The sequence below is a fragment of the Salmo salar genome, chromosome ssa14, assembly GCF_905237065.1.
Source record: "Salmo salar chromosome ssa14, Ssal_v3.1, whole genome shotgun sequence".
Taxonomy (NCBI): domain Eukaryota; kingdom Metazoa; phylum Chordata; class Actinopteri; order Salmoniformes; family Salmonidae; genus Salmo; species Salmo salar.
The window spans coordinates 60,688,604-60,832,782 of NC_059455.1; the positions used below are offsets into that span (position 1 = coordinate 60,688,604).

Here is a 144,179-nt window from a genome sequence, read left to right on the forward strand (position 1 = left end):
CCCTGTAGTAGAACCCTTTTTTGTTTCCAGGTAGAACCCTTTTTGGAACCCTTAAAGTACCAAAAAGGGTTTGAACCTGGAACCAATAAGGGTTCTTCAGGGAAAACCGTAGAACGTAACTGGTGAACACATCATTTATGTAGGCCTAGGCTATTCGTAAGCAGGTAACAACAGCCAGTGGCTACATTTGTTTTGACAGCAAAGTACTCTAAAGTTCTGTAACTATCTCAAAATAAATGTGCTTTCCAAACCCCAGTGGCTCTTAGTATTCTGAACATCATAACTTCTTCATTTTTTTCCTTCAAGGAAATATCCATTCTAATACTCTTCTAAATCTAAGTCGGAAGTTAGCAGGACTTTTTACTTCTAAAAAGTTAATGAGGGGGCCAAAGGACACATTCTGTTTTCATAAAGACACAAGCATTTCCGCTTTCCCCTTAGTTTTCATATTCTCTATGTGAGTAGGTGGTCTCAGGGGGTTGAGATGGCTCTTTTGTGTTGACACTGCAGGTACTGTCCTCTTATCAGATTTGGCCTGCACCCAGCACCGTCTGGAGCCAAGGCCCCCCTTCAGCAAACAGGAAATTATCTGTCTTCAACACAGCCAACAGGCCATGGAGGCAGGAGGTGGGGAGGGCTGAGAAGTGGCCTAGAGTCAGACTTCACTTCAACTAACATCCTGAACATGTGAGCCCCTAGTTGGACTTCTGTCTACTTCTGAAGACATCAACATCCTATTTTTGCAATGGAAAAGCAGAAAGAAGAAAATATCCATGCCTCCTGCACAGTGGAATGAGTCCCCATCATTCATCTCCCATCCTACATTTCTATAGTGGAGGGAGTCACTCACAAGACACTATTGGTGTGAAGTATGCCACCGGTGCTGCCGACCCTAATGCTCCTGTTCATTGTGTTTCTGGAACCCCTCTTCCCCCCCACCCTAGCCCCTGTGTGGAGGACATTCCAGTAAGGGTGTCAGGTCAGCGCAGGAGCTGAGGGATAAGCAGCAGTTTGCAGGCAGACGTAATTTGTTTAACCTCTGATTAGGCCCCAGGAATGTCAACTATGAAGATACACCAGAGGGCCCGACAACATCGTTTTGACACCTCTGCCATCTGTCATTGCAGACAGCAGCGCATAGAGGGGCCGAGCTGAGGTGAAGACAAAGGCAGCTGCCCCGCACCTATGGGTCCTCATAATCTCAGCACCATTTGCCTAAATGTCTTGTAGGAGGACTCGCTCATGTCTTACTCCTCTGTGTTTCTCCTATATTTCACTTGGTGTGGAAGACCAAGGTATTGTCATAAGAGAGAATGGCAAATTGCCTCTTTTTGTAGAAATGTAGGACCCTACTGCGCAAACACTGGTTTAAACAAAGTTGTTTCAATGTAATTTGTCAACATATTGTTCCGTGGAATCAACGTGTTAAATACATTGGATTTGAAAAAGTCATCAGCCTGTACTGTTCTCATCTAATTTCAACCAGCATTGTAAATATTAAAATTAGGGTAAAACTTTAATTTAAATACTAGACTTAATCTGACTAACACGTTACATCAACCTAATTTCAACATAATCATAAGAACTATGTATACATTTAAATTGCGTTGAAAATTCTGCGTAAAAACATAATTGTGTTGAATTTCATATTTGATTAGACATATTTTATTTGACCTTATTTCAATGTTGATAATAAAATGGTATGTTTGAATCAACGTCATCGTTTCAACTAAAGTTTATCCACGGTTGATTGGATCTTTGGATGTTTAGAAGTAACCATTAGCCCTATAAATATGATGCCAAATTCATGATATTAATAACACACTTTTGCCTTTGGATATTGACACACACACACACATATATTATTCATAATGTACAGTATATAGTTGAAGTCGGAAGTTTACATACACCTTAGCCAAATATATTTAAACTCAGTTTTTCACAATTCCTGACATTTAATCCTAATACAAATTCCCTGTTTTAGGTCAGTTAGGATCACCACTTTATTTTAAGAATGTGAAATGTCAGAATAATAGTAGAGAGAATGATTTATTTCAGCTTTTATTTCTTTCATCACATTCCCAGTGGGTCAGAAGTTTACATGCACTCAATTAGTATTTGGTAGCATTGCCTTTAAATTGTTTAACTTGGGTCAAACGCTTCAGGTAGCCTTCCACAAGCTTCCCACAATAAGTTGGGAGAATTTTGGCCCTTTCCTCCTGACAGAGTTGGTGTAACTGAGTCAGGTTTGTAGGCCTCCTTGCTCGCACACACTTTTTCAGTTCTGCCCACACATTTTCTATAGGATTGAGGTCAGGGCTTTGTGATGGCCACTCCAATACCTTGACTTTGTTGTCCTTAAGCCATTTTGCCACTACTTTGGAAGTATGATTGGGGTCATTGTCCATTTGGAAGACCCATTTGCGACCAAGCTTTAACTTCCTGACTGATGTCTTGAGATGTTGCTTCAATATCTCCACATAATTTCCACTTTCATGATGCCATCTATTTTGTGAAATGCACCAGTCCCTCCTGCAGCAAAGCACCCCCACAACATGATGCTGCCACCCCCGTGCTTCACGGTTGGGATGGTGTTCTTGGGCTTGCAAGCCTTCCCCTTTTTCCTCCAAACATAACGATGGTCATTATGGCCAAACAGTTCAATTTTTGTTTCATCAGACCAGAGGACATTTCTCCAAAAGGTACGATCTTTGTCCCCATGTGCAGTTGCAAACTGTAGTCTGGCTTTTTTATGGCGGTTTTGGAGCAGTGGCGTCATCCTTGCTGAGCGGCCTTTCAGATTATGTCGATATAGGACTCGTTTTACTGTGGATCCAATTTTTTTCTGAGGTCTTGGCTGATTTTCTTTTGATTTTTCCCATGATGTCAAGCAAAGAGGCACTGAGTTTGAAGGTAGGCCTTGAAATACATCCACAGGTACACCTCCGATTGACTCAAATGATGTCAATTAGCCTATCAGAAGCTTCTAAAGCCATGACATCATTATCTGGAATTTTTCAAGCTGTTTAAAGTCACAGTCAACTTAGTGTATGTAAACTTCTGACCCACTGGAATTGTGATACAGTGAATTATAAGTGAAATCATCTGTCTGTAAACAATTGTTGGAAAAATTACTTGTGTCATGCACAAAGTAGATGTCCTAACCGACTTGCCAAAACTATAGTTTGTTAACTTGAAATTTGTGGAGTGGTTGAAAAACAAGTTTTAATGACTCCAACCTAAGTGTATGTAAACTTCCGACCTCAACTGTATATACTATCTAAGCAGAAGATACAGCTCCTTCAAATGCTGATATTTGGTTGCGTTCACAATTCAATATTAAGTTTGCCTTCAAATTGATGACTGATATGTTGGTTTCACAGTCACGCCCTGATCTGTTTCACTTGTCTTTGTGATTGTCTCCACCCACCTCCAGGTGTCACCCGTTTTCCCCATTAGTCCCTGGGTATTTATTCTGGTGTTCCCTGTTTGCCTGTTGCAAGTTCACCTTGTCTTGTCAATTCAACCAGTGTGGTTTTTATTTATTTTTTATCTTGCGTTTGCTATTCCTCCTGGTTTTGACCCTTGCCTGCCTTGACTCTGAACCCGCCTGCCTGGCCATACTGCCTGCCTTGACCTCGAGCCTGCCTGCCACTCTGTACCTCCTGGACTCTGAACTTGTTTATGATCTTTTGCATGTCCATGACCATTCTCTTACCTGCCCCTTGGATTATAATAAATATCAGACTCGAACCACCTGCCTCAACTTTAAATGCACTTCAAATAAAGTTTGATATGATTTAGTCCTATTCTTCAAAGTAGATTTTTGGTTGAAATGGAGGTGTGACTCGTACATATTAATAACTTGTAGATTCAATTTGAAACGACCAACCATCCTTCATATACAAGACAATTTCCAAAGGTAAAAGTATATTTCTAATACCCTACATGACAAAAAGTATCTCATTCCAAAAATCATGGCCATTAATATGGAGTTGGTCCCCCCCTTTGATGCTATAACATTCTCCACTCTTCTGGGAAGGCTTTCTACTTGATGTTGGAACATTGCTGCGGGGACTTGCTTCCATTCAGCCACAAAAGCATTAGTGAGGTCGGGCACAGATGTTGGACTTCAGGCCTGGCTCGCAGTTGGAATTCCAATTCATCCCAAAGGTGTTTGATGGGTTTGAGGTCAGGGCTCTGTGCAGGCTAGTGAAGGTCTTCCACACCAATCTTGACAAAACATTTCCGTATGGATCTCGCTTTGTGCACGGGGGCATTGTCATGCTAGAACAGGAAAGGGCCTTTTCCAAACTGTTGCCACAAAGTTGGAAGCACGTCTAGAATGTCATTGTAAGCTGTAGCATTAAGATTTCCCCTCTCTAGAACTAAGCAGCCTAGCCCGAACCATGAAAAACAGCCCCAGACAATTATTGCTCCTCCACCAAACTTTACAGTTGGCATCCGGCAAATCCCAGATTCATCCATCGGACTGCCAGATGGTGAAGTGTGATTCATCACTCCAGAGAACGTATTTCCACTGCTCCAGAGTCCAATGGCCATGAGCTTTACGCCACTCCAGCTGACGCTTTGCATTGCAGATGGTGATAGGCTTGTGTGTAGCTTGGCCATGGAAACACATTTCATGATGCTCCCGATGAACAGCTCTTGTGCTGACGTTGCTTCTAGAGGCAGTGCTTCAACACCTTGAAGGGTTGGTTGTCCACATACTTTAGTGCATCATGAACTTGGCATCCTATTTATAGGGCTAATTGTAACTACTTCTAATCTTCCAAAGAACCAATCAACCGTGGATTGAATTAAAGTATACCTAGCTACACGTTGAGATGATGGTGTCGTTTGTTGGGCAAATCAGATGTTAATGTAGCCTACATAAACATAGCTTCATTCCGAATTTACTTTCACATACAGCTTGTGTAAGAAAAGTTAGGAGTTACTTTCAACTATTCAATGCTATTTAGTTAGTCTACACAAATGATTGTGGAAGCTGATCAAAGTCTAAATGTGTTTACGTGATAGCTCAGCTGAAACAAACACAGCTTGTTTCCAAAGCTAAGCAGGGTACTTATAAGGTGCCTTCAGAGAGTATTCATATTCTACCTTTTATTATAGCCTGAATTCAAAATGGATTAAATAAATATAAATTGTCAACCATCTACACACAATACCCCACAATGACAAAGTGAAAACATGTTTTTAGAAATGTTTGCACATTTATTGAAAATTAAATACAGAAGGATCTCATTTACATAAGTATTCACACCCCTGAGTCACAACTGTGTAGCAGAACCTTTAGCGGTGATTACAGCTTTGAGTCATCTTGGGAATGTCTGTATCAGCTTTGCACATCTGGATTTGTGGATTTTTTTTTATTATTCTTCCTTGCAGATTTTATCAAGCTTTTAAGATAGATGGGGAGCGATGGTGAACAACAGTCTTTCCACAGATTTTAAGTGGGATTCATGTCTGGGCTTTGGCTTGGCCACTCAATGACTTTCTTGTTCTGAAGCCATTCCAGCATTGCCTTGGCTGTATGCTTGGGGTCATTGTCCTGTTGGAAGATAAATCTTCATCCCAGTGTAAGGTTGTGTGCACTCTGAAGCAGGATCTCATCGAGGATTTGCCTGTATTTTGCTCCAGTCATTTCCCCCCCTCTACTTACCAGTCTCCCAGTCCCTGCTGCTGAAATGCATCCCCATAGCATGATGCTGTCACCACCGTGCTTCATGGTAGGGAGGATGTTAGACAGGTGATGACCTGTGCCTGGTTTTCTCCCTACATAGCGCTTTGCATTCAGGCCAAAGAGTCAGACCACATAATATTTTGCCTTATGCTCTGTCTTTCACATGCCTTTTTGCAAGCAGGTGTGCTCTCATGTGCCTTTTTCTCAGGAGTGGCTTCTGTCTGTCCACTCTCCCATGAAGCCCAGATTGGTGAAGTGCCATGGAACTATGTAGTTTTGTCAGAGTGGTCATTGGCTTCTTGGTCACCTCTCTGAGCAAGGTCCTTCTTGCCCGGTTGCTCAGTTTAGTTGGACGGCCAACTCTAGGCAGAGGCTGGGTAGTTAAATCTTTTTTTTACATTTCCCAATGATGGAGAACACTGTGCTCTTTAAATCTTTCAACACTCTAGAAATGGTTTATCATCCTTCCCCAAATATATGCCTCATCACAATTCTATCTCGGAGATCTACGGACAGTTCCTTGGACTTCATGGTATAGTTTCTGCTCTGACATGCACTGTCAACTGTGGGATCTTACATAGACAGGTGTGTTTCTTTCTAAATCATGTTCAAACAATGTAATTGACAACAGTTGGACTCCAATCAAGTTGTATCTCAAGGATGATCAATGGAAATTGAATGCACCTGAGGTCAATTTAGAGCGTCATAGCAAGGTGGTGTGAATACTTTTGTCAATGATATATTTCTGTATTTCATTTTCCATAAGTTTGCTAAAATGTCTAAAAACATGTTTTCACTTTGTGATTATGGGGTATTGTGTGTAGTCGTAGTGAAGAGAACCTGCTCTGCAGAGCTTACTTACTTAATCCTCTTCGTGCCTTGAGGCACATAAGGCTTCCACAAGAAAGTGCCTCTGTATCTGGTCTGCAGCATTCTTGGTGAATGTTCCCCAGGTCAGGCCACACTCCATCTCCTTCTTTATGTCGCTTTCTAGCATCCTAGCTTCCCTTTTCCATCAGGTTCCCAGCGTAGGGCAATATCGGGTGTGTTTCTGGTCGTAGTCTGGCAGAGAAAATGGGTTGCTTAATAAAGTAGAAGACAGGGGTCTAGGGCCCTTTATCAGGTGTAGAGTTGAATGGTGGGAACCCAGTTACCCAGATGTACCAGGATTTACCGGCCAAAACCACTCCCCTTTCTCTGGATAAATAACTGCCAGAAACCAGTCAGTTATAATAAATGATTTATATGAACAGCATGGTGTGAAATGGAACTGTTGGGCCTCCTGAGTGGCTCAGTGGTCTAAGGCACTGCATCTCAGTGCTAGCTGTGCCACTAGAGATCCTGGTTTGACTCCAGGCTCTGTCACAGCTGGCCGCGACCGGGAGACCCATGGGGTGGCGCACAATTGGCCCAGCGTCGTCCGGGTTAGGAGGGGGTTTGGCTGGCAGGCATGTTCTTGTCTCATCGCCCACTAGCGACTCCTGTGGCGGGCCGGGTGCAATGCACGCTGACACGGTCGTCAGGTGCACAGTGTTTCTCCGACACATTGGTGCGGCTGGCTTCCGGGTTAAGCGGGCATAAGGTCAAGAAGCAGTGCGGCTTGGCTGGGTTGTGTTTTGGAGGATGCACAGCTCTCGGCCTTCGCCTCTCCCGAGTCCATATGGGAGTTGCAGCGATGGGGCAAGACTGTAACTACCAATTGGATACCACGAAATTGGGGAGAAAATGGATAAATAAATAAAAATGGAACTGTTAAATTATATACAATGTCTAAATCTGGCTTCTCTATGGCCTCTGCATGATGAATCATCAACGCTCTGGCAGGGGTTTAAAGTACTGGAGCAGTGGAAATGTTTTGGGGTATCTGTACTTTACTATTTCTATTTTTGGGAACTTTTTACTTTTACTTCACTACATTCATAAAGAAAATAATGTACTTTTTACTCTATACATTGTCATGACTCCTGACAGTTGACCAAAAGACCCATCAGCTAGGCAAATGTTTGAAGATAGCCAGACCTCCTCTCTCCCACAGAAGAGGGGAAGGGGGGCTGTGCCAGTCTTGACACCTTAACACTGGGTCATACATTTAGAGACATCTTTCTCTTTCTTGCCCTGCAGTATTGGGAAAGAAATCCCTTTGTCTACAGAAGACCTTTGCTGCCAAAAACTCTAACGGCCAAAGAATGAACGTTGGCACAATATTTATAAGATGAATATTAAGAATGGTCTGTGGGGATCTAAAGGATAAGTCCTGTCATATGGTTTATTATTTTGTGATGTCATTAAGGATGGTATAACCAAGTAACTGTAACTCTGAAAGTGTACGCATCCTACAGGACTTTGTGGTTTAGTACGTTACCCTGTGTCACTGCTTCATTGCTCCAGACCACTCCAAGGGGGAGTTAGAGAACTGATTTTGTTTTTGGGTCCAAAGGCCTAATGTGTCTCTCTACCTGACAATGAACGGGCGATATTAACCAAATAGAAACTGATAATTGTGCACGACATCAACATTTCAATGAACTGAGTGATGAGGACGAAGAATGTGATTGAATTTAGAATAATAGTGTAAGAATTGCTATTCCTCTGTTCTGCACGCACACCCGAAAAATTCCACATATTTTTTTGGTTTCTACTTGGTCAGAAGAAGCTGTAACTGGACTGTAGCATATTACTTACTAAAACTGTTGTTACACTAAGGTTTTTATTCTAAGAGAAACGAAAATGTTCAATTATATTACATGATATTGTTAAGATATATGTGTTGATTGAATATAAGCAAGAATATAAGCAAGTCTGCTAAATAATCAAGTTGATGGCGCAGTTATATTATCTCGGCACCTACATAAAGCTGAGTGACTCACTCATTCATGGCTTTGGATCAAAATAAATAAGTAGCAACATTCTTTCTGATGGTCTTTAATAAAGAAATGTTTTTCGTTATCCTGACCTGGATGCCATGTATTATAGTCTCTAAAATGAAAAATATTACCACCGTCTCTTGTGCATGTCATTTTCCTTTCAGAATGCATCCTTATTTACAAAGCGATTATTATTATTAGATATTCTCATAGAGCAGATTTGCCCTAACGAAAAATGCCCCTTAGATACTGTATGGATTCGGAGAGCAGAAATGATTAAATATTAAAACTTCTTAGGGATAGCCTCCTTTTATTCAAATTTTCGCCTAAAATGACATACCAAATCTAACTGCCTGTAGCTCAGGCCCTGAAGCAAGGATATGCATATTCTTGGTACCATTTGAAAGGAAACGCTTTGAAGTTTGAGGAAATGTGAATTGCATGTAACACAATAGATCTGGTAGAAGAAAATACAAAGAAAAAAACAACTGTTTTTTTCTACCACCATATTTGAAATGCAAGAGAAAGGTCCCAGTTCTAGCCATCACTCTGGTTGTAATTCCGATGGTGTCCACAAGATGGCAGCAGTGCATGTGCAAAGTTTCAGATGGATAACTTGAAGTATGAGCAAACTACATGACATTTAGTGTGAAGTCACCCAGGTACATTTAAAGGAGACATTTGCATTCATATGACATTTTTTTGCAAGAATATCGTCAAATCTGTATACTTGGACTTTGATTTAGCTTTTCCAGTATTAGTAGCCATATTATAAGTTCAACATTTGCAAAACAACCAGTTTTCATAACTTCATAACTCTGAATATTCTTATAATTTTTGTCCAAAAGGAAAAGGCATGCTGTCGTAAAAGGTTAGCACCTACATTTTGTTACAGATACAGGGTTATACTCCCATAAAGCCCAGCTCATTAGCTATCTAGCTAGCTTTGTTTGACCCCGATTGGTGCTTATTTGACAAAGATACAGTAGATCAAATGAAGACCGGCTGCGTCATCGGCATGCCATGAAGGTGTTGCTCTCTGACCAAATTTAGTGTCCTATAGGATATACTACACCCCCTAATGATATAGTGAAGTCTGGTTACATTCTACGATCTCTGAGGAATACATACAAACGTGATTTGACTGGTTGAAACAACGTTTAGGGTTAGATTTTCACAGATTCCTTTCTTTGCAAATTGAACAAGTGGAAATTCAAAATTGATCGTGCATGCTATATGGACCTTTTTAGGATATGAAAAATGATTTTATCTAACAAAACAACACTTCATGTTATCTCTGGGACCGTTTGGATGATAAACCAGAGCAAGATTTCAGAATGTAAGTACACATTTGACCTTCAGAGGTGAATTTATCAAAACTATCGCTGTGAAAAAAGTGTTTTGTTGTTAGGCGCTCTCCTCAAACAATAGCATGGCATTTTTTCCACAGTAATAGCTACTGTACATTGGACAGTGTAGTAATATTAACAAGAATTTAAGCTTTCAGCCGATATAAGACACTTATTGTTTCTCTAAAATCTTTGCTCGTGACACAAGGCGCTGCATGATTTACAACTGTCTCTATTCGACCTCTCACTAAAGGCGTCAGTCATACAAAAGTTATACTTAAATCCAAATTGGATTTAATGAAAAATGACTTGAAAAGCGCACATTTGTAAATCCCAAACTAAAAGTAATTGGAAAGGTAGATACAAATTATTTGTGACATTGTGGTTACAATAAAGAATGTAAACAAGATATTGTGTTTTTATTTACAGTAGTGATGGACAGCTGGAAGAATTTTGAAAACAGGTTTTCAAACACTTGTTTTTCCACAAGTGTACTGTAGTACTGTAGTACTGTAGTAGGTGTAGCCTATCATGCATACAATATTTCCTATTAGCAGGACAATAGGCTCTTCATAGTCCGGCTACTGTAGGTGTGAAAATCCCCAAATTTGCAATGTATTCGATGCTTAAGTACTCTAAAGTGTTACATTTCTAACTCAAGACCTCAGGCAACCGCAAAATGTCGGAGAGCCATATAGAGTGCAAAATAGTTGGGAAGAGATTCCATGGCACATGGTTTATCAATTGACACGCAACCTTTCATAGCCTGGCTGCTGTAGGTGTGTAAATGACCCAATTTGGCACTAACAGGTGTTCATCAACATCTTTATGCTTTCATGAACAAAATAACAAGAAAAAAGACATTCAAAATGCAGATGTTTATTTAAACTATATTTTAGTTGCGCTTCCCCCCAGCTCCACGACCACGGGTAAAACCTTGCTGAGATGATCTATGTATTTGTTGTATGGTTGTATCGTCAATTTCTCAAGCCAAAACATCTTGATGGCCTTCACCAGTTCATCTTTGCTTGTAGGCTTGGCAGTGTTATGGATGAATGTTTTCAGTTGATGCCAAACAAGTTCGATCGGGTTTAAATCAGGAGACCTACAGGTAGAGATGAAAAATATATTTTTAGATATACTGTAGGCCTACCCTAGGTGTTGTATGTCATTTATTTATTTCTATTTATTTTACGACATAAAGGTGTACTTATTCTGCTTGTGTCTTGACCCATTTTATGCCCTCATTTGCAACGCAAACCCGGGCGGCAGTATGTTTTGGGTCATTGTCTGCATTTGGAAAAGAAAAAAATGTATTTAGCATAACAGCCAACATTAGGTACAATACTAGGAATATAAATGTAAACAGGCCTAAACATTACAAAACATTACTATAATCCTACCTTGAAAGAAAGGATGTGGTTCCAGAAACACCTCTCTGACTGTCACGACTTCCGCCGAAGTCGGTTCTTCTCCTTGTTTGGGCGGCGCTCGGCAATCGACGTCACCGGTCTTCTAGCCATCGCCGCTCCACCTTTCATTTTCCATTTGTTTTGTCTTGTTTTCACGCACACCTGGTTTACATTCCCTTATCATCTACGTGTATATTATCCTCTGTTCCCCCATGTCTGTGAGTGTAATTGTTCGTTACATTTATTGTGTGACACGTCAGGCTGGGTTTTTCCGGGTATTGTTTCAACCCGTGGTATTGTATTGTTGTCCTTTATTAATTGTGACCAGTGCGCTATTTCACTGTGACGCTGTTGCGTCCGACTTTTGCTTCTGCTAATTAAAGTGTGCCTGTTCACTCATCTCTGCTCTCCTGCACCTGGCTCTAGTTGACCAGTTGCACACACGTTCTGACACTGACATAGGTTCCAGCATATCTCTTGATGATTTCTTCCTCAACGAAATCTCGAGCCATGATACCTGAAAAAGGAGGCAACAGTGAATTATTGTGGAACACATAGCAGTCCGTAAGGTGTAGGATACAACATTTTATGTGCCTTTTGCTTTGTAAATAGATAAACTTACCACCAGAATTCAAATATCAGCCTGGTCCCTGGCGAGAAATTGCCTCCCACACATGGAGGTTGAGGGGATGCTTGATCTTCTTGCTTGATCTTCTTTTTTCTGTAGCAATTTTGAGCAAATTGCTCAAGGGCCATGGTTGATTCGTCTGTGAAGATGGTGTCATTGAATGTCTCACCAGCTTTGCTCCATGCCTGGGCTTGCAGGAGGTGAAGGTCTTTGTCAGACGAATCATTTGGTCGAAACTACAGAACAGTACAAAACAAGAGAACACACATGGTTAATGTTCTGAAAAAATATATATTCAATGTCTTATTGTGTGGACTATTGTGTGGACTTTGCTGCCTTTGCTGTTCTTCGTCAGAATGCACTCCCAGGACTTCTACTTCAATAACAAATGTTGGTTTGGTCCCAAATAATCCATTGTTATATCCAAATAGCGGCGTTCTGTTCGTGCGTTCAAGACACTATCCGAAAGGGTAAATAAGGGTGACGAGCATGGTGCATTTCATGACAAAAAAAATCGAAATATTCCATTACCGTACTTCGAAGCATGTCAACCGCTGTTTAAAATCTAATTTTATGCAATTTTTCTCGTAAAAAAAGCGAAAATATTCCGACCGGGAATCTGCGTTTAGGTAAACAGACGAAAGAAAATAAAGCATGGGGTCGACTCGGGCACGCGCCTAAACCCATAGTACTCTGATCGGCCACTTGCCAAACGCGATAATGTGTTTCAGCCAGAGGCTGCCTCGATATCGTTCAGCTTTTTCCCGGGCTCTGAGAGCCTATGGGAGCCGTAGGAAGTGTCACGTTATAGCAAAGATCCTCAGTCTTCAATAAAAAGAGCCAAGATGAACAACAACTTGTCAGACAGGCCACTTATTGCATGGAATCTTCTCAGGTTTTGGCCTGCCAGTTCTGTTATACTCACAGACACCATTCAAACAGTTTTAGAAACTTTAGGGTGTTTTCTATCCAAAGCCAATAATTATATGCATATTCTCGTTACTGGGCAGGAGTAGTAACCAGATTAAATCGGGTACGTTTTTTATCCGGCCGTGTCAATACTGCCCCCTAGCCCTAACAGGTTAATCAAATGAATTAAGCTACATTTCTTAAAATCAATTCCATATACTATGTTCTTACAAAAAAAGGTTTTAAATTCTCTAGTACAGCAAATATAAAAAAGTCAAATGCTTCTCAAACTAGCACTTACTAGCAATAATGGCAACAATGGCTGACACTTAAATAACATGCCATAGAATTCTGCGGGAGCCCGCAAGGTGTGCTGCAGTACTACGCAACTTTTACAGGAAGAACCACTGTATGTGTATTCTGTGTTATTATTTAGTTAGTTAGTAAATAAATGATTAAATTAATTTGTGTAGTTCTGAATATTCAGAAGGACTAGGGTTCTTGCGGATCCAAGGATTATGCGACGTTCAGAATGAGACTGATATGAGGTAATAATGATCAATAAGGGACTCTTATTGATGTAAGAGACATCTAATATATATATTTAGAGTTTAAGTTGGGAGATAGTAATTCGTTATACAACTTTTCCCATGGTGACCCAAATTCCTAATGAGTTAATTGTTACATGATTCATTCGAGTAACAATTAAACATAGTTAGTTGATAAAATAAATAACAGTCATCAGATTAATGATAGTTGGGTCACGACAAGATGTTCCCTGACAGCCAAAAGTACTCGTTACATTTTGAATGCTTAGCAGGTAAGGGAAGACCCCGATGAAATGGACAAAAAAGAATGTGTAACGTTCGTCGTATGAAGGAAACCAAGGCGCAGCGTGGTAAGTGCTCATGATTATTTATTTTCAAGAAACACTCAAACAAAATAACAAAAGGAAAAAACGAAAACGCGCAGTTCCGTCAGGCACATACGCTAAACAGAAAATAACCTCCCACAAAACTCAGGCGGAAAACAGGCTGCCTAAGTATGATTCCCAATCAGAGACAACGATAGACAGCTGCCTCTGATTGGGAACTACACTCAGCTCAAAAACAAAGAAATAGAAAACATACATATTCCCACCCGAGTCACACCCTGACCTAACCAAACATAGAGAATAAATAAGATCTCTAAGGTCAGGTCGTAACAGAATGGCATCTTATTGGCATTGGGCGAACCATATATACGATCGCAAATACCACTCAAATGGTCGGCAGTTCAAAAACATATTGCAACCGTAACATTTCAAATGCCAAGTGTCATAAACCAAAAATCCCATAGGGGACGAGCGCGCTCCACCGTAGGATTTCATATGGGAAATGGTCACAAAGTCAGGTCTCAAGGGTGAAATGTTCAAAATCTCAATTTTATTCAAAATGTTAAAACCTCATAAAAAGTGCTTTTTGGACTGCTTTTTTGTGTCAATTATACATATGTAGTAACCATATGGACATACATTTGTCTTATTTTATTGAGTTTGTCCATAAGGCCTATGTTTTGTCCATTTGCCATATATTATCATAGGAACTCGGCCAGAGCCCAAAAGTCAGTGAACCATGTCCAAATGGCATAAGAAATGTCCAAATGGCATATATACAGTGTAAAAAGAAAGAAGAAGTACGTGAACCCTTTGGAAATACCTGGATTTCTGCATAAATTGGTCATAAAATTTGATCTGATCTTCATCTACAATAGACGAACACAGTCTGCTTAAACTAATAACACAAAGAGGGTTGAAAAAGTATGTGAACCCTTGGATTTAATAACTGGTTGACCCTCCTTTGGCAGCAATAACCTCAACCAAACGTTTTCTGTAGTTGCGGGTCAGACCTGCACAACGGTCAGGAGGAATTTTGGAGAATTCCTCTTTACAAAACTGTTTCAGTTCAGCAATATTCTTGGGATGTCTGGTGTGAACCGCTCTCTTGAGGTCATGCCGCAGCATCTCAATCGTGTTGTGGTCAGGACTCTGTTGAATCCATTCTGTTGTTGATTTACTTTTGTGTCTTGGGTCGTTGTCCTGTTGCATCACCCAACTTCTGTTGAGCTTCAATTGGTGGACAGATAGCCTTACATTCTCCTGCAAAATGTCTTGATAAACTTGGGTATTCATTTTTCCGGCGATGATAGCAAGCTGTCCAGAGGCAGCAAAGCAGCCCCAAAAAATGATGCTCCCTCCACCATAGTTTACAGTTGGGATGAGGTTTTGATGTTGGTGGGCTGTGCCTTTTTCTCCATAAATAGTGTTGTGTGTTCCTTCCAAATAACTCAAATGTAGATTCATCTTTCCACAGAATATTTTGCCAGTAGTGCTGTGGAACATCCAGGTGCACTTTTGCAAACTTCAGATGTGCAGCAATGGGTTTTTTTGGACAGCAGTGGCTTCTTCAGTGGTGTCCTCCCATGAACACCATTCTTGTTTAGTGTTTTAAGTATCGTAGACTCATCAACAGAGGTGTTAGCATGTTTCAGAGATTTCTGTAAGTCTTTAGCTGACACTAAGATTCTTCTTAACCTCATTGAGCATTTTGCGCTTTACTCTTGCAGTCATCTTTGCTGGATGGCCACTCCAAGGGAGAATAGCAACAGTGCTGAACTTTCTCAATTTATAGACAATTCATCTTTTTGTAGACTGATTAACATCCATGAGAGCTACTTTTTTTAACCCTTTCCAGCTTTATGCAAGTCAATAATTCTTATTCTTAGGTCTTCTGAGATCTCTTTTGTTCGAGGCATGGTTCACATCAGGAAATGCTTCTTGTGAATAGCAAACTCAAATTTTGTGAGTTTTTTTATAGGGCAAGGCAGCTCTAACCAACATCTCCAATCTCATCTCATTGATTGGACTCCAGGTTAGCTGACTCCTGACTCCAATTAGCTTTCGGGGAAGTCATTAGCCTAGGGGGTTCACATACTTTTACCAACCTACACAGTGAATGTTTAAATTATGAATTCAATATAGGCAAGAAAAATACAATAATTTGTGTGTTATTAGTTGAAGCACACTATGTTTGTCTATTGTTGTGACTTAGATGAAGATCAGATCAAATTTGATGACCACTTTATGTAGAAATCCAGGTCATTCCAAAGGGTTCACTTACTTTTTCTTGCCACTCTAAGTATTGAAAGTACCAAATCAGGATGTTATGTCCATTTGCCATATACAATCACAGGAAGTCGGCTTCCAAACCCAAAAGACAGTGAACCATGTCCAAAAGACATAAGAAATGTCCAAATGGCATACATAAGTATTGAAAGTGCCAAATCAGGATGTTATGTCCATTTGCCATATTTGATCATAGGAAGTCGGACAATATAGCATAAGTGTAATGGACACTGTCCAATCGCTCGTTAGTGTTGATTTCAGCCTGTCCATTTGGTGATGATTGTGGACTACAGGAAAAGGAGGACCGAGCACGCCCCCATTCTCATCGACGTGGCTGTAGTGGAGCAGGTTGAGAGCTTCAAGTTCCTTGGTGTCCACATCACCAACAAACTAGAATGGTCCAAACACACCAAGACAGTCGTGAAAAGGGCACGACAAAGCCTATTCCCCCTCAGGAAACGAAAATGATTTTTCATGGGACCTCAGATCCTCAGAAGGTTCTACAGCTGCAACATCGAGAGCATCCTGACTGGTTGCATCACTGCCTGGTACGGCAATTGCTCGGCCTCCGACCGCAAGGCACTACAGAGGGTAGTGCGTACTGCCCAGTACATCACTGGGGCCGAGCTGCCTACCATCCAGAACCTCTACACCAGGCGGTGTCAGAAGAAGGCCCTAAAAATTGTGAAAGACCCCAGCCACCCAAGTCATAAACTGTTCTCTCTACTACCACATGGCAAGCGGTACCGGAGTGCCAAGTCTAGGACAAAAAAGCTTCTCAACAGTTTTTACCCCCAAGCTATAAGACTCCTGAACAGCTAAGCAAATGGCTACCCAAAAGGCTACCCCATTGTGTGCCCCCCAACCCCTCTTTTACACTGCTGCTACTCTCTGTTTATCATATATGCATAGTCACTTTAACTATACATTCATTTACATACTACCTCAGTTGGCCCAACCAACCAGTGCCCCAGCACATTGGCTAACTGGGCTATCTGCATTGTGTCCTGCAACCCACCACCCGCCAAGCCCTCTTTTACGCTACTACTACTCTCTTTTTATCATATATGCAAAGTCACTTTAACCATATCTACAACCGTGGCCAAAAGTTTTGAGAATGACACAAATATTAATTTTCACAAAGTTTGCTGCTTCAGTGTCTATTGATATTTTTGTCAGATGTTACTATGGAATACTGAAGTATAATTACAAGCATTTCATAAGTGCCAAAGGCTTTTATTGACAATTACATGAAGTTGATGCAAAGAGTCAATATTTGCAGTGTTGACCCTTCTTTTTCAAGACCTCTGGAATCCGCCCTGGCATGCTGTCAATTAACTTCTGGGCCACATCCTGACTGATGGCAGCCCATTCTTGCATAATCAATGCTTGGTTTGTCAGAATATGTGGGTTTTTGTTTGTGCACCCGCCTCTTGAGGATTGACCACAAGTTCTCAATGGGATCAAGGTCTGGGGAGTTTCCTGGCCATGGACCTAAAATATCGATGTTTTGTTCCCCGAGCCACTTAGTTATCACTTTTGCCTTATGGCAAGGTGCTCCATCATGCTGGAAAAGGCATTGTTCGTCACCAAACTGTTCCTGGATGGTTGGGAAAAGTTGCTCTCGGAAGATGTGTTGGTGCCATTCTTTATTCATGGCTGTGTTCTTAGGCAAAATTGTGAGTGAGCCCACTCCCTTGGCTGAGAAGCAACCCCACACATGAATGGTCTCAGGATGCTTTACTGTTGGCATGACACAGGACTGATGGTAGCGCTCACCTTGCCTTCTCCGGACAAGCTTTTTTCCGGATGCCCCAAACAATCGGAAAGGGGATTTATCAGAGAAAATGACTTTACCTCAGCAGTCCAATCCCTGTACCTTTTGCAGAATATCAGTTTGTCCCTGATGTTTTTCCTGGAGAGAAGTGGCTTCTTTGCTGCCCTTCTTGACACCAGGCCATCCTCCAAAAGTCTTCGCCTCACTGTGCAAGCAGATGCACTCACACATGCCTGCTGCCATTCCTGAGCAAGCTCTGTACTGGTGGTGCCCCGATCCCGCAGCTGAATCAACTTTAGGAGACGGTCCTGGCGCTTGCTGGACTTTCTTGGGCGCCCTGAAGCCTTCTTCACAACAATTGAACCGATCTCCTTGAAGTTCTTGATGATCCGATAAATGGTTGATTTAGGTGCAATCTTACTGGCAGCAATATCCTTGCCTGTGAAGACCTTTTTGTGCAAAGCAATGATGACGGCACGTGTTTCCTTGCAGGTAAACATGGTTGACAGAGGAAGAACATTGATTCCAAGCACCACCCTCCTTTTGAAGCTTCCAGTCTGTTATTCGATCTCAATCAGCATGACAGAGTGATCTCCAGCCTTGTCCTCGTCAACACTCACACCTGTGTTAACGGGAGAATCACTGACATGATGTCAGCTGGTCCTTTTGTAGCAGGGCTGAAATGCAGTGGAAATGTTTTTTGGAGATTCAGTTCATTTGCATGGCAAAGAGGGACTTTGCAATTAATTGCAATTCATCTGATCACTCTTCATAACATTCTGAATTATATGCAAATTGCCGTCATACAAACTGAGGCAGCAGACTTTGTGAAAATTAATATTTGTGTCATTCTCAAAACTTTTGGCCATGTACATACTACCTCAATCAGCCTGACTAACCGGTGCCTGTATATAGCCTCGCTACTGTTTTAGCCTTGCTACTGTATATAGCCTCGCTACTGCTATTTTTCACTGTCTTTTTACTGTTGTTTTTATTTCTTTACTTACCTATTGTTCACCTAATACCTTTGTTGCACTGTTGGTTAGAGCCTGTAAGTAAGTATTTCACTGTAAGGTTGTATTCGGCACACATGACAAATAAACTTTGGTTTGATTTGATCTGATGGTAAATCCCTCATTAAATACATTGCAAATGTACACTGTCCATTTGCAATGTATTACAATGGGCATTTGCCAACACGAATTAGACATGCTCTAATATACTGCTGAAATGCCCAATTGACTGGCTTGTTGAACTCGGGATGGCCGAGCAGTGATATTGGTTCCTCTCCATCGCTCGTTGGTGTTGATTTCAGCCTGTCCATTTGGTGATCTTAAATCCCTCATTAAATACATTGGAAATGTACACTGTCTATTTGCAATATAAAATGCACAATGCCAATATATTATACTGCCATCAAGTCAGCCATCAGTCAATAAGATATCATACTAACACCAAACTTATACATACTGACACCAAACTCACTTTGTCCAACTCTTTTAGAAGCTAAATATCACATATTTCAGAGCCAGCCCACAATTCCACTAGATGTCAACAGTCTTTAGAAAGGGTTTCAGGCTTGTTTTTTGAAAAATTAACAAGTAGTTGTAGTTTTTCCAAGGTGTCCATCATTAGAAAAGTGGTCTTGTTGCGCGCTTGAATGAGGTGTGTGCTCTTCGTTATTTATCTTCCCTACTGAACATACTATTCTCCGTCTTAAATTTTATCGTTTATTTAGATATTAGAGTACCTGACGATTAATTAGAAACATTGTTTGACTTGTATGGACGAACTTTACCGGTAACTTTTTGGATTCATTTGTATGCATGTTGTGTATGCATGTTGAACGAGTGGATTACTGAAATCAATGGTGCCAACTAAACTGACTTTTTTGGATATAAAGAGGGACTTTATCAAACAAAATTACCATTCATTGTGTAGCTGGGACCCTTGGGATTGCAAAAAGAGGAAGATCTTCAAAGGTAAGTAATTTATTTTATCGATATTTGGGATAGTACAGAAAATCACAGAAGATAACAGAAATCACGTAGAGCTTCGAAACCCACCTTAATAGATTCGACTTAACACACCTCAACTGGATCTATAGCTTTTTTTTTTAGAATATTTTTTTTTTTAACCATCACGAATTGGACATTGTACGATTTGTAAAGTACGATAGATAAATGTCTGGTTCTATTTTTCCTTACACCCTAGGCTTATGTACTTCAACGTGAAGCGGTCAAATTAGCGCTGTATTATCGTTTTCAAACTTTAATCCCACAAATGTGCATTAACTCTTAGAGTGTTGTGGCCTCAACGCTATCTTGTTTCTGGGCTAAAAGTACATTTGGCCACCCCTGTGCTCACCGAATTTCGTCTTTGACATTTTCTCTGTTTCCTGGAAACGGCCATGTCCATTTGGTGATGAAATGTCCATTGGCCATATACAGCCAGTCGCCATCAGGTGGAATTTTCCAGAACAGCAGGAAAGTCCCACATTTTCAAATGTTATATCGTGGAAACGGTGTGTCCTGGTAACTTTTTTTGACTTTATTTGTTGACTTCCCGGTGGACCATGCCCCGGGGGACAACCTGAGGCTGCTGTCCTATTTTAATAACACCCTCGGACATCTAGTAAGGGACCGTCCATTTGCCATATGGAGATCCTCATCAACCATGAGGGAAATTCCACAAGCGTCCCTTTTGCAGGGCAGGAAAGTGGTCCAATTCACACACTTATCAAGAGAACATCCCTGGACATCTCTACTGCCTCTGATCTGCCGGAATGACTAAACACAAATGCTTTGTTTGCAAATTATGCCTGAGTGTTGGAGTGTGTACCTGGCTATCCATAAATAAGAAAAACACAAATTGTGCCACCTGGTTTGCTTAATATAAGAAATTTGAAATGATTTATACTTTTACCTTTGATACTTAAGTATATTTGAGCAATTACATTTGCTTTTGATACTTAACCTGTTAGAGCTAGGGGGCAGTATTGACACGGCCGGATAAAAAACGTACCCGATTTAATCTGGTTACTACTCCAGCCCAGTAACTAGAATATGCATATAATTATTGGCTTTGGATAGAAAACACCCTAAAGTTTCTAAAACTGTTTGAATGGTGTCTGTGAGTATAACAGAACTCAAATGGCAGGCCAAAACCTGAGAAGATTCCATGCAGGAAGTGGCCTGTCTGACAAGTTTCATCTTGGCTCTTTTTATTGAAGACTGAGGATCTTTGCTCTAACGTGACACTTCCTACGGCTCCCATAGGCTCTCAGAGCCCGGGAAAAAGCTGAACGATATCGAGGCAGCCTCTGGCTGAAACACATTATCGCTTTTGGCAAGTGGCCGATCAGAGTACTATGGGCTTAGGCGCGTGCCCGAGTCGACCCCATGCTTTATTTTCTTTCGTCTGTTTACCTAAACGCAGATTCCCGGTCGGAATATTATCGCTTTTTTATGAGAAAGATGGCATAAAAATTTATTTTAAACAGCGGTTGACATGCTTTGAAGTACGGTAATGGAATATTTAGAATTTTTTTGTCACGAATTGCGCCATGCTCGTCACCCTTATTTACCCTTTCGGACAGTGTCTTGAACGCACGAACAAAACGCCGCTGCTTGGATATAACTATGGATTATTTTGAACCAAACCAACATTTGTTATTGAAGTAGAAGTCCTGGGAGTGCATTCTGACGAAGACAGCAAATGTAATAACATTTTTCTTATAGTAAATCTGACTTTGGTGAGTGCTAAACTTGCTGGGTGTCTAAATAGTGATGCCGTGATGCCGGGCTATCTACTGAGAATATTGCAAAATGTGCTTTCACCGAAAAGCTATTTTAAAATCGGACATATCGAGTGAATAGAGGAGTTCTGTATCTATAATTCTTAAAATAATTGTTATGCTTTTTGTGAACGTTTATCGTGAGTAATTTAGTAAATTCACCGGCAGTGTTCGGTGGGAATGCTAGTCACATGCTAGTCACATGCTAATGTAAAAAGCTGGTTTTTGATTTAAATATGAACTTGATTGAACAAAACATGCATGTATTGTATAACATAATGTCCTAGGGTTGTCATCTGATGAAGATCATCAAAGGTTAGTGCTGCATTTAGCTGTGGTTTGGGTTTATGTGACATTATATGCTAGCTTGAAAAATGGGTGTCTGATTATTTCTGGCTGGGTACTCTGCTGACATAATCGAATGTTTTGCTTTCGTTGTAAAGCCTTTTTGAAATCGGACAGTGTGGTTAGATTAACGAGAGTCTTGTCTTTAAAATGGTGTAAAATAGTCATATGTTTGAAAAATTGAAGTTTTTGCATTTTTGAGGTTTTTGAATAACGCGCCACGGGATTACACTGGTTGTTACGTAGGTGGGACGATTTGGTGCCACCTACCCTAGAGAGGTTAAGCATATTTAAAACCAAATACTTGAAGACTTTACTCAAGTAGTATTTTACTGGGTGACTTCCACTTTTACTTGAGTCATTTCCTATAAAGGTATCTTTTCTTTTACTAAAGTATGATAATTGGGTACTTTTTACACCACTGCACTCAGGGTCGGGACAGACAGCCCATCTCAGTAGGGAGCGAAGTTCACAATGCATGTAGACCTATCATCTCAGAACGTTAACTTTTTTTCTTGTGGCAGGTAGGCCTGCATTTGCTGCAGCATAGTCTATGCTATGATAAGGACAACACAACGTATTTCATTTAACTGTTGAAAGAGAGAAAGGAATGAAGCAACAATAGAGAGAGAAAGAGGAGGAAGGCTAATAACATTAGGGGAAATATTATGAAAGGTATACAGTGCATTCGGAAAGTATTCAGACCCCTTCACTTTTTCCACAGTTTGTTAATTTACAGTCTTATTCTAAAATGGATTAAAAAAATTATCCTCATCAACCTACACATAATACCCCATAATGACAAAGCAAAAACAGGTTTTTATACATTTTTGCAAATGTATAAAAAAAGAAATAAATGAAATATCACTTTTACATACAATACCAGTCAAAAGTTTGGACACCTACTCATTCAAGGGTTTTTCTTTAGTTTTACTATTTTCTACATTGTAGAATAATAGTGAACGCATCAAAACTACGAAATAACACAAATGGAATCATGTAGTAACTAAAAAAGTGTTAAACAAATCAAAATATATTTTACATGAAGGCCTGATTCATGCAGTCTCCTCTGAACAGTTGATGTTGAGATGTGTCTGTTACTTGAACTCTGTGAAGCATTTATTTGGGCTGGTAACTCTAATGAACTTATCCTCTGCAGCAGAGGGAACTCTGGGCTTTCCTTTCCTGTGGCGGTCCTCATGAGAGCCAGTTTCATCATAGCACTTGATGATTTTTGCAACTGCACTTGAAGAAACTTTCAAAGTTCTTGACATTTTCCGTATTGACTGACCTTTATGTCTTAAAGTAACAATGGACTGTTGTTTGTCTTTGCTTATTTGAGTTGTTCTTGCCATAATATGAACTTGGTATTTCACCAAATAAGGCTATCTTCTGTATATCACCCCTACCTTGACACAACATGACTGATTGGCTCAAACGCATTAACAAGAAAATACATTTCACAAATTAACTTTTAACAAGGCACACCTATTAATTGAAATGCATTCCAGGTGACTACCTCATGAAGCTGGTTGAGGGAATGCCAAGAGTGTGCAAAGCTGTCATCAAGGCAAAGGGTGGCTACTTTGCTCCATTGTCCAGAAGAGAGGTTGCCTGGAAGTTGTTCTAACTTCGGCAAGACTCCCGCAGTGTGGCAGACTATGCGGTGGATTTCCGCACGTAGGCAGCTGAGAGTGCCTGGAACCGGAAGCGCTGTTCGACATGTTCCCGGCACGGAGTATCGGAGGAAGTAAAGGACGAGCTTGCAGCATGGGAAATACCGACGGATCTCGACTCGCTCATCGCCTTGACCATTCGGATAGATGGGTGACTATGGGAACGAAGGAAGGAGAGGAGATTCGATTTCAATCGCCCGCCCAAGGAGTCCACCTTGCCTCCAAGGCATCCCGGAAGTCCCCGAAGGCTCCGTTGCCGAGAGAACCCGAGGCTACCCGAGTACCCCCAAGAGTCTCCATAGTCTGCCGTTTCACCTCTTCCCGAGCCAATCCAAGTAGGCAGAGCAAGACTGTATCCAGCCGAACGGCTATACAGGCTTCACATTAAGTTGTCTCTATTGTGGGACTACTGGTCATTTCGTTTCCACCTGTCCACTAAAAGACCAGGCTCACCGGTAGGAGCGAGTACTCTGGTGGGCCATACAGATAACTTTTCCTCTCCCCTTACTCACACCCCTTTTCATGCCATTTTGTTGTTGGGGAACCAGTCGAAATCTCTCTGGGTACTCATCGACTCTGAGAGCTTTATGGATGCTACCCTGGCGTCCGAGCTGGGCAACCCCACTCAGTCCCTCTCCATTCCCATGGACATTAGAGCGCTGGACGGGCGCTCTATAGGCCGGGTCACCCACAATTGCACCCCCATCAACCTACGTGTGTCAGCGAACCACAGCGAGACGATCCAATTCCTGCTTATTAAGTCTCCTCAGGTTCCCGTGGTATTGGGATTCTCTTGGCTCCAGCGACACAATCCCCTCATTGACTTGTCTGCTGGTGCCATCATGGGCTGGAGCCTGTTCTGCCATGGTCATTGCCTGAAGTCAGACCAGCCTGCCCCGGGACGTCTTCCTGGGGGCTTGGAAGTTGCTATGGACCTCTCCGTCATTCCCGCGGAGTACCAGGACCTCCGGAAGGTGTTCATTAAGGCCCGGGCCACTTCGCTTCCGCCGCACCGAACCTATGACTGCGGGATTGACCTTCTTCCAGGCACCACTCCCCCCCCGGCGACGACTGTACTGGGTCCGGAGACCAAGGCTATGGAGACCTACTGTACATTAACCTCTTGGGGCTAGGTGGGACGCTAGCGTGCCACCCGTGGTGCACTACATCAACAGCAGGTGCATTTCAAGAGCGGCAAATTTGAATCCAAATAAATGTCAAAATTCAAATTTTTCAAAAATACAACTATGTTACACCATTTGAAAGATAAACATCTCCTTAATCTAACCACGTTTTACGATTTCAAAAAGGTTTTACGGCGAAAGCATAAATTTAGAGTATGTTAGGACAGTACATTTACAAGAGTTGTGTGTAATGTTTTGTCAAGTCAAAGACAGGGTCACCAAAACCATAAAACCAGCTAAAATGATGCACTAACCTTTTACAATCTCCATCAGATGACACTCCTAGGACATTATGTTAGACAATGCATGCATTTTTAGTTCTATCAAGTTCATATTTATATCCAAAAACAGCGTTTTACTATGGCATTGATGTTGAGGAAATCGTTTCCCTCCAATAACCGGCAGTCAAGTCAGCGTAACAAATTAAATAATTAAAATTAGAAAACATTGGTAAAATATTATATTGTCATTTAAAGAATTATAGATTTACATCTCTTGAACGCAATCAACTTGCCAGATTTAAAAATAACCTTACTGGGAAATCACACTTTGCAATAATCTGAGCACTGCGCCCAGAAAAATACGCGTTGCGATACAGACTAGACGTCATGTTGGGGAGATCTAAAATCGAAAATACTATGTAAATAATCCATTACCTTTGATTCTCTTCATCAGATGTCACTTCCAGGTATCACAGGTCCATAACGAATGTAGTTTTGTTCAAAAAAGCTCATCATTTATGTCCAAAAATCTCCGTCTCGTTAGCACATGATGTAAGCCAGCCGGACTTCTCGTCATGAACGAGGGGAAAAAAATATTTCCGTTCGTTCAAACATGTCAAACGTTGTATAGCATAAATCATTAGGGCCTTTTTTAACCAGAACATGAATAATATTCAAGGTGGACGAATGCATACTCTTTTATAACGTATTGGAACGAGGGTACCCAACATGAACTAGCGCGCCAGGTGTCTAATGGGCCATCATCGTTCCATGGCTCTTGTTCGGTCAGATCTCCCTCCAGAAGACTCAAAACACTTTGTAAAGGCTGGTGACATCTAGTGGAAGCAATAGGAAGTGCCAAAATATTCCTAAACCCCTGTGTTTTTCAATGGGATAGGTTTAAAGTCAATACAACACATCAGGTATCCACTTCCTGTCAGAAAATGTCTCAGGGTTTTGCCTGCCAAATGAGTTCTGTTATACTTACAGACACCATTCAAACAGTTTTGGAAACTTTAGAGTGTTTTCTATCCATATATAATAAGTATATGCATATTCTAGTTACTGGGTAGGATTAGTAACCAGATTAAATCGGGTAAATTTTTTTTATCCAGACGTGCAAATGCTGCCCCCTAGACCCAACAGGTTAAGGACTCCCCCTCCAGCGCAGTGTTCTTCTTTGTGGAGAAGGACAAAGCCCTGCACCCGTGCATTGACTACCGGAGCCTCAACGTCATCATGGTGAAGAACCGCTATCCGCTACCACTCATCTCCTTGGCCTTTGATAAGCTCCAGGGGGCCACTGTGTTCTCCAAGCTGGACCTATGGAACGTCTACCACCTGGTGCGGATACTGGAAGGGGACAAGTGGAAGACTGGGTTCAACACGGCCAGCGGTCACTACGAGTATCTGGTCATGCTATTTGGCCTTACCAACGCCCCAGTTGTGTTCCAGGCTCTGGTTAATGATGTTCTCTGCGACATGTTCAACCGGTTCGTCTTCGTCTACCTCGACAACATCCTCGTCTTTCCCACTCCGCCCAAGAACACGCGCCCAACGTTCGACAGGTTCTCCAACACCTCCTGGAGAACCAGCTTTTTGTGAAAGCAGAGAAGTGTGAATTCCATCGCTTCACCTGCCGTTCTGTACCTGTCTTTCACTGCCCTGGATTACTGACCTCTGACTGCCCTGACACCGATCCTGCCTGCCATTCTGTACCTTACTGACTCTGCCCTGGATTACTGACCTCTGACTGCCCTGACCCCGAGCCTGCCTGCCATTCTGTACCTTACTCACTCTGCCCTGGATTACTGACCTCTGACTGCCCTGACCCCGAGCCTGCCTGCCATTCTGTACCTTACTGACTCTGCCCTGGATTACTGACCTCTGACTGCCCTGACCCCGAGCCTGCCTGCCATTCTGTACCTTACTGACTCTGCCCTGGATTACTGACCTCTGACTGCCCTGACCCCGAGCCTGCCTGCCATTCTGTACCTTACTGACTCTGCCCTGGATTACAGACCTCTGCCTGCCCTTGACCTGTCTTTTGCCTGCCCCCTGTTTGGTCAATAAACATCTGTGATTCGAACTGACTGTATCTGGGTCTTATCCTGAGTCGTGATACGTATACATAGTTCTTATGATTATGTTGAAATTAGATTGATGTAACAACCTGTTAGTCAGGTTAAGTCAATGTATTTAAATTGACGTTTTACCCTAATCTCAATTTTTACAATGCTGGTTGAAAATAGATGAAAACAGTGCTGGTTGATAACTTTTTTCAAATCCAATGTATTTTCCACGTTGATTCCATGTCACAATGCTTTGAAAAATTTCTTTGAAACAACAGTGATTCAACCAGTGTGTGCCCAGTGGGAACTGAGAGTGTATGTGTCAAAGGAACTTGCGGTGAAAGAGACTTGTGAATGAATACGTTGTAATGTGACTCCAAAAGTGGTCAGTTTCAAAATCAACACATTGTACATAAAAAAACACCCAATGCATAACCAGATTGAAAACATTAGTGCATCACATGCTTTTTTTATTTTGTCCACTTGTTACAAAAAAATGTAGTTTAAATAAAATAGCAAATCTACAGTTTAATGAGGTAAAAGCAGAGTCATTTAAGGCACGTTTCTCAACTGTTATTATTATTAATTCTATATTTTATGCTCAACTTCAAACACCACAGTGATTCTGGAGGAACAAAAAACGAAAAGGAGTAGCTTTCCTCAGGAAAGTAATTTTACATATGCACTCATTAAATTATACAATTTGAGTATGTTAAAAAACATGTAATTTCATAGTAATGAGTTCCAGATACTATGTGTCTTTCTTCAACATGTATATGTAGCCTACCCTTAGTAATACTGTATATTAAACCATACATTCTTTCTTGTTTCATGCTGGTAGTAATGCAATACAAGTACACACACTACACTTAAACGAGTCATCCATTTTACGCCTCAGCTAAGCGTTATTAAAACAACCGTTTCTAAGCTGCATTGATGAAAGAGAAAGACCTGTCTGGATCTAGGGTTCAGTGCGGTTGTCTGTCTAAGCAAATAAACATTTGAGGGACATTGTGGGGTGTTTCCAATAAAACGGGACTTGTCTTTTGGTCAGTGGTTAGAGCTCAAAATATGGACAGACCACATTTCTGTCAAGGCCCTATAGCACCTCCAAAGTCATAAAAAGGTGATTACTCATAACATAACCTCTTCCCCTTTTTAAAACCATAGGATTGCAAAAGCAAAGCAAACTCAGGAGTACCATTTGAAGGGAACATTTATGAAATTGTGGATTGAGTCATTGTAGACAGCATAACATTTAAACCGATAACACATTTGTTGAGTAGATGATTATATTTTACTCTAAAGGCGCCGATCCAAGCACACACAATTTCTAGGTAGGGTTTTATGTGTGGTCGGAATGGTCCAAATCATCTACACTTTGTTATTGCCCAATACTATAGTGTTTTCAAATGTAAAATCCAAATCTGATGACCAAAGGATTCCAAATCTTTCAGGAAAGTAAGAATTACACCATCCATGTCTATATGTTTTAGGGGGCTAGATGTATAATAATACTAGAGATGGCAAACTGAACATTATCATACAAATATACATAAGATAAAGATAAGTATGAGATAATATACACTACCTTCAATTGGTTTGGTATAACAAATAATGTTGTCCTTCTCATACACAGTTCTACCAGTTGCTGTATGGCAATGCCTTATTATTACATGCAACCTGCATTCATTACAGTATGTTCTTTTTCGTACTTAAGTGAGGAATGACGATCAACAAATATTGAGCCTTGGCAACCATTGGTTGTTTGTCAGCCAATAGCAAATGCAGATAAATCCCCATCCGTGGCCAAATCCAATAATAACATGGCAACCTGAACTTTGAGGATAATCATTGCACTCTGTCAGGACAACAACTATATAAGTGGCAGCAAAACCGTATACTGAGCCATACTTTTTCTCAGAACTGCCTTTGGCGACCGCAATACATATAAGATCAACATTTTATATGGAAAGTGACCTTGTAAGCTGTAAGCTTGTGGTTTTTCCTCTCCAGAAATGATCCAGAGAGACTTATGTAAAAAAAACATCATGTCATTCCAAATGTATTAGGCTATATAGGAATAAAAAGCATGAAATACAAAATTGTTCATTGTTCCAATGTCTTTGTGCAACACCTCTATAAAAATGTGTATATCTCCCGTATGTTTGTGAGGACATTCCAGATGCACAGAGTTCATAGGGAGTCATGTAGTGTGAAAGAGTCTATGCAGTCTCTCATGTAGTCTATGGGTAGTCTACCTATACAGACAGAGCTGCGATGTTGCAGTTAGTTCCCAAAAAGGAGAGAAGTCCAGTAGTCCACAGGCCTGGGGTGAGAGCAGAGAGGTGAACTCTACTTGAGTTTATGCCTCAAATATAAAAAAGAGCAAAGCAGTATGTCCTCCAACTGCAGCAAGTTCACCACTCACAGTTCAGCTATGTGATAAGACGGGACCCCTCTCGTTCCACAAGCCCTCTTCTCTCCAACCACACTTCCAGGCTGACTCCTGGAGTATAGTTACCAAGCAACAGCCAGGTGGTGTAGAGTTCACCTCCGCACAAACTCCAAAATCGTTACGGTGAGACGATAGTAACAGGGTAAAGCAGGAAGCATTCCTCCCAATATAGTTGTCCCATTGGTCTAGCAGAGAGCGTGGGCAGAAGGTCTAACACTACATCTGAAATGGCACCCTATTCCCTATATAGTGCACTAATTTGAACCAAGTATTGCACTATATAGGGAATAGGGTGCCATTTCAGATGTACTTGATGTCTATGAGAAGTCCAGTGGTCGAATCATCATGGTTGTTGCTCGTAGCGAGTAGCTGGGACCCTTAAAGTAGTGCCACTTGATGCCATTTAGCTTCCCGACGTGTTGCCCTTTGGTGAAGTACATTCCGTTGAGGTTGGACGGGCCACAGGCGTCGAACCACCAACCTGGGCAGAGCAAGAACGGGGCGGGCGGGGGGGGGGATGCAGAGGGAGAGAATGAGATTTTTTTAAACCCCTATGACAAAAACAGACAGTGTGTATGAAACGCTAAAAGAAGGACCGTAAACTTCACATTGAATTTCTCTGTTCTGGTTCTGTAATGTTGAACCTTGACAGTGTGCCAATGTGAACTCCAACACTAGCTATAGCAGTGGTTCAGACATAATCACAAAGGTATCTGGTCACTGTGGTGTAGGTACACAGGGGATGCCGATACCGGTTGTTAACCACTTTTGGGATCTGTTTACACCCAATGGTATTTAGAGAAAGTGTAAAGGTGCATGGGCTCAAATAGGCTCTGTTGTGAATGGCATTTGTAAGAATTGCATTTCCTACATATGATGCTGTTGCACCCCTTTCTTCTTCTCGCTTAACCTTTGCATGTACTTTTTATCCTCTTACTAATTTCAGCAAAATATATTGCTAGCACCAAATAGCACATGAAAATGAGCAACACAAATCTTTCCATTTCAGGGAGGCATAGTGTGGCTGGTGTGACGTGTCAATCGGAGGTTGGGGCATAGCCTTCCCTCAGGCCTAAATGTCAGTGCCAGTTTGGGCTGTGACATTTCACAGAAGACCTACCAGTGAGTCCCACAGTTAGTACCGCTGTCCTTGTCTTTAGCATGGGTGTCACGTTGATAAAGGTTTCCCATTGGTTCCCTGTGACTTGTGTTTCCAGGGCCAAGCTTTAACTATCTTGTAAAAACAGCTGCCCCTGCTAGAAACAGTTGGTGGTCTGTTTCCAGAACCGGATAGTCTTTTGTCATTGTCACCCCAGTACACTAGTGAACATTCAGTAGGTCTGGGTTAGGTCTGTTCAGTATGACTGTACTGTATGCATGTACAGTGCATTCGGCAAGTATTCAGACCCCTTGACTCTTTCCACATTTTGTTACATTACAGCCTTATTCTAAAATTGATTAAACACAAAAAAATCCTCATCAATCTACACACAATACCCCATAACGACAAATGGAAAACAGGTTTTTCTAAATCTTTGCAAATATATTTCAAATTAAAAACTGAAATATCTTATTTACATAAGTATTCAGACCCTTTGCTATGAGACTCATAATTGAGCTCAGGTGCATCCTGTTTCTATTGATCATCCTTGAGATGTTTCTAAAACTTGATTGGAGTTCATCTGTGGTAAATTCAATTGATTGGACATGATTTGGAAAGGCTCAAACCTGTCTATATAAGATCACATAGTTGACAGTGCATGTCAGAGCAAAACCCAAGCCATGAGGTCGAAGGAATTGTCCTTAGAGCTCCGAGACAGGATTTTGGAACCACCAAGACTCTTTGCTAGAGCTGGCCGCCTGGCCAAATTGAGCAATCGGGGGACAAGGGCCTTGGTCAGGGAGGTGAATACTTATGTAAATGTGATATTTACGTTTTTTTTATACATTTGCAAAAATGTATAAAAGCCTTTTTTTGCTTTGTCATTATGGGGTATTGTGTATAGATTGATGAGTAAATCAATTTTAGAATAAGGCTGTATCAAGGGGTCTGAATACTTTCCGAATACACTGTATGTAGGTCAGTGGAGGCTGGTGGGAGGAGTTATAGTAGGACGGGCTAATTTTAGTGGCTGAAATGGAGTACATGGAACGGAGTCAAACATGTGGTTTCCATTTGGTGTATGCGTTTGATACTATTTGATTTATTCCATTCCAGCCATTACAATGAGCCCGTCTTCCTATAGCTCCTCCCACCAACCTCCTCTGATGTAAGTAATTACCATACTTCAACAGACCCTGTTAAGTCTGACCTTACTTTCTTAATCTTTTCCTCCTCTTTGGTTACTAATGTTTTTCTCAATGTGTCTATTTCCCCCACCACTTACTACTGCACTGATACTATGTCAATATTATTAGAGTGAATATGGTTAAAAAGTCATTTCTCTGCTAAGCACACTGCTGGATTGTGAGACTGGCTGGTTGAATGAGGAAAATATGCGGTCCTTAGATCGGGGTGGATAGAATTGCCCGATCACCAATGTTGTCTTGCTTCTCCTGCCATCGACCATAAGCGGTCTACAAACCCAGTCCTCCACTGGGGAACTGTCATACAATGAGTAGGGTCCCCACTCTCCACTGAAATTTTGAAATCTCCCTGACACTTGGTGCCCGGCTCATGGACATTTGTGGTGCTCATTTGAAACCCCTGATGTGCTGTTGTGTGGAGTGGTGGCTGCAGAAGTTAGAGGATGCAGTAAGCTCCACACACACGCCTCATTACTCTGTACTGTGGTACAATGCCACATGCACAGGTCTGTGCCAAAATAACCCAACCAAGTGTCAGGGTTTGAGCTAGGCGGAGTCATGCTGGTCTTGTAGTAGAACCAAGTTCTCTAGACAGTTGACCAGGATGCATTACTATACGAACAAAAATATAAACTCAACATGTAAAGTGTTGGTCCCATGTTTCATGAGCTGAAATAGAAGATTCAGAAAATGTGTTTACATCCCTGTTAGTGAGTATGTCTCCTTTTCCAAGATAATCCATCCACCGGACAGGTGTGGCATATCAAGAAGCTGATTAAACAGCATGATCTTTACACAGGTGCACCCTGTGCTGGGGACAATAAAAGGCCACTCTAAAATGCGCAGTTTTGTCACACAACACAATGCCACAGATGTCTCAAGTTTTGAGGGAGCATGCAATTGGCATGCTGATTGCAGGAATGTCCACCAGAGCTGTTGCCAGAGAATTTAATGTTAATTTCTCTACTATAAGCCGCTTCCAACGTCATATTAGAGAATTTGGCAGTACGCCCAACCGGCCTCACAACCGCAGATCACGGGTAACCACCCAAGGCCAGGACCTCTACATCTGGCTTCTTCACATGCGGGATCGTCAAAGACCAGCCACCTGGACAGCTGATGAAACTGAGTCTTTCTGTCTGCAATAAAGCCCTTTTGTGGGGAAAAACTCACCCACTCACTCACTGCCCAGTCATGTGAAATCCATAGATTAGGGCCTAATGAATTCATTTCAATTGACTGATCTCCATATATGATCTGTAACTCAGTAGAATCGTTGAAATTGTTGCATGTTGCATTTATGTTATTGTTCAGTGTAAGATGAATCTTCCTTTCTGCCATGACGTGGTGGTTTGTGGGGACTCTTCTTGTGCCATCTCTCATTGTGGTGCATTATGGGGTCTCCCCTGCCAGATCACTAAATAGCACAGGAGGTTGGTGGCACCTTAATCGGGGAGAACGGGCTCCTGGTAATGGCTGGAGCGGAATCGGTGGAATGGTGTTTGATGCCACATGGTGTTTGATGCCATTCCATTCGCACCATTCCAGCCATTATAATGAACCGTCCTCCTCTCAGCAGCCTCTACTGCTAAATAGTGCATTATGGGTGAAGTAGGCAAGAATTGTCTTTCTTTTTCGGCATCAGACCTGCCTAATTCTTATTTGAAACATCGTTTTTTGTGTTTAATAGGCTAAATTACACATTATTTTAACATATGACCCCAGAGTGACCTGTTCTTTCAATTTGTATCTATGACATTTCAGATTTACATATGATTATTTATCCATAGGTAGTTTGGATGTAGTAAACTACTTTTTCAAAGTAACTTTAAGGGTAGCTTTAGTGTAGCTTATCTTCTTCCATTGTGACGTAACTGGTAGCTTGGTAAACTATATTTTCAACACTGCAGTGTGGTGCATTATGGGGACACTGGTACTTACCCCCTGTGAGCATGAGGGCACACTTGCACATGCAGTTGTCATTGTCCATGTCCTTGGTGCTGAAGTCTGCCCCGTGGATCACCATACTGCTCTGCCTGCCCGCTGTCCCACTGTGACTCTTCAGGAAAAGTCTGAGAGGAGGAGGAGGACAGAATACGGGGATTGGAGGGAGAGTGGGAAAGAATACAGGAAGAGGCGGACGGAATAGAAGAGGGGGTTTAGAGGGAGAGAAGACATAACACACTGTAAGAGACCTCCTGAGAGAGTTATATTTTCAGCAGTGATTTACTGTGTGCATGTGCTCTGCAAACAGTCTCTTCACCTGAGTCAACAAACGCATTAGAGAGAGAGAGAAAATAGGGAGAAGGGTCGACAGAGTTGTCTGGAACGTACGTTTTTCACCTGCAGGGCTCAGAGCAGCCATTTATAGTATAACAGGAGCAGAGAGACCAAAGACCAAGTCATTAAGAGCTGACCCAGGTACAGCCCACTGAGGTACCATCAAGTAGGCTACATACTGTTACTCTCCTCCTACTGGTCCTAGTCCTGTATGTCTCAGATGCATAATGTCCCTCCTTGTGTGTATGCACTATGCCCACTCCCTTCCCTCCTGTGTTCATACAGTACAGTATGATACAGTATTCTCTGTCAGAATGATCACAGAGGCCTCCTGCGCTTACTATGACAGGCCGATTACTATTACCGTATAGCAGGTTATTTTTGTGGAGAGAAAGCATATTAACCCTAAGAGACTGCATGTTACAGTATGGCAGGCCTGCTGTCTGCAGGGCGGCTCAGTCTAACCTGCACATGTGGAACCTGTAAATCAACCAGGGCTCCAGCTGTACTGGTGAGAGACGCAGTGAACCAGTGGGCAACATACAGGATGGGGAGGGGGGACCAGCATGAGGGAGCCGCAGTATGGGGGCACCGTGGCTGGGGTTGGGCTGCTGTCTCATGCTGATCCACGGACATCTGCCATGTCCCCAGAACAATGCATTTTGTGGTGTTCTATTTTTAGGTTGAGTGACTGGCATTGCAAGGCCACAAGGCAGTGTCGATTGAGGAGGTGATTAACAAGCGTACTCTTGCATCTCAAATTGAGATTTGTGGTACGATGTCATTAGGATACTTGACATCGACTAACGTTGGAAGCTTGCTGACTATTGATTCAATTATCCAATAGAGTCAATGACTCCAATCCATACACCTCAGAGTTTTCCTCATCGATCCACCCACTCCGTGACTACCTTTCTCAGATCCGACTCGATCTTTCTCGCCACTCAGCCCCTAACAATTCTCCTCAACTGGAAACGAATAGGGACTATATGTGTCTAAACACACTTGAGGGTTTGTCGTTGCGAATTGTAAAATCACTCTTGGTATGAGAGCAGAAATGCTGTATTGTGGGTCTTTTCTATCCTGCTGTGACCTGCATCATTAGGAGCTCATTCTTTGGCCTGCCCTTCTCTAACCCACGTTATCACATGCCTAAGAGCTTTCTCTCCCCAAAGATGGACTCTCAGAGCCAAGAAACACTGTTAGAGGACCTTGCCAATGCGTCTGCTCTGCACTCTGAAACATGTTCTGTTGAACAAAATAATTTCCTGAGATCCATTGCCGTCAATCGGAATGGACAAGGGAGTAGGAGGGTAACAAGTCTTAGTCAAGTTGTGTTTTTTCCTATAAGAAAGGTTGGATAGGCTGTTTTTCTTTACCTGCAATATGCACCTCGAACTGGTGGCAATGTTGTGGATAAGAAAAGTGTGTAGCCAGAGACATCATGCCCAATGAAACCGAAGGGCGGTAAAATATATCTTACAAAATCTATGTGCAACGAATTAATGCAAAGATCAATTCCGTTGCCCCTCAAAATGTGGTTGACTGACACTTCTGCTTGTAGCTATGTGGTTTCAGGTTACATGAAGTGGAGACAACGGTCAGTGGTGTGTATTCTTGGAGCCAGTCTTTAGACAGCTGTGTAGATGGATGATTTGTACAGAGAGAGGTGAAAGAAGTGACTATGTCATTGTTGGGAATTCAACTAAGCCACCAAACCAACACTGTACTATGTAGTGGAGAGTCATGGCTCTAATTAGTGGTTATATCTGAATCAAAGGAAGGTTGGATGAATTAGACATGGTAGTGAGGTGATGAAATAGTGTGCATTTATGGGGGGTCGGAGTTGAGTGTGTGTGTGTGTGTTTGTGTGTGTGTGTGTGTGTGGTGGGAGTAGTGAGTCTTCATCTGTGACACGTGCTGAAGCACGACTCTAACCCTTCAAGACTACAGAAGTCCTCGCAGATACTCTACCGTAGGGCCTATTCTACTCATATCACAAAACACCGCTCGATTTCCTGGCAGTGTAACTTCTGCTAATTCCTGACCCACACAATCCAGGATGTAGCCTGCTACTGCTCTGATAAAGAACAGACACAGTTGTGTATTTAGAAGACATTTGCACAGCCTTATGACCGCACACAGAAACATCGCCAAGACACGCCATGAAGAGGGATTCTCCGCATGACACTCGTCTGACCTTTGAATCGTTTTGATCTGTATTGATTGGGTGTGTTGTGTATTTACCAGACAGTTTACCAGCGAATCCAACTCAATTGACATCTGCGTCCTGTCATGTTGTGTCTATTATGTGCTCAACTGATAAGTAGGGCGATCCGAGGCAGCAGTAACAGAGTCGCTCAAGAGGAAGAGACGGTTTTCCTGTGTGAGTACAGTTGTTCTGCCGTCTCTGTTTCTCGGCAGAAACGTTTAGCGTGTCATGTCACAGGCTGTATTTCATCTCTAGTGTCAAACATCTGCGCAACCGATGCGGGACCTTAAAGCCTCTGAGGGCCAACCGAGCCGATCTGATTGGCTCTTGAGCAAATTCGATTGGCCAAGGCTCATTAATAAACACAATGTTGGATTGTGGGAGATTGATTTGGGATTTCTCAATGACACCCCGAGGGAGGAAGTGTTGGTGTCCTGCCATCTCATTCTGCTAATGTCTAAAGGGGATGCTGGTTTGTTAGTGCTCTTTCATCGCCGGATGTTGGGTATTAGGATATATTCAAAATGAATACAAATGGTAATAGTATTAATACTACACATCATTATTACCTCTGCAGATTTGATTTCAATCGCAATAAGGAAAGGACTCTGGAGTATTGCAAAGGGGAAAGGGGGATACCTAGTTAGTTGTCCAACTGAATGTATTCAACTGAAATGTGTCCCGCATTTAACCCAACCCCTCTGAATCAGAGAGGCGTGGGGGGCTGTCTTAATCAACATCCACGTCTTCGGCGCCCGGTGAACAGTGGGTTAACTGCCGTGCTCAGGGGCAGAATGACAGATTTTTACCTTGTGACCAGAATTGGGGTCAGTTGAGGATTGTTGTTTTATGAAACTAAGTGATCATTTGAAACTTGAAGGGACAACAATAACCAAGCTTTCCCAAAATATAGTCAACACATCCTTGCTGAACCATATAGAGTATTCTACTGCGCCAAATGACACGGTATGCATCGACTAGTCCACTGAACCAACCTGCCTGCAGTCTTTAACAATGCTTTTAAAGCCCACTCCAAGATGCATGATGAAATGCATTAGGGCAACACTCTATCATTAGTGTAAAGTCAAAACTACAACACCATGTTTAGAAGCACAGAACAACACTTTACAGCTAGGCCATATTGGTCCTACAAAGTATGTAGAGTTTTCTCATTCTAGGCTGAATTGCATCAAGATAGAATTGCTGCAATCTATCTCACTTCTCTTCTGTTTCAACCACTTGCATTAGGCTTACCTAAAACCTGCATTTATGCAGCATATTTCACAGAGCAGTTTGGATTGAATTCACCCTTCTGCCTGCAATGAAGCTAGCAGTAATTGAGTTCCTGTATCTGTAAGGCTCTATCAAACCACCAATGCTCAGCTACAGTTACATTTAACAGAGACTTCCACTCTAGCTGGGGGAAAAAACACAGCCCCAAAGTGCTATAAATCACGCGTGTCATAGAGGTCCATACATCAGGGGTGCTCAGTGGAGGCGGCATTCCTCCCCAAACACTGCAAAATAAAAAACATAAATATGTCTTTCCCCTCCACACGGGCGAGACATGTCAGACTGCGGATAAACAACCTGTGGATAGGCAAGGGCCACAGCCCATTTCCAAGACTTCACAGATTTGTTCCAAGATGGCGTAGCAGTCGGATGTGTGTTTTGTCTTGTCCTGTGTAAATATCGTTTTCCTCGTTTTCTTTCCTGATATATTTAGTATATATTTTAATTCTCACTTTGCATCTACGGACTGAATATACTTTCCTGCAACCCGCCTCACCCAATGTCGTAAGGATCTGCTATTTTTATACTTTTGAACCGGAACCCCCATCAGAAGCTAGCCAGCTAACTAGCTAGTAGTCAGTTAGCCACTGCTAGCGGTCTTCACTGTTAACGCGGACACCAGCCAGCCTCAGCTCAGTCAATACCTGCCAGTCTGCATAGCGCAATATCAACCCAGAGCATATCGGACTTCATTTTCTCTACCACATATCCGGATTCCTACCGCAAGCTCTGAATCTTTACACCGGATCATCGCAGCTAGCTAGCTGCAATCCGAGTGCCTTCTCCTGGCTAACGTCTCTGTCCCAAAACAAGCACCAGTTATCCTTGAGCTAGCCTCGAGCTAGGCCCATCTCCCGGCTAGCCAAAGAGGTCCACCAGCTAATTCTTGGGCTAGAATACCTCTTTCGCCAATTGGCCTGGGCCCTTTACTGCCGACACGGAGCCCCGCTGATCCATCACGACTGGTCTGCCGACGTAATCGTCCGAGGGGGTTTCAACAGGCTCTTCCGTTACGATGTCGCCGAAGGCCCATCTGCCATCCCCGGCCCGCTAGCTGTCTGAATCGCCGTGTCTCCAGCTCGCCTAACGTAGTAGAGACTACTGAATCGGCTCCCTGACTCACCTTTTGCAACTCATTGGACCCTATGATCACTCGGTGATCACTTTTACTCTCTGTTCCGAACGCAGTAGACGACCAGTTCTTATAGCCTTTAGCCGTACCCTTATCCTACTCCTCCTCTGTTCCTCTGGTGATGTAGAGGTTAACCCAGGCCCTGCAGCCCTCAGCACCACTCTCATTCCCCAGGCGCTCTCATTTGTTGACTTCTGTAACCGTAAAAGCCTTAGTTTCATGCATGTTAACATCAGAAGCCTTGTCCCTAAGTTTGTTTTATTCACTACTTTAGCACACTCAGCAAACCCTGATGTCCTAGCCATGTCTGAATCCTGGCTTAGGAAGGACACCAAAAATCCTGAAATGTCCATCCCCAACTACAACATTTTCTGACAAGATAGAACTGCCAAAGGGGGCGGAGTTGCAATCTACTGCATAGATAGCCTGCAGAGTTCTGTCATACTATCCAGGTCTGTGCCCAAACAATTCAAGCTTCCACTTTTAAAAATCCACCTTTCCAGAAACAAGTCTCTCACCGTTGCCGCTTGTTATAGACCCACCTCAGCCCCCAGCTGTGCCCTGGACACCATATGTGAATTGATTGCCACCCATCTATCTTCAGAGTTCGTACTGTCAGGTGACCTAAACTGGGATATGCTTAACACCCCGGCCGTCCTACAATCTAAGCGAGAAGCCCTCAATCTCACACAAATTGTAACGGTTGTCGTATGAAAGAGACCAAGGCGCAGCGTGCATATCATTCCACATCTTCATTTCTATTTGAAACTATGCAAGACAGACAATAAACTATAAACAAAAACAACAAACCGTGACGAAGAGGTGCTACATGCATAAACTCAAAATAATACTAGTGGGAAAAACAACAACTGAAATATTATCCCCAATTAGAGACCACGATGACCAACTGCCTCTAATTGGGAATCATACAAAAACCCCAACCCAGAAAAAATAATCTAGAACACAACATAGAAAATGTGAACTAGACAAAAACCCCAACATAGCAAAAAGAAACTAGAACCAAACATAGAAATAAATAAACTAGACAAAACCCCACAGTCACGGCCTGACCTACTCTACCATAGAAAAATACGAGCTCTCTATGGTCAGGACGTGACAGTACCCCCCCCAAAGGTGCGGACTCTGGCCGCAAAACATGAAATCAAAAGGGAGGGTTGGGGGGGTGTCTAGTGTTGGTGGCGGCTTTGGTGCAGGACGAAGAACCTTCTCATCCTGCGGATCCTCCCGCATTGGAGGCGGTTCTGGTGCGGGACAAAGAACCCCCTCATCCTGCGAACACACCAGCATCGGTGGAGGCTCCGGACTGCGGACCGTCGCTGGAGGCTCCGGACTGCGGACCGTCGCTGGAGGCTCCGGACTGCGGACCGTCGCTGGAGGCTCCGGACTGCGGACCGTCGCTGGAGGCTCCGGACTGCGGACCGTCGCTGGAGGCTCCGGACTGCGGACCGTCGCTGGAGGCTCCGGACTGCGGACCCTCGCTGGAGGCTCCGGACTGCGGACCCTCGCTGGATGCTCCGGACTGCGGACCCTCGCTGGATGCTCCGGACTGCGGACCCTCGCTGGAGGCTCCGGACTGCGGACCGTCGCTGGAGGCTCTGGACTGGGAACCGTCGCTGGAGGTTCCGGGCTGTGGGCCTTCTCAGGAGGTTCCGGGCTGTGGGCCTTCTCAGGAGGTTCCGGGCTGTGGGCCTTCTCAGGAGGTTCCGGGCCGTCTCAGGATGCTCCGGGCTGTGGGCCGTCTCAGGAGGCTCTGGGCCGTCTCAGGATGCTCCGGGCTGTGGGCCGTCTCAGGAGGCTCCGGGCTGTGGGCCGTCTCAGGAGGCTCCGGGCTGTGGGCCGTCTCAGGAGGCTCCGGGCTGTGGGCCGTCTCAGGAGGCTCCGGGCTGTGGGCCGTCTCAGGAGGCTCCGGGCTGTGGGCCGTCTCAGGAGGCTCCGGGCTGTGGGCCGTCTCAGGAGGCTCCGGGCTGTGGGCCGTCTCAGGAGGCTCCGGGCTGTGGGCCGTCTCAGGAGGCTCCGGGCTGTGGGCCGTCTCAGGAGACTCCGGGCTGTGGGCCGTCTCAGGAGGTTCCGGGCTGTGAAACGTCGCCGGAAGCTCCGGACTGTGAACTGTCGCCGGAAGCTCAGGACTGGGGACTGTCGCCGGAAGCTCTGGACTGGGGACTGTCGCCGAAAGCTCTGGACTGGGGACTGTCGCCGGACTGGGCAGGCGCACTGGAAGCCTAGTGCGTGGAGCCGGGACAGGTGGCACCAGACTGGTGACATGCACTTCAGGGCGAGTGCGAGAAGCAGGCACAGAACATACTAGACTGGGGAGGCGCACTGGAGGCCTGATGCGTGGGACCGGTACAGGTGGCACCGGACTAGTGACACGCACCTCAGGGCGAGTGCGAGGAGTAGGCACAGGACGTACTAGACTGGGGAGGAGCACTGGAGGCCTGATGCGTGGGACCGGTACAGGTAGCACCGGACTAGTGACATGCACCTCAGGGAGAGTGCGTGGAGGAGGCACAGGACATACCTGACTGGGAATACGCACTTCAGGGAGAGTGCGGGGAGCAGGCACAGGACGTATCTGACTGAGGACACGCACTTCAGAGAGAGTGCGGGAGCAGGCACAGGACGTACTGGGCTGTGGAGGTGCACTGGAGACCTGGTGCAGGATATCCTGGACTGAGGAGACGCACCGGAGACCAGGAGCGCTGAGCCGGCACAACCCGTCCTGGCTGAATGCTCACTTTAGCCCGGCAAATGCGGGGCGCAGGCACAGTGCGCACCGGGCTATGAATGCGCACTGGAGATACAGTGCGCATCACCGCATAACACGGTGCCTGACTGGTCACATGCTCCCCACGGTAAGCACGGGGAGTTGGCTCAGGTCTCAACCCTGACTCCGCCAATCTCCCCGTGTGCCCCCCCCCCCCCCATTTTATTTTTTTTGAGCTGCCTCTCGGGCTTCAGTCGTTGCCGTGCTAGTTCCTCGTATCGTCTCCGTTCCTCTCTCGCTGTCTCCGCCTGCTTCCATGGCAGGGTCTTGTCCCCTGCCATTACCTCCTCCCAGGTCCAGGATGTCCTCCACTCTCTTCTCTCCCGGGCCCAGGATCCCTGCTCCTCCTGGGCACGCTGCTTGGTCCTTTGGTGGTGGGAGATTCTGTCACGGTTGCATATGAAAGAGACCAAGGTGCAGCGTGCGCATCGTTCCACATCTTCATTTCTATGTGAAACTATGCAAGACAGACAATAAACTATAAACAAAAACAACAAACCGTGACGAAGAGGTGCTACATGCATAAACTCAAAATATCTCCCACAAACACTAGTGGAAAAAACAATAACTTAAATATGATCCCCAATTAGAGACAACGATGACCAGCTGCCTCTAATTGGGAATCATAGGAATCAAAAAGAACCTAGAACACAACATAGAAAATGTAAACTAGACAAAAACCCCAACATAGAAAAACGAACCTAGAACACAACATAGAAAATGTGAACTAGACAAAAAACCCAACATAGAAAAAAGAAACTAGAACCAAACATAGAAATAAATAAACTAGACAAAACACCCCAGTCACGCCCTGACCTACTTTTCTACCATAGGAAAATATGAGCTCTCTATGGTCAGGACGTGACACAAATTATCAAGGAACCTACCAGGTACAACCCTAAATCCGTAACCATGGGCACCCTCTTAGATATCATCCTGACAAACTTGCCCTCTAAATACACCTCTGCTGTCTTCAACCAGGATCTCAGCGATCACTGCCTCATTGCCTGCATCCGTAATGGGTGCAGGCAATGCCACCCCTCATCACTATCAAACGCTCCCTAAAACACTTCAGCGAGCAGGCCTTTCAATTCGACCTGGCCCGGGTATCCTGGAAGGATATTGACCTCATCCTGTCAGTAGAGGATGCCTGGCTGCTCTTTAAAGGTGCTTTCCTTAACATCTTAAATAAGCATGCTCCATTAAAAAAATGTAGAACTAAGAACTGATTTAGCCCTTTGTTCACCCCAGACTTGGTTTCACCTTTTTTTTTTTTTACACCTTTTTTTCATCGGTTTTAGTACAGGGACACAGTCTTGGAAATTTGCCATGAACACAAGACGCACCTGCTAAAATCGGTTTCCTATTGAACATTCTTCTTTCCGTAGGAATTATCATAGTTTGATTACGGCCAAACGAAGTGTTGCCTTTGGGGATGACCAGTACAATATACCTGCTGGAGCGCGTGCTACGGGTGGGTGTTGCTATGGTGACCAGTGAGCTGAGATAAGGCAGGGCTTTACCTAGGAAAGACTTATAAATGACCTGGAACCAGTGGGTTTGGCGATGGATATGTAGTGAAGGCCAGCCAATGAGAGCATACAGTATCAGTGTCATATTTTATTATACAGTATGTACTGACATTCTGAAGGGATTCTTCCAGAGATGTTTGAAGCACATCATAACATGTAGCATACACATGTACTTTTTAATATATTTTTTGTACTTTTTACCCCAATTAGTACTTACCATCTTGCTGCAACTCCCTCTCGGGAGATGCATCCGTCCACCGAAACACGACCCTGCCAAACCGCACTGCTCCTTGACACACTGCTAGCTTAACCCAGAAGCCAGCTGCACCAATGTGTCAGAGGAAACACTGTACAACTGGCGACCGAAGTCAGCGTGCATGCGCCCGGCCTGCCACAAGGAGTCGCTAGAACGCGATGGGACAAGGACATTCTGGCAGGCCAAACCCTCCCCTAACCTGACATCATTGAGTCAATTGTGCACCACCTCATGGGTCTTCCGGTCGCGCCCGGCTGCAACACAGCCTGGGATCGAACCCGGGTCTGTAGTGATGCCTCTAGCACTGCAATGCAGTGCATTAGACAGCTGCACCACTCGGGAGACCACGTGTACTTTTGTTATATAGACTATGTATGCCTGTACAAAAGATGGTGTCAACTTGGGAAAATATCTTAAATATTTGGAGGGAAAAAAGAACATGTTCTGGCTGACTACAACTGATACATTTTGATGACTCTAAAGCCCGTTATCCTACACTACATACTGGTTTAAGTGTATTTTTCTCTCTCCTTTTATGTGTGTAACATAACACTAATTGTGGCAGTCTTTCAAATTTACGTCTTTCATCTCTTGACTGACACAGTTCAACCTAGCCTGCTGGCTTCCTTCCTTTTATCTGTCTGAGAAGGAGGTTGGAGACGACCAAACCTGCTGAGTTCCAGGCAGTGCGGGTTGTTGCACACCTGGCAGTCATTAGCCTGCTAAACCGCAGCCTGATTGGCTCATAGCAGAGGTTAATCACCATGCTCAATGGATCACTTTCTACCCAGAGGTGTCTGGCTGTAGCCCATTCGCTCGCTTGCCGCTAGGTGTCAAATAACACCATGGAGACAGACAGACATACGGACACACACGTATGTGCACACACACTCACCATTTTTTACTTGCCAAGTTGACACCGACTGTAATCACTGAGGTAGATAATATTGTATGCATGCCCTGTTAATGCCGTTCAAGTAGAACCTTAAACCGCAACCCAACGGAAGGGGAATAAAATATCAGAATAGTACTACAGCTTCTCACCTAAATCATCTTTGAGTTGTATATTTACAACATAATGTTGAACACAGCTACCTTAGCATTTGATTTACAGACAGACAGTATTCAGTGTTACTGCCTCCCCACTGTACTCTGGATGTCAGGCAGACTGCAGTGCGGATGAGTGTTGGATGAGTAAACTGAGCTCTAGGAGTTAAGGGTATCAGGGATCCCATCTCAGTGCGAGGCTAGGACAGAGGGGTCACAGCCGAGCTAGAGAATCCCCCCTTTGCCAAGTCCTCCTCCAAATCCCTACATCAAATACATCTGAGGGGATTGTCTGATTCCACCCGGGATCTTACCATTATCATATGGAGAAATCCCGGGATTTAGGGAACTTGGCTGGTTGGAGAGGAAGGATATTGAATAAAGATGTAACAGTCAGTTGAAGAGTAAACATATAGTGCTTTTCTCCAATGGAGAGGATTTTGGCGTACATGCGAAGAAGAAGAGTGTTTAGCTGTAAACCTCACTTGTGCATACGTTTAGCAACTCCCATACAGCTTTTTAACATAGTTTTATTTTAAAATGTTCCAGAGTTGATGGTTTTATTCAATGCCTAGGGTGCTGCATTAAATCCTCACATGCAACATTAAAGCATAAATGCAGTAAAATATACTCAGACACACATTCCCTGACCCAAATACTGTATGGGACATGCATACAAGCACAAAATAACATGTGAATCCTTGCAAAGATTCTGTTTATAGGCCTCCCGAGTGGCGCAGCTGTCTAAGGCATTGCATCGCAGTGTTGCGGCATCACTACAGCCTGGGGTTCGATCCCAGTCAATTGGCCCAGCATCGTCCAGGTTCGGGAAGGGTTTGGCCGGGGAGGGCTTTACTTGGATCATCGCACTCTAGCGACTCCTTGTGGCTGGCCAGGCGCCTGCAAGCTGACTTCGGTCGTCAGCTGAACAGTGTTTCCTCTGACACATTGGTGAAGCTGGCTTCCTGGTTAAGCAAGTGGGTGTTAAGATCATGTTTTGGAGGAGACATGACTCGACCTTCACCTCTCCCGAGCCCGTTGGGGAGTTGCAGTGATGAGACAAGATCGCAATTGGATATCATGAAAAGGGGGAAAAAATATTTTAAAAAGCAATAAATATTCTGTTTATAATGTAGAAAAATGTATCATCCTAAATAACTCCTATTGTAGTTAGTATTTTATATTTATTGAAACTCCAAATAGCTTATAAAGGATTAACGAGTAGCCTAAACAGTTCCATAATTCAGTACTTCAATATGCATTGTTAATATGTCAAAAGTCTCCCTTGGGCAACTGTGGTACAGGGCCACTACTCAGACTTATGTTGAAAAGGATGTTAGACATGGGTCAGAGCCCTTCTGTAGCGTGTGTCATGTTATCAACTCTGACCCCTGACTGATGGCTGTCTACTTGACCCCGTCCCATGAGGAATAACATGTATGTGGAGCTATCTCATGCCCGGCCGACCCCCGGAAACACTCTCCCTGACCTCCCAGTCCACACACACACACACACACACACACACACACACACACACACACACACACACAAAACATATCCTGGAAACGAAAAACTTTCATGTGAGGCCCCATCCATTTGTTAGTCACTTTGCAACAACATTGATGTTTTGGTTCACAGCACACCTTCTAAACAATTTACAACCATCATTTTCTTAGAATATGATTATACAAAACTTAGTAAAACAAGATTAGACACAAATGATTAGAAATAAGATCTGTCCACAGATTGGCAGTGTGAATGGTTGATGAGTCCAACAACAGTAAGTAATGCTGTTGTTGGACAGTATTGATCCTCTTAGGTAAATTACAATTTGAACCCAAATCCATTGAGCTGATTGTTACATTCTTAGGAATTATAGACATCAACATCGATAACGTGTAAACAGATGAGTAACTAAATTCATGTATTCTGTCATTTGAATGATGGTCCCATAAATTTTGGCTGTTTTATGGACATCTAACATCTATTTCCCCTCCCTGCCCCTCTACAGTAAGAATTTCTTTCTTCCCATCTTTCTGTTTTCCCATAGCCCCTTTATCTCTCTCTCTCTCTCTCTCTATCAGTCTTTATTTCCTTTCCTGCTCTTTCCTCCCTCCATCTTTCTCTAATAAGACACCTCACAGGGTCTAAGACCTAATTTTGAGGCCCATTCTGTAAATGTTGATACATGAGTGTTATCAAACTAATGTGTTGATACAATGGAGTTAATTACAATGCTATTTGCGGGTCATGACTAAATTACTGTACAACACACTATTTCAATTGCAACCCGCTATTTCACCAAGCTAACAATTTCAGTCCATTATATAGATTGCTCCTTTGTATGGTTTACGGAGAGACATAACATTCAGCAATTATGGTAACCTGATTCACAATAGAGCGAAAACCAAAAAGCAAATTTCTCAAGCCTGTGTGGTCATGGTTCAGTGGGAGCTGTGTAGTTCTGAGCTACAAGGTCAGCCCGTAAATACTCTTTCAACAATGTCAACAGTATTTGTACAGTGACGTTAAGCAGTATTGTTGACGCCAGTTTACAGTATATTGTAATATGGGCATGGTAGGCATTGTCCTTTTGGGGTGAAATAAGACATTACATAATGGGAAAATATGAGGGAGGAAAGCAATAGCGAAGATGAAAAGTAGCTGCACACACTGCTTCATATTTAAAAGACAGAACAAATTATAATATTTTCACAAACACCGTATTCCCTTGCTGTAATATGGATGAGATACTGATACTGTTTCCTCAGATGATTTCATGTTTATATGGATGCAAGCTATTGCCAGCACAAACATCATTATTAAGCAAAGCTTCAACACAATGTAAAGGGAAGAGTTGCATAGACTCTCCAAGACGTCTGCATCAATCCCATAATGCACTGCTACTGTGTCATCTGGAAATGACTATGTCACACCCTGAGAAGAGAACCAGGCTAAATGACTTACTTCTCCAATTACCTACTCACAAATATGCTTTGAATAACCAAGATCTACATTACGATATATTGATTTAATATCTTTATTATATTCTATTTATTATGCTGGCTGGACACTGAATAAAACAGTTTTGCAGAGTCTTACTCAGCCTCTGTGCTTTGGAAATCATTAAAATAGGGAGAACAGTAAGACATGTGACAGTTATCCCTTGCTGTATATGATTTAGATTAAGGATTAGAATCTTATATTTCTCTGGGCAATAATTTCACTTCTTTCTAACCAAGACCAATTTGTCTGCCTTGACATTTAGACACAACGAAGGAGCTGGCAGTAAAGCAAACATTTCCTGGCAAAGCTTCACATTGTTTATGATAAATGGGCAACACTCGTGCATCGGTGGATTACATATTTAAATTACCATCTACGGATTCCAACGGCTGCGTGTGGGTTTGTGGGCCGGTATGTGTTTGTATGTGTGTGTGAGTGTGCATGACCGTACTATTTTTGTTTATGTGTCTTAACAAATGTGTCTGTCTGCTTCGGTGTAGATTGTGCTATTCCAGTAAAGCCCCACCACTGGTGCCCAAAAGAATCCAAAAACAAAACAAAATGTCATGGTATCTCTCGCTACAATCTCGTACAACAAATGCTAATTGAAGAACTTGTTGCAGATTGTTTGGGATTCCGAAGGGGAGGTGCCAGAGCCGAGGAGAACCGAACATAGATGGCAGCTCTCTCCAACCAGTTTGTTTGAGGCCTGGACCTCTGGTTTGTTTTGGCCAATGTTCCTGAGAAGCAATGAGTGATTATCATACCACAACTAGTTGCGAGAACAAATCTATTTATAGTGATCAGCAGGCCGATTAGATTGCTCCACTCAGTCTTGAACAGTCCGAGCTCAGACGAGCCTTCCTTCCCTAAAACCAAAATTTTGTCCCAAAGACGCCTCTTGCTGCCCTGAAGACACAAACAACCACAGTTTCCCCCATCAAAATAGAAAGAGGTTACAGTATGTGTACGGCTCTTTGCTTATTTTTTGTGTGTGAGGGAGAGAGAGAGAGAGAGAGAGAGAGGGAGGGAGGGAGGGAGAAACAGAGAGAGAGAGAGGGAGAGAGAGAGAAACAGAGAGAGAGAGAGAGCGGGAGGAAGGGAGACCACATCGTCCAAAATAATCTACTTTGAGTGCAAATAAATCACTATCCCTGTTCAAGTGTCCTTTTACGTAGATAAACATACCTGAATTATCCCCCCTTGAACCGTATCCTACATTGTCCTCCTCTGCACTTAACAAATCTCCCTTTGCCAAACACCATGCCATAGGGAGAAGGAAGTCAGTGCCTGTGCGGTCAGTATCAAATGCTGAGAGGTAAAAAGGGAGTTATCCAATCCTCACAATGGGACAAATAAACCCGAATTTAGTCTCAGAGCAAATCAAAACAAATTGGTTGACCTTTCCCAATTCGTAAAAAACATTTCTGTAGCCCACAGAGAAAACCTAGAGAGTGTGCGCACCAGGTCCTAACTCTTTAAGAGGCAGACTTCTTAAAGTAAATCCTGTCGTCATACAATCCAAGACATTTCCACAAATTACATATGACAATCGCCTCACTCTCTACTCGACGTTGCAAAACACCATTGAAGTATAGGCTTTTCAGCCAAGCTGTAAGTGTCTCCCTTCCCGGCAACATAAATGGCTATAATATCTTTGGAAAACAAACAGAAGTCCATCTAAAGTTGAAAAGAGGACATTTAGAAACTGAAGTAGCTTCTTATCAGAAGGGACTACAAATCCGGTGAATCACCTCAATTGGAATTGTCAGACCATCTCCTCTCAGAGACATTTGATTGCTCGGAACTTTCTGTAATATTCTAGTAGTTTTCCACATCTAACGAATCCAAGCATCTGCCACAGTTTGAAGCATATTTAACCCTCTAAAGAAGCAAAAAGTTGCACCCCTTATTCAAGAACCAAGTATCAAGTATAAATAATGCAAAGCTGAAATGTCTTGAGTCAATAGGTATTCAATCATTTTCTTATGGCATGCCTAAATAAGTTCAGGGGTAAATATTTAGATAACAAGTCGCATAATAAGTTGTATGGATTCACTCTGTGTGCAATATTAGTGTTTTACATGATTTTTGAATGACTACCTCAACTCTGTACATGCAAATATCTGTATGGTCCCTCACTCGAGCAGTGAATTTCAAACACAGATTCAACCACAAAGACCAGGGAGGTTTTCCAATGCCTCTCAAATAAGGGCACCTATTGGTAGATGGGTAAAAAAAAGCAGACACAGAATATACCTTTGAGCATGGTGAAGTTATTAATTACACTTTGGAGGGTGTATCAATACACCAAGTCACTACAAAGATACAGGCGTCCTTCCTAACTCAGTTGCCGGAGAGGAATGGTGACTTTAAAACAGTTACAGAGTTTGATAGGCTGTGATAGGAGAAAACTGAGGATGGATCAACAACATTGTAGTTACTCCACAATACTAACCTAATTGACAGAGTGAAAAGAAGGAAGCCTGTATAGAATCAAAATATTTCAAAACATGCATCCTGTTTGCAACAAGGCACTAAAGTAATATTACAAAAAATGTGGCAAAGCAATTCACTTTTTGTCCTGAATACAAAGTGTTATGTTTGGGGCAAATCCAATACAACACTTTACTGACTACCACTCTCCATATTTTCAAGCATAGTGGTGGCTGCATCATGTTATGGGTATTCTTGTAATCGCTAAGGACTGGGGAGTTTTTCAGGATAAAAAATAAATGGAATTGGAGCTAAGCACAGGCAAAATCCAAGAGGAAAACCTGGTTCAGAATAATAGGCAAATGTTGCACAATCCAGGTGTGGAAAGCTCTTAGACTTACCGATAAAGACTCACAGCTGTAATCGCTGCCAAATGTGCTTCTTCAAGGTTTTTACTCATGGGTGTAAATGAGATATTTCTGTATTTCATGTTCATATATTTGCATAAATTACTAAAAACATGTTTTCACGTTGTCATTATGTATCGATGGGCGAGAGAAAAAATCTATTTAATCCGTTATGAATTCAGGCTGTAACACAACAAAATGTGGAATAAGTCAAGGGGTATGAATACTTTCTGAAGGCACTGTAGATACAGCTCGTTAATAGTACCTGTAGTTGCGTTTCTCACTGTCGATGTGAAATCGGTCGTATAGGGAGAAGGCCTGGTGTCCGTCCCAGTCGGTCAGCTCCACACGGAGGGCATACTGCCTCTGGCTGGTCAGCAGGTATACAAACTCATTCCCCAGCCAGTGCTCTGCAGAAACCGTCCCGAAGCCCTGCAACAGAGGAAGAAGAGGAAGAGGAGGCCAGAGTCATCACTCAGGCCCATAAGGAATCTTACTGTCAAATCCGGGATACAGGATATAAGTAATTCCAGATCCCTTCCAAGGTCTTCCTGGAAAAGATGCAATCTCTCCACCATTTTCTATTAACATTTTTGTCAGTTATTATTTCAGACCTTTTTTTGATGTCATCATCAATGACAGCTTCAGGGTTGACGCCAAAGCGAACAAAAATGTTGACTTCAGACTGGGCTATCGTGTCTACCATTAAAAATGTCCCTTTAGACCATATAAATGCTTATACACACTTTTCTGTTCATGCACATTGGCTTGGTCTCACTAATAGTGACTGCCATGAGAGAGACTCACTCAACCGAGCGAAATAATGGGAAACCAGGTACATATTACAACATATAACATGGATTATTTCATACAGTGGAACACAAAGTATGAAACCGCACATAAATAGCCCTACCTGTTTATGACAGCGTAAACTGGGTCCAGCTGATAAAAGGCACACAAAGCACCTTTTCCACCCTTCCTCTCCCCACCCAAACCAAACGCGTAATAAACCCTCTTCATTACACAGTCCAGAAGAATGACAACAGACACACGCAATGCCATGCATGCCTTCTCATATCATTTCAACAATTACCACGTTTATATGTGATCACAATGACTCCCATCGTAGACAAAGTGCTTTTGACAGCAGCAGCAGTAACTAACCTGCAATGGGGAGTATTAGAGACTGGTCTGGAGCTCTGGACTGTTCCATTAATGATTGGCGGGAAGGGTTGGGGGTGGATTGTAGGCGGAGATGTCTGTGTTTGTGCCGAGAGCATGTGGTGATTAGGAGAGTGGAAGAGGGAAAGTAAATATTGGGCATTCCTCCAGCCTGAGACACGTCCTGCTGTGTGGGTGGAATTAGAAAGTGGCTGGGCCACGACCTTAACTCAATCTGACTCCCTCCTCTGAAAGATCTGCCTTTTAGCGCTGTCCAATGCCACCTCTTGTGACTCCGTTTCATCTCTGGAAACCTGGCTGAAGGCAGGGATGGTGCTAGTGCTTCCCTCCTATTGTTCCACACTAGAGTGTTCATACACACGCAAACCTGGCTGAATGCATCTATCGGTTTGAAGAGAGGAGGTTTGAAGTATTGTTGGGTAGAGAAGTACATTTTTTTGTAAAATGACAAAGACTGATAGAAAGTTTTATTTCATAAAGTGTGCCATACGGTTATACAGACAAACACGTATTTAATAAGGTATGCAAATTGTCAAATTGATTTGTGTCTCATACTGGTTAGAGAATGCATGCAACATTTATTCTCCTGCTACACATACTCTATCAGCATTGCTCTTGTAATTATAAACATTACGGTCATAAGATCACATACTAATAGTAGGGAATGCTACCAGAGTGCTTTCCATCCTCCCACAAAATGGGAATAGCCCATCGAAGTTTGACTAATATTTATGAATCCTTCAAGTGTATTGAATTTATTCGCACGAGCCCACAGAGACCAACAGCAGTTCATTTAATCACACAATAAAACACTATCAATCTCTTCAAGGAGGAACTCTGAGGGAGGCAAAGGACCACACCGATGGTGTGCCGGGTATTCGGTGGCAGTGCCAGGGTCCGTGCTGATTCCATTGCCACATGTATTCCACGCTCTCCATTCTTGGCTGGAGGGGTGCCATGGCTCCCTCACGGCTTCTAACTAGCTGTACTCTCTGTCCGTACCTCTTTACCCTCCAAACGAGCCCAACCTTTTCACCCTTGCCAAATCTATGTTTACCCTCTGCAGATCATCTATTACCATCTGCCCAGATCGGTCATTAAAACACCCTCCATATTGAATCTGGTGTCCAGCTGCTATTCTAACTACATTGTGGTAGCATACACTACAGCTAATAGGAACGGCAATGGGGTCACTCATCGTGCCTGAAGCCAAACAGAGCCTCTATTAGCCCACCAGTCGCTATCCATTCCCTATTCAATAGATGATGATGATGACCACAACACCTGGCCCGGTTACATAAGACTAAATGTATTGTTTTCAGACTAATGCTTCCCTGTTTAAAAAGAAGAACAACAGTGTGTCAGGCCCAGGGTTGGGTTGGGCTTCACGCCAGCCTCCGACACGTAAGTCTCTAATCTGAGGGGTTGGGGAATCCCTCTCAGTGTGCAGATGTTCTAGAGGTACAGCCGGTGTTGCCGGTTAGGTCACATGTGGATGGAGTGTTCCACATGGGCCTGGCCACTCTTGAGAATACAAGAGAATCCTACCTCAATTTCAACATGTTAAATCAAGACAGAGAGGCGAGAGTACACCCATTTTGTCATCATTTACTGTGACGGAGGATGTGTGTTGGAAACAGACTCCACATCAATGCATGGCTGTATCTTGTGGGTGTGGTGCTGTAGATTTGGGTTGTGTGTTATTCTTCTTGTCTTACCATCTTGTACTCCTTCCACGTTTTCTGGAAGTCCACGCTGCCATTCTCTCGTCGCTGGATGATCGTCCATCCGCCGCCAGCGATCTCCATGTTACAATGCACCTGTAAACACACACACACACACGGACATTCATTAAGTTCTCAGACCCCCTACAAACACATTCTACGTGGTCCTATCTAACGTTTTAGAGCACATGGTAGGTTAAACTTTCTGTTGTGAACCATCATTCTGAAATACAGCGGGCCTAACTAGATTCCTTCTCATGAATCATCAGGGGGAATTTGAGGTATTTTGAGTCCTCCTCAAGCTTAATAAATGTCTCCTGATCCTCTAACAACTCCCAGGAGGTGATCCCAATCCCAGGCCTGGTGCAGATTAAAGTGGAGGGGGCCAGTGGAGTGGAGTTGGACACATACCAGCGGACACCTGGGTGGAACATGGCCCTTAACCCTGGCCTCTGTCCTGTGTAAGCTGATAACAGGGGTATCTATCTGCTGTGGTGCTCTTTGTTTGAGGAGTGGAGAAGGTCTGGAGGAGGACTCTCACCTCGGCCAAGACCCCAGCTGAACACACAGCGCCCAGTCTGGGTATAATTAAGAGATGTACCCCCCCTGACAGAATTATTCTCAGAAACCAGACACGATGCTTTCTCCTTAATCTCCGCCTCATCGCTCACTCCTCCACCAACCTTCCCCCTCGAACCTCCCTGCCATCTGTCTGAGGTCTGGCAGCACCCTGTTGAGGTGGTGAACACCTGTTTCACCCCCCTCCTTATCCCCCGCCAACCTCTTTTGTACCCTTGCTCTCATCAGGCTACCAATTGTATATTTTGAGCCTTTGATTATTCCTGAAGCACTGAAGCAGCCAATAACTATCATAGCACCCCTCCATTGGCTGCTCTCCAGTGGGTCAATATCTTTGGCTCTCTTGGACAGAGTTGAAGCTTGCTCTAGTAAAAAAAACACACTAAACTCCATTAAACACCCATCAAAGAGTGTTGATAGCTATTGAATGAAATGGTAGCCTTTTTCACATGGCAGTCTCTATATTAAGTTCTGTCTTCCCACCTTTTTGGTCTCCTGGGCATTGATATTTATGGTGTAGACCCCGTTCTTGTGGAAGCCAGCTTGGTACAGATCGGCACAGTCCCGAAACTTCTTCTCTTCGTCCACCCTCTTCGTGCTGTTTGGGACTACTGAGGAAACATGGGACACATATTTGGCCTCACAACTTCAGGCTGTGGAAATTCAGACGGGTACTAGAAAGACTTCAGAAAATAGACAGTGTCGTCTATTGTACTTCTAAGCAAAACAAACATCAGCCGTCTCAGACTTAGCATTTTTAAACTGTCACAGTTAAATTGAGTTTTACTTTCAAAGTATCAACAAGCAACTTCCTTATGCCATCATTTTCAAATGACATATTTAACTGACAGATGTCAATGAGGTCTTTAAAAGCCCTGTGCTCAGCACTTGGCCACTGCTTTCTATCCATTACCAAAATAAACTGTATGACAGCCGAGCTGTCGCTTGACATTTTTTTCTGCAAGTCCACCCATCCATTTGTCAGGTAACCTACATAAGGTGTGTGTCATGCCGTGTGTGTAGGTGGCAGGGAAGTCAGGCGCAGGAAAATCAAACTTGGTATAAATGGAGTAGTTTAATAACGTAAAACAAAACCTCCAAAACCAAAGTACATAATAAAATAAACGTGGGTACAAGAACCCGTCGCGCACCAATCGAATATCACGAGCATAACAACAAACAATCTCTGACAAGGACATGAGGGGAAACAGAGGGTTAAATACACAACATGTAATGAATGGGATTGGAACCAGGTGTGTAGGAAGACAAGACAAAACCAATGGAAAATGAAAAATGGATCAATGATGGCTAGAAGACCGGTGACGTCGACCGCCGAGCACTGACAGAACAAGGAGAGGCATCGACTTCAGTAGAAGTCGTGACAGTACCCCCCCTGACGCGTGGCTCCAGCAGCGCTTCGACACCGGCCTCGGGGACGACCCAGAGGCGCAGGGCGATCCGGATGGAGACGGTGGAACTCTCGCAGCAGGGAAGGAACTAACACGTCCTCCACCGGAACCCAGCATCTCTCCTCCGGACCAAACCCCTCCCAGTCCACGAGGTACTGAAGGCCCCTCGCCCGACGTCTCAAATCCAGGATGAATCGAACGGAGTACGCCGGGGCCCCCTCGATGTCCAGAGGGGGTGGAGAAACCTCCTGCACCTCAGCCTCCTGGAGCGGGCCAGCCACCACTGGCCTGAGGAGAGACACATGGAACGAGGGGTTAATGCGGTAATCGGGGGGAAGCTGTAACCAATAACATACCTTGTTCACTCTCCTCAAGACTTTAACCGGCCCCACAAATGCGGACCCAGCTTCCGGCAGGGCAGGTGGAGGGGCAGGTTTCGGGTCGAGAGCCAGACCCTGCCTCACTGCGGTACAGCGCGCTGAAGGTGGACGTGGGCGGCGTCCCATGTTTCCTCCACGCGCCGGAACCAGTCGTCCACCGCAGGAGCCTCAGTCTGACTGATGCCAAGGAGCCAGAACCGGCTGATACCCCAATACACACTGAACAGGATGGTTAGTGGAGGAGTGGCGGAGCGAGTTCTGGGCCATCTCTGCCCAGGGCACGAACGCCGCCTACTCCCCCGGCCGGTCCTGGCAATAAGACCTCAGAAACCTACCCACATCCTGGTTAACTCTTTCCACCTGCCCGTTACTCTCGGGGTGAAAACCTGAGGTAAGACTGACTGAGACCCCCAGATGTTCCAGACCCTTGACGTGAACTGGGGACCCCGATCAGACACTATATCCTCAGGCACCCCGTAGTGCTGGAAGACGTGTGTAAACAGGGCCTCAGCAGTTTGTAGGGCTGTAGGGAGACCGAGCAAAGGGAGGAGACGACAGGACTTAGAAAAACAATCCACAACGACTAGGGTCGTGGTGTTACCCTGTGAAGGTGGAAGATCGGTCAGGAAATCCACCGACAGGTGCGACCATGGCCCTTGTGGAACGGGTAAGGGTTGTAACTTACCTCTGGGCAGGTGTCTAGGAGCCTTGCACTGGGCACACACTGAGCAGGAGGAAACATAAACCCTCACATCCTTAGCTAAAGTGGGCCACCAGTACCTCCCACTAAGACAGCGCACCGTCCGACCGATCCCAGGATGACCAGAGAGGGTGATGTGTGGGCCCAATAGATCAGCCGGTCGCGGACAGCAGACGGAACGTACAGACGCCCAGCTGGACACTGAGGGGGAACGGGCTCTGCACGTGACACTCGCTCAATGTCCGCGTCCAGCTCCCACACTACTGGCGCCACCAAACAAGAGGCTGGGAGTATGGGTGTGGGATCCATGGACCGCTCCTCTATGTCATACAGCCAGGACAGTGCATCTGCCTTAACGTTCTGGGAGCCTGGTCGGCAGAAAAACATGGCCCACCTTGCCTGGTGAGGATTCATTCTCCTCACCGCCCGGATGTACTCCAGATTACAGTGGTCAGTCCAAATGAGAAAGGGGTGTTTAGCCCCCTCAAGCCAATGTCTCCACGCCTTCAAAGCCTTGACGACAGCCAACAGCTCCCGGTCCCCCAAATCATAGTTTCGCTCCACCGGGCTGAGCTTCTTAGAGAAGAAGGCACAGGGGCGGAGCTTCGGTGGCGTACCCGAGCGCTGAGAGAGCACAGCTCCTATCCCAGCCTCGGATGCGTCCACCTCCACTATGGACGCCAAAGAGGGATCCGGATGGGCCAACACAGGAGCCGAGGTAAACAGAGCATTCAGGTGACTTAAAGCCCCATCCGCCTCAGCCGACCACTGCAAGCGCACCGGGCCCCCCTTCAGCAGTGAGGTAATGGGAGAAGCTACCTGACCAAAACCCCAGATAAACCTCCGGTAGTAGTTGGCAAACCCTAAGAATCGCTGCACCTCCTATACCATGGTGGGAGTCGGCCAATTACGCACGGCTGCAATGCGGTCACTCTCCATCTCCACTCCTGATGTGGAAATGCAATGCACTAGGAAGGAGACGGACTGTTGGAAGAACAGGTATTTCTCAGCCTTGACGTACAGGTCATGCTCCAACAGGCGACCAAGCACTCTGCGCACCAGGGACACATGCTCGGCGCGTGTAGCGGAGTATATCAGAATGTCATTGATATACACCACTACCCCCTGCCCGTGCAGGTCCCTGAAAATCTCGTCTATAAAGGATTGGAAGACTGATGGTGCATTCATCAACCCGTGCGGCATGACGATGTACTCATAATGCCCTGAGGTGGTACTAAATGCCGTCTTCCACTCGTCTCCCTCTCGGATACGCACAAGGTTGTACGCACTCCTGAGATCCAGTTTAGTGAAGAAGCGCGCCCCGTGCATTGACTCAATCACCGTGGCGATAAGAGGTAGCGGGTAACTGTACCTCACCGTGATTTGAATGAGACCTCTATAATCAATGCACGGGCGCAGACCTCCATCCTTCTTCTTCACAAAAAAGAAAATCGAGGAGACGGGTGAAGTGGAGGACCGAATGTACCCCTGGAGCAGGTATTCGGAGACATGTCTCCATAGCCACCGTTTCCGCTTGCAACAGGGGATACACGTGACTCCTGGGAAGTGCAGCGTCTACCATGAGATTTATCGCACAATCCCCCCGTCAATGGGGTGGTAATTGAGTCGCCTTCTTTTTACAGAAGGTGAGAGCCAAATCGGCATATTCTGGGGGAACGCGCACGGTGGAGACCTGGTCTGGACTTTCCACCGTAGTAGCACAAACGGAAAACCCTAAACACCTACCTGAGCACTCTCGCGACCACCCCGTGAGAGCCCTCTGTGGCCAAGAAACAATGGGGTTATGACAAGCTAACCAGGGTAGGCCCAGCACCACGGGATATGCAGGAGAGTCAATAAGGAAAAGACTAATCTTTTCCGTGTGACCCCTCTGCGTCACCATACTCAAAGAAGTGGTGGCCTCCCTGATAAACCCTGAGCCTAATGGCCGACTATCTAAGGCGTGAACGGGGAAAGGCACATCCACAGGTACAATAGGGGTCCCTAAACTATGAGCTAACGCTTTATCAATAAAATTCCCAGCCGCGACTGAATCTACTAGCGCCTTATGCTGGGAACGCAGGGAAAATTCAGGAAAAGTGACAGACACAAATATATGTGCAACAGAGGGCTCTGGGTGAGAATAGTGCCGGCTCACCTGGGGTGACGCCAGAGCGTCCAACCCGGCACCGACCAGCAGTGTGACGTTTGCAGCCACAGATGATGCACGAGCGGGAACCTCCTCCGGTCTCCCTGCGCACCGCCCCTCCCAGCTCCATGGGTATCGGAGAGGGGGTGCGGGAGGATGGAACCACCAGACCCCGATCTGGACGTCCGCGAGCAGCCAGCAGGTTGTCCAGCCGGATGGACATATCCACCAGCTGGTCGAAGGTGAGGGTGGTGTCTCTACAGGCCAGCTCCTGACGGACATCCTCACGCAGACTGCAACGGTAATGGTCGATCAGGGCCCTGTGGTTCCATCCCGCGCCGGCAGCCAGGGTCCTAAACTCCAGGGTAAACTCCTGGGCGATCCTCGTCTCCTGCCTCAGATGGTAGAGGCGCTCACCCACCGCTCTGCCCTCGGGTGGGTGGTCGAAGACTGACCGGAACCGGCGGGTGAACTCCTCAAAATGGTCCAATGCCGCATCTCCCTCTCCACACACGGCGCTGGCCCACTCCAGGGCTTTCCCGGTGAGGCACGAGACGAGGGCGAAACCCTTCTCACGGTCCGATGGAGCTGGGTGGACCGTGGTCAGATAAAAGTTTAATTGGAGGAGGAAACCCTGGCAGTTGGCAGCACTTCCGTCATACCCCTGTGGCATGGAGAGACGGATCCCACTGGGTTCAGGCGGAAAAGGGGCGCTCAGGATAGACCCAGGTTGTGCTGGTGGAGGCACTGGAAGAACTCCCCGTCTCTCCCAGTGGTCCATATTCTGGACAACGCGATCCATGGCGGCGCCCAGATGGTAAAGCTTCCTTTCAACTTCAATTGAGTCTGTCCATTTTGGTTATTTTTCTTGTGTTTGCGTCCACGTGTGCCCATTTGTCTCCATGGGGTGCCTTCAGGGTCCACAGGGAAATGCATAAGGGACCTTTTCAATCCTCAGGGGTCTTATAGGGGCCTTTCTGGTCTGCTTGCGTCCATGTAGGTTCATGAGAGTCCTTTTAGCTCCGTATGCTCCTGGATGCGCTCCTCCACCTCCATGTCCGGGGTACCTTCTCCTGCTAACTTCATATTTTGGTCAGAGATTCTGTCATGCCGTGTCGAATATCGAATATCACGAGCATAACAACAAACAATCTCTGACAAGGACATGAGGGGAAACAGAGGGTTAAATACACAACATGTAATGAATGGGATTGGAACCAGGTGTGTAGGAAGACAAGACAAAACCAATGGAAAATGAAAAATGGATCAATGATGGCTAGAAGACCGCCGAGCACCGCCCAAACAAGGAGAGGCATCGACTTCGGCAGAAGCCGTGACAGTGTGAGTTAGAATATATTGAAAAGAGCTCCATGTTGAAAGGTCATCCAACATAGGTATGCTTTAAGCGATAAAAAGAGATTAAGTCAAATGGGGGGGGGGGGGTATGCTGATGAGAGTATAACGACGTCAATAATCGACTGTTCTTGTCTCAACCAAGACAGCATGCTGTGCAATGCTCAAATCAAAATGTAGCCTGCAGTAACACTGTTTGGAAATTAATTTCAGGTGCTGTATATCTGTATCAGTAAAAATGTGAATGACCTTGATGCTGAGTTTACAGAGTAATATAAATCTATACCCAGTGACTGAGCCTTTTGACGTTTTATACTGGTATGTCATTTATGATCGCAGTATTTAAAGAAATAATGAACTACCTTTAGTTTCATGTCACATATGAGTCATCAAGCATGGGGGGTTTTGTAATATCAAAACTGACAGTGTCCATTTATCATGATTACCATCTTGACATTCCAGAAAACTAATATTTTAGAAAAGTGACACAGAAGCCGAACTACAAGGTCTCTGTGTGGATATCCATATAGCTCATGATAAAATCAGAGGGTGACTGGATGGCTTATTAGCAAGACAAAAGCAGTTTGTCAAGTGGATGGTCTCCCGCCCAGAGAGAGATGGTGTTTGCCTTTGACAGGCCTGTTCAAAGAGGCAGCTGTGTCTATTTCCATCTGTAGATAATTATGGCGGCAATATTTTGAAACCAAGCAAGGGGCTGAGGACAAAATACTACAAGCTATTCATTTCAAGTTCCTGTTATAACAAGTGGTTTATATTTACCCTCCTAGCCCTTGTTATATCGATGGAAATTCCATTTCCCCCCCTCCAAAATGAGGGGGAGCATCTCAGTTTTGGCACCATTGTTTTTACTATTGGGATTGTTTACTTAAAGGGGATGTCACTGGATGGTGAAATGTGTCAGTGATCCTTAGACTCCACTTTGATCCTCCCCTCTCAGCTGAACAGTCAGTGGAGACACAGGATGCCCGTTAGGCGTATTATTTCGGCCATTTTGACAAAGTATTGAGTGTCAGTGACAAGAATATCCTGCTGTGACAGGTTGATGGAGTGGGACCTTGCGCTGCATAGTCTAACACAACAAAAGGCCGTCCCTGTCGTGCCTCAATTTACCTCATACTGGGAGATGGCAGGATGCATTAGAGAGGTGGGAGAGGTCGGTGTCAAAGGGGAACCTTCTGACTCAAAGTCCATCACAGGGAGGACAAATTTCACAATCAACGGCGTGGTCGAAGTCTACCAGAGACTGGGGACTCCCTGCTATAGGAGCGGCACCATTGAACAGCTTTCAGCCTGGCTCTGAAAATATTATTTATGTCCCAATATTTATTTACAGACAAATATTTTGTGGTTCAGTGGGGACTCGTATTCAGTGGGGGGTTCATGTGAAAAGAACAGCAGGGCTGGGGTGTTTGCATAAATCAGTACCCTTGCCAAATGAGCCCAAATGGACCCAGAGAGGCTGAGACGCAGAGCTAAAGGACTCTCATGAACCTACATGGATGCAAGAAGACCCGAGAGGCCCCTCAAAGACCCCTGAGGATTGAAATGGTCCCTTATGCATTTCCCTGTGGACCCTGAAGGCACCCCATGGAGTCAAATGGACACACATGGACACAAACACAAGAAAAGGAACCAAAATGAACAGACTCAATTGAATTTGAAAGGATGTTAAAAATAAAATGAAATTGACTCAAACCCACAAACAAAGATCTGAGTGAAAGACAAGCAAACCCAAATAGGGTCAATATAAGTCTGGGATAGATGGTGCAATTACACACCTTATGGATATTCTCTCTATCTCCTCCAGAGTATCTTTGCAGCGTCAGGTGTCACATCAAGACAAATGAGTATGCTTAAAACATGAGTAAAGTTCAATCATAAAAGGCCTTAATAGAAGCCACCTGATGATTTACTCTCACCATAAATGCCATTTTGAAGCAATGCATAGAACTCTGAGCTAAATGCATGGAATTAAAATAAGATCCTACTCCCTCCAGACATGGCTATCCCAGCTATAAAAATGATTGATGCCTTTCATTAGATGGGATAACAGAATACTGTGAAAGAAAATCATATTTAGCGGCCAGAGATTTTAAAAAGTGTTCCAACACTGAGGTCAATTACCATTAATAACGGTCCTTGGCTCATTGCACTATAATAAGGTTTTGGTAATAATCACGACCCAAACCTGAGCTCAGTGGCATCTGGCCACATCAAAGATGATTGAACTAGTACAAAAGTTGAAAAGGCATTGAAAATGTAAATAAAGTATAAATAAACGAGAAGTACGTTTCTGGACAAACTTCAGTAACAATGTTTATGGCATTTTAGAATCTGAACTCCCTTTTTAAACTGTTCCACATAGTAAGTGTCAATGATGATTTGAATCCGAGCATTAAAGGAAATTCTAGGGCTCAGTTTTCAAAACAGAGCTTAATTCGAGTAGACGCCATCCAATGGCACAAAAAGCTGACCCTCCCCGAACAAAAACACAAATCCGTTTGGTAAACAAACAAATCCTCCCCCGAAAATCCTCCCTTCTAACTGAGCTTCATCGCATCTAGATTTAGACACTGTTTGGGAACGGGAGTGTTGCAACAGGCAATCAGTTGAGCTCTACCTACCCCTTTACCTCCACTGGACAGGACCTCCCCTAGGAACCATTATAGGTTGAATTATTCGGCAGGGGTGAATCGGGTGACCCCAGTGCCTGGTTGGCCCTCATCGCCACCGTGAAGGAGGAACGGACCAACCACAGAGCCAAGACGTCAATGTTCCATTTCATTCTCCTCTCGCTAAAGCAGCCACCAATCCCGGCGGAAGTGCTGGATGCCCGTGTGACCCCAGAAACACCCTGAGCTGACAGGGAGATAACATGGCTGACTACGTGACAAAGTGGAACATGACAGACTACTTGCCAGGTCAGTTAGTGATTTATTTTTCAGTTGGTGACTTGTTTTTCAGTTAGCGACTTGTTTTAGCTACTTAGTAAACCCTAATGACATATTTGGGTCACAACATGGCACGTCACAGTGATTGGTTAATATGAGCCAATCAGTCGAGAGCTTTAATGACACTCAAAGGACCTCCTGCCATAAAATGTTCCTACTGTCAGAGCTATGAAAAGAGGCCGCTGGTAATCCATTTTGCACGGAACATTAAAGCTATGAAGTAGAACAGCATGATTAATACAAAGCACGTCTTAACCCTGTCCTACACATATCCACTCACCATGGCTCAGATATCCATTCATGCCTGCTCATTTCCTGTTGGATGGGTGAACAGCCACAGGAAACAGTGTGGGGTCTAGGCCGTCACAGCAGGAAGTAGCGAACATGAACAGGGTGCAAGGTTTCTCTCTACACAACTCCACCAATCCCAGAACACACTTTTACTTGAAATCTCCTGTGACTGAATGTGACGGAGGGCAGACTTGGATTCAAGTGGGTTTTGCTGTTGTGTTGGTAATGAGTTCACTGCATTGACTAAACCTGAGGATCGTGTTGCTGACGGGGTCAAACGGTTGGGCGAATCGAAATCCCTGCTCCTCCTAATTATCGCCGTAGGGAGACACAAAGGAAGAAGAGAGTTGATTACTCAAAACGGTGGCTGTTTGACATTTCACTCAAGCGGAAACCACAGCCTAGGCTGTTATGGTGAAGTATGATAAGCCATTACCGTAAAGAGAGCACCACACTGAGTAACGGGCGCTTCTTGAAAAATAATGACCACTGTGGCTTCTCCCTCAAGCAGAGTTTAGAGGACTAGGTATCCCCCTGCCTCCCTGTATGGAACCATGTTTATGGTATTGGCATCATGATATGACCGTACAGTCTGGTCAAAACGTGTATTGTTCTATCGCAATCAAAGGAAGTTGTCAAGAGACTGTCTGAACTAAACTGCTCCAAAGCTACAGGCCTCGGCAATATCCCTGACAGGTTTTAAAGAGATGGTGCTGAGCTTATTGACCCATCTGTCACCCATTTAATCAACATCTGTGAGCAGGATAGAGATCCAATGGATTTGTAACATGCTAGAGTGATCCCTATCCACAAGAACGGCAGCAAAACAGACAAGGGCATCTACAGACCTGTATCTTTTTTTGACTGTGCTGTCTTATGAACAGAGGAATATAGTAGCAATAAAAAATATATACACTGCTCAAAAAAATAAAGGGAACACTTAAACAACACAATGTAACTCCAAGTCAATCACACTTCTGTGAAATCAAACTGTCCACTTAGGAAGCAACACTGATTGACAATGAATTTCACATGCTGTTGTGCAAATGGAATAGACAACAGGTGGAAATTATAGGCAATTATCAAGACACCCCCAATAAAGGAGTGGTTCTGCAGGTGGTGACCACAGACCACTTCTCAGTTCCTATGCTTCCTGGCTGATGTTTTGGTCACTTTTGAATGCTGGCGGTGCTTTCACTCTAGTGGTAGCATGAGACGGAGTCTACAACCCACACAAGTGGCTCAGGTAGTGCAGCTCATCCAGGATGGCATATCAATGCGAGCTGTGGCAAGAAGGTTTGCTGTGTCTGTCAGCGTAGTGTCCAGAGCATGGAGGCACTACCAGGAGACAGGCCAGTACATCAGGAGACGTGGAGGAGGCCGTAGGAGGGCAACAACCCAGCAGCAGGACCGCTACCTCCGCCTTTGTGCAAGGAGGAGCAGGAGGAGCACTGCCAGAGCCCTGCAAAATGACCTCCAGCAGGCCACAAATGTGCATGTGTCTGCTCAAACGGTCAGAAACAGACTCCATGAGGGTGGTATGAGGGCCCGACGTCCACAGGTGGGGGTTGTGCTTACAGCCCAACACCGTGCAGGACGTTTGGCATTTGCCAGAGAACACCAAGACTGGCAAATTCGCCACAGGTGCCCTGTGTTCTTCACAGATGAAAGCAGGTTCACACTGAGCACGTGACAGACGTGACAGAGTCTGGAGACGCCGTGGAGAACGTTCTGCTGCCTGCAACATCCTCCAGCATGACCGGTTTGGCGGTGGGTCAGTCATGGTGTGGGGTTGCATTTCTAAGCCCTCCATGTGCTCGCCAGAGGTAGCCTGACTGCCATTAGGTACCGAGATGAGCTCCTCAGACCCCTTGTGAGACCATATGCTGGTGCAGTTGGCCCTGGGTTCCTCCTAATGCAAGACAATGCTAGACCTCATGTGGCTGGAGTGTGTCAGCAGTTCCTGCAAGAGGAAGGCATTGATGCTATGGACTGGCCCGCCCATTCCCCAGACCTGAATCCAATTGAGCACATCTGGGACATCATGTCTCGCTCCATCCACCAACGCCACGTTGCACCACAGACTGTCCAGGAGTTGGCGGATGCTTTAGTCCAGGTCTGGGAGGAGATCCCTCAGGAGACCATCCGCCACCTCATCAGGAGCATTCCCAGGCATTGTAGGGAGGTCATACAGGCACGTGGAGGCCACAAACACTACTGAGCCTCATTTTGACTTGTTTTAAGGACATTACATCAAAGTTGGATCAGCCTGTAGTGTGGTTTTCCACTTTAATTTTGAGAGTGACTCAAAATCCAGACCTCCATGGGTTGATAAATTGGATTTCCATTGATTATTTTTCTGTGATTTTGTTGTCAGCACATTCAACTATGTAAAGAAAAAAGTATTTAATAAGATTATTTCATTCATTCAGATCTAGGATGTGTTATTTTAGTGTTCCCTTTATTTTTTTGAGCAGTGTATATACGAACTATAGTCTGGTTTTAGAAAGTCCAACTCCACTGACACGTGTATTGCTTTTAACTGACTTTATCAGGAAAGAAGTTGACAAGGGACATTTCTGTGGAATGGTTACGCTGGATCTGCAGAAGGGGTTTGACACGGCTGATCATAGTATCATGCTCTACAAGTTAAAATGGTGGATGTGGTGGACGTTAATGGAAAACATTCTAGGCCGAAGGTGATTGGCTGTGGGGTCCTGCAGGGGAGCAACCATGGCCCACTTATCTTCCTATGAAATTATGATATGAAATGAACATGTTCTCGTAATTTGTTTTTGTATGCGGATGACTCTGCTCTACTGGTGTCCCATAAGAACAAATTGTCAGTCGAAGAGATCCTTCGTGCAGTGTTATCCAATATCAGTAAATGGCTTTCAGATAACAAACTTTCTCTGCATCTTGCAATAATAGAATCCATCTTATTTGGTTCCAGACTAAAGCTTGCCAGGTCCCCTGGTTTTAGTGTCAAAGTGGACAACTCAGTGGTTACACTATGAAACTCTGTCAGCTACCTTGGTTGTGAATTGGATAGTCACCTGACTGGTGAGACTATGGCCATAAAGGTTTTAACAAAGATAAACCAAAATATATCTTGATAGTGACACCCTAAAGGTGCACAGGTGCACTAGTTCAGTGTTGATTATGCGTGCACATCATGGTTCACCAGCATCCCTAAACATGAATACGCTACAGACCAGCCAAAACAAGCCGGTGAGAGTTGTACTTAAACTCCCCATCGTACTCATCTGGAGGTTGAGCACTTTAATCAGCTTGGCTGACTATCTGTAGAGAACAGGATCATGTTAATTCAACATGGTCTGGTCCATAGAATTATTACTGACTCAGGCCCCAGGAACCTATCAAATTATTTTACTTATATTAGGAATGTCCAACAATACAACACCAGAGACTGATTTTGCCTGTTTTAAATTTAAGAGTCTATCCGGTAAGAACACGTTTTTATATACCGGCGCTTTCGAGTGGAACAAACTACCACAGCAACTCAACGCCATGCCAACCATAACTTAATTTAAAAAGAATGTCAAAAGCTGGCTAATGATCGAGCAATATAAAACATTTTCTTCTTCATATCTGTATGTAATGCTCTAGGCCAGAGGTACTCTTACCCTACGAGGTCCGGAGCCTGCTGGTTTTCTATTCTACCTGCTAATTAATTACACCCACCTGGTGTCCCAGGTCTAAATCAGTCCCTGATTAGAGGGGAACAATGAAAAAATGCAGAGGAATTGGCTTCGAGGTCTAGAGTTGAGTTTGAGGGCAATTAATTGCACCCACCTGGTGTCTCAGGTCTAAATCAGTCCCTGATTAGAGGGGAACAATGAAAAAACGCAGAGGAACTGGCTTCGAGGTCTGGGTTAAGTTTGAGGGCAATGTCGTCCTGTCCTTTATTTTGTTATGTGTTATCAAATCAAATTGTATTAGTCACATGCGCCGAATACAACAGGTATAGATAGACCTTACAGTGAAATGCTTACTAACGAGCCCCTAACCAACAGTGCAGTGCTGGGGGCACGTAAAATGTCTGCCATCTTCTCTGGCGCCATGTTATATGTGTAACCAAAGTATACCTAGTACTTTGTGTAGTTTTTTTGTGTTATCCACATGTGTGGTTGCATTCAAATCAAATCAAATGTATTTATATAGCCCTTCTTACATCAGCTGATATCTCAAAGTGCTGTACAGAAACCCAGCCTAAAACCCCAAACAGCAAGCAATGCAGGTGTCGAAGCACTGTGTTTTAAGCTGTCAAATAAATCTATCTACAACACATATGCATGCATTTCACTGTTGTCCTCAGGGTCGAGCCCCCAACTAGGCATCTTCTTGAAAGAGAATACAGTATCATGTCTGGCAACACGAGACCTTTAGCTACTTACCTCCGTCTTTGTTGCAGAGGCTGATGAGGTTGTGCACGGTGTCCATCATCTCCTGCTGCAGCCTCTGCATGGCGGTGCTGTTGCCCGTCGCCCTGGTCAGCTGGGTCTCCAGCTCACGGATCACTCCACTCTGCTTCGCCACCAGGGCCTGCAGGCTGCCCTTCTCCTCCCGCAGCATCTCCAACTCCTCCTGGTGACGAGACTCCATCTCCTGCATCTTCTGCTCCAGGAACCTTGGGAGTCAGAAGACCCGGCATAGGAATGTTAGTTATGCATATAGCTTTAGTTTATAGAGAACTGTAATCTAAAGCTATAACTAATTTTTCTTTATCGGATTAGTCCTCTATTCGTAATATGGTGCTTACATGGTTGTATGGAACTTACATAATAGTTCCCAAATAAATACTGGTATTTCTTTGTGATTGTCAAAAACAGTGGAATTCCATCACTTCGTGTTACTTTCCACATGCCTCCTTTTGACAGATCAAGCAAGTGAATTGTCATTCTAAATCCGCTGCAGCATATCCCCTTCTCCCTTCCCCAAAACATGTTCTGAATTGTAACAGTGGTAACATGTGGAATGGGAACCCAACTACAGTGCACTTGGAAAGTACTGACCCATTAACTTTTTCCACATTTTGTTACGTTACTGGATTATATAAAACATGTTTCCTCATCAATCTACACACAATACCCCATAATGACAAAGTGAAAACAGGTTTTTTGAAATTTTTGCAAATAAAAATAAAAACAGAAATACCTTATTTACATAAGGATTCAGACCCTTTACTCGGAGACTCAAAATTGAGCTCAGGTGCATCTTGTTTCCATTGATCATCCTTGAGATGTTTCTACATCTTGATTGGAGTCCACCTGTGGTAAATTCATTTGATTGGACATGATTTGGAAAGGCACACACCTGTTTACTTAAGGTCCCACATTTGACAGTGCATTTCAGAGCAAAAACCAAGCCATGAGGTCGAAGGAATTGTCCGTAGTGCTTCGAGACAGGATTGTGTCGAGGCACAGAACTGGGGCCGCCAGGCCAAACTGAGCAATTGGGGGAGAAGGGCCTTGGTCAGGGAGGTGACCAAGAACCTGATGGTCACTCTACCAGAGCTCCAGAGTTCCTCTGTCGAGATGGAAGAAACTTCCAGAAGGACAACGATCTCTGCAGCACTCCACCAATCAGGCCTTTATGATAGAGTGGTCAGACGGAAGCCCCTCCTCAGTAAAAGGCGCACATGACAGCCCGCTTGGAGTTTGCCAAAAGGCACCTAAAGGAATCTCAGCCCATGAGAGATAAGATTCTCTGGTCTGATGAAACCAAGACTGAACTCTTCGCCTGAATGCCAAGTGTCACGTCTGGAGGAAACCAGACACCACTCATCACCTGGCCAATACCATCCCTACAGTGAAGCATAGTGGTGGCAGCATCATGCTGTGGGGATGTTTTTCAGCGGCAGGGACAGGCAGACTTGTCAGGATCAAGGGAAAGATGAACGGAGCAAAGTACTGAGAGATCCTTGAAGAAAACCTGCTCCAGAGTGCCCAGGACCTCAGACTGTAGTGAATGTTTACCTTCCAACAGGACAACGACCCTAAGCACACAGCCAAGACAACGCAGGAGTGGCTTCGGGACAGCCAGAGCCCAGACTTGAACCCGATCTAACATCTCTGGAGAGACCTGAAAATAGCTGTGCAGCGACGCTCCACATCAAACCTGACAGAGCTTGAGAGGATCTGCAGAGAAGAATGGGAGAAGCTCCTCAAATACAGGTGTGCCAAGCTTGTAGCGTCACACCCAAAAAGACTAGAGGCTGTAATCGCTCCCAAAGGTGGTCCAACAAAGTACTGAGTAAAGGGTCTGATTACTTATGTAAATGTGATATTTCAGTTTATTTAAATTTTTCTACATTTGCAAACATTTCTAAAAACCTGTTTTTGCTTTGTCATTATGGGGTATTGTGTGTAGATTGATGAGTGGGAAAAACAATTTAATCAATTTTATTATAAGGCTGTAACGTAACAAAATGTGGAAAAAGTGATGGGGTCTGAATACTTTCCGAATGCATTGTATATATATATTACGCCCAGACTGTCATAGAAATGCAAATGTTTATGTCAGTGGATTCAGTTACCATGGGTTGTATACGGACAATACACATACATACATTTTATCATAGACTATGTAGATTCACGTAAACCTTAACTGTATCCAATGGTCTTCCATTTTATAATTATAATTATTATAATATAGTCTTACGTGGAATTGATTAACAAATTCAGAACTAAATGAAAATGAAATGGTCGGTAATTTCATAATTGCACAAGCGTTTGCAAATTTCTCTCAGTAAAGGAATCCATGTCTATGAACTTTGAGTGCAGCTCTCAAACATAGGGATCAGTATAGGTCGTTTTTTTTCAGAAGGCATATTAATGGAAGAATTCAGTACAGCTGTTGTTACTGTATTTACAGTGAGCACTGGGGACGGGAGGGAGCTTTTAAACGGACAATGAGAGACAGTCCCACTGGACCAATCAACAAACCGGACTCTGAAAAGTCATCCAAAAGCCACATTCGATTGCTCCCATTGCAACATCATTAAAGTGCAACTTTCAAAGAAAAGATTATGTAGGAAAATATAGCCTCATGCAATTCATACTGTTATACATCAGGGGATGGGGTGTCTTATTGCACATTTAGCCAATCTGTGTATGACAGAGTCTCCGAAACAAAGGGCACGATGTCTTTAAATGTGTCACATTGTGTTGTAGGCCGTGTGAGTTTACCCGTTCTTGTCGTGGAGCTTGCTGATCTCATTGGTCTGCACCATGAGCTGCTTCTCCAGCTTGTTGGTGGACAGGGAGTTCTCAAGCAGTTGAATCTCTAGTCTGGAGGTTTGATTCAGAACCTGTCCCAAGACAGAAATAGGTTAGCGGTATCCGGCCTCATAGAGGTGTTCCAGCGAAACAAAATGTAGGTAAGCTATAAATCATCATGTCCTCTTTAGGAAGAGGTAATAAAGTATAGGTTTTGCATAAAGAGAGGTTGTTCTTCTGACACATGGTAATACTCAGTTGCATATATGAAGGCAGTGATTTCCCTTAGTGCACCTTTCTTTTTTTCACACATCAGCAAAAATCAACCCCCACAAGTGCTACTCTTGTTCTCTTCCTTCTAAAGCTACCCCAGATATCAAGAGACGTTGAAAACTTAAACATACATACAGTATGCTTACTGTATCACATAAAGAGAGCGTCATCCATATTTTCTTTGGCCAGTTCCCCCGTTGCCTTTTTGGGGTGGTTTAATGTGGAATAGCTGAGTCAATGGTGCATGAGATGGATCCCAATGGGAGTGCGATAAGGTTGGGAGGGATATATTACCTGCGTCTCCACATCCGTTAGCTTGCGCGTCTGCTCGGCCGTCTTGGATAGGAGGTTGGTGCCCATCTCCAACATGGCGGCCGTGTGGTTGTGAACGGCACTCTGCTGCAGCTGGGCCATCTCTGTCTTCATGCTCTCCTTGATGTAGTTCTCAATCTGAAACACCCAACGTATAGAGATCATTTGTGAGAGGATGGATGAGACACAGAGCATGAAACAGACTATAACAGATGGCCAGTAACTGGGGTAGGTTGAAAAAAACACAAGCAGCAGAGGATTAACAGACGCTACAAATCATACAGACACCACAAATTAGAGATTCGGTTGAAAACAGTGACAATTGAGAGACGGGTCATAACAATCAACGGTACGACACTTGAACATGGGAGTTGTTCGACACGGACACATTCAAGACGTGAAAACAGGTAACACTCGTAAGAAATGACACATCAGCATTCAATTACTCTATAGTCGAAAGAAAGAACATGCATGACAAATGGATACCCTCGACATTGATCACGATAAAAATGTAATATGTTCTGTTATCATTGTAATATTCCCTCATGTGGACATTTCAAAGGCTTTCTTATCAGCATCTCTATGTCATACAGTAGATCAACTGAGTTGATTGTGTCTTTCCACCACATAATGTGAACAAAAAACCCCCAGTGAAGAATGAGCTTCAGAATATAGGTGGATCCAGATGTAGGTCATTAGCTAAGGAAGGAAGAGACAGAGATGGCCCGATACTCACTGGTGCTAATCTTGAAAGCACTCTTTCATCCCTTATCTCGAAAAGTGAACGGATGACAAGGCCGAGGCAGTGTCTGAATAGATTGTTCACGCAAATTAACCATCAGCATCGGTTCATGCACACGCTGTGAAGTTCGGCCCGTCACATGAGTAATCTACTCAAACATCAATCTGACATTAGCCCTTCTGAGCTCACTCTCTACTAGGGCAATTTCAGGAACGCATCAACCAGTACCAAACATTAGTTTTGAATGCCCTTAGCAACTATTCCTGGCGCAGAGGCACCTTGTTGAACGAATAGAACAGCACACATGGAGACGTCACCAGTCAAGCTCCACTACTCAGTGGAGTGTGAAGGAAAATATTTTGCTGCGAGATGCTTCAAGAAACCATTTGTGACGTCACTCCATTTTTCCATCCCTCTGAAAGTACAGATCGCTCGTAATTGTCACGTTAGCAATGATATCCGGTGATACCCTATGACAACATGGTTGAAGGAGCCTTACATGTGGGGCCCCCAGGGACCTGGCTTGCACTATGACTGAGTGACTCACAGTCCGATCATAGATAGCACAGGCTCTGGGACAGGCAAGTCTTTCATGCTCATGCCAGGACCTTATGTTAGATTTCAGTGGAAGAATGATGGGGTTGTTGTTTATCACGCCCATTATAGCTAGGGTATGAGTGTTAGTTTAACCTTTAAAGACTCTGGAAGTTTGAACTTTAAAGACTGTAAAGTCTTAAAGTGGTAATCAGCAGTTGCTACAGTGTCACGTCCTGACCAGTAAAGGGGTTATTTGTTATTATAGTTTGGTCAGGACGTGGCAGGGGGTGTTTGTTTTATGTGGTTCGGGGTTTGTTGGTATATGTGTTTATGTAGAGGGGTGTTTGTTTAGAGTAGTCCGGGGTTTTTGGTTATGTTCTATGTTGTGTATTTCTATGTTAAATCTAGGGTGTTTAGTTCTATGTTTAGTTAATTGGGATTGGCCTTCAATTGGAGGCAGCTGTTCCTCGTTGCCTCTGATTGAAGGTCCTATGTATAGGGGTGTGTTTGTTATGGGAAGTGTGGGAGGTTGTTGTTGCATAGCTGTTTGTGTAGCCTGCAATACTGTTCGTTCGATCGTTTTCTTTGTTCAGTGTTAAATAAAGTCACTATGAGCACTCAACCCGCTGCGCCTTGGTCCACTACGTACGACGACCGTTACATACAGTATATACATTTTTGAACTCTTTAATGATATGTACCCATTAATTCTTGAAGATTATAACTTATAAAATGCCCAATCAGAACCGGAAAGCTTGTTCTATGCCAATGTTTGTCAACAAAGTAAATGTAGACAAACACCATATATAGCCTCAAAACATGGTTAAAACTATATTTTTGATATCATGAATGGTCAGTCCTTGCATCCATTGCTCTGTATATGAATTTGCGAGTGGTTACATTTGTCCAGCCCCATCCCTCAGCTTTTAACTGAAACAGGGCTGGGGAAAACGCTTTGTTATTGTTTCAACTGCAGATTGCCACTTTAAACGATTATTATGTGTGTGTTCCATTACAGTTGTATTTAGGGTCATGTGCACAAAACTGACATATTTTTAATCCCACGGTTGTAAAAAAACTAATGGTTTGCAGAGGAACAAAAAAGGGAATGAATTGCAAAGTCAATCCCATGACAAAATAGAGACAAAATGGAGAAGATGTATTTGGTTTAGACACTAATTCTGACCAAACTCTTCCTAAAGCTAAAGAACATACATATATTTGGCTGAACCTGCATCAGTAGAGTTAGAAGACCAAGGTCATTAGAGCTAGGAGAGTGAAGTCACTTTAATGTGTTTAACATATTCAAAAGATTGGCACTTACAAAAAATGGGAAACACTCAACTGTCATATTGCTTGCCTATATAAAGAATGGATTTCAACATTTCGATCAACCCGAGAGTGAACAGACAATAACACAGACAGAGCATAGACAGTTCCTTTCAATTCTACAACTGTGACAGCGTTCTACCCAGCAGCCATCAGCAAATCTCTGTCACTTGGAATCAGTGTTTCGGTGTAATATCCCTGTCTTGGCATTGATAGAAAAGCTAAGCATAGCATTGTTTCAGGCCCGCTTTCAGATACAATAGAGCTCCTTTGGTGGTGAAGTACAGCAGACTAAGTTTCACCTCATACAAAACCTCCAACCTCCGTTCAAGGAGTTTTGAAGGAACATGAATAGTCTGGAACCCACACAGTTAGGAACACCAATATTAGAACGGATTGAACTGGCTAATAAACAGTCTGAATCGATAACCTCAGGCTCATTGCGCAACTTAGAATTCAAGTATTTATCTTTGGAGACCTGTGCCTTTAGTGGTGATATACTGTAGTACTCTCCAATGCTTCAATGCAGCATGTACTCTTTATATCAGTTTGCCAATCCGTTAATACCAGCCTGTGTAAATGTTGCCTGATATGCTTTGCTTGCACCTAGCGTAAGTCACCTTGGAAGGTCCACGTTGGAAGTGACACCGGCAGCCCTTCAGAAACTTAAAACTCAGAGCTCGTCGCTCACAGCCAGTCTCCCAGGGAATGTGCTTGACTCACGAATCAATCTGGCGAGGGTCATAAACGGAAAGTACCAAGGAGAAACAAGATTACACAAACACGCCCCATCATGTAAAAATACCACTTAGGAAGCAGTAAAATAGTCCAATGTGGGTGTCAAGTTATTTGGCTGTTCATCGCCCAACGCAAACTGACTAAACTTTTCCAGACAGTGAACAGCACAGGATTAGAAAGCAGGATAAAGCAAATAGTATCTTTCATTGCCAGTGGTAGAAAGTGAGTAGAGAGGCACACACTTGTCGGGAATTGGGAAAGCGATGATGAAATAAGTAAAAGTGCATGATATGTAGGCGGAGCTGGCCAAATGCCAAAGTCTGATTCTCCTTGACATCTGACCAGACAAGAAACACAAGTTAGCCTAAAAATGCACTCAGATTCAGCAATGTAATTCAAATAGAAACTACTCAAAGAAACCCACCGTGCTCCATCTAAATGCAACATACAAATAGCTGTTGGCCAATTAATCATTCTGATTCTTTAATAGAAATTCACATTTGATAGAGAGGAATCTGGGCTATTATCCGAGTCAGGGGAACCATGTTTGGGACCGGTACAACTTGGCTTAGTAGCAGCCGGAGCACTTGGTTAAACTCCACACACAGCCCACCAGCTGGGGGTCAGTCCAAAAAAGTTGAGGTCAGCCATAACTATGGTGTCAGGTTTAACCTCTTACCTAGACTGTGTATCATTATCAGAGCCACTGAGCATAAAGGTGATGGGGGTTGTGTGACTGATTTACGCATTGCTTATTGCTTACATATGCTATATTACGGTAACATGTTATAAATGTTAGTACATCTATAATAAGGAAAAACAGAGCAGATTTACAAGCCTGTTTTCTTTATTTTGCTATGTGCAATGTTTCGTTCCCCTGCAGACCAGTTTGAGCAATATATCATCACAAGTTCTTGCCTCAATAGGGTTATCAAAAACCCATTCATCGTTGTGTCCGAATCTAGACAATCTGAAACTTTGTCAAGTTCATACAGCATCTACGTTTTGCTGTCTTTAACTATGTTCAAACGCAAACATTTGACAGTTTGAAACCGGAAAGAAATTCAAATGTAACACCACTTCCCATGAAAATAACGACACATCATATATAAAACTCTCTTTTTCACATCGCTTTTCGAGGTGACGAAGTAAGATGTATTCTTTGTGACATTCCAGAAGGTGCAATAACAATAGCCTTGCTCTGAGAACCACTAAATCTTGCCCTCCTTTTACATAATCGCCGTTAGCTAAGTGAGAGCCATATAAACAGAACTTTATGTTTCCCAAACTGCTACTTTACAAAAACGCATAAAGGTTTAAGGAGTTCTGGTCTGGAGGGCCTTGGGTACGTCTAGACCGCCCGTAGCTTCACTAACAACACTGCCTGACACGCTGACCCCCTCGCCACGGCGTCCAAGGCTCCTTTGCGGCATTAAGTGGGTCGCAAAAGCCACTGTAGCTGTGTGTACAGGCCTGCCTTAGTCATTTAGCAGCTTTATGAGCTGTGGGAAATGAGCTACGGCTCACAGTTAATGATAAAACATTCTGTTTTTAGCTGTGTGGAACAAAATGAAGACGGCGTGAAAGCAAGGAACATGAGGCTCAGACCAGAGGGACAGTTTATCATTGAAAAAGGGCAAACATTTAGGAAACGATCCACTGTACTGGTTATGTTGTGAAGTAAAACACTATTCTTTCATAAGACAATTCATGACTATACGAAAAAATTTAATAAAAAAAATCCATGGCTATACGTGACCATAAAGTTCTTGATATCGTAGCAGAGGCTTCCAAGCTGTTCCTAGAAGCAAAATAACCTGATACTCCCTTACATCATTGTAACGGATTGCTAACATGTTTACCATTTTCCTGACAGTTGACATTTGAAGGCTTTCTAGCCAAGAGGAGGGATGGGCATGGTTAGACTTGAGAGCTTGTTTTCTAAACAGCCGTGGTGCTGGGAGCCACTGCAGGCAGCGCTACAAGACAGACAGTAGGCCTGGACTGTTTTAAACTTACTGGTAGTGCTCTGTTGTAGCCTAGCTTATCTCTGGCTCTGTGGTGGTCTGGGGTAGTCTCTCCCACTGACGGGACCCAACCATCTGAAAAGCCTTTAATGGATACGGTAAAGGAGCTATTACTGGCGATTAGCACCTCACTCTATAACACAGGGCACCTTGAGACCGATGCCAGCAAATGTGCTAACGCCTTATTATCGCCAAAACGACAGCGAAAATCAAATCAAATATTATTTGTCACATGCGCTGTATACAACTGGTAAAATAGTAACACAAGAGGAATAAAATAAAATGCACAAGAATGGACTAGGGAGTACCAGATCAATGTGCTAAGGTACGAGGTGCAGTATTTGCGGTAGATATGTACATGAAGGCAAGATAAAGTGTCTAGGCATCAGGATAGATAATAATAAGGTATTTGAGGTAGATATGTACATGAAGGCAGGATAAAGTGACTAGGCATCAGGATAGATAATAATAAGGTATTTGAGGTAGATATCTACATGAAGGCAGGGTAAAGTGACTGGGTATCAGGATAGATAATAATAAGGTATTTGAGGTAGATATGTACATGAAGGCAGGGTAAAGTGACTGCGCATCAGGATAGATAATAATAAGGTATTGGAGGTAGATATGTACATGAAGGCAGGGTAAAGTGACTGGGTATCAGGATAGATAATAATAAGGTATTTGGAGGTAGATATGTACATGAAGGCAGGGTAAGGTGACTGGGTATCAGGATAGATAATAATAAGGTATTTGAGGTAGATATGTACATGAAGGCAGGGTAAGGTGACTGGGTATCAGGATAGATAATAATAAGGTATTGGAGGTAGATATGTACATGAAGGCAGGGTAAAGTGACAGGACATCAGGATAGATAATAATAATAAAAGTAAAATAAAGAACAGAGTAGCAGCAGCAGATGACGAGTGTAAAAGTGTGTGAGTGTGCGTGTGTAATGTGTATGTATGTGCATTTGTGTTGTCAGGATGCGTGTGCGTGTTATGTGTGTGTGTGTGCGTATGTAGTGCATTTGAATGTGTGTGGGTTTCGTGTGGGAGTGTCAATGTAGTGTGTGTAAGTTCATGTGAACATGGTGTGTGTATATATAGTCTAGTGAGTGTGTGTAGGGTCAGTGCAAGATGGAGTCAGTGCAGATGGATCTATATTAATATGTTCTCTGAAACCTGTGGTATTAATTCACTCAATGCCCAGGACTTTTATGGGTTGTGTAAATTGAGGTTGCATATCATTTTGAATATACAGCATACATATGGGATATAACTCTGTCTCATTGCCCCAGCTTCAGCCTAAATGTAGTGGGTTGTTCGTACAGTACAGTGCCTTGAGAAAGTATTCACACCCCTAGACTTTTTCCACATTTTGTTGTGTTACAAAGTAGAATTAAAATAGATTTAACTGACAGTTTTTGTCAGCGATCTACACAAACTGCTCTGTAATGTCCAAGTGGAAGAGAAATTCGAACATTTGTAAAAAAAAAATTAAAAAGGAAAAATAAAACACATACTGTATATCTTGTTTAGATAAGTATTAAACCCCCTGAGTCAATACATGTTAGAATCACCGTTGGCAGCGATTACAGCTGTGAGTCTTTCTGGGTAAGTCTTTTAGAGCTTTCCACATCTAGATTATGCAACATTTGCCCATTATTCTTTTCAGAATTCTTCAAGCTCTGTCAAATTCGTTGTTGATCATTGCTAGACAACCATTTTTAGGTCTTGCCAGATTTAAGTCAAAACTGTAACTCGGCCACTCAGGAACATTCACTATCTTCTTGTTAACCAACTCTAGTGTAGATTTAGCCTTGTGTTTTAGGTTATTGTCCTGCTGAAAGGTGAATTAATCTCCCAGTGTCTGCTGGAAAACAGACTGAACCGTGTTTTCCACTAGGATTTTGCCTGTGCATAGCTCAATTCCATTTCTTTTTTTATCCTGAAAAATCCCCTGTCGTTTAACGATTAAAAGCATACCCATAACATGATGAAGCCACCACTCTAAGCTAGAAAATATGGAGAATGTTACTCAGTAATGTGATGTATTGGATTTCCCCCGACCAATGGTGGCCAGTGACAAAAAAAGGCTGTAACACAACAAAATCTGGAAAAAGTCAAAGGGGTGTGAATACTTTCTGAAGGCAGAGTAAGTCCCTATGAGACAGTGAGTGAGACACTGAGACGATACGAATTAGGAGAGAAACTCAGGCTGAACTCAGTTAACCTCTACAACCTTTACCCTCACGGCTAGCTACCAGGCATTTATCAAATCGCGACGCAATGCCTCTCGCTCTGTTTGTGCACTACTTTTGACCAGAGCCCCATGGGAGTCACACTCTATCCAACCAGTCTACTGCCAAGACACACAACTCCCGTCTGTGCTTCTCTCTCTTTCTGTCAGGATGCTGTTGTGTTGATTTCGTTATCCTATTCCAAGGACATAATTAGTCTTGTGTACACAACCTGAAACCAAAACAACCATCCCCAACCCAAATCATTGCATATAAAACCAGTGCCCAAAGTAATTTGGCAAGTACTGTAGAGCCCATACACCCCTTTCCGTCCATCAAAGGCTCCTAGGCTCAACATTTTCACAACAGTGAAAATTGTGCCCACTGGTGAAGACTTCTAGAGATTTGCTGTTTTCTTTTGTTTACAAAACTCCATAAAATCTATCTGATTTAGGTTCTTGTGCAGTAAGGAAAATAAGGATTTCCAAATTTCCAAATCCTATTGGTTGCTATTTTTTTATGCGTTTTGGCAAATTCAGATTATCCAATTTAATTTACTAATCTAATAAGATTATTTCCTTCCCAAATCATGTAAGGAAATAAGTAAATATCTGACATTTTCAGGAACTAATTTGGAAAATTCATTTTCAGAATTTTATCAATTTGATTTAACACACTACATCTCTCTTCCATTTACAGGGTCCATTTACCAGACATTAAAAAATGTAATGCATAAACCAAAAATCTAAATAAAGTTTCTTTCACTTTATTAAATTGTCACCTTATTTAATAATAATAATTGTAATAATACATTGGACTTATATATGACTCGTTTCAAGAAACTAGGCGTATGTCACACGTCACTACTTCACAGGAGAGGCATTTGAACGTAAATATTTATGTGTTTTATCAAAATAATTTTTGGGGCAGAAATGCCATATGGAACATGTTAACTTTTATGTGCCTTAACAACAAACTTGTATGCCATCTGTTAATACACATAAAATTGTTCAAATTACAAGCCTAGTTGGTTTAGCCACGGAAAAAGTCGGGAACCTTCCCGTGATTGGCTGAGATAATGGATGGGCTGGACATGCCGAGAGATGAGTTCGGATTGGTCTGCCATGTAGCACGCTTCTGTCTATAACAAAGGGCTACTCAGTATGTGTAGGTAATCCTTTCTAACACAGCTTTTTTGAAAGATATTGCGAATAACTGTGTTGCTCTCCACTTTCTGGAGGACAGTTTTGAAATCAGTGGAATGCCCGGTGGAAGCAGAGTATGATAGCTAAGGAGATGGAAATAATTCTGGTGTTTGATTGCAAATATGCGGAGGAAGTCGAAAAAAGAACACACCTGTCTCCGTGTTACATCTTCAAACTAAGGCCGTGCAACTATGGCATCCGTGACAGAAAGGAAGAAGCATTCATCCATGTATACGGTAAGAGAGTCTAGCTAGCTACATTTTCAGATATTATAAGTTTCTGATTTTGTCAAAGTCGTTTTCATTGCCAGTTAAACCATTATGTTAGCTAGCTAGCTAATGTTAGCTGGCTCGATAGCTAACGTTACATGTATGATCTGTGTAGTATTATTATTATTCATTTCTCAGAGCCATTTGCATTGCTAGTTATAGCCTAATATTAGCTACATTAGCTACATTGTTAACTACATTGTTCGGACGCCGCCCGAACAAGGAGAGGCACCAACTTCGGTGGAAGTCGTGACAGGTAATGTGAAGAACAACATGACCCACACCAAAGTCAAATTAGAATATAAAGTTATGCCAATGAGACAGTGTTCAAATTCAAAAATGTTCTGGTAGAATGCCCTGGTTTTATTTTGATAAGCTATTTTTTGTAATTGGCTTGCCGTTAACTTGTAAAGAATGATCTTGTTGTGAGTTTATTTTCCTGTAATAATGAATACAAATTAGCGAAAGTTAAGATGTTTTCATCTATATGATGTGGTCATTATTTGAACTGGCTAGCCAGCTAATTTAATGTTAGCTAGCTAACAAGCTAGAAACAAACCAAAACATTGTTTAGTTGCCTGGTTTGCTAGATTGATATATACAAAATGTATTTTTAAAAGGATAGGTTTATTGGTGTTAAAATACACCAGTTATGCTATTTTGGACCACCAGGCTGCTGATGTCATGCATGTGAATCCTTAAAGAGATGGGTGGGGCTGAGGCTTAAGAGCATGTGAAGAATGCTGAATAGGTGCCAAAGAAGACCTCTCTCCAGTAAATGTACCAAAACATTCAAGGTCCATTTTCTCAAAAGTGGGGTTACAAGTTTAACAACTGTCAAAGCAGAATTACTTTGCCATTGTCCCTCAACTGTAATGTATAATATACCCTTTTCTAGCTCTGAGCCTCTACCTTTATACAATGTAAAAAACACAATTTCAAATTTTGCTACATAAGACCGAATCGCTTTAAAATTGGGGAGAGCTGGGGCTTTAGGAGGGACTGAAAGATGGTGATGATCTCAGAATAACGGATGGCTGGAGGGAGTTCCAGAGCCTAGGAGCAACCCTGGAAAAGGCCCTGTTGCCAAAGCTCTGGAGCTTGAACCTGGGAATGGAAAGGTGGCCTGCCGTGGTGGAATGGGGCATGCGTGTAGGTTGGAACTTATCACTGTTGTGTAACAACTCGCACCTGAATCATTGTACATGATTTATGTGAAGGACAAGCACAGAGGAGCCAGTGCGTCTTGGAATACCTGGAGAGATCCTACATAAAATCCGTTAGTACAATTATGTAAACAAAATGATCATGAGAAAAGTACAGACACTGTAGCACTGTTTATTAAAATCAAAATATCAATCAGACAACACATTTTTTCTCTTTGGACTGAAGGATTTCAGGGCAGATTTTAGGGCAGATTGTGAAATACTTAATACAAACTATTAAGTCAAAGCTATTTATTTATGTTTTAGTAAGTTTTAGTAACACAACATATAGATCATGTAGATGGACAGTAACATTTAGCGCAACTTGAATCAGACTAAAGATTCAAAAGTTTATAAAGCCTAGACAAAGCTGAAACATTTATAAATGGAAAAAAGCCTGAGAAAAGTAAAACTGATGGCCAAAATTGTTCTGTTCCTTTTGGGAAATATGGTCTTACATTTATTCTTATGTGATTGGAATAATTTATCCCAATCTATTTATAGAAATCTCAGACATCAATTCAAGGTCTTCAACAGTCAGCATCATGTACTAAACGAAACACATCCTCGGCAACCAAGGTAACAAGCTACTATCACTTCACAGGCAATGACAGATGTGTAAAACTTCAAAAATAAGAGCCAATTTTACAAGAAGAAGAAGTTAACATAACCAAGAAGCAATTAATTTTTGATATCCTGCCTTATAAACATGAACTTACTCAAAACATGAAAAGAGGGACGGAGAAAGTGTTTGCTTTGAATTTCAGCTCTCCTCTCCGAACAGCCGGAGGGATCTTGTCCAACAGAAATGTTGACTTTTCTCTTTTTGATTTGGGTACTGTGATGTGGAAGGTTTGTTTGTTATTACAATCAAGACTCTGAAAATGAATTTGTAGAGTTGGTCTAGACAAGGATTATTTGGCTATCTTATATGACCATATTCCAGTGGCAACACACTGATGAATCTCAAAAATTGGAATAAATTTGTGTTTTTACCCGGTCCGAAAACTAGATTAAGAACAGTAATAGTCTATTAATACGTCTAACATTTTCACTATGTATATTAATCAACATATAATTGAATTATAGGCTATCATTGTAATAACCATATTTTACTGTTTTGCTTCCTTCTGTTGAGCTCAGGTTACTTAGCATCATTCATGTGAATTCATCGAGAGTGAAAATAAATATTTTGCAGCTGTGATTGTGTAGGGATGTATATTTTCACAAATCCTTGAGTTACAAGGAGCTCTCTTATGTCAAAGCAGGCCCTCAAATTACCCTAATTAATTATGTGTATCTGGACGTTTGGGAGAGGAAACACGCATTCATCCAAGACATGGGAATGCGGAATGAGAACCAAACAACCAAACAAATTTAACTCTGCTCGGAGGAGTTGGACCCCCAGTATCAGGGCAGTTTTCCGAGGAATTGAGCTAGTGATTCTCTCAAACATGGGAAAGTTTCCACTGGGTTTCAATCCAAGTAGGACTGTGGCCGATAATGGCTGAGTAATCCCTTCGGCACTGCCGTTTCAATCTTCCTAGCCCTTGAACACAAAGGAATACCAACCCACGGGAGGTGGGTGATTAAACCCAAACATTCGAAGTATCTCACTTTCTTCCAGCTCATTTCAGACATTGGTTTGCCTCAAGATAGCCAGAAAGCCAAAATACATTTGGTATGTGTGCAATCTCAAAGTTTGTGAATATGGTAGGGGTTTCTCATAACATAATAATAACTACTATATTCCCTCACTACCAGAGGCAGCTAAACATCTATCAGAACTGCTGCCTCTTCTAATCAAATAAATGGCCATTTAATGACAGCGATTGTTACATTCAGCGTCACGTCCATGTTTATCTTCCCCACTAACATCCCGCTAAAGAGGCGAAAGTTTATACATTCTCTAGTCATCCAGGGTTACCCTCACAAAAACCAAAAACCTATATAAGCTCCCAAGTCAAACCCAAGCCCCCCCTTTCTTTTCTATGTATACATCACACAACGAGCCACACTGTTACATCAGGTCTAAATTATGAGGCACTTCTTTGCCTCATCTCACAGTGTGGGTGAGACTGGACCATGTATCATCTGTAGCTGTGTGGGTCTGGACTCTGGACAGGGGGCTTTGATATCCAGCATCTGTGCTGACAGCGGTAGTCATCGTGCCCCGGGGTAGTATGGGGCGGAAGGGGGGGGCGGCACAGGGGGTCAATGGCATGGAGGCCGCAGAGGCAGTGGCTCGGAACAGCCCCTTTTTCCTCAGTTACGGTGCATGCTGAACAACAGTGGAATCAAAACAAAGCAGCAGGAAGAGGTACAGTAGCCCTCACCAGATGGAACTGCTTTGGTTTGACCTCAGCTCATAGCAGTGTAACGAAGGGAAAATGGATGCTAATGACTGCTGAGGCAGTGTGTCTCTTTCATAGATTGAAATGTCTATAATAATAAAAAAGTCACAAATCCCACATATCCCAATGTTTCTGCAGTGTTATAGCTAGTTTCACATCCTAACCAACAACTCAGAGGTCAAGTCTTGTAAAGTAATAACACTGACTAATTCATCCCACTTTCCTTTGGCTAACCTACAATCTACATGTCAACATGGAGAGAATGCAGTTCCCTTCAAGCAAAACCCCACCCTTGGAGCTGTGGAATCTCATAGTCATATCATATGGAAGATCCCCAGGCAGACCAGACCAGACCTGCACAGTAGAGCTCTGTTTGAACCCTGTAACATCATCATAACCCAGCGTGGTCCTCTCCAGTCTCTTACAGCTCTGCCTCCTCTGAGGGCCCAGAGCAGAGCAGAAGACACCCAGAGGATACGCAGCACAATGTCGCCATATCCCCAGGCTTTCATCTGGCTGGATCTCTGTTTATTTTTGCTTTCTGAGACTGAAGTGCAGAAGAAGTGTGTATACACATGGTGACAAGCAGGGGAGAGATTAGATGATCAAAACCAGTGTACCCCAAAGACAAGTAGGGTAGGTGCATTATCCCCAGGCTGAGCTGAAGGATAAGGGATGCGTAGGGATTCTTTCCGCTAGACCAGTGATCTCCAACAGGTCAATTGCGAGCTACCAGCATCTTTCAGCCCAAGTCTGAGTTGCCTTGCTCGCCAAGCAATTCTGAAAGTACATGCCATTTTCACGTGTTCCTCTGCAAACTGTCATAAACAAATCTCACAAGTATTAGACATCGCAAGCACCCAGCTTCTATCTAATTAACGCAACTTTGACATTATCCCACCCCTGATTTGCCACTATTGGCTTAAAAAGCCAAACCTAACACAATATTTGCTCATTAATTTACAGCAATATTGCCCCTGTCTGTCTGTGGTGCACGCGTTTGTCTATCAATCCATGTAGTCACAACTTTCTTGTGGGTTGGTTGACAGAAATACTTTCCCCAAAACCTTATCAATGAAATGGCAAAGTAGACTTACCTGGCAGAAGTATATCATTTGTTATTTGCAAACCTTGAAATGAGCAGCAGCAGTACAGAACCATCGGTAGACCTGCACATTAGAAGGCACATTCCTCACTCACTAGATGCACAATTAAAGGGCCAGATGTGCAATTAAAGGGCGATTACACTCAAAAATCTAAATGTGTTAGTTATTCTTCCAGATAAAAACTGATGTGATTTAAGCATTGGCATGGACTCAGAACATCCAATTGTGTTGTTTCTGTATGAACAATTGTAATTTTGAGTGTAAAAATTAAACTGAGAAAGTATCATTTGGGAAAATATCAAACATAATTTGGGAAAAAAAATCTCAGATTTTATAGGGCCGCTGACCTCAGCTTATACCAGTGTAACGAAGGGAAAATGGATGCTAATGGCTAGAGTTGTTTATTAACCATTATTTTACCAGGTATATTGACAGAAAACATAGTGCACTACTTTCTCTTGTACAGTAAGGACCTGGGGAGGAGTTGCAGGGGAGAGGAGAAGAAAATAATGTGCCTATTTGAAAGCTAGAAAAAAATGAGTAGCTCACTACTTTTCATTTTACATAAGTAGCTCTCGTGCTGGAAAAGGTTGGAGACCCCTGCGCTAGACTCTGGTTACCATATTATAGTATGCAAAATAATATAATACTCCAACATCATTATGTAATATTTGAGAGTCCAATTTTTGAATGCTTTAGTTCCTCTTAAATTGAGAACATGTGACTTACAGAGGTCACCTGCAATATAACATTATTGAAATGTCCTGAATAGTAAAAAAGAAAATAAATGGTCAAATAAAGTAAAACAAAAGTAAATTATCAGGCAGATTGACACGATGACATATACTACTATATGTTAAGAAGTTTGAGAACTTAATGCATAATGTTTCAAGCTCGGTGAATGAGTTCTGAGGGGTAACAGAGGCAGATCCCACCTGACCTACAGTATAAACCACCATTAGTCAGACTGAATCCCATCCCATGCTCCTCCAGTCTATCCAAGCACAGCACCTCCAGACCTGCTGAGGATTAACCCCCACAACCTCAGCCTGCAGCTCCCTCTGGTAGATATGTCCACTCATACAAACATCTGCACCCATTTATGACTTAACAGGCTTAGAGCTCCATTCATTTTCCAACTGCAGACGTGTGTTCTGGGGCTGTCTCGTTGAGTGACTCTCTGGTGGTGGTCTGCAACAGTCTGGTAGTTTCTGAATTTCTACCCTCGACTACTGTTACACCTCTTGTTGAAACTATCTGTTGATCCCTGAGGGGCGGCAGGTAGCCTAGTGGTTAGAGCATTGGACTTAACCGAAAGGTTGCAAGTTCAAATCCCTGAGCTGACAAGGTAAAAATCTGTCGTTCTGCCCCTGAACAAGGCAGTTAACCCACTGTTCCTAGGCCGTCATTGAAAATAAGAATTTGTTCTTAACTGACCTGCCTAGTTAAATAAAGGTAAAAAAAATAATAAAACACTTACAGTTTTATAGTACAAGAGGTCAGTCTTATCCTGACCCAACAAAGCCTGCTAGGGCTCTATCATAAGGGTGATTGAGACTAAATTCAGTATAGTTCTTCTCTTTAAAAAATTGGGGTGTAATGCGGATTGACCTTTGACTCCTATTTTAAGCAGAGGTCTGATATTATGTGATAAGGGGAGAAAAAAAGGGAATGGGGCAAGCACACGATCTCCAGTTGACTCTACCAGCCACAGCCCTGGTATTGTGTGGAATGTGAGAAGCCTGGCTTGGGTCCCAGACAAGGCAAACACAGTGCTCTACAAGGTTAAGATGTTCTCCAGAGCTGTTAATATAATCTGTGTGTGTGTGTGTGTGTGTGTGTGTGTGTGTGTGTGTGTGTGTGTGTGTGTGTGTGTGTGTGTGTGTGTGTGTGTGTGTGTGTGTGTGTGTGTGTGTGTGTGTGTGTGAGAGGTGTGGATGAGGTGTGGATGAGGTGTCACGCCGATCACAGCCTTAAACTGTTAAAGCAGGACCCAAACACGTCCCACACATAAGACAAAACCACCCACCGCACTGGAAGGAGTTGTGAGTGGCCTACCATATTGTGCAGTTTCAAACCGCATGTTAATATGTCATAAGATATGGACTACAAACAATTCTTCATCAAGCAACTTTTCCCTAAGCCTCACCGACAGCAAAGACATGGAATAAATACATTTGTGAGGTCATTGCAAATAGTACTCATGGAAGTCTGACGTACTATACGACAACAACGGCACAAGAGCAGAGTAAGAGAGGGAAAACTCGGCTATTCATCATTTACAGATCCAACTCTGGTTGTGAGGGAGTGAACATGTTTATCTGTTGCCCAGTATCTCCCACACTCTTTCCCTCTCTCCCCACCTTCCCTTGCTTCTCTTCATTCGGTTTCCCACAGGACGGGTGCTTTTATGACTTGATATTTATCTGCTGTTCTGTTCATTTATTCAAAGCCTCTCCGCTTCAACTGAAACTATTCCATTGCCCTCTTTCATCCCCAATTGTGATGTTTTGATTTGTAATCATGGAAAAGTTTAAGAAGCTGAACTCTCAGATAAGGTGAAATGGTGTCCTTTGGAACTTTGGCAAGTGGCTACAGTGCTGACAGACAAAGGCAGCCACTCACAATGGAACATCTGTAGGACACAACCTCTAAGGGGATTAGAGCTCAATGGCAGTGTATGGGGATGCTTCAGGAATTTACCCCAACTCCTCGGAGTCAGCCTTATCTCTCAGATGAATCATTGTCAGATGGAAGAGAATTCCGATGGAATTTCTAGACGATGAAACTCTACAGTGAACTTAAAGATTGGTTGAACCCGAAAAGAGATACAAAGAAACAACGGCTCAACGGTCTCGTTCTTTTCTGCCGCCTGCCGAAAACAGAAATAGAAAGCATAGGCCTGCATGTTTTTTTCTGTGATAGCTGTCCCTCGAAGAAAAAAAGCTGTATACATTTATATAAAGGCAGACTCTTGTAGGGCCTGGTGGAATTCTACAGGACTGAAATTAACCAGAACGGGCTACCCGATGGATAAGTTCTGAGAAAGATGACAGAAACTTAACAAGGCAGAAAAATTGACATGAGTTATAGCCTATGTCATATATAAATAATAGAAACCAGTGATACGCCATTCTTATCACAGCTGGATTCCAAATTCAGTAATGATATGTTGTAGTAAACTGTGATAGCAGAATTTATTTGACCACTGACCGAACAATCACATTTATAGTATTGTATAGTATTCCAATTCCACAATATAAAAATGTCAACTATCTTTTATTTGGGTCAAAATCACTCACCCGTGCCATAGAAAGGCATTTGCCAAGGCATTGGACTATGGACTACGTTCGGCAATGCTTGCAAGCTACAGTATTACTTCTAAACACAACCACAACGACTTCCACTTGCTTGCCCAACATTATTTATGTTAATTCCTTTCACAGGCATGTCATACTTAACCCTTATTCAAAACAAGGTCAAATGCCACTAACTGTTTCCAAATATTAGTTACCTGATATACAGTACAGGCCTATATGGTAAAATTATCCATATCACCTGAGTGACATGCTGCAGCACACTCACTTTAACTTCTTCAAGCTAGGGTCTATTTTTCTCCACTTCCTGTCTGACTGACGTGCCCAAAGTAAACTGCCTGTTACTCAGGCCCAGAAGCCAGGATGTGCATATAATTGGTACCATTGGATAGAAAACACTTTGAAGTTTGCAGAAATGTTAAAATAATGTATGAGAATATAACACAATTGATATGGTAGGAGAAAATCCAAAGAAAAACCAAACAGAATTATTTTTGAGAGAGCCCATGCTCTTCCAATGGAAAGCTATGGGTCATATGCAATTCAAGCTCCCAGATTGCAATTCTTATGGCTTCCACTAGATGTCAACAGTCTTTGTTCAAGGTTTCAGGCTTGTTTCTTCCCAAACGAGGAATAATTTTGAGGAGTCAGAGTTGGAAATCAGTCTGTGCGCGTGTGACGCGCACTTGCTTATTTTACTTTTCTATTGAACATACTTAGTATTATAATTTAATTACATTTTAGGGTACCTGAGGATTAAATACAAACATATTTTGACTTGTTTTAACAAAGTTTAGCGGTACCTTTTTGGATTCCTTTCTCTGCAGGTGTCACGTCCTGACCATAGAAAGCTTTTATTTTCTATTGTAGAGTAGGTCAGGGCGTGACAGGGGGTTTTGTCTAGTTTAAATTTTCTATGTTGTGTGGTTCTAGTTTCTGTTTTTCTACGTTTTTGTTTTGGGATGATCTCCAATTAGAGGCAGCTGGTCATCGTTGTCTCTAATTGGGGATCATATTTTAGTAGTTGTTTTTCCCAACTGGGTTTGTGGGAGATTATATTTTGAGTTAGTGTATGTTGCACCTCTTCGTCACGGTTTGTTGTTTTGTTTAGTAGTTTATTTGTATTTCTTGCATAGTTCACAGTTAAAATAAAATGTGGAACGATACACATGCTGCGCCTTGGTCTCCTTCGTACAACGAACGTGACAGCAGGTTGAACAAGTGGATGACTCAAATCGATGGAGCCAACTAAACTGACTTTTTGGGATATAAAGTAGGATTTTATCTAACAAAACGACCATGCATGTTGTAGCTGGGACCCTTTGGATTGCAAATCAGAGAAAGATTTTCAAAAAGTAAGTGAATATTTAATCGCTATTTGTGATTTTACAAAGCCTGTGCTGATTGAATATTATTTTGATGTGGGGCGCCGTCCTCAAACAATCACATGACATGCTTTCGCTGTAAAGCCTATTGTAAATCGGACAATGTAGTTAGATTAACAATAATTCAAGCTTTTAACCGATATAAGACACTTGTATGTGTCACGACTCCTGCCGAGGGTGACTCCTCTCCCTGTTCGGGTGGCGCTCGGCGGTCGTCGTCACCGGCCTACTAGCTGCCACCGATCCCTTTTTCCTTTTCTGTTGGTTTTGTCTTTATTGGTTTCACCTGTGTCTCATTAGTGTTTAGTTAGGTATTTAAACCCGTTTCCCCACCTGTTCTGTGTGCGGGCTTATTTCTGTTGTTCACTGTGTTTCGTGTAGTGGTACGTGTTTTTGGATCTTGTGTTTTTTTGGATTACACCCTGTTGTTGTTTCTTGGGTGTATATTCTTTTGACGGTGCATTTCATTAAAGCCCGATAGCAAACACTCCTGTTTCCTGCGCCTGACTCCACACCCACTACAGTAAGCGTTACAGTATGTAGCTAGATGTTTAATATCCATCATTTTTATGATTATTTATTTGAATTGCGGCCCTCCAATTTCTCCGGAAGTTGTCGACAGGTGTCCCGCTGACGGGACGCCTAGCCCTTTATTTACAATACCTGTGATAATCCCAGGAAGAAAAAATGATTCCATTATTAAGAAAGGAATATAATCAGGGACAGAAGGAAACCCAAACATAATGCAGTATATTCTCAATTCATTCAACACATAAACCAGTGAGTGCAGAGCACTAAGTGACATGTCTTTGAAGGTTATATAACAAAAGCCTGACACACCTTACCAAATACAAAAATAATATAGCAATTAAAGCCAGATAAATCCTGCACAAAGTGCCCACCAGAGAGTGATTCATTAAAACGAATGCAGGAAGTTTAACCACATGTACCCATGATGCCTCTCAGAGAGCCTCTCCAGACCGTGGGTAACATTACAGAGAAATTAACTCCACCATTAATTTCGGTTGCATAACTGTAGTATAAAGTTAAGGACTTTTCTGCCCAATATCAAAAGTTCTAACAGGTTTGAGGCTGACGACCACAACGAAATTTGATTCCTGGAAAAAGAGTTTGAAACTAAGTGAGCTGCCATATTGACTGTGACAAACATACTAAATGCCCCTTTCGTGAAAATCAAGAACATTAACCATGTTGGCCTCGGTGTTCACATCCATGTGGAAATACTGTGGCATTGCCGTAATGGACTTCCTTATTCCCTTGACATGTTGAGAAGAAATCTCTGTTCTCTTTTCACCTTCTCTGCTAGTGTAAGTGAGGCAAAGATTAATTTATGGAAGCAGTAGCAGAATAGAACAACGCGTTCTGCTATTTTTGTGGTCTTACAAGCTTTGTGCTGGACAGGAAGGAAGCGCTTCTCAGTCTGTTGCATGTCCACTAAATCTATGCATCATCCAATTGTTAGTTTTGGCCCGCATTATCAGCAAAAATGTACTTTGATACAGAGGAAGTCACCCCTAAAATAGCTTGGTCTTTCCTTGGCTCTTTAGGCAAGCTGTGTGGCCTTCTAATAGCATTACGAATAGAAATATTCAGCCTTTCGCTGTATTAACCATGTTGTACATCCATTAACCCCTGTATTTACACTAACCAGCATGGCCATGTTCAGTTTAAAGGCACAGCAATGGGAATTTCACAGGGATAGCACTGTGGACACTGATTTTGTCTCTCTTTTTACTTCAACAGCTTATTCTGGCAATGCCTCCCACTGAAGAAACATTGGTTTGAAACCCTTTCTACTGTCTGCACTAAAGTCAAAGTGTGAAGATCTATCACTTTCACTCCCTAGAAGCAGAAGGTTTTTTTTGGCTCCTCAAAATGGACCTTCGTCCAAGTTCCAATGACTTGAGTTGTCCTTTAAATATTGAGGAAGTAGAAATGGGATCTTGAGTGTATCTCTCCTGTAGGTGATTTATATCTTTCAAACGTTGAATGCGTCTGGAAGTGATCAGGTGAGTGCTACAAACACATCTCACCCCAAGTCATTTTAACTATGATTTAATGTTTTTTTTGTTTTTTAAAGGCAACCTTAATGATATTTCCTCTACAACTGACCATGCACACTTCCCCAAGCCCTGCAGCAATGGCCTGGAGTGGGGATGCATTAAGTGACTAGTTTCCAGCAACAAATACCCAAAGATCACAGACAATCTGATCCAATTCCCCCTTCTTTACAGGTCTGCTGGAGAAGTAATATTTGGACAAACAGAAGCCACCTTTGACTGGGCAGGAATGTTATCAGTGCCTGCTCTTCCCTGGGCCAAGCATAATTCCACAGAGGGAATGATTGGGACAGCCTAATGCTTCCCAAACAGCTGCTTGCTGCATCTACCCCGAACATAAGCGCACATGCATGGAAGTGTGTGTGGTATCCTTTGTTGATTCTTTCACCATGGTGGCTGGTGTAGCATTAGGGCCAGCTCTCCTCTCGACAAGCAGTCAAGGCTTACGTGATTAAGATAGATAGACTGGCTGGGACACTTAATCTTCTGTCCAATGAAAAATGTTAACTGCATCCTGATGTTCCTGCACGTCCATAATTAGGCGGAATTATCACTGTGTGCTTTAGGGCTGCCTCGTAAAACGTCTCTTCTAATTCTTCTTATGTTGGTGTCAACTGGTTACTGTAACTTCTCTTATCAATCAGATTTATTGTTGACAAGATTATTGAATGTTGTTCTTTCAGAGTATTAAAGACATGCTGGATGCATGGTTTTTTCCCTTCTTTTTTTCCCCCTTCATTTTCCCGCTTCAGATGAAAAATGTCAGAGGTCTGCAGAGAACGCAAATGTGTCAGGGAACAAACACGATGGTATTAGTGGTGATAGCAGATGCTTTCGCACACTCACATTTTTACATTTGTGGAAAAGTTCTGCCAACGGTCTCATTAGTGTAGAATTCAGTACTGTTTCTATAGTATGCTGTATAGTGTGTTGAAGTCCACTGAACAAAGATAAAAACCAGAGAGATTCCATTTTAGTCTGATTTAAACTCAGACTCTTTTCTACACAGGATGGCCTGACAGTAGGCCTACACTGTAAAAAAAAAAGAAAAAAAAAAGCCAATTTAACCAATTGCTTAATCAGCATTATTCTGTGAGTTGAGCGGACTTCAAAAGGACAAGAATTTGAGCAAATGTATTAAAGTGTGTTTACTCAACAAACTCTGCTCAAATTGAGTGAACATTCAATTCAACATGAGAATGTACAGTGCCTTTGGAAAGTATTCAGACCCCTTGACTTTTTCCACATTTTGTTACGTTACAGTCTTCTTCTAAAATTGATTAAATCAATAAAAAGCCTTAGCAATCTACATACAATATCAAATAATAACAAAGTGAAAACAGGTTTTTAGACATTTTTGAAAAAGTATTAAAAATAAAAAGCAGAAATACCTTATTTACATACAGTAAGTGTTCAGACCATATGCTTTAAGAATTGAAATTGAGCTCAGGTGCATCCTGTTTCCATTGATCATCCTTGAGATGTTTCTACAACTTGATTGGAGTCCACCTGTGGTAAATTCAATTGATTGGACATGATTTGGAAAGGCACACAGCTGTCTATATAAGGTCCCACATTTGACAGTGTATGTCAGAGCAAAAGCCAAGCCATAAGGTCAAAGGAATTGTCTGTAGAGCTCTGAGACAGGATTGTGTCAAGGCACATATCTGGGGAAGGGTACCAAACATGTTCTGCAGCATTGAAGGTCCCCAAGAACACAGTGGCCTCCATCATTCTTAAATGGAAGAAGTTTGGAACCACCAAGACTCTTCCTAGAGCTGGCCGCCGACCAAACTGAGAAGTCGGGGGTGAAGGGCTTTGGTCAGGGATGGTCACTCCGACAGTGCTCTACAGTTCCTCTGTGGAGATGGGAGAACCTACCAGAAGGACAACGATCTCTGCAGCACTCCACCAATCAGGCCTTTATGGTAGAGTGGCCAGATGGAAGCCACTCCTCAGTAAAAGGCACATGACAGCCCATTTGGAGTTTTCCAAAAGGCACCAAAAGGACTCTCAGACCATGAGAAACAAGATATTCTGGTCTGATGAATCCAAGATTGAACTCTTGGGCCTGAATGCCAAGCGTCACGTCTGGAGGAAACCTGGCACCATCCCTACGGTGAAGCATGGCTCTGGCAGCATCATGTTGTGGGGATGTTTTTCAGCGGCAGGGACTGGGAGACTAGTCAGGATCGAGGGAAAGATGAACGGAGCAAAGTTCAGAGAGATCATTGATGAAAACCTGCTCTAGAGTGCTCAGGACCTCAGACTGGGGCAAAGGTTCACCTTTCAACAGGACAACGACCCTAAGCACACAGCCAAGACAACGCTGGAGTGGCTTCGGGATAAGTCTCTGAATGTCCTTGAGTGGCCCAGCCAGAGCCCGGACTTGAACCTAATCGAACATCTCTGGAGAGACTTGAAAATAGCTGTGCGGCAACGCTTCCCATCCAACCTGACAGAGCTTGAGAGGATCTGCGGAGAAGAATGGGAGAAACTCCCCAAATACAGGTGTGCCAGCTTGTAGCATCACACCCAAAGGTGCTTTTACAAAGTACTGAGTAAAGGGTCTGAATATTTATATAAAGGTAATATTTATTTAATTTATTTTTAGTACATTTCTGAAAACCTGTTTTTGCTTTGTCATTATGGGGTATTGTGTGTAGATTGAAGAGTGGAAAAAACTCTGTAATCCATTTTAAAATAAGGCTGTCATGTAACAAAATGTGGAAAAGGTCAAGGGGTCTGAATACTTTCCGACGGCACTGTATGTTCGTTCAGTTATATGCCCAATGTTGAGCAAACTCAGAATCCTATTACAGCTGGTTGCCTTACAATTGTATTTTGAGTCAACATACTTTTTTACAATGTATAGACGTGGTACTAAGTATGTGATGTGATTTTTCTCCACTGAACAATATTTTGCATGCCAGTAGTTTTTCTTCATTTATATACTGTAGGTCACCAATCATTTACAACCCACAGCTTATTTCAAGTTTTAAAGCAGTTTTTAACCATTTAAATTCCTCTTCCCAGATATGAGATAAACCCAGTGATGAATGGTGATATGTGCTGTTTCTGAGCAAAAGCCAAACATTTCTTTGGGTATTGATATGTACATACCTGTATCTTTGTGCTTTGCTAGAGTGAAATTAAACACTATTTACTAATAAGCAGAGGGCACAGCATGCTAACGGGTATTGATGACGTTCTCTTAAATTAATCCCACAATTCCAGAGTAATCTCCAATCCACTGTGTGTTATGTGAAATGATTTGTTCACTTTGTGCCAACATTTTACAGACAAAAATAAACATATTATGTGTTTAAGCAATTCATCATAGATTGGCTTTACTAATCTCATTGGAGAGTCACAATATTGTGAAAAGTACAGCAGAGCTGCTTTTCCGAATTTAGAGTTTGTTTATTTGATTCATGGATTCATTTCAGAGAGACAATCTGTCTTTTCAGAGACAGGGCTCAAGTCTCAAAGCTAAGAAAAGCAATTCAGTTGCCAAGTGGTATCAGTGATGACCTCACAATTCATTAACGTCACAGTGAAACCATATTTGTGATCTTAAACACCTAACTGACTTTACAAACAAATCATTATTCATAGGCTAAAGAACATGACACCTCACCATGAAAAGACTCATTCATTATTTGCAATATCTAATACATAACAGGTCTTCATTTGTTGGAGGAAAAGGACGTGATGGCGCAACCTGGTCTCAGAGCATTTCGTATTATTCTGTATGTAAATCCAAGTCGGTAAGTTTTGTATGGTATGTATTCATTTGTGGATGTCCATCCACCATCCACCAAGATATGTTACGATTTACAATTTTTATTATACAGTACCAGTCAAAAGTTTGGACATACCTACTCATTCAAGTGTTTTTCTTTATTTTGACTATTTTCTACAGAATAATAGTGAAGACATCAAAACTATGAAATAACACATATGGGATCATGTAGTAACCAAAAGAAGTGTTAAACCAATCAAAATATATTTTAGATTCTTCAAAGTAGCCACCCTTTGCCTTGATGACAGCTTTGCAGACTCTTGGCATTTTCTCAACCAGCTTCACCTGGAATTATTTTCAACAGTATTGAAGGACTTCCCACATATGCTGAGCACTTGTTGTCTGCTTTTCCTTCACTCTGCGGTCCAACTCATCCCAAACCATTCTCAATGGACAGATTTCCACCGGTCTAATGGCCATTGCTCATGTTTCTTGGTCCAAGCAAGTATTTTCTTCTTATTAGTGTCCTTTAGTAGTGGTTTCTTTGCAGCAATTCGACCATGAAGGCCTGATCCACACAGTCTACTCTGAACAGTTGATGTTGAGTTGTGTCTGTTACTTGAACTCTGTGAAGCATTTATTTGGGCTGCAATTTCTGAGGCTGGTAACTCGAATGAACTTATCCTCTGCAGTAGAGTTAACTCTGGGTCTTCCTTTCCTGTGGCGGTCCTCATGAGAGCCAATTTCATCATAGCGCTTGATGGTTTTTGCGACTGTACTTCAAGAAACTTTCAAAGTCCTTGAAATGTTCCATATTGACTGACCTTCATGTCTTAAAGTAATGATGGACTGTCGTTTGTCTTTGCTTATCTGAGCTGTTCTTGCCATAATATGGACTTGGTCTTTTACCAGATAGGACTATCTTCTGTAATTCACCCCTACCTTGTCATAACACAAATGACTGGCTCAAACGCATTAAGAAGGAAAGAATTTCCACAAATTAACTCATAACAAGGCACACCTGTTAATTTAAATGCATTCCAGGTGACTACCTCATGAAGCTGGTTGAGAGAATGCCAAGAGTGTGCAAAGTTGTCATCAAGGCAAAGGGTGGCTACTTTGAAGAATCTCAAATATAAAATATTTATTGATTTGTTTAACACTGTTGTGTTTACTACATGATTCCATATGTGTTATTTCATAGTTTTGATGTCTTCACTATTATTCTGCAATGTAGAAAATAGTAAAAATAAAGAAAAACCCTTGAATGAGTAGGTGTGTCCAAACTATTGACTGATACTGTATGCTACTTATTTGCTAAATGTACAATATCTTGCAAATTTGCAAAATGTACAATATGTTGGAATTTGCTAATCGTATGATATGTTACACATTCTAGGTAGCGTTAGCTAGGGTAGGGTTACGGTTAAGGTTAGGGTTAAGTTTAGGTGAAGGGTTAGCTAACATGCTAAGTAGTTGCAAAGTAGCTAAAAAAAATTGTAAGTAGTTGAAAAGTTGCGAATTAACTAAAATAATAAAGTTGTCTGTAATGAGATTCAAACTCGCAACCTTTGGGTTGCTGGACATTTGTATTATACACCAACCCATCCACCCCTACCAACCACCCTCCTTTCATTTTTGCCTTAAAACCTGTTAGGGCTAGGGGGCAGTATTGACACGGCTGGATAAAAAACATACCCGATTTAATCTGGTTACCACTCCTACCCAGTAACTAGAATATGCATATACTTATTACATATGGATAGAAAACACCCTAAATTTTCTAAAACTGTTTGAATGGTGTCTGTGAGTATAACAGAACTCAAATGGCAGGTCAAAACCTGAGAGATTCCTTTACAGGAAGTGGCCTGTCTGACCATTTCTTGAACTTCTTTTCCATCTCTATCATTTACTAAGGATCTCTGCTCTAACGTGACACTTCCCACGTCGTCCATAGGCGCTCAGAGCCCGGGAAAAAACAGAATGTCGTCATTCCAGCCCCAGGCTGAAACACATTATCGCCTTTCTCAAGTGGCCGATCAAGGGACACTGGGCTTATGCGCGTGACCCGACCGCCCCCGCCTTTGGGATTTTTTTCCTCTGTTTGCCGAAAAGGAGATTCCCTGTCGGAATATTATCGCTTTTCTACGAGAAAAATGGCGTAAAAATTGATTTTAAACAGCGGTTGACATGCTTCGAAGTACGGTAATGGAATATTTAGAATTTTATTGTCACGAATTGCGCCATGCGCGCGACACTTCTTTACTATTTCGGATAGTGTCTGGAACGCACAAACAAAAACGCCGCTATTCGGATATAACGATGGATTATTTTGGACCAAACCAACATTTGTTATTGAAGTAGCAGTCCTGGGTGTGCATTCTGACGAAGACAACAAAAGGTAATCAAACTTTTATAATAGTAAATATGATTATGGTGAGTGCTAAACTTGCCGGGTGTCTAAATAGCGAGCCCGTGATGCCTGGGCTATGTACTTAGAATATTGCAAAATGTGCTTTCACCAAAAAGCTATTTTAAAATCGGACATATCGAGTGCATAGAGGAGGTCTGTATCTATAATTCTTAAAATAATTGTTATGCTTTTTGTGAACGTTTATCGTGAGTAATTTAGTAAAATGTTAGCGAATTCCTCGGAAGTTTGCGGGGGGTATGCTAGTTCTGAACGTCACATGCTAATGTAAAAAGCTGGTTTTTGATATAAATATGAACTTGATTGAACAAAACATGCATGTATTGTATAACATAATGTCCTAGGGTTGTCATCTGATGAAGATCATCAAAGGTGAGTGCTGCATTTAGCTGTCTTCTGGGTTTTGGTGACATTATATGCTGGCTTGAAAAATGGGTGTCTGATTATTTCTGGCTTGGTACTCTGCTGACAAAATCTAATGTTTTGCTTTCGTTGTAAAGCCTTTTTGAAATCGGACAGTGTGGTTAGATTAACGAGAGTCTTGTCTTTAAATAGCTGTAAAATAGTCATATGTTTGAGAAATTGAAGTAATAGGATTTTTAAGGTTTTGAAAATCGCGCCACAGGCTGCCAGTGGCTGTTACGTAGGCGCAAGCGTCCCACCTAGCCCATAGAGGCTAAGTAACCATTTGTCTTAGTTAACTATACCAAACATAACATATTATACTAAATGAAATTCACAGATTTACGTTCAGAATAATACAAAATGCTCTGAGACCAGGTTGGACATAGTCATATGCACCACAGGCATCTGTCTCTTAAACCCCTAATAGACGGTAAATTAGCAACACTCAATTTGAAATGTATGCAGCTTATTTTCCTTGTCTACAATTCTTGGCAAGCCTAATGAGAAGTATATTTGTTTGTTGATTGCTTTCCCAGTTGTATTCACTGAGCGCTGCATTGCAAAATCATTATTTATGTTTCCTGTGATACTGTACCATACCCAGTTGTAACATCATATTTGCTTTAACCTCTATTTAAATCTTGAAACTGCCCTTGCCTGTTGAGAATCCAATTTGAAGGTTACCCTTCAAAAGCATACAGAGCTTTGAAATAAAAATGGATACACGGCAAAAGATATAGCAGGGAAAATTGAAGATGCATTCCCAATAACAAGTAAATATCCCCTTTTATAAAATAAAAAATATATAGTTTAATGTCTTTCCTATTAGTAAATTCTGTACATCAAGCGTCTGCTAAATGACTTAAATGTAAAATGTAAATAATGTACTTTGAAAATATCTGATTATGCCATTAAGTTGTTTTCTTTGTATTCTAATGCTACAGTCTGGACTAATGAGAAGTCCTGGGTAGCAGTACATAGAGGGAGCATTCTTCCCTCACACTCTCACAGGGGTCTTTATTGGTTTCCTGTCATTAAAGAGACAGCACACTGGAGAACTCTGGGTGACTAACATAATAATACCACCACTTTGACGGACGCAGCGCAGAACGTAACTGGACGTCTTTGGAATTTGCTCAGGGAGCACGGAGATTTTCGGAGAAGTATTGAGTACTGATCTTACACAAATAGATCAATGGTTAACATAGACAGTTACGTCATGAAACAGCTTTGTGGATTTAAATTATATATGGATGTTGGCTATTTGTCGGTATGTGACAGTCGCACAAAGGCTTTTCACCAGATTAATAGGACCCTCATTCAGTATCGTAGGCTTCTGTATGAGATTTGCTCACAACGTTTTACATTTGTCATAATGATCATTCATCAATACAAGATCCTCTCCAAGATCTTAAACCATCACTAAACGAGTCGTAGAACACAGCTCCAGCCAATATGAGCACGAATGTATCCCTGACAATACAGTAAGGACATTAATTAAGACAACCACAAGAAAACTCAAATTGAAAGCCGGAGAAGATCATTCTCAAACACACATAACTTTAAAGGTGTCACAAAACACCAGAAAAATCAGAAAGTAAACATAAAAGAACACCTGTGTTCATCTAAAGTTGTGACAGCGGGACCACTTCTCACTTACCTTCTGCAGCCACTGAGTGTAGTTTTCCATGACGTGCTCCAGGTGTTGGATCTTCTGGGAAGCGAAGTCCTGTTCCAGTGGTGGAGCGTCTCTCTGCAGCGCATTGGCGTTGTTAAACTGGGTCGCGGCTTTCCCTTGTCGGCATGAATTCCCTCCGCTGCCATCGCCCTCAGGTAGGATAAAGGTGTAGGTGCACTGTCCATGCTGGACTCTGTGGTACCTCCGATTACTGCTGCTACTACTACCACTACTACTTTCACTACTAGTACTACTACTACTACTACTACTACTACTACTGCTACCCGTGATGCCACCTGTGCTACCCTGTCCTGTGCTGCTGGCGCTGCCATCTGCCCCTTTTCTCTGCTCCCCCCCGCCACAGCTTACTGCCACCAGCAGGGCTGCCAAGGAAAGCAAGTGGCCGGAAAACTTGTTCCACAACATCATATCAGCCTGGGGGAAAGGTTGAAAGTAAAGTCCTTGTATCGTTGGATTCTGGATTTTCTTCCGTTTAGCGGTCAGTCTTGGGCCAGTATTCCCTTTGGCTGGAGTAGAATCAGAGCGCTATAAGGATCCCAGTTGATGTAGAACATGTGTCGTCCATCCCCGTGCTGGACCTCCTACTGTGAGAAGGTCTGGAGGGCATCGCCGGTGTGCTTACACACACTTACACACACACGCGTGTAATGGGCTTCTGGAGTGCTATAAGTCCAGTCACAAGTCAGCCAGAAGTCAGTCGTCCAGGGCTCACCACATACACGGGTTGCACCACGACAACTTGTATGTTTATATAGATGATCCTTGTTTACACTATATCAACGCAGCATGTGCATGTATGTCTACATGTATTGAATATGAGTGTCAGTGCGTACAGATAGTGTCGTCAGACCTCCTCTTGTGTCTCTGCTCTGCTCTTCCTCCTCCGTCTCTGCTCTGGTTTCCCTCTGTGACTAAACGACTGGAGGGAGGCTCACTAAAGAACAGCACCAGGCTTCCAGCACACTCTGAGCCTGCCCCTCACAGAGACTGCAGAGGAATGTGTGTGTATGGACGAGTCTCTCTCTCTCTGTGTGTGTGTGTAAGGCAGAAAGGGACCCCAGTACAGAGGATGTGCTCAGACTGCGAGGATCGGTTTACAAGCTCTGTGACCTGAGGCTTGTGTGGTAGCCCTGCCCCTGTAAACACCAAGTCTGTTCCCATCTCCCCTGCACTACAGTAAACAACAGACAGCACAGGATTCTCACTGTCCATCACTCAACTATATAACACAGGCGTTCCCTGGTTTTTAGTAAATGTAGTTTTATCCCATTTAAGTGGTAATAGAATTCAATGTTTACATACTTTATCATATTGAATGAAAGGATATATCATATCTAATGTTCTTTTCTCCTCCCACCAAAAATAGCCACAACATGGTGCAAAACTCTGCGAAAGCTGTCAAAATTCCAATCTGGTAGAGCGCTCCGGGTTTTCAGGAAAACAAAACCGAAATCCAAGAGTGAGTAGATAGAGGAGGAATGTCTTCATCGGCAGCCAACAAGGGTAGCCAAGGGAATACTGTGGTGAAAGGCCCAGGGTCAAAAGTCAAGTCCCTATTATGGACAGGGCCCTGACATCCCTAGGATTCAGGGCAGGCTATCAACAGATACAAATGACCAGGTCCTCATCACTTCACTGTGGTCCAAACCACCCCGATGTGTGTGTGATGTGTGTGTTCTGTCATAGTAGGGACACAGTGTGGGAGAGGAAGGGTGTGTGAATTAATGCATTGAGGAGACCCAAGATAACAAATCCCCAGAATAACCAAGGCTACCCAAGACACAAAGCATGTGCAAACATTTCTGGGAAATCTGGGTACTGTTGACGTACTTTGCTGGCGTCTGTTACAAAGTCCAAACGAAGCAGAGAGTCATTGAATGTATTAAATCAAAACTACTTGCACTGCCATGAACATTAGCTTAAATGCCATGCTGTCAAATAAGATATACTATCATACTGTCTGCTGTATACATACCAGGGTTGAAGGCAGTCAATTCAGGAAGTAAACTGAAATTCCAATTCAATGATAGAAAAAAGGTCATCTATTTTCAATAACTTCTCAATAAATTGAAAAGGAGAAGCTATTTATGTGGGCAAAAAATATATATATTTGTGGATTTTAAGTTCCTGAATTGAATTGAAATAATCTCCAAAATATCGCTATTTTTAAAACAAGCCATATAAAGTTGGTTGCAATTTCAGTTGAATCCAACAGAAAAGACTGAACAAATATTACAACAAATATTATGGTTAAACTCAAATATACTAATTGATAAAAATAAAAAATATATGGAAATGTCTGCTCTACTCGAAAATGGAAGAGGAAATTGGAAGAGGGAAACAGTAAGGAACTTGTCTGCCGGCCCTGCATTAAAGACCAAAAGTGGTTAAAACAATTGTGACAAATTAAAAAGTATACCTGTTTCATTTAAGGATTTTTTTTTAAAGCTGTACCATATAGATTGCAAAATAGTTGGGAAGAGTTTTTCAATATACCGATTCCATGGCACATGGTTTATGAACTGATACACAAAACGACGCCGGATACAAAACTTAGAGTTTTTCAATTTAAATGATTATACAACATTCTTGCAACCAATAGAATGTTATATATATGGGGGATACAACCTTCCCAGCTCTGCAGATTTTGCTGTGAAGAGACAGAATCATTAGATAATTTGTTTTGGTAGTGTCCATATGTAGCTTGTTTTTGTTCGCAGGTCCAGGAAAAGCTGAAGAATTGCAACATTTGCCTGGAGCTAACTCTGCAAATAGCACTGCTGGATGATTTAAAAAGTCATAGTCAATTGATCAATAATGCAACAATACTCTTACCAAAAATGTTTATCTTAAATGTACAATCTGTAGAAACTATGAGAATAGAAAGGTTCAGAACTTTTGTGAAACATCACGGCACAGTTGCAAAATATATGGCAAATAGAAATCAAAACTGGATGGTCTTCAGGGTTGATGGGAGGAGTTGAGGGTAGCTGAAGGATGGGTCTTAAAAGAAACAAAAGATAACTATTGTAAAATATACTGTATCCGTAAAATAAATATAGCATGTATGGAAGTAGAAGCCTACTGTAAATTCCGGACTATAAGCAGCAACTTTTTTCCCACACTTTGAACCTCGCGGCTAATATATGGATTTTTCCCGCTTTCAAATATTTTTTCTCCAAAAAAACACATTCTGTGACGTGCTCAGTTTTTGGGCGGCATGAAGCTTTGATTAGACCAATGAAATTGCCGAACAGGTTAAGGTCAAACAGTGATGAGAGCGACAATGAAAACGATCCAATATCGGATGAAGAAATTCTGAGGCTATTCAACTCCGACACCAAAGGAGATGGTTTCAGTGCACAGGAGGAGGAAGATAGTGACCAATTCTTGGTAGGCTACTGTTTACTGCTAATTTTTTATTTTTTGTTACAAGCCGTGTTTTGTTAAAGCCTGTGTAAAGTTCATTTGTTTCAATGTACCGGTAGGCACCTGCGGCTTATAGACATGTGCGGCTTATTTATGTTAAAAAAAAAGTAAATTCAGTGGGTGCGGCTTATATTCAGGTGCGCTCAATAGTCCGGAAATTACGGTAAGTGTTGTTGTCCATTAGTTTACTCCAATTAGGGGAGGGGTGGTAGGGTTCGGGGAAAATATATTTAAAAATATCTATATACTGTACATACAGGAAAGAGTAAAAAGAGCAAAAAGGGTCGATGCAGATAATCCGGGTAGCTATTTCTTAACTATTTAACTAACTATTTAGCAGTCTTATGGCTTGGGGTCTGTTCAGGGTCCTGTCTGTTCCAGACGTGGTGTACCGGTACTGCTTGTCATGTGGTAGCAGGGAGAACAGTTTATGACTTGGGTGGCTGGAGTCTTTGACAATTTGTAGGGCCTTCCTCTGACACTGCCTGGTGTAGAGGTCCTGGATATCAGGGATCTCTGCCCCAGTGATGTACTGGGCCGTATGCACTACCCTCTCTAGCGTCTTGTGGTCGGATGCCAAACAGTTGCCATACCAAGCGGTGTAGAACTTTTGAGGATCTGAGGGCCTATGCCGAATCTCTTCAGCCTCCTGAGGGGGAAGAGGCATTGTCGTGCCTTCTCCACAACTGTGTTGGTGTGTGTGAACCGTGATAATTCCTTAGTGATGTGGACACTGAGCAACTTGAAGCTCTCGACCCGCTCCACTGCAACCCCTTCGATGTGGATGGGGGTGTGCCCCGCCCTCTGTTTCCTGCACCACATTGCCAGGTCACTGACCTTCTCCCTATAGGCAGTCCCGTCGTCGGTGATCAGGCCAACCAACATCGTGTCGTCAGCAAATTTGATGATGTTGGAGTCGTGCGCGGCCACGTAGTTGTGAGCCTACATGCCAATACATTTGTACTATCAAATTACGAAGCAGAAAGACATTGTCATATCAGAAACAACCTCCTTTAAGCTCATATTGGCATAGCCTGTGTCTTTTCACAACAAGCAGCAGTTGTAAGTCTACAGGAGGAAACACACAAGCTGTTCGTACTTACACCATCTTAATTGAGTTGTGTAATCTCACATCTGAATTCTCATAGAAATGTTTACATTGAACATTGAGAAAACAAACACAGTTTCAAAGCTACAGGACGACAGTCATTTTTTTAACTGATGCGGTCCCAAGTGGGTCTTTCGACATAACACTTTCTTTGACAAAATGTGATAATCGGCTAACTTGTGACAATGAAGCACAGCATGGATTATGTCAGTTTTTCAAGGCTGCTTTACAGCTTTTCTAAATTGGAATCTGGCTCCTGTTGTGCTTTTGAAAAATAAATTTGCAACATTTATTGGTTGTCAGTTGATTTCTTCATTGCATGTGTACATACACAAGGCAACTATACATGCAAGACAATTACTACATTGAGACTACTGAATTGTCTATAAATATCAAGATTGAAAAATGTACAAATTGCTTAAAAAAGTATGGTTATACGTAGAAGACAAGTCTCAATTGCCATAGAATTATTACGTTGTCTCCATATGACCAGATGACAACTGTAAATCACATTAGCCTCTTACATAGATAAATAGCACATTGTTTTCTTGGCATATTATGATAGAAAGATAACCGTTACAAAATGCACAAAGTGAGTTTAATTTAACCCAGAGTTATCGCCCAATACAGACTTAAGCAACGTATTCAGACCCTCTTCAATAGCTTAACACCCTTCGTATATAACAAGGAAAATTTGAATTAATTACATGGTTGCGCAATCCTTTCAGAGCTCCACTGTGGTGCTGACACTATGAGGACATTGAAGAGGCATTATCCCCTAATCCCCAGGTTTGTCATGGCAATGCTGAACCTGCGCCAGCATCCATACCATTCATTGCAAGTGCTAATGCGGGTCATAGCAGTGTATTATTCTCCAGTTTGGAGTTTGGAGTCCAGGGCAGACCTGTCATATTCTGAGCTCCTACTGAAAGACCCACAGTTGAGTCCCACCGTGGTCTCAGGGGACCGTAAAGCATACACACAATGGCTGTGTTAACACGCCTCATCGTGATGACTTTACTTTTCAAACTTGACGGTTGAGAGGTGAGAATTAGGGAATGAAGCTGTGTGTGTGTGTGTGTGTGTGTGTGTGTGTGTGTGTGTGTGTGTGTGTGTGTGTGTGTGTGTGTGTGTGTGTGTGTGTGTGTGTGTGTGAATGGGAGTCGCTATGTGTTTGAGTATATAATAATAATATTGGATTGGATTTATATAGTGCCTTTCTACCGACTGAGGTACTCTGAGTGCTTTACATAGCAAAGTAAATGGCAATAAAATGAATTACTTGCACGTTGATCTTCTGCACATCTAACCTTCCACTGTTTAATTGCTCAGTTGTAATTACTTCGCCACTATGGCCTATTTATTGCCTTACCTCCCTAATCTTACCTCATTTGCACACACTGTATATAGATTTTTTCTATTGTGTTATTGACTGTACGTTTGTTTATTCCATGTGTAAATCTGTGTTATTGTTTGTGTCGAACTGCTTTGCTTTATCTTGGCCAGGTCGCAGTTGTAAATGAGAACTTGTTCTCAGCTAGCCTACCTGGTTAAATAAAGGGGGAAAAAAAGGGGGAAACTCCCCGGGGTTACCACCTCTATTCTTGCAATAAATGCCATGCGATTTTTTTTTTACCACAGAGAGTCTGGACACCTGTTTAACATCCCATCCGAAAGACAGCACCCTGAGCAGGGCAATGTCCCCTTTACTGGCCTGGGGCATTGGGATTCAATCATAAGACCAGAGGGAAGAGTGTCCCCTACTGGCCCTCCAACAACACTTCCAGCAGCATCTGGTCTCCCATCCAGGGACCTACCAGGACCGAATCTGCTTAGCTTCAGAGGCAAGCCAGCAGTGGGATGCAAGGTGGTATGCTGAGAGAGGAGAGCTGTTCACCTACAACTAAATCCATAGGGGCACTTCAACAAGGCCTACATTACAATGAGCTCACAATGTAAGCTCACTTACCAAGATCCTAGAGACAAAAAATTAAGCTGCTCAATCTCTCACGGATTTCCTTGCAAGGAAGTGCATTTAAAAACGACATAAGAATAGAAGCATACACACTCAACACACCGGAAAGAAAAGACCAGCCAAGAGACAAAGTGGGCGTCTTGTCACAGGTTGGGCCTGCACCATGGATAACATGTCCCCGGACGAGAGATAGTGACAGACAGACAGACCGACCAACATGTTTAGTCTGCCTCCTAGCCCCTTGGACTAATTCCTGCTGCAGCAGATGAATTGACTGATTCTTTAAACAGCCTAACATGGCACATGACTGGAGGGATGATGTCATCAGGGTGAGATGGCTCGAAGAGTGACACCCCCAAGCCATTAACTCGAGCGGGCTGCCATTCCTAGTTATCCCCTCCACTCTTGAGCCCGAACTCAACACCGGCACTGGGCGCTGTCCGCAGTCAAAGCAGCCAGTTCTCCCCTTCTATCCTCCCCAGATGGCAAAGTTCAGGTCAAGTTTAAAGAAAGGTAAGAAAGTCCCTGCTTGTCAATTTTCGCAAAGCGGTCTTTTATTGTAATTCTTGATTGAGGCATTAGTTCCTCTCGTCGTCATTGGCGGTGACCAGATGTGGCAATGTCACAGGAGGAATGTAAAGTATGAGCAGTGCTGGAAAAAGTATCACATTTTTGGATTTGAGTAAAAGTAAAGATACCTAAATAGAAAATTACTCAGGTATAAGTGAAAGTCACCCAGTATCAATCAAATGTGTTTATAAAGCCCTTTTTACATCAACCGATGTCACAAAGTGCTATACAGAATCCCAGCCTAAAACCCCAAACAGCAAGCAATGCAGATGTAGAAGCACGGTGGCTAGGAAAAACTCCCTAGAAAGGCAGGAACCTAGGAAGAAACCTAGAGAGGAACCAGGCTCTGAGGGGTGGCCAGTCCTCTTACGGCTGTGCCGGGTGGAGATTATAACAGAACATGGCCAAGATGTTCAAATGTTCATACAGTAGATGACCAGCAGGGTTAAATAATAATAATCACAGAGGTTGTAGAGGGTGCAACAGGTCAGCACCTCAAGAGTAAATGTCAGTTGGCTTTTCATAGCCGATCATTCAGAGTTAGAGACAGCAGGTGCGCTAGAGAGAGAGTCCAAAACAGGAGGTCCGGGACAAGGTAGCACGTCAGGGTTCCATAGCCGCAGGCAGAACAGGTTAAACTGGAGCAGCAGCAGGTGGACTGGGGTGGAATGGGGACAGCAGGTGGACTGGGGACAGCAAGGAGTCATTAGGCCAGGTAGTCCTGAGGCATGGTCCTAGGGCTCAGGTCCTCCCAGAGAAGAGAGAAAAGAGAGAAAGAGAGAGAGAGAGAGAGAGAGATAGAGGGAGCATACTTAAATTCACACAGGACAGAGGACAAGACAGGAGAAATACCCCAGATATAACAGACTGATCCTAGCCCCCCGACACAAACTATTACAGCATAAATACTGGAGGCTAAGACAGGAGGGGTCGGGAGACACTGTGGCCCAGTCCAACGATACCCCCGGACAGGGCCAACCAAGCAGGATATAACCCCGCCCACTTTGCCAAAGCACAGCCCCCACACCACTAGAGGGATATCTTCAAACCACCAACTTATTACCCTGAGACAAGGCCGAGTATAGCCCACGAAGATCTCCCCACGGCACGAACCCGAGGGGGGTGCCAACCTGGACAGGAAGATCACGTCAGTGACTCAACCCACTCAAGTGACGCACCCCTCCTAGGGACGACATGGAAGAGCACCAGTAAGCCAATGACTCAGCCCCCGTAATAGGGTTTGAGGCAGAAAATCCCAGTGGAGAGAGGGGAACCGGCCAGGCAGAGACAGCAAGGGCGGTTCATTGCTCCAGTGCCTTTCTGTTCACCTTCACACCCCTGGGCCAGACTACACTCAATCATAGGACCTACTAAAGAGATGAGTCTTCAATAAAGACTTAAAGGTTGAGACCGAGTGTGCGTCTCTCACATGGATAGGCAGACCATTCCATAAAAATGGAATCTTGTGACCATAGTGTACGTGTAGGTATGTACGGCAGGACCAAATTGTAAAGATAGGTTGGAGCAAACCCATGTAATGCTTTGTAGGTTAACAGTAAAACCTTGAAATAAGCCCTAGCCATAGCAGGAAGCCAGTGTAGAGAGGCTAGCACTGGAGTAATATGATCAAATGTTTTGGTTCTAGTCAAGATTCTAGCAGCCGTGTTCAGCACTAACTGAAGTTCATTTATCCGGGTAGCTGGAAAGTAGAGCATTGCAGTAGTTTAGAAGTGACAATAGAATGGAAAATACTACTTGAGTAAAAGTAGTATTTCCCAAATACCCAAAGTATTTGGGTTTTAAATATACTTAAGTATCAAAAGAAAATGTGATTGCTAAAATTAAAAGTAAAATTATAAATTTCAAATTCCTTACATAAAGCAAACCAGACAGCAACATTTTCTTGTTTTAAAAAAAATTACAGATTGCCAGGGCCATTCTCCAACACTCAAACATAATTGGCAAATGAAGCATGTGTTTATTGAGTCTGCCAGATAAGAGGCAATAGGGATGACCAGAGATGTTCTCTTGATAAGTGTGCAAATTAGACAATTTTCCTGTTCTGCTATGCATTCAAAATGTAAGGAGTAATTTTGGGTGTCAGGGAAAATGTATGGAGTAAAAAGTGCATCATTTTCTTTAGGAATGTAGTGAAGTAAAAATAAAAGTTGTCACCTCATGGGTACTTTCCCCTACAGCTAACCAGTTTAGCATTGTAGCAAAAACAAGCAAAAGTTTGAGTAGTCATTCATCTTCAGGACCAACAAGTTACAAAAGCCTACAGAATTTTGCATGCTAATGCTAACATGCCAATTCAACTATACTTCTTACTTGTTACAGCACCTGTACACACAACACCTTCAACACTGCAATGTACCCTCACAATACAGAGCAAGTACCTACTTTATCACACTAAAGCATATCTCTGAATACTTCAACTTTTGCAGCATTCATAGGACTCTTTACAAATCAATTTGATCAGGTTTGTCACATAGAATTACCTTATGCAACACGAGCCTGGCTTTTCATTTGCAATCAACAGGTTGCCTGACCCTGCGCACCAACGAACGCGTAAACAAAGAAAATGATCTTCGCTGCTTGTTGCGAGGCAAGCGGAATTTGGCGCTACTTAGAGATATCTGTCATGTCATACAGCTAGCTACCCTTTCCTTTGCTCCATAATCTGAAAAACAGAGTTAACACTAAACAATGTGTGTCTGCAGGTCTGCTTGGTCGGAGAAGGTTCAAGGTGTTTCACTGAAGTGTGGACAATCACTGCATTTCCAGGGTGATTGGCTTTCCAGAGCAAACTTGTTTAGATCCCCTATAGGCCATTAGCTTCTGTAATCTATTTAATCTGGCGTGTACTTAAACAAGTGGTCAATGCTGCTATGCTGTTGTCTCGGCAAGCAAAGGGAGGAGAGACCCTTCAGAAGTGTTTACGGAAGATTATAATCACACTCCTCCATTCTCCCTAACAAGGCAAATAATGTCCCCCTAAAGTTTACTTCCATTTCCACCCACTGGGCAAAAACTGGTTGAATCAACATTGTTTCCGTGTCATTTAACCCAAAAATTCAATGTGATGACATTGAAGCAACGTGGAAAATTGATTGGATTTGCAAAAAGTAATCAACGTAAGGGAATGTCATGTTTTTTTTTACCCAACTTTTAACCTACATCCAATGACAGGGCGACATTTTTGGTTGATTTCACATTGACAACTTATCCAAATGTAAATCAAAACTAGACGTTGAACTGGCGTCTGTGCTCAGTGGCCTAAACTAATGCAGACCTATCAAATACACTGGCCATAAAGATGGATTAGAAGATCTCTAAAGATTACACTCCAACAGTCTAGGTCTGCGTAAAGAGGACCTCACCCCATACCTCTGCATTGAGTTAACGTCCCATTTAAGATCTGTTGCTCTCTGTCATTAAATGGGGGTGACATTTTGGGTAAGACATCCCCAAGATTCTACTGTAGTAGTGGACTGCATGCACGAGGTGCAACTGACATCTGTTGAAAGCTGAAACCAGTTGATCTCAACAGACTTACTTTGCCTGTACATTTTTGTTTATCTAACAAAGAAATCCTAATCGTAGCCGCCTAATTGTAGGATTTCATTCAGTGCACCTTCAACATCAATTATTTTCTTTGAATAAATACCTCATCCACTTCATCAATACAACGAGTTTCTTCTGTGTGAGTGTCTACGTAGCTTACTATACTTCGTCACTGGTGTTTGTCAGCCTTCCACAACATTGTCAAACCTGCAACCCGATCCACTATGGGGAAAAGATAGCAATGCAGCAGTAATTAGCCCCAACTCATTTAGCTGGCTACTTGGACCACTGTTTGACACGAGTCATGATGTATGTGCCCCAAAGTCACTGACAGGAAGCTTTTTGTCGTCGTCAGCATTGGCCGATGTTGTACATCAGACAGACGTAGCAAGCCCAGCTATCTTTCTACTTACTCGTCTAGTTTCCCCATTGGCAAGCCATGTTTGCACTCTTAATCTCGAATGCAGCCAGCATGCTGCCATTTGTCATGTTGTATTTTCATCTGCGGTAATGGGACTGGTTGTTCTAACATGGGAAAAGAGCATGACATCATCGCACGGTTATTTTCGGGACTCACACTGCCTGTGGAATCAACAACACACATCAAGTCAAAGAGAGTGTGTGTGTGTGTGTGTGTGTGTGTGTGTGTGTGTGTGTGAGTGTGGATGAGATCACCCACGTGAGAGCAATAAATGAGTTCACCTATGGTACTTTGTCTTTCGTCTATTCAATCAGTATCCAACCGTTCCTGACTCAAATGTAGTTCCCTATCAGGTTCACTTACTGGGATATAAAAGCGCCAAAGTGGTGCTGAAACATGGAAGTCACACGCAATTAGCCACAGATAGAGTTCATGTGTGTGTTCATCCTCTTCTAGTTAACCCTTGCATTGGTTTTCTTGACAGTACTGGCCTGTGTTTTCATAACACACAGGATGATACATGGCGGTCTATCAACCCCCTGAGATGAGTGGGGATAGGGATAGGTACATTTCAGGTTTACTTGCAGTACACTTCCCTTCTCTGGCTCCCAACGCATGAAGGATGGAAGTAGAGAATCTGATAAGGCCTAAACAGGGCAGAGTCTGTTTCTCTGTCCGCCTATCCGCTCCAGCCATCACCTGTTGGGGGGCTGTTTGCAGATATCATGAGGTATGATGCAGCCAACACCAGACAGAGCAGGGTTTTGTTGATTCTGTCACCGTGGTAGTATTTTAATGAAGGGAATGGGAGTCCAATACTGTTCACAATGTAAACAATGTAAAAAAGAAACATCCATTCTCAAAAATCCAAATAACTTCACAGATCTTCATTGTAAAGGGTTTAAACACTGTTTCCCATGCTTGTTCAATGAACCATAAACATTTAATGAACATGCACCTGTGGAACGGTCGTTAAGACACTAACAGAATTAAGGTCACAGTTATGAAAACATAGGACACTAAAAGAGGCCTTTCTACTGACTCTGAAAAACACAAAAATAAAGATGCCCAGGGTCCCTGCCCACCTGTGTGAACGTGCCTTAGGCATGCTGCAAGGAGGCATGAGGACTGCAGATGTGGCCAGGGCAATAAATTGCAATATCCGTACTGTGAGACACTTAAGACAGCGCTACAGGGAGACAGGATGGACAGCTGATGTCCTCGCAGTGGCAGACAATGTGTAACAACACCTGCACAGGATCGGTACATCCGAACATTACACCTGCGGGACAGGTACAGGATGGCAACAACAACTGCCCGAGTTACACCAGGAATGCACAATTCCTCCATCAGTTCTCAGACTGTCCGCAATAGGCTGAGAGAGGCTGGACTGAGGGCTTGTAGGCCTGTTGTAAGGCAGGTCCTCATCAGCCATCACCGGCAACAACGTCGCCTATGGGCACAAACCCACTGTCGCTGGACCAGACAGGAATGGCAAAAAGTGCTCTTCACTAACGAGTTGCGGTTTTGTGTCACCATCGCGTTTATCATCAAAGGAATGAGCGTTACACCAAGGCCTGCAATCTGGAGCGGGATCGATTTGGAGGTGGAGAGTCCGTCATGGTCTGTAGCGGTGTGTCACAGCATCATCGGACTGAGCTTGTTGTCATTGCAGGCAATCTCAACGCTGTGCATTACAGGGAAGACATCCTCCTCCCTCATGTGGTATCCTTCCTGCAGGCTCATCCTGACATGACCCTCCAGCATGACAATGCCACCAGCCATACTGCTCGTTCTGTGCGTGATTTCCTGCAAGACAGGAATGTCAGTGTTCTGCCATGGCCAGCGAAGAGCCCGGATCTCAATCCCATTGAGCATGTGTGGGACCTGTTGGATCGGAGGGTGAGGGCTAGGGCCATTCCCCCCAGAAATGTCCGGGAACTTGCAGGTGCCTTGGGGAAGAGTGGGGTAACATCTCAAAGCAAGAATTGGCAAATCTGGTGTAGTCCATGAGGAGGAGATGTACTGCAGTACTTAATGCAGCTAGTGGTCACACCAGATACTGACTGTTACTTTTGATTTTCACCCCCCCCCCCCCTTTGTTTAGGGACACATTATTCAATTTCTGTTAGTCACATGTCTGTGGAACTTGTTCAGTTTATGGCTCAGTTGTTGAATCTTGTGTTCATACAAATATTTACACATGTTAAGTTTGCTGAAAATAAACGCAGTTGACAGTGAGAGGACATTTCTTTTTTTGCTGAGTTTATTTTATTGTCAGGAAACGTACAATATGAGGACTCATGTACAACAGATGAATCTTACTTGTGCTTGATGTAACAGCTATCCAGGTTATGTTGCTGTAGATCTGTTTGGATCTGATGAAAACATATCTTCTACTTCGATAGATAATGTACTTCTTGTAGCAAAGCCAAAGAAGACGTTCATTCATAAATCATTCTATTAAAACACTGTATGTAAGATGTTCCAGTCTTGTTTTCTCATGTGATTAAATGTTTCTAAAGGGCTATGATATTCATCTTCTGGAGTTTTTATGTTGTTGTTCATCAATAAACTTTTATTTGAAATGCCACGAGTTAAGCCTTCCCGAAACATTAATTTACAAAGCCCCTCATTTATGATAATATAGTTCACATCTGTTTACATGTCTCATGTCTTGTTTAACAAAATGACATGCAAAAAGAAAAATGGGGACATTTAGACAATTTTACATAAACACGGAAAATGCAGTAAATCAATCCCTTCTCACTAGTGAACAAAACAAAATCACCTGCGTATGAAACAAAGGCTAAAACACCTGTGGAGTGACTTGTAATCCAGCTAGATAAATGCTCACCACAACCTACGGTTTTATATCATGTTTTATGGACTGGAAATGTAAATATTTGCTCTCTGGAAAAAATGGCGACCAACATGTATGGCAACCAAGTCCCATGTGACCCATAAAATTAAAGCCAGCCTCTTTCATGTTTTCAGACACAAACAGTGGGATGATGAATCCTGTATCCATTTACAGTTGACTTACTTTACAAAGCCTCAGTAGTATTGAGTCACCCCCACCTGCTTTTGAATGGCTCACTGTAGAAACATTGAAATAGTGAAGCAGTAGTCTGGAAATGAGGGTAATGGAAGGATTCTTTAAACGTTTTTGTGGTAAATTAGAGAAAAATACAGGCACATATCAGGTAATACAATGCAAATTAATATATAGGTAAAGTGGAACTCATTGTTTATAATATTTAGTTGCTTACACAACAACTATTTTACGTGGCCTCACTAAAGGTGGAAAACATATTGTGCTTGTGCTCACATCCGCTCACTCTCACATGCCACAATAAAGAAACCCTTGGCTCTATTGGTATACTTTTGGCTATGAGATGCACAAATGACTTATTCATAAGATTTTCATAAAAAAATGAACAAATTATTTCATAACATGTACATTTATTAACTACCAAGATGTCCTCACCACAATAGTCTATTTTGGCATTTCTCTTCCTGTATCTAGATCTAAATCCATAGAAGCACCTGCAGAGACTATGGCCCTCCACTCTCCTATTTCCCCTGCCTGGACATTTTCCATCCACTGGCACCAGACCTGCGAATTCCTGTGTGATATTAGAGATAGCTACTGGTATAAAAATAGTACCCAGTTAGATAGCCATGTACAGGGGGACAGGTGGAGTAGGCACTAAAAGGCTGACTGGCTGGCACGTCGGATCGTTTTAATGGTATGCCTTTATTTGATGCCTACAGCAGAAAATGATTAGTGTCACTGTTATGTCAGGAGACACTACCTACACCTGTGTGTGTGTGTGTGTGTGTGTGTGTGTGTGTGTGTGTGTGTGTGTGTGTTTGAGAGATTTGATTTGACTTGCCTTAACTAAAATGTATCAATCCCTACCAAAAATGTCCATTAATTATAATCCACATAATAATTCACATTTCCTGTTGCTGCAGGATTATTTTCCTGCTTTAGCAAACTGGCTCAAATTGAGATTCTACATCTGTACTGTTACCATCTGAGGTTCATTGATCTCTGAAAGTTTCATTGCATTGACTGTGCTTTTTGTCAGTTCATGTAACATTGAACCGATCTACAACGGTAACCCTACAAACGTGCACCGGTCAATGTGAGCTATCATTGACACTACCTCGAGCTCTTTTGACATCTCCTCCACATCTCTTCAATTCGATTGTGCATTCTTGCAGTTAACTCGGAGTGATTTGATTGTATTGCTTTTGTTTTCACTTTCTCTTCACCAGATCGATGACCTGCCCTGTAATAGACCTGACCAGGTTTTGAGAAAATAAATTGTTTTAGCTCTAGTGCTTTTGCCAAATAAGCCAGAAATCTGAAGCTACAGTATTATAATGAAGACAAACCTCGCTCTGAACCTCAAGCTGCTCGAAGCACACTGGAACTGGATATGTACAAGCAAAAGCTGATCTGCCTCAAAAAGGACATGTACTTCTCAGAAAAGCACACAGAAAGTGTAAAAGCAACCCAAGATTAGCAACATTAAAGCAACATTCAATTGCTGAGATAAATTGTGCTCAGCAAAATCCAAATTAAGCTCTCTTGCACCGAATTATCTTCTTGTACGCATGTGAAGTGGTGACCACCTATTGAATCTCTGATTGTACAACACTGATAGTCTGAGAACCTCTGCCAAGCATGGGACTATGCCAAACTGTGATGTTTTCAAATGCATTTAGGAGAGATATGGCATGAGCTTATTCTATGATAAGACCTTCATGAAAAAAAAGCCTAGATACGGTATGACCACATCTCTACTTGTACTCCTAAAGCTCTTTGCCAAGAAGCCAAAGTCATTATTTTTATCTCTTGTTGCGAGGTTAAGTTTAGGCTTCTTTAAGATTGTGTGCGGGTTGTGTAATGTCAAAGCAATATAAATAAATGCTGTAACACACTGCTGACAGCAGCACTCCCTTAGGTTGACAAGACTTCCTGATTATGGGAGACATTTATGGACCCCAACTAAAAATGATGAGAAGAAGATGGCGGACATTGAGCCCAAGTGTACCATAAGTCCAGTATTTCCACATAGGGAAGTCCGAGCTGCTTTCTCTTAGTCCCTGAATATGGAAAGGGTCTGTAAAGGATCATTGTGTCGTGGTTGGCGACGCGTGCCTCTCTGATCTGCAACACAATGAGGTGACAGAGTTTAGCGAGGACCTTAAACACTTTTTTGATGTAGGGCCATAAGCTCCGTATTAAAAAGGCAAATAATAAAACAGTCAGCTCGACGTGTCTTCAGCCAACAGCAAGTTATCCTCTTTTTGATATGAGGGGATCACCTGTCAGGAACACTGAAACGTGGTACAAGCCAGACCTCGCTATCCTCCACCACACTTTGCTTTACGATGTGAAGTAACTGTAGTACATGAAAAAAGGCAATTTCGGGGTGTTCGATTCTTCACATACTGACTAAAAATGAATCCACCAATTTCCCCATCAAAGCACATTTATTTTTTACTTTGATCTATGTAATTTCTGTTTACATGGTTGCTAATTTGCACTAATCAATTTCATGTCAAGTCTTTAGGGTGGAAAGTGGAGGACAAGAATAAGCTTGGTCAAGCTAAGTATATGTTTACTGTGAGACTGTCACATTAAATAAAACCAGAAGTGGTCCAATGGTTTACATCACGTCACTTTGTTGTATGGGTCAGGAGGCCAACAATAAACACAATCAATGGAGCTCCCTCTCGCTCTCGGTGCCTCAGGATAGGCGAGTAAGGGCTTCAGTGGTTCTTTGAGTGTATGTCTATGTACTTGTCATGCACTGAAGTCACTATTAGCTTGTAGAAAAAAAACGAGAACTAAATTCCATAAAGGGGAGCCAAAAGCACCAGCACATGGTGTGCAACCTTTCTGACCCAGGGTTTGACCAGCTTGCTGACTGTGGTGGTTCTGTTTGTTGATCCTAGTTTTTTAACAGTTTACAGAACTGGGGACCGGTCATGCAGTGTCGTTTCCCCGTTTTCACAGATGGGCAGACGGCGGGCACGGCTAGCGCACATTCTCTGCTTGAGTGCACATTCTCTGCTCGTTCAACCGTGTCTGAGTGACAGCCACCCGACGCTCTGTACTGAGTGAAGCCCATGTGTACTTAACATGGAAAACATTTGACAAAGCCAGAAGTGTGGATTCCAACTCTAATATGCTCTTTATGAGTAATTACCCTGGGTTGTTGTAATCAGTCTGTTATAATGATCTTATAAATTAAGACAGCTATCCATTAATAATATATTCAGTAGCATGTTTCAACTGGAATTCTATTCCCATGTGAAGTCAAATTCAAGATCCTTTTTAGGCCAAGTAGTAAAGCAGTGGGCAGCATATGGTTGTGTGGATTTGTGAATACTGACGACGGAGGTGAGTTGTAGTAATAAGTAAGTTATTAAAAAAGTTCCAAACAGATCATTTAAATTCCCTGTATACTTTCTTGTGACTTTGTCAGAGTTTCTTTTCAAAGATATGATTAAAAGCCAGCAAACTTAATGTAAAACATGTCAATCTGTTTCAGATGGAAATAAGATGATTGAGAGGAAAATATTAGAAATGCAGCCAGAGACTGAGTGTGATTTTGTGGACAATGTTTTGTCATTTTTTTCTTGTTGAAGGCTTTGGCATGCCAAATCTCAGGCTGTGGACAGGCAAAAAAATACAGCATTAGCAGTATTATGATAAATAAAGTGAACAGCAAGGATTTCATAGTCAGCCAAAACTAGAATCTGGCTGTGTGTATTACCATCACAAACATATGTCTCCATGTCGGCAATGGTCTTCTCCTGTGTGTAAAGGTGTTGTTGTGGTGCCTTTGAAGGAAATGTAAACGGTGTATTGAAACTTTTACTCAAAGACATTGTTGCCATGGAACATGACTCACCATAATGGAACATGGCAGCCATTTTGTTTTCGCTAACCACACAACCGTCTGGGGTGTCAATGTTCTGAAAACAGTTGATACAATAACTGCAACAAGGGGTAATCTCAAACCTCCAACTTCCTTGTTTGTTTTTGAGTAGCAATGGAAGTTGTTGTGCTGAAACTGAGTTATGGCCTTTGGAGCCACAGGTAATGTCTCCCAAAATACAATGTTCATAAAAGGGTTGAAAGGTCGTTACTACAAAGTTTTTCTGTTTATCCAAGCTTGAGTTGGGTTTAAAAACACATAGTGATATTTGATGTGAAGGCAACACTCCAATTCTCCTGGAATGTCAAAAAAATCGACTGAAGGTCCATGGTTCGTGAAGCAAGGGGCCAGTATTGAGAAGGTTGAAGGTAATGTTGAAGCTCACTCTGAGCCAAGTTTGTGTTAAAATAAAACATTGTTACAAACAATATGAACCAAGAATATTTTGAGAACCCATCACAAGCTGTTGAAAATATTATATTTGATGGAACATTGTGCAGATGCGTGTGGTTTACTGATCTAGGTCCATATCTTAATTTAAATAATTAATTATCCAACCACACAGCACAAGACAAGTCTTTCAGAAGATGCGATCGTGCCAGAGATATTATTTCGTGTCAGATATACTATTTCATGCCAAAGAGATACTATTGCCCAATTTGAATATAATGATCAGCGGATGTGCGCAAAATGAAAACTTGTATATCATCTATAGCATTTCTATAACATCACACCATATTGAGCATTTCATACTCTGTTGGACACTCGCCAGCCTTTCAACACTTCATCCAACTCCTGATACTCTTCACATGCTAGCTCTTTTTTCTTCCTGTCCTGCCATGGTGAGGGAGAGTGGGAGAGGTCTTGCGCTAAGCACCTTCATATGCTGTAAGCCCGTTGCCAAGTTAGCTTTCAACACATGGAGAACGGCCCAGAACGATGAGCTCCTCTGGACCAGGGTCCGGGTTCGTCTGTCACTGCCACTTTCCCCGTTAGCACTGAAGAGGAGGACAATGGGTGAAGGCAAGAGTCACACCTGACTGTATGACAGAGTGGCTCTACCAAGGTCCCCATATGACATGTACTGAACTCAGCAGGCGGCGTGACAGGTAGGCAGGTCGACAGACTCTGAGAATAAGCAGACACTTTCTTTGGCAATGCCACATAAGGGACATCACAGGAGATGATAAATCTACCGTATTTTTACCCCCGTCCTTCCCGCCACAGTGATATGTTCTTGATTACAGCATTAAAGTGCTCTTGAGGGGATTGCAACACTAAATAGACATAAATCCAGGTCAGAACAAACTGTCAGCGCTATCTAAAAGGGTCTAAATGGCCAACTCAAACCCTACGTGTACCTTCGGAGGAATTCGGCATCTAGCTCGCCCAGGAGGGGCCTGACGTGGAGACATACAGTGGGGTTCGAAATGATTTTTTTACTTGTAAATATTACTTGTTAAACAAAATCTCTTTCTCTGAGCTATTTTATTAGTATTTAATAATATAATTTCCCCATTTATTTGAGCATACAATATTGCTCAGTATTTGAATTATTTATTTTATACAGTCATTATTACTTATCTTTATCGAGGCTGTCAATAATTAGGGTTCTACTTTGTTGGCTGATCACCAAAATGGCATTTGACCACTGAGAACATGGTCATTTTTTTATTCAACATTTATTTAACTATAGGCTTGTCAATTAAGAACAAATTTGTATTTACAACGACGGACTATCCTCATAATAAGTTAGTGGAAAGAGCCCAAACCGAAATATGTGGCAAACAAAAGGAAAGCCTTCCACATCTCAGATTCCAGGTCTTGCATTATGAATCCACATTCATTAGTGGGAAATTAGCATGCTTGGTTAGTATTGTGCAAGTTGAAATCTATCTGTACAAATGACTTAAGAATACAAGTGGAAGGTTAAGAATAGAGTTGACAGAGAGAGGTGAAAATCTAAGAAATGTGGAGGTTATGTTTCAGCTTTCATTGAACATGTATTTTAAACTCCCTCCACTGGCTATTTGGTTACTGTATTATTCATGTATTTCATGTAGTTGGTTGTGTTTAGGCACCAGGTCCAACCAATAACCCAGTTTAACCTTATGGATATATTATCTCATATCTTTCATGCTGTGCACACTGGCATTTTCTTGCACACTGCCATTTTCCTGTTCATGACACAAATAACTAGTGATTGCCACATGCAGAAGAACAATATTGAATCATTGATGTAGAACTGTCTGTACTCCAACATGAATATCTAAAGAGATAAAATAAACCCTTCAGGTTGATGTAAGGTACATGTAATAGATCTGTAAAATAACAGTTAGAGTGCAATATCATGCTGCGATTAGTACATTGGTGACCTAGATCTATGAGACCTTAGATTCAAACTTTTATTAACGTTCTTTATACTCCAGTAGCGTAACATTGGCCAACGGAGCCATAGGGGAAAAGGTTAAGGGCAAACAGATAAACAGCAATAGGGAGGATGGGGCTGATGAAAGCAGCACCGATATATAAAAAGGCTATCCAAGGGCCACAGCTCTAATAATAACCCTGACAACAAGATTACCAGCTGTGAGGGTGTGAGAGAGAAATGGAACAGCACAGCCAGGTGTGTGTGTGTGGTTATTTAGTGAAGTACATAAAGTATGCCAAGTAAGCCAAGAATAGTAAGTCAGGCTGAGCAATGGAAATACTGTATTTATATTTGAACGGAAATAGAATGCTAAATCTAATACTCAATTCTAAATATATGGTTGTAATTCAAATCCTTTAGAGTTCTTTCACAGAGGTAGAATGCATTTGCTTTCTACACTTGGTGTCATGCCTGTCACACTGGTATGAAGGATTTTGGAGACAGGTGCAGGAATACACAATAGGGGTTTTTAATACACCCAAAACAAACACGTATACAAAAACACTGGGCTGCAGAAAAGAGGGAGGTGGCAGAAGTCGTAAACAACGGACATGGGAACAATAACCGACAAGGACAGAGGGAACAGAGGGCACATATATAACATACTAATCAGGGGAAATGGGAACCAGGTGTGTGTAATCAGACAAGACAGTCCGGGGTTGATGATAATGAATCCCTTTCAGTGAAGCCTAGAAAGTCGGTGACGTAGACCTCCGAAACTGGTGAACAGAATGAGCATCAGTACAGGGGGGGATCCGTGACAACGCCCTGATCTGTTTCACCTGTCCTTGTGCTTGTCTCCACCCCCCTCCAGGTGTCGCCATCTTCCCCATTATCCCCTGGGTACTTATACCGTGTTCTCTGTTTGTCTGTTGCCAGTTTGTCTTGTTTGTCAAGTCAACCAGGGTTTTGTCTCAACTCCTGCTTTTCCCTAGTCTCTCTTTCTCTCGCCCTCCTGGCTTTGACCCTTGCCTGTCCTGACTACTCTACCTGCCCCTGCCCCTGAGCCTGTCTGCCGTCCTGTACCTTTGCCCTTACTCTGGATTATCAACCCCTGCCTGCCTTGTCCTGTCGTTTGCCTGCCCCTGTTGCTGTAATAAACATTGTTACTTCAACACAGTCTGCATTTGGATCTTACCTGAAACCTGATAGTTTGAACTGGCCATAACTTACCCAGCAGGCTTCGCGGTCTGATGGAAGGGTTCCAGGACGTGGCCGAACGTCACAACCTAGCATTGGACGCATTGCGGGAGCAATTCCGTAGGCAGCCTACCACAACGGTAACCTCCCAGCCCCTCAGTAACCTGGCTGGTAGCAGCACCGTCACCCCGGGTTTCCCGGAAACTTACCTCCCCCGGAGGGCTACAATGGAGATTCCAGAACCTGCCGGGCCTTTCTCTCCCAGTGCTCCCTCGTTGTCGAGCTGCAGCCTTCTTCATTACCCTCGGACTGCTCGAGGATAGCGTACATTATTATGCTGATGTCCGGGAGGGCACTCGTCTGGGCCACGGCGGTGTGGGAGCAACTATCCGCCGTCTGCCTCTGTCTGGAGGTATTCGTGGCGGAGGTGAAAAAAGTCTGAGGCTCCGGTGTCCGGGAGAGAGGCTGCCCGGAAGTTACTCCAGCTTCGGCAGGACTCCCTCAGTGTGGCAGACTTTGCGGTGGATTTCTGCATGCTAGCAGCAGAGGGTGCCTGGAGCCCGGAAGCGCTGTTCGACACATTCTGCATGGATTATCGGAGGAAGTAAAGGACGAGCTTGCAGCCTGGGAATTACCGACGGATCTCGACTCCCTCATCGCTTTGACCATCCAGATCGATGGATGGCTACTGGAACGTTAGGAGGGAGAAGAAGTCTGATTGGTTCCCAATCGCGCTCTCAAGGATCCCACCTTGCATCTGATGAACTCCGGAAGTCCCCGGCGTCTACGCCCCCGAGAGGATATGAGTTTACCCGAGTTCCTCCAAGAGCCTCCGAAGCCTGCCGATTTACCTCTTCACGAGCCGATGCAGCTCGGTATGGCTAGGCTGTCTCCAGCCGAACGCATACGTAGACTTAACACCCAGAGCTGTCTGTATTGCGGTACTGCCAGTCATTATGTGTCTACCTGTCCCTTCAAGAGACTTAGCTCATTTGCAGGAATGAGTACTCTGGCGGGTATAATGTTGCTTCTCCCCCTACTCGCCCCCCTCTCCATGCCACCCTGCTGTGGGGCGACCAGTCCAAGTCTCTCCAGATACTCATCGACTCGGTGGCCGATATGAGTCTAATGGATATTTTCCCTGGCGTCCGAGTTGGGCATCCCTACTCAACCCCTCTCCATTCCCATGAATGTTAGAACGCTGGACGGGCACTCTATAGGCCGGGTCACCCCCCATACCACCCCCATCAACCTATGAGTGTCTGGGAACCACAGCGAGATGATCCAATTCCTGCTAATTGAGTCTCTGCAGGTTCCTGTGGTATTGGGATTCTCTTGGCTCCAGCGGCACAATCCCTCGATTGACTGGTCTACTGGTGCCATCATGGGCTGGAGCCCATTCTGCCACGCTCATTGCCTGAAATCAGCTCTGCCTGCCCCGGGACGTCTTCCTGGGGGCTTGGAAATTGCCCCAAACCTCTGTGCCATTCCCACAGAGTACCAGGACCTCAGGGAGGTGTTCAGTACGGCCCGCGCCACTTTGCTTCCGCAACCGACCAGTACCCAAAGATGTTAAGCCGGATGCGCTGGCACGCCGCTATAGCCCCGCGGCTACACCCCCGGAAGCCGAGACCTTTCCCCCTGTTCCTGCTACACCCCCCTCTGCTGCTGCTACATTTACATTTGACATTTGCATTTGAGTCATTTAGCAGACGCTCTTATCCAGAGCGACTTACAGTAGTGAATGCATACATTTCATACATGTTTTTTATTTTTTTTATTTTTATTTTTTTTTCTGTGCTGGCCCCCCGTGTCTAGATGTAAACCCATGTCTCACAGAGCCTGCCTGCCATCCTGTACCTTTGCCCCTACTCTGGATTATCGACCCCTGCCTGCCTTGACCTGTCGTTTGCCTGCCAATGCTGCTGTAATAAACATTGTTCATTCAACACAGTATGCATTTGGGCCTTACCAGAAACCTGATACTTGGCTGATTCCCCAGAAGCAAATAAAGCCAAGTAGATAAGAGTGACTGATAAAAAATCTCATTTCAAATCAAATTTTCTTTGTCACATGCGCCAAGTACAACAGGTATACCTTACAATGAAATGCTTACTTACAAGCCCTTAACCAACAATGCAGTTTTAAGAAAAAACTTTAAAAAGTAAGAGATAAGAATAACAAATAATTAAAGAGCAGCTATATACAGGGGATACCGGTACAGAGTCAATGTGCGGGGGCACCGGTGTTGAGGTGATTGAGGTAATATGTACATGTAAGTAGAATTATTAAAGTGACTATGCATAGATAATAACAGAGAGTAGCAGCAGCGTAAAAGAGGGGGGCAAAGCAAATAGTCTGGGTAGCCATTTGAATAGCTGTTCAGGAGTCTTATGGCTTGGGGGTAGAAGCTTTTAGAAGCCTCTTGGACCTAGACTTGGCGCTCCGGTACCACTTGCCGTGCGGTAGCAGAGAGAACAGTCTATGACTAGGGTGGCTGGGTAGTAAGTATAGTGGCAATTTTTACCGGATTAGGGACCTATATGGATTTGATACTGTCACTAAGTAATGGAAAAATCTTGATCTTGTAGGCCAGAGTGGAGATGTTGGATTTGGATAAGATGGAGGAGTGGAGGATGTATGTGGATGAAAGGATGAGGATATTTCAGATGGAAGAGAGGAACTGGTTAAACGAGTCCAACAGAAAAAAGATTGAGATCAAAATCAAAGACTTCCAACTGGATTGGACACAGCAGGAAAAGAGAAGGATGGAGTCCAATAAGGGAGGACGGACAAATTAGATGAAAGACAAGGAGAAGATGTGGAGTTATGGAGCAGAGAGAATGCGAGAGGAGGAGGTGTGGAAGCGACAGATGAGAGAGGAGTTGAGAAAGGAGTCGGCAGGAAATCAGACAAGGATGGAGGAGAGAGAAAGCAAAGTGAGCAACGTGAGCAAAGAAGGAACATTGGAAGCAGAAAAGAGGGAGGTGGCAGAAGTCGTAAAAGAGCTGCACTAACACAGGAAGTGTCGGGAGGATAGAGAGAAATCCATTGAGGAAGAAAGTAAGAAATACTGGAGAACTTCGATAAGACGATGGAGAGAGAGAACAGAAAGAAGGAGGAGGAGATGCAGAGAGAAATAAAGAGACAGGTTGAGGTGTTCCAGAAGACGATGGAGAAAGAAATGCATGACAGTCTGGAAAATAAAAATATGGGGATAGAGAAAAAGAAGATGGAGGAGAAGGTGTTGAGGGAGCTGAGCCTGACTATAGAAGCAAAGCTCACTGAGGCAGTACGGAAAGAGAGGGAGGAGATGAGGAAGGATAAAGAAAGCGGGATTCGAGTGAGGGCAGAACTGAGAAGCGATATAAACGGAGTGAGGATGAAGAGGATAGCATGCCAGAGGAGAGGGAGAGGGACGGAGTGGGGGAAGGTGGAGGAAAAAGAAAGAGAGGAGAATAGGAGGAATGGCGAGATGGAGGAGCAGAGGCGTAGGGGAGAGGTGGGCAGTAGTGATAATGCACAGGAGAATGAGAAAAAGACCAGTCAAGACAGTAACTCTGCCCCTGAGGCCTCCATCATGCAAGAAGGGAAAGAAAAGAAAGGAAGCGTGTTCACCAGGTTGTTCTCCATGAGATGGTGATCAGGAGAAATAAAACACAAAACTATTCTATTGATAGAAATATTACCCCACTCCTCATTTTGATTGAATTAAGTTAAAATGTTCATTACAAAAATAATACTGTGTATGTACTGTACAATTTCTCTACTATAAATGGTCATGGGTACTGCGGCTCCTTTTCGTCTCACCTCAAAACAGTACCACCACCGTCGCTAACAAACAAACAGCATCGCTGCTCAGATGTCAGTTTATGCATCTGGTTGAGAGAATGCAAACAAGATTTTCATATAAACCAGTATTGTGATTGTTTCTGTAAGCCCTAGCAGATTAAGGAGACAGAGAGGCTGAGCTCATAGGATAGTTGGGCACCAAAGTTTATTCTCAGTAGCAGAGCTTGGGGGCTGTATGTGTTTGTATGTGTGTGTGTCTGCACATTTGTGCATTTATGTGTGTACATGTTGAGGAGGGGCCAATGAGCCTTAATAAATTAGCTTTATTTTTCTTGTTGGCCACTCTGCTCTCCTCACATTTGGCAACGGGGTCGTAGGATGGCAGTTGTTGACTCAAAGACATTAGGATGAGTACTGAAGCCCCAGCTGAGTGCTACTTCACAAACGCTAACATCTCTCTCTTCACTTTTTAGATAGAGGAGTTGATGACGCCGAAGACATTAGTTATTTACGTTGACAAACAGGTAACTGACAAAATAAAGGAAACACTTGAGTAAATGAGGATATAAAGTATTTTGAAAGCAGGTGCTTCCACACAGGTGTGGTTCCTGATTTAATTAAGCAATTAAAAGATCCCATCATGCTTAAGGTCATGTATAAAAATGCCCAGTTGCCCGTTATTTTTGCCACCATGGCTAGTAGAAGAAATTACATTGACTTTGAAAGATGGGTCTCAAAGGAGCATAGGGGGTTTAAATGGTGTGTGTGTGTGTGTGTGTGTGTGTGTGTGTGTGTGTGTGTGTGTGTGTGTGTGTGTGTGTGTGTGTGTGTGTGTGTGTGTGTGTGTGTGTGTGTGTGTGTCTTAGTCACAAGATCTCAAGCCAATTAAACACTTATGGGAGATTCTGGAACGGCGCCTGAGACAGCGTTTTCCACCACCATCAACAAAACACTAAATTAGGGAATTTCTCACAGAATAATGGTGTTGCAACCCTCCAATAGCGTTTCAGACTCTATGCCAAGGTGCATTTAAGCTGTTCTGGCAGCTTGAGGTGGCACTCTGCCCTATTAAAACACTTTATTTTGGTGTTTATTTTATTTTGGCAGTTACCTGTACATTTAATATACTGCTCAAAAAAATAAAGGTAACACTAAAATAACACATCCTAGATCTGAATGAATGAAATAATCTTATTAAATACTTCTTTCTTTACATAGTTGAATGTGCTGACAACAGAATCACACAAAAATAATCAACGGAAATCCAATTTATCAACCCATGGAGGTCTGGATTTGGAGTCACACTCAAAATTAAAGTGGAAAACCACACTACAGGCTGATCCAACTTTGATGTAATGTCCTTAAAACAAGTCAAAATGAGGCTCAGTAGAGTGTGTGGCCTCCACGTGCCTGTATGACCTCCCTACAATGCCTGGGCATGCTCCTGATGAGGTGGCGGATGGTCTCCTGAGGGATCTCCTCCCAGACCTGGACTAAAGCATCCGCCAACTCCTGGACAGTCTGTGGTGCAACGTGGCATTGGTGGATGGAGCGAAACATCAAATCAAATCAAATGTATTTATATAGCCCTTCGTACATCAGCTGATATCTCAAAGTGCTGTACAGAAACCCAGCCTAAAACCCCAAACAGCAAGCAATGCATGTGAAAGAAGCACGGTGGCTAGGAAAAACTCCCTAGGAAAAACTCCCTAGAAAGGCCAAAAACATGATGTCCCAGATGTGCTCAATTGGATTCAGGTCTGGGGAACGGGCGGGCCAGTCCATAGCATCAATGCCTTCCTCTTGCAGGAACTGCTGACACACTCCAGCCACATGAGGTCTAGCATTGTCTTGCATTAGGAGGAACCCAGGGCCAACCGCACCAGCGTATGGTCTCACAAGGGGTCTGAGGATCTCATCTCGGTACCTAATGGCAGTCAGGCTACCTCTGGCGAGCACATGGAGGGCTGTGCGGCCCCCCAAAGAAATGCCACCCCACACCATGACTGACCCACCGCCAAACCGGTCATGCTGGAGGATGTTGCAGGCAGCAGAACATTCTCCACGGCGTCTCCAGACTCTGTCACGTCTGTCACATGTGCTCAGTGTGAACCTGCTTTCATCTGTGAAGAGCACAGGGCGCCAGTGGCGAATTTGGCAATCTTGGTGTTCTCTGGCAAATGCCAAACGTCCTGCACAGTGTTGGGCTGTAAGCACAACCCCCACCTGTGGACATCGGGCCCTCATACCACCATCATGGAATCTGTTTCTGACAGTTTGAGCAGACACATGTACATTTGTGGCCTGCTGGAGGTCATTTTGCAGGGCTCTGGCAGTGCTCCTCCTGCTCCTCCTTGCACAAAGGCAGAGGTAGCGGTCCTGCTGCTGGTTTGTTGCCCTCCTACACGTCTCCTGATAATACTGGCCTGTCTCCTGGTAGCGCCTCCATGCTCTGGACACTACGCTGACAGACACAGCAAACCTTCTTGCCACAGCTCGCATTGATGTGCCATCCTGGATGAGCTGCACTACCTGAGCCACTTGTGTGGGTTGTAGACTCTGTCTCATGCTACCACTAGAGTGAAAGCACCGCCAGCATTCAAAAGTGACCAAAACATCAGCCAGGAAGCATAGGAACTGAGAAGTGGTCTGTGGTCCCCACCTGCAGAACCACTCCTTTATTGGGGGTGTCTTGCTAATTGCCTATAATTTCCACCTGTTGTCTATTCCATTTGCACAACAGCATGTGAAATTTATTGCCAATCAGTGTTGCTTCCTAAGTGGACAGTTTGATTTCACAGAAGTGTGATTGACTTGGAGTTACATTGTGTTGTTTAAGTGTTCCCTTTATTTTTTTGAGCAGTGTATATAATCTAAGTTACATGTTGAAATACTATAGTAATGGATTTATTGTTATAGGTACCACTCATATCTGTGTTGTGCTATGGCAATGTTTTTGCCAGAGGATCACATGTAAGGATTTCTAAGACAGCTTTAGGCCCGTGTGTGTATTAGCCAGCATTAGCATTGTGGCTAACACCCACTTGTGATATCACCACAGCTTTCCTTTCACCCTCTACAACTAGATAAACACCCCACTGAAATCCAACTTCTGCCTGGAAACACTGAACTGTGACCCAGTGATGCCCCAGCCAACTATTTGGCGCTTTGGTTTAGTAAGGATATACAATGTTAGTGGCTCTATATACAGCTCTTCTGGCTGTGGTACAGTATCATCCAGTTTGATCACAGCGTGAGGTAATCTTTTAGGTGGATTCATTTTTATAGAGAACATGTTTATGTCAAAGTACAGCATCTGCAGTGCAATGTACATTTAGAAAAAAAGGTTCCAAAAGGGTTCTTCAGCTGTCCCCATAGGATAACCCTTTCTGGTTCCAGGCAGAACCCTTTTGGGTTCCATGTAGAACCCGATGTAGAAAGGGCTCTACATGGAACCCAAAAGGGTTCTACCTGGAGCAAAAAGGGTTCTACCTGGAAGCAAAAAGGGTTCTTCAAATAGTTATCATATGGGGACAGCCGAAGAACACTTTTAGGTTCTAGATAGCACCTTTTTTTTCTTAGAATGTGCTGTTCTGTGTAAGCTAAAAGATAGCTCATTTAGGAGCCACTAGATTGTGTGTGTGCATGCCTGTACTGTAGATTGGCGATGTGCATGTGTGTGTGTGTGTGTGTGTGCCTTTGTGCACGTATGCATGTGTGTGAGAGTGTGTGTTTTGATGCTTGTGCGCGAGTGTGTGTGTTGGATAAGATACATCGAATGACGAAGGGATACATTTAACATTTACATTTAAGTCATTTAGCAGACGCTCTTATCCAGAGCGACTTACAAATTGGTGCATTCACCTTATAATATCCAGTGGAACAACCACTTTACAATAGTGCATCTAAATCTTTTAAGGGGGGGGTTAGAAGGATTACTTTATCCTATCCCAGGTATTCCTTGAAGAGGTGGGGTTTCAGGTGTCTCCGGAAGGTGGTGATTGACTTCGCTGTCCTGGCGTCGTGAGGGAGCTTGTTCCACCATTGGGGTGCCAGAGCAGCGAACAGTTTTGACTGGGCTGAGCGGGAACTGTGCTTCTTCAGAGGTAGGGAGGCGAGCAGGCCAGAGGTGGATGAACGGAGTGCCCTTGTTTGGGTGTAGGGCCTGATCAGAGCCTGAAGGTACGGAGGTGCCGTTCCCCTCACAGCTCCGTAGGCAAGCACCATGGTCTTGTAGCGGATGCGAGCTTCGACTGGAAGCCAGTGGAGAGAGCGGAGGAGCGGGGTGACGTGAGAGAACTTGGGAAGGTTGAACACCAGACGGGCTGCGGCGTTCTGGATGAGTTGTAGGGGTTTAATGGCACAGGCAGGGAGCCCAGCCAACAGCGAGTTGCAATAATCCAGACGGGAGATGACAAGTGCCTGGATTAGGACCTGCGCCGCTTCCTGTGTGAGGCAGGGTCGTACTCTGCGAATGTTGTAGAGCATGAACCTACAGGATCGGGTCACCGCCTTGATGTTGGTGGAGAACGACAGGGTGTTGTCCAGGGTCACGCCAAGGCTCTTAGCACTCTGGGAGGAGGACACAAGGGAGTTGTCAACCGTGATGGCGAGATCATGGAACGGGCAGTCCTTCCCCGGGAGGAAGAGCAGCTCCGTCTTGCCGAGGTTCAGCTTGAGGTGGTGATCCGTCATCCACACTGATATGTCTGCCAGACATGCAGAGATGCGATTCGCCACCTGGTTGTCAGAAGGGGGAAAGGAGAAGATTAATTGTGTGTCATCTGCATAGCAATGATATGAGAGACCATGTGAGGATATGACAGAGCCAAGTGACTTGGTGTATAGCGAGAATAGGAGTGGGCCAAGAACAGAGCCCTGGGGGACACCAGTGGTGAGAGCACGTGGTGCGGAGACAGATTCTCGCCACGCCACCTGGTAGGAGCGACCTGTCAGGTAGGGACGCAATCCAAGCGTGGGCGGCGCCGGAGATGCCCAGCTCGGAGAGGGTGGAGAGGAGGATCTGATGGTTCACGGTATCAAAGGCAGCAGATAGGTCTAGAAGGATGAGAGCAGAGGAGAGAGAGTTAGCTTTAGCAGTGCGGAGAGCCTCCGTGGCACAGAGAAGAGCAGTCTCAGTTGAATGCCCAGTCTTGAAACCTGACTGATTAGGATCAAGAAGGTCATTCTGAGAGAGATAGCAAGAGAGCTGGCCAAGGACGGCACGTTCAAGAGTTTTGGAGAGAAAGGAAAGAAGGGATACTGGTCTGTAGTTGTTGACATCGGAGGGATCGAGTGTAGGTTTTTTCAGAAGGGGTGCAACTCTCGCTCTCTTGAAGACGGAAGGGACGTAGCCAGCGGTCAAGGATGAGTTGATGAGCGAGGTGAGGTAGGGGAGAAGGTCTCCGGAAATGGTCTGGAGAAGAGAGGAGGGGATAGGGTCAAGTGGGCAGGTTGTTGGGCGGCCGGCCGTCACAAGACGCGAGATTTCATCTGGAGAGAGAGGGGAGAAAGAGTTCAAAGCACAGGGTAGGGCAGTGTGAGCAGGACCAGCAGTGTCGTTTGACTTAGCAAATGAGGATCGGATGTCGTCAACCTTCTTTTCAAAATGGTTGACGAAGTCATCCGCAGAGAGGGAGGAGGGGGGGGAGGGGGAGGAGGATTCAGGAGGGAGGAGAAGGTAGCAAAGAGCTTCCTAGGGTTAGAGGCAGATGCTTGGAGTTTAGAGTGGTAGAAAGTGGCTTTAGCAGCAGAGACAGAAGAGGAAAATGTAGAGAGGAGGGAGTGAAAGGATGCCAGGTCCGCAGGGAGGCGAGTTTTCCTCCATTTCCACTCGGCTGCCCGGAGCCCTGTTCTGTGAGCTCGCAGTGAGTCGTCGAGCCACGGAGCAGGAGGGGAGGACCGAGCCGGCCTGGAGGATAGGGGACAGAGGAAATCAAAGGATGCAGAGAGGGAGGTTAGGAGGGTTGAGGAGGCAGAATCAGGAGATAGGTTGGAGAAGGTTTGAGCAGAGGGAAGAGATGATAGGATGGAAGAGGAGAGAGTAGCGGGAGAGAGAGAGCGAAGGTTGCGACGGCGCAATACCATCCGAGTAGGGGCAGAGTGAGAAGTGTTGGATGAGAGCGAGAGGGAAAAGGATACAAGGTAGTGGTCGGAGACTTGGAGGGGAGTTGCAATGAGATTAGTGGAAGAACAGCATCTAGTAAAGATGAGGTCAAGCGTATTGCCTGCCTTGTGAGTAGGGGGGGAAGGTGAGAGGGTGAGGTCGAAAGAGGAGAGGAGTGGAAAGAAGGAGGCAGAGAGGAATGAGTCGAAGGTAGACGTGGGGAGGTTAAAGTCACCCAGAACTGTGAGAGGTGAGCCATCCTCAGGAAAGGAACTTATCAAGGCGTCAAGCTCATTGATGAACTCTCCAAGGGAACCTGGAGGGCGATAAATGATAAGGATGTTAAGCTTGAAAGGGCTGGTAACTGTGACAGCATGGAATTCAAATGAGGAGATAGACAGATGGGTCAGGGGAGAAAGAGAGAATGTCCACTTGGGAGAGATGAGGATTCCAGTGCCACCACCCCGCTGGCTCGATGCTCTAGGGGTATGCGAGAACACGTAGTCAGACGAGGAGAGAGCAGTAGGAGTAGCAGTGTTATCTGTGGATAGACCAGAGAGGGCTCACCCATACTGTTGAAGAGTCCCACTTTGAAGCCTGGTGTCACAGAGGTGTGTCGAGATTAGACACACACCGCCTTACCCAACTAGCTCTCACAGTCTCAATTCAGAACTAGACGTTCTTCCATGTTTCTCAAACGTCAAATTTCAAAGTTGTTCCAAATGTCAAATTTAGAAGTGTTTAAGGTTAGGTTTAGGCATTAACTCTGAATTTGTAAGGGTTAAGTTCACCCATTAACGCCAAAATCTTAAGATTAGACATGCACTCGGAAAGGTTAAGGTTTGGGATAGGCTTAAAACTAAGATATCAAAAACAACTTTCTATCGTTGGATTTCAACTTGCAACCTTTGGAATCAGAGGCAGATGCTTACACCCATCTGCCATTCCTGTCCACAATGCCCTAGCAAAACCCAAACATACTTAAAGGCTGCTCCTAGGGGCCGGTTTCCACGTCATCTCCCAACGTCCTCAGACATGGATGGACGTCAAATACTGACTTCTATCACGGGTGACCTAGCTGGCCTTTCCTGCCAAAGGTTAATTCCTTTATGGACGAACTGCTCGATTAATTGTGAGTGTCTCATATCTGCTGAAAGGTGTTGGATGAGAGGCCTGGGTGAGGTCCTTTTTCATTTTGGCACCGGCCCTTTCTCTTACACCCTCTATTTTTAACCCCTTGACAGCTGCATACATGTACAGTAAACCAGCACATGAAACCTTTTACAAAAAGGTTGGAAGTTGGAACAACCGGATGCAAGGCCCAACCAATGTAATCCCGACTCGCGTGTGAAAGAATTCTAAATATTGATATAGTCCGGATTTAATGCCTTATATCACCCAGACGTGCCATTCCTCCTCCAGCTCCTCATCAGTTTGAATGATGCCCATGGGATTGTTCACATTGCTCTTTGGTTATTGCAAAACTCACAGGCAATACTGTACTGGGCAACTGTGGGCGTCATCCCTTTTCCAAACACATCTCAATTAGCAATTTATACCAATTAAGGTGGGACTTTATGCTAACAGACCTCGGGTATCACTGTCCAGGAAATCCAGGATATATGATGTCTTCATTTATCTGTAATTATGCAATGGCCTTCGCAGCTGCAGTGTATTAGGGTCAATTCGTTGGACACGCTCCGAGCCGAGGCCATCAGACAGTGCCATGGGTCCGCCTGGGTAATGACGTGTTTGGGTTGGCTCCGCTCTGCACACAACTGTCTTTTTGACATCTCTAATATGAGGAGGAGTCATGAAAACTATCAATTATCACATTTTTACGAAATATTTCCTCACTAATTGCGATGGTTTGCCATAGCATTGCCAGGACGGAGTGTCTATATATATATATAATCAGGTATGAAGAACGCGATTCATCTGAAAACCGACGCAAGGTCCCTCGAGCGACTTAATAAATCTGACCTCAATTTCATGATTCAGACCAACTGCTGCTTCAATTCACTATTGTATTTTTTGTCCCACCCTAAATATACATACCTGAGCCATTTATGGATGAAAGCTGCCCAAACAATTAAATGCGTATTATTGCTGTTACTCGACTCGACGTCTAAGCGTGCAGGTGGAAAGATGGCATCTGCTGTGAAATGGTATTTCAGGCCCAGTTAATGAATGGAGTCATTGTGCTACTACGTTAAAGTGCTACTCAAGTTGTTATCTGAAAACGCCAAAAAATGGGTTCCAGACTTGAAGAACAAGAAACGTTAGGTGTTATTTGTTATTTATGGGGGCATACTTTATGGATGTTTGGTAGTTTCAAAAAAAAGATGAAGCTCAGCCTGCCAGTGTAGAAAAGAGTTCCTAATGCCATCACAGTGTTTTGGTTAGACTTGGATGGAAATTTATGATAATTTGGTGAGGAAATGAAAGGTTTCCTTTCCCTTTAAGTGATTTATAAACAGCCTTTGAGAATGAATATGCCTGAATGAAGCCACATCAATCATTGTCTTAATTTACTCTCTGAATTCAGCTTTCAGCTGGAAATAAACTTCAACAACCTTTCGCTCAGCATTGGCAGTTGAACTGAGGCAGCAACAATCTCATCCATTTTAACCTCTGTACTCACATTTAGCCTTCTCAACAGTGCACAAGCAAGAGCCTTGAAAGAGCCTTGGAGCATATTACCAAACACTATCGTTGGGTTATGTATGGTCCCCCTTTGAGCTCATATCCAGAGAGAATTTTTAGGGGAAATTAGGGTCCACTATCTCCTTGGTAATTTATTCCTGTGTTTAGTATGTGTGCAGTGTGCAGTGTAGCTATTTGTGTTTTAAAACATGTGTGAGTGGATGGACCCAGTGAGCCTGCATGTACAATATGAAGATTGGACTTGTCCTTGTTCAACCTTGCTTTCAGGGCAGCTGTGCCTTGAGGGTATAAATATGGACTAGCTGTATGTGTGTTTATGTGTAGAAGTGAGTATTATGTGTATATGACTAATCCACATAAGTAGGTTTGTATGTGTGAATGTACACACAGCCATCAGTAGCACTTTATCCATAAAGTAACACCATTAGCTCAGCTGTACAGCCTCATGACTCTCTCCCATTCTCCCATTGCCCCATAGCTGCAGTTATCACCATCCTCTCTAATTATGCCTTTCACTAGCGCAGCTAGCTGAGGGGAGACCTATACTATCCACACCAGCCCTTTATGGCCATGCTAAACTAAGGACTTAGCTCCCACTCAGCCAATTGACAGGAATATGCAGGCAGATAGAGGGGTTCACCGGTTCATCACGCAGGGGCTCTGCCACAACTTGAAGCCTGCAGGGTTCCATTTATGTGGCAACACATGTAAAGAATGCCGCGGAGAGCGTCTGATAAAGGATGGTTGACTGTAGAAGACTTTGTTTGGTCTGTTGTTAACCTCTATGTGAAGGAATGCCTCTCTGGTCTCTGCTCTGACAACATACACCCAGAATACATTCCTCTCTATTTATTAAGCGTCTATCTTTCCTCGTCTCCTCAATGTAATGTGCTGTGATGTTAGGTTGTATCCTCAAAAATGGAGGGTTGTTGTTGATTTGGTTTGTAGAAAAACAAATGGGATGGTCGTATTTTAGATTGTACAGAGCTTGATACTCCAGCTTGAGGCTCAACTAGGTATGAGGGTAGTTCTAAAATCTACGTCAAGGGATTCAGGTTTGAGGCTGAGGGCTTTGAATAATCATATTTTGCATGTTAGATATTTTCAGTTTGGGTAATTTCCATGTCAAAGGACCCATGAGCACCAACATGTGAAGTTCATAGGAGCATTTCAAATTGGGTGTCGAATAAAAGCTAAGAGACTATATTTGTTTTAAATGAAGGCATATATACATTTTTAGCTAACACGTCATTTTAAGGGGTCCTTATCACAGTGTAATTACATGTATAATAACACTGTAACATTGTAGTTAATTGTAATAACTCATAGTTACTGTAATAACATGTAACTGGTGGTAATTGCAGTCTGTAATTACAGAGGTGTAACAACAAGTGCTTGTCACCATGCTTGTTACAAATGGGCAAGTTTCCACTAAATTCACCAATGTAGTGTTTTATTTCTTACTCAGCTGCATCTGGTTCAGTAATAACTATCACAAGGTTGTAATCTGTTGTGGACAGATATGCTGAGTGTTCCGAGATTACATGGGCTCTAATTATCTTCCTGTGAAAGCACACTTCAAAATTTCCTCTCAATGTTGTTGCCAGCTTTCCCCCAAAAAATGGACCATGTGAGTTAACTTGGTTGAATTTACAGAAACAGATAAGATGTAGGTCAACCTCACTGTCTGGGGTCTAACATACGGGTGTCATCCTCAAGTCAAATTAAGTCAAGTCAAATCAAATCACATGTTATTGGTCACATACACATGGTTAGCAGATGTTAATGCGAGTGTTTCGAAATGCTTGTGCTTCTAGTTCCGACAGTGCAGTAATATCTAACGAGTAATCTAACAAATTCACAATGACTACCTTATACACACAAATGTAAAGGGATGAACAAGAATATGTACATATAAATATATGGAAGAGCGATGGCCGTGCGGCATAGGCAAGATGCAGTAGATAGTATAGAATGCAGTATATACATATGAGATGAGTAATGTAGGATATGTAGACATTATTAAAGCGGTGTTATTTAAAGTGACTAGTGATAACTTTATTAAATCCATTTATTACATTTATTAAAGTGGCCAGAGATTTGAATCTGTATGTTGGCAGCAGCAACTCTGTGATTAGTGATGGCTGTTTAACAGTCTGATGGCCTTGAGATAGAAGCTGTTTTTCAGTCTCTCGGTCCCAGCTTTGATGCACCTGTACTGATCTCGCCATCTGGATCATAACGGGGTGAACAGGCAGTGGCTCGGGTGGTTGTTGTCCTTGATGATCTTTTTGACCTTCCTGTGACATCGGGTGCAGTAGGTGTCCTGGAGGGCAGGTAAACTCAGCAAAAAAAGAAATGTCCCTTTTTCAGGACCCTGTCTTTCAAAGATAACTTGTAAAAATCCAAATAACTTCACAGATCTTCATTGTAAAGGGTTTAAACACTGTTTCCCATGCTTGTTGAATGAACCATAAACAATTAATGAACATGCACCTGTGGAATGGTCGTTAAGACACTAACAGCTTACAGACGGTAGGCAATTAAAGGTTACAGTTATGAAAACTTAGGACACTACAGAGGCCTTTCTACTGACTCTGAAAAACACTAATAAATTGCAATGTCCGTACTGTGAGACACCTAAGACAGCGCTACAGGAAGGCAGGGCGGACAGATGATCGTCCTCACAGTAGCAGACCACGTGTAACAACACCTGCATAGGATCGGTACATCCGAACATCACACCTGCGGGACAGGTACAGGACGGCAACAACAACTGCCCGAGTTACACCAGGAACGCACAATCCCTCCATCAGTGTTCAGACTGTCCGCAATAGGCTGAGAGAGGCTGGACTGAGGGCTTGTAGGCCTGTTGTAAGGCAGGTCCTCATCAGACATCACCGGCAACAACGTCGCCTATGGGCACAAACCCACCGTTGCTGGACCAGACAAGACTGGCAAAAAGTGCTCTTCACTGATGAGTTGCGGTTTTGTCTCACCAAGGGTGATGGTCGGATTCGCGTTTATTGTCGAAGGAATGAGCGTTACACCAAGGCCTGCACTCTGGAGCGAGATCAATTTGGAGGTGGAGAGTCCGTCATGGTCTGGGGCGGTGTGTCACAGCATCATCGGACTGAGCTTGTTGTCATTGCAGGCAATCTCAACGCTGTGCGTTACAGGGAAGACATCCTCCTCCCTCATGTGGTATCCTTCCTGCAGGCTCATCGTGACATGACCCTCCATGACAATGCCACCAGCCATACTGCTCGTTCTGTGCGTGATTTCCTGCAAGACAGGAATGTCAGTGTTCTGCCATGGCCAGTGACGAGCCCGGATCTCAATCCCATTGAGCATGTCTGGGACCTGTTGGATCGGAGGGTGAGGGCTAGGGCCATTCCCCCCAGAAATGTCCGGGAACTTGCAGGTGCCTTGGTGGAAGAGTAGGGTAACACCTCAAAGCAAGAACTGGCTAATCTGGTGCAGTCCATGAGGAGGAGATGCACTTCAGTACCTAATAAGGCATACACTCCCGTCCTTCTTCTTAACAGAGAGATGTTTGTTTCTGTTTGCGCGATGCGTGAAGAAACCAGGTGGCTGTACCCCGAGTGAGCCATGTTTTCGTGAAACAGGGAATGTTACAATCTCTGATGACTCACTGGAAGGCAACTCGTGCCCTAATTTCGTCCGCCTTGTTATCTAGAGATTGGACATTGGCGAGTAATATGCTCGGAAGTGGTGGATGGTGTGCTTGCCTTCTAAGTCTGACCAGTAGGCCGCTCCGTCTGCCTCTCCTGCGGCGACTGCGTTGTTTTGGGTCAGCCTCTGGGATAAGATCCCATGTCCAGGGTGCAGGTCCGAACAAAGGATCTGCTTCAGGAAAGTCGTATTCCTGGTCATAATGTTGTTAAATATCCAATAGTTGTTCCCAGCTGTATATAATAACACTTGAGATTTTCTGGGCTAACAATGTAAGAAAGTGGGAGTCATCCTCAAGTGGGAGGATAAACACACAAGTACACCACAGAGTACATGTAAAAACTGTGTAAGTACAATGTAATTACTAGGTGTTAAATGGGATTACGCTAGTCAATACTTACTTGTGATTAATGTGTACTTACATAGTACATTACCCATCCTGACAACCTGGCCCTAATTGCAAACTTTCTGGAAGCACCATACAAGTGAGAAAATAAACACACTAGTACATGACAAGAGTACATATAATATCTGCATACGTACAAAAACATTGTCGCTAGTTGTAACACAGGATTTACCTGTGTAGAGTTAAGTGTAACTTTAAAGTTACCTATGAGCAATTTCTATATAATTACCCACTACTCATTACCAAGTCAAAATACCTACAAACAAAAGGTGAGCTTCTCCATTAGTCAACTTTATTGCAACATGTAACAAGACCTTATATTTCTTTGAAAATTACAAGATTACACAAAGATATAGACCTACTCAATAACATAAATATAACTATTATAGTGGTGGTGAGTAGTAGTGTAGGGGTGCATTCCTAAATTCCCCAAAATCTACTCCAATTTCAGAGCATTCATACGGCCAGAGCGTCCAGTGTGCGCTCAGAACGCTCCGAGAGTGAAACACTTTGAATTTAGGAATGGACAATCGGACAAAGCTCTGAATTTAGGAACGGCCAGAGCTGAGCGCACTCTGGATTGTCTTTTTCTTCCCTTTTTAACATGATAAGTAACAATAGAAATAATCAACTCTGTCTCTGTCTTCAACTGTTTCTTTGTTGTAAGCATTTCCCCATCCTGTAGTCTGAAACCTTGTGGTATAAACAAAGAAGAATGTAGCTATGACAATTTGCATGACCCTATACTAGTTATCATCATAATGATTTCTATATGTTAGGCCTGCTACTTAGCTAGTTGTTGTGTTATCCCGCTAGCAATAATAGTGCTTGCTAACACTACTAACACATAACTATTTGTCATCTTTAAGTAGTTAAGTAGCTAGTCAAGGTTAGAAAACGATCTTGCTAATCCCAAAAAACACAACAGATTGCATGGAAAGTGTATTCTGTAGATGGTAACTAACATTAACTAGCTAGCTAAAGTTAGTTGGTAGGCCTAACAAAAATGCCAGAAAAACAAACGTTAGCTAGCTAGCTACAGTTAATTAGCTAGCCAACACAAGGCTAGCTAGCTGGCAAATGCTAACTAGCTAGTTAACTACCTGTGTTAAATTGTCCAAAATTAATGTATACAAAAAAGTTAAACAAATTGCAAGTAAAACTTACTTTCTATTTCCTGTGTTAACATGTGTGTCTTGTCTACAGCACTTTATTGCTTTTGCAGCAATCTCTCATGTCTAGATTTTGCACACTGACGTGATGTCAGTGTCAACCAATTTGGGCCTGTTCAAAGTCGTAGTTATTTCGAGCATGTTGTACAGATGGGTAAATGTTGACATGACGCCTTAAAGGTGCACTATGCGGAATAGTTCACCTAATTTCAGTTTATGTAGAGAATCATTGTAATGTAGAGAATCATTGTACCATCTAAACCGCTGTTAAATGGTACAATAACAAACAATATTGTATTTTAAGATTTTTGAAGCTGGTGTACAAAACCGAAAGTGAAAGATGTGAAAACAAACCTTAAGAACGGGAAGCATAGAAATAGCGAACAGAGAACAGATCTACTGCTTCTTCGACTTGCTTTCAATGTGAATGAGAGATCTATAACTCACATTTCTATGGGAATTTGGTCAGGTCACCCAAAAAGTTACATATCCCAGCTTTAATTACTGGGATAAATAACTAATTACACTGATGCATCCAATGACATATATAAACCCTGGATTGCTGATGCTGTATATTGGCCATTGAGAGGCTTTGAAGCCACCGGTAGGCCATTTTGGCACTACCTAGTAGCAGTGGTAGAAAAAGTACCCAACAATCATACTTGAGTAAATGTAAAGATACCTTAATAAAAAATTACTCAAGTAAAATCACCCAGTAAAATACTACCTGAGTAAAAGTATAAAAGTATTTGGTTTAAAATATACTTAAGTATCAAAAGTAGAAGTATGAACTGTTTCAAATTCCTTATATTAAGCAAACCTGTCATGTCCTGACCATAGAACGATGTTATTTTCTATGGTAGAGTAGGTCAGGGCGTGACAGGTTTTTTTTCTAGTTTAGATTTTCTACGTTATGTTCTAGTTTTTGTATTTCTATGTTGGGTTTTGTTTGGGATGATCTCCAATTAGAGGCAGCTGGTCCTCGTTGTCTCTAATTGGAGATCATACTTAAGTAGGTGTTTTTTCCACCTGGGTTTGTGGGAGATTGTTTTTGAGTTAGTGTATGTTTCACCTCTGCGCCACGGTTTGTTATTCAGTTTATTTATATGTATTGCATAGTTTCACAGTGAAAATAAAATGTGGAACGACACACACGCTGCACTTTGGTCCGCTCCTTCCTACGACAACCGTGACAAAACCAGATAGCACCATTTTCTTTTCTTTTTTTTTAATTTACAGAAAGCCACGGGCACACTCCAACATTCAGACATAATCTACAAACTAAGCATGTGTGTTTAGTGAGTCCGCCAGATCAGAGGCAGTAGGGATGGCCAGGGATGTTCTGTTGATGAGTGCGTGAATTTGACTATTTTCCTGTCCTACTAAGCATTCAAAATGTAACAAGTACTTTTGGTTGTCAAGGAAAATGTACGGAGTAAAAAGTACAATATTTTGTTAGGGAATGTAGTGAAGTAAAGGTAGTCAAAAATATAAATAGTAAAGTTACCCCAAAAAACTACTTAAGTGGTACTTTAAAATATTTTTACTTAAGTACTTTACACCACTGCCTAGTAGGAGAATCCCTCCGTAGGAATGAATGGAATTCTACAGTCTTTCAATTAAATGTTTCAAGGACAAAATTACATATTTTAGTATTTTTTGTTGGGGACAGTAACTTTAGTAATCTCAAAAAAAGATATACTTTAAGGAAAATGTTGATATATTTTTTCCATTATGTTTAGCTCACCTAATATAATTTAAAAGTATGAATTATGGTTTCTGTAATAGAATAAATGCGTCAAAACGAATGTAGACATTAATAAGTGCATTTCTATAGCTTCCAAAATACTTGTTTACAATTGAGGAGTACAAAGACGGCTGCACTGTGGCTTCAATACAGTGCCCCCTGTCAGTCATCCAGGGATCAAACACATCAATGAATGCATCCCATCCAAAAGTGAGAATGTTCCTCAACAGTGAAACCCTTAGAAGGCTACAAGGAATAAGAGTTTGTCTTATGAAAATGTTAAGTTATTCAACCGAGCTTAATAGGCTCACAATTTGGCAAGCACGAATGACTATCTCACAATCCTAACCATAACGCTTTATTAATGTGCCTAATTCATTCTGTGTCGTCCATTAATTCCAAGGTAATGTACAGAACGTCTGCGTTTATCCCTTACTTATTCTTTTTTTATTCTTCAAGCTCTGTCAAGTTGATTGTTGATCATTGCTAGACAGCCATTTTAAAGTCTTGCCATAGATTTTCAAGCCAATTTAAGTCAAAACTGTAACTTGGCCACTCAGGAACATTCAACGTCATCTTGGTAAGCAACTCCAATGTAGATTTGGCCTTGTGTTTTAGGTTATTATCCTGGTGAAAGGTAAATTTGTCTGTGCTTAGCTGTATTCCCTAGTCCTTGCTGATGACAAGCATACCCATAACATGATGCAGCCACCACCATGCTTGAAAATACGAAGAGTGGTACTTAGTGATGTGTTGGATTTGCCCCAAAAATAACTTTGTATTCAGGACTTAAAGTTAATTTCTTTGCCACCTTTTTTGCAGTATTACTTAAGCGCCTTTTTGCAAACAGGATGCATGTCTTGGAATATTTAGGTTCGTATTGTAGAGTAACAACAATGTTGTTGATCCATCCTCAGTTTTCTCACATTATGACCGTTCAACTCTGTAACTGTTTTAAAGTCAACATTGGCCTCATGGTGAAATCCTTGACAAGTTTCCTTCCTCTCCGGCAACTGGGTTAGGAAGGACGCCTGTATCTTCGTAGTGACTGGGTGCATTGATACACCATCCGAAGCCTAATTAATAACTTTACCATGCCCAAAGGGATATTTACATATCTACCAATTGGTGCTCTTCTTTGCGAGGCATTGAAAAACCTCCCTGGTCTTTATGGTTTAATCTGTGCTTGAAATTCACTACTTGATTGAGGGACCTTACAGATAATTGTATGTGTGGGGTAGTTATTAAAAAATCATGTTAACAACTATTATTGAACATGGAATGAGTCCATGCAACTTATTATGCAATTTGTTAAGAACATTTTTACTCCTGAATTTATTTAGGCTTGCCATAAATAAGACTCAAAACCTTTCCTGTGGACTTGGGGACATCGGACCCTCAACAGTACAATCGGGTCAAATCCTGATGAGGAGTGTCAGAGGACTGACTAAGTATCTCTTTCTGTTTAAACACTGGTTTCTCATGAGATTACAGATTATTCAGGAAGGTGGTATGTGTGAGTGTGAGTGTGTGTCTTCCATTTCAGCTCCTGATGCAATGGTCCAGACGACCTCTCTTTATCTTGGCTACAGTGTCTGGACTGAGGAAAGGTTACAAGCACTGCTGGAGTCATCATCAGGCTGGTAATTCAAACCTGCTGTTTTAAGGGCACACACAGGCACGCGACTGGAATGGGGTAAGAGGTAGAGGGCTGAGGGTGGGGGGTATCTAATCTAAAATTAACTGCGCTGGAGTGCTTTGTGGGAAAGATCAAAGGAGTGTGTGTAGTCCAGCTATTGTCCACCATCTCTGGGGGTAGATTGGTTTTTAAAGAGGGGCGATAGCCACTGCACCTATAGGGAGGGGTAGGGGGTTATCGGTCCAGGCTGTGTGCTATCTGCACTGAGGTGCCCGTGAAGTTGATCAAAGCTAGCATAGAACAATAGTCAAAAATCTGAAAGAAGATGATGGAATTCTCATAAGGTGAGGACTTCTAATTTGTCTTGTCGTCTGTGCTATAATTGTTGATAGATGAGTATTTGCTAGAATTAACTCCATACTCGTAAGTCTTTATATGATGTCTTGCAGTATTTTATTGAAAACGGTGGATAGATAGTGTTAAACCAATATTGTTGAATCAGTTGAATAAATATTCTGTTTTATTTGATGATTAATCGAAATCAAAGAAGAAGCCACAGAAACAATAATGTGAGTAGAGAAAACTTTGCCAATTTCACAAAGACCTGCTGATTCCAATTGTGTTTTACAGGACTTGGGTTACAACCCCTCTTCCTCTTCCTCACCCTGGCCCACCTACAGAATAAGAAACTGTAAAAGTTGAATTCCTATAAATCATCCTTAGGCCATGTGCTCTCTCCATCCTCCATGGTCATTCTGGGAATGGCTGTGGAACGTCGGTATACTGTAGATAATCTAGGATTGGAGTGTAATGGATTGTTGCACTGGGAATAAGGCTGGGATAAAATCTAACATTCCGAGACAAGGCTCTGATATATTGATTTATCGAAGCTGTGGAATATATTCCAACGGGTGGGAGCCCAACACAAGGCAAGAATTCATCTCAGTCAACCCAACAGATAGTTTGAGATATTTTACCTCCACTCAGAGAGTACCCTCATGGTGATGAACATGGGGTTTGAAGCTATACAGTAATAAACGCAGACTGAGTGTACAAAACATTAGGAACACCTTCCTAATATTGAGTTGCACCCCCTTTTGCTCTCAGAACAACCTCAACTCGTCAGAGCATGGACTCCACAAGGTGTTGAAAGCGTTCCAAAGGGATGCTGGCCCATGTTGACTCCAATGCTTCCCATAGTTGTATCAAGTTGGCTGGTAGTGGATCTCTACTCCGAATAGTTCACTCCATCTCATCACACAGATGCTCAATTGGATTGAGATCTGGTGACTGGGCAAGCCACTGCAGTAAGCTGAATTTACTGTAATGTTCGTAGAACCATTCCTGGACAATCCTACCCTTTTGGCATGGGTCATTATCCTGCAGAAGAAAATTGCAGATGGATACACTGCTGCCATGAAGGGATGCACCTGATTGGCAATGATGTTCAAATATCCTGTGGCATTCAAACGTTGCTCCGCTTTTATCAAGGGGCCAAATGTGTGTCATGAAAACACACCCCACACCATCACCACCACCAGCCTGCATTGACCCATTTTCTACCAATGTCTGGATGTCCTTTGGTTGGTGGACCATTCTTGATACACAGAGGAAACTGTTGAGTGTGGAAAAACCCAGCAGACTTGCAGTTATTGACACACTCAAACCGGTGCGCCTGGCACCTACTACCATACCCTGTTCAAAGGCCCTTAAATCTT

General features: G+C 43.1%; 1 protein-coding gene across 2 annotated transcripts; it reads right to left on the bottom strand.

Moving 5' to 3' along the window:
- Window positions 1–27,540: 27,540 nt before the first annotated feature.
- Window positions 27,541–100,725, bottom strand: LOC106570047 (angiopoietin-1). Of its 2 annotated transcripts, none has more exons than XM_014141976.2 (9): window positions 99,592–100,725; window positions 70,799–70,954; window positions 70,202–70,323; window positions 67,409–67,641; window positions 54,220–54,344; window positions 53,152–53,253; window positions 50,517–50,683; window positions 33,807–33,937; window positions 27,541–30,039 (listed from the first exon to the last, which is right to left on the bottom strand). In XM_014141976.2, exons 1-9 carry the CDS (start codon window positions 100,036–100,038, stop codon window positions 29,876–29,878), a joined length of 1,647 nt encoding a protein of 548 aa, XP_013997451.1. In that variant the 5' UTR covers window positions 100,039–100,725; the 3' UTR covers window positions 27,541–29,875. The 2 variants fall into 2 exon arrangements, with proteins under 2 accessions (XP_013997451.1, XP_013997450.1); XM_014141975.2 differs by having other exon boundaries at window positions 54,220–54,347; window positions 99,592–100,719.
- Between the last annotated feature and the right edge of the window lie 43,454 nt (window positions 100,726–144,179).

What these genes read in the sequence shown, in the direction of transcription:
- LOC106570047 (XM_014141975.2), bottom strand. Translation starts at nt 100,038, where the DNA reads ATGATGTTGTGGAACAAGTTTTCCGGCCACTTGCTTTCCTTGGCAGCC. An exon ending in AAGCTCCACGACAAGAACGG is followed by an intron (nt 67,642 to 70,201) that starts GTAAACTCACAC and finishes CTGACTCCCAAG; the next exon opens with GTTCCTGGAGCAGAAGATGC. An exon ending in CGTGGAAGGAGTACAAGATG is followed by an intron (nt 50,684 to 53,151) that starts GTAAGACAAGAA and finishes CCTCTGTTGCAG; the next exon opens with GGCTTCGGGACGGTTTCTGC.